Consider the following 132,764-nt stretch of genomic DNA (forward strand, 5'->3'; position numbering starts at 1 on the left):
TGCTGACGTCGAATTCCTCATCTGGTTGTGATGTTTTAAATAGGGTTCTTCTCCTAATCTAAAGTCTCTGACAATCCAAAATAACGTGTTTAACCACCTCCTCCAGATGATTATATAGTCTACCAAGTGAATCAGTAATGAATCAAAAGGTGCGCAAGTGTTAGAACCACCTCGTTATTAGACGTTGTCATTATCCATTAATCGACTTAATTCCTAAACAATCCTATATTTACGCAATCTAGAACAGCGTATATTTAAGCCTAAAGGACTTTCCAGTACTCTCCAGACTTTCGCTGAGAGCTGTTCTGGGAATAAACTCCACACCCCATAGCCAGACCTTTCCTCAATCAAGAAGTCATATGTGTACTAGGTCACCTTTATCTAACTTGATTCCTTCCTTCCTTCTCCAATCCTACCGGGACGGGATGGCTACTAAGGTTTTGCTAAATATAGACTATTTTGCCATAGTTTATGATTGGATTGCGGACTACTTTGGTAATGGTGCAGGGTGGCTCGTATTAATCGAGCTTGCTCTCTAGTGGCTCGCAGCTTTCATGTTCGATAATCGTATTGCGTCTCTTTGGAGTGTAATTGACAAAGATTTGAGCATTCACATCATGATACTGTATCGCAGACCTCAGGAGCCCACATTAACATAACGTTGAAAATTCTCCCTCTTGAAATGTGTGCTCTTTCTGCTTTACTTAATTTTTGTTCTGCTGTGTCTCAAGTTAGCTTCAGTTGCAGCATTGCCCACTTTCTTTTTTATCCTGGTCAGGATTTTTACCTGACGAGCACTTCTTCATTCAAGTTTTTTTTATTCATCCAGTGAAAGATTTAACCTTTAAAACCAAAAATATTGTTATACGCCATTCATATAACCTGAAAGTGGTAGCTGCACTCTTGATCACTATTATAATTATCACGTTGAGTCCGAAGTGTATCATTAGTGCTAGACTGAATTGATTTCGTCCAGAGACTTTAGCATAGCACAGTGTATAACTCACAGTCAAGAGTTGAAAAGCATATATTAGGTTATTATTTTCACCTCTATCATAATTTTATTTACTATGCTAGAGCATTTGATTTAGGATTGGTTGTAGAATGTTTGGAAGAAAAATTAGGTATAGCCGGTGATACTCATGAGCATATCTAATTAAAGTATTCTCTAAGATGTTTCATGCCCTCCAGCTGTTGCAAATGAACGGGAAACGTCAGATAAACTTTTGGATGTCTCAACTATGGACACTGAAATAATAAGTATCAAATATATGCCTATTTTTAACTAAAAAATCTCATTCATCATATTACATCATAAATGCTTTCACTAAAAACTAAGCTTGAAAATTGCGTGCAAAGCCGTGGGTAACTGCTAGTAACAAATATAATAATAACTATTAAGTATTTCTGGATTATTTACAAGCTGATTTAGACCCAGCATAATAAGAAATTTTTAAACTGCTTCAGTTAAGTGGAGGAAAAGGGCGGAAAATTTATGGCTTAACCCCCTGCAAAAATATGTAGCTGCGGCTATGTATGCATTAATGGATTTCGATTAAATAAATATACCGTTGGGATCTTTATAATTAATGAAAGTTCGTGTTTTGTAAATTTTGTATTACTGATGCAAAACAGTTGATATCTTTCAACTTACAAAGTCTTTATTGCTCCTGACTTGTGCAAGTAAAAATTTAAAGTGATTGTACTCGGTTATGAGTTGAAGGATTTAGTTTTGAAATGTAGTGTTGGAATTGTTATAAAAATTAGTTGGTAATTTTTTAACTTTACCGGTTAAAAAATTCACTTTAAAAATTATCAACAAGTGCCAGTTTGTTAATATAAAAACAAATTACACCAATATTTTTTTAAAGTGTTTCTTATTTATTGGTTACTACGTGCAAAATTAGATTTATTTGCTCTTTTTAGTAATTAAAGAAACATAATAGAATACAGAAAATAATCATTAAAAATAAAAAGTTTTAAATTATGAAACCTGTAGTTATTGGCACCTATGATTTAACTTATTCGTACTCTTATTGTTACAGTTTATAATGTTACAATAATTTAAAATACAAAAAACTTCACTGTTTCAGTAACATTTATGTTAAAATAAAGAAAATTACATATTATTTTTCTTTTTCTTGCCAAAATTCTAATATTTATGTTTAAAAATTTTATTAAAACAATGTAAGCCTAATCCTATTTAGAAATTTTGTTTTTAGTAACATTGTAATCTTGGTTTAGAGCTAACATCAATTCTTAGTCCAGATATTGGTACATGTTTAATGTATTGGCAAATTCCTCAACAATTCCTCACAATTTTTACACACAAACACCGAAACTACAACATCAGATATTTAGGATGGGTGAGATTGAGGATAGGATCCGCCTAACTGTCAAGATCCTATATTTTATCCATCATGAGAAGGGGTAGCGGGTTCTGTATCTTAATCACGTCACCTTGAAAGACAGACAGTCTAGATCTGTTCCAGCTCTTCTAGTCAAGACAGTTAGGGAACAGTACTCCGTCATAGTTAGGTTTGCGAAAACTATATAATTTATACTTCTTAACAAGCTTTAATACTAAGGGAGCTCCTCCCACTCCAACAGTTATTCTCCAAAATAAACTAACCTATCGATCAATCCTTAAACCCCTATATCTTAACATTTTCAGTTAGTAATGTGCCACTCCTGGACATGCATAATGCATAGGTTTGCCAAGATATAAGTGACACATCGGATTTGCTGTACCCACTACTGTAAGTTCAACTGGAAGATAGAAATCAACCGGAAGTGAACCTTCCTATTATGCTCCATAGAGTGTTCTGGCCACTGAGCTCTTGTCTCGTGTTTCCACTTTTCTAACTAGACCACTAGAAAATGTGTGAAAGCAAGCAAATGGGAATAGCCTTTGAAATCTTCCATGAAGTGACTCCTTCAGATATTCTCCGATAAGCCCTCGTTATTTGCAGAGCGCCCTTTCTCTGCATGTTTCGTACCTATAGTATTTTTGTCACTGTATATCCTTCTACATCTCACATTTATACAGGAGTTGAATGGGTGGCAAACATAATATATAGTCACCACTTGCTCACTATAAATCTGCTAATTTATTTCATCACACATACCAAAGACATGATGAATCTCTTCATGGTCACTACCACCATAAAAATCTGCTTTTAGAAAGTGAGCTAGTTTTATCAACTTTCACCACACCAAGATACTTCAAGGCAATGGTTGTGATCATCCATCTATTAGGATATGGATTTTGAACCCATACCCCTCATCAGGTGAGAAGATTGATCTCTGTTGCTAGTAGTAAGCCTTGTTTATCAATCCAAACCAGCGCTATTATAACTCATCTAACTTGCTCTAGCTAAGTAGTGCTGTATCAAAATTGCCTTTGGGTAAGTTGTGTTTGTGTAAGATATATATATATATATATAAGGTTAGTATATATTATGTATTCTTCAGAAAATCATCTTTTATGGCAAGTTATCACAACTTTAGCTTTTAGTTTTTTCATTGTTGTTATATGTTATTCAGAAAAATCCCCCACTTTTTTACTTTATGAATATACACCTTATAAGACAAATGTGAAAGAATTTGCATTTAATAATATCTTTAAAATTAGACCTTCTACAATTAAAAAATAAAGGTATCAAATTTATGAAGTTTACGTTGGTTTTATTCTGCTTAGTCAACTCATATATCCACTAGGTAGAAATATGTGGAACTTGAAAAATTCAAAGCTCAGAGAAACATTAAAAAAATTGTAACTATCCAAAATCTTTAATTACAGAGATTTTATTACATTTATACAAATTAAGCAGGTTAAGGGGCCAAGTTTGAACCATCCAAAATGATAAATTAAAATTGTTTCAATTATATAACTTTGACTGCATATGAAAAAGTACACAATTAGAATGCGGAAAAGAAGAACATGGATACAACACAGCACAAAGTCTTGTCTGCAGTAGTAATGGGCGCAGGTGCTCCTGGGATCTCTGGACACTGCTGCTGGACACTTGCCCACCAGAGCTGCCAACACTTCAGGACAAGATGGCATCTTTCATGTTATTGCACAATTGTCCTCTTTGTTTCAGTGATTATAAATATTAGCTGATATTAATTAGCTCTTGTCCACCCTGCCAAGATCACATACCAGCAAATGTGTAGAGGACAACACAATGTTCATTTCAGAACATTTCTATGAAGCTTACATTCTCACCAAAGTATTTAAAACACCCATTGTTTGTAACAGTTGCACGAATTATTTTATTCATATTTTTCTGAGTATCAAGAGTTTAATACTTACACTGATTGAGGTTTGTTATAGAGTTTCATAAATAAGAATTATACTATTAACTTTCCAAAATAGACATAATTAACTTTAAAAAGGTATGTATACGAATTTTTCAAGAGCCTTTATTGACTTTAAACATATTAGAGTAATGGACAAAGTCATGAAAAGTTATTTCAATTTCATATCTCACAGCGTAGTTCTGGTTCAAACTGTAGTCAGCACTATAACAGACTAGTTTGAAGATTCAGTTATCAACGTAATAAAAAAAGTAATGTACATAGGATTTGGGTTAATAAACAATTTGATCTACAGTGAATTTGTTTGACTCTAAAAGAATAGCATGGATTTCAATCCTTTAAACATATTGTTCTATCATTGCAACAATGTTTGATGGTAATGAAAAGATTATTATATCTTTAGAAATAGGTTTACATGTTTCTCTTTCAGAAATATTTTTATATCTCTTAATGCAATTTTACCATTTAAAACCTCTTTATGACCTACTGGCTTAAAGTATATAGATTCAGTAATATAAATGAAAATATTATTCAATCAGTTTTATAATTATTGACAAGTAAAGAGTTGGCTTCAAATCACTCCAAGAATTGTTTCAAAGACTTTCTCAAAAAATCAGATCATCTAAGCTTCTACTATAATTTATGAGGGTTATACCATCTGTGTACAAGTTTGATTAAAAATGAGCAGTAGGAGAATCATTTACTTTGATATTAAACAACTATAAAAAAACACAAGAACCTAGAATATTATTTAAATAATTTGAGTTTTTGTCACTAACAACATAAATAAAATGTTTTTAATGAGCAAATCATGACATAATGTCTCAGTAAATTGATCAGTACTGAGGATGAAAGAAATTTATTTTCACAATTCATCAAAACTGTGTCAAGAATTTATTCTTTAGCTTTAGTTGCCCTTCAACCTAAAAAAGGCTATTTTTAGTGGAAAAAGTTGCAAAGTTAATTTTTGTAATACAATAATTTCAAAATTTTTATAAAATTCGGAAATTAGATAAAGGTTGATAACTAGATGGAATTAAATTATGGTGTTTTTATTAACTGGTTTTTCCGGTTACATTAGGTATCGAACATGTTCAAAATAATCAACCAAAATAATCCCTTTGTAAATTCCTGTAAACTACACACATTTTTTAATATATCAGAGGTTTGGATTACTTGCCAATTGAAAATATTGCATACCGTATTAGATCCAATAAATATTTATTAGTTAATTCCAAAGAACAGTTATCAGGTATGTTTCTATTAAAATTATAACATCGATAATTACCAATTAATTACTTGAACCTTATCAATTATTTAAATATCACTTAGTGGCTACAGTAATATAGCTATAAAAATCTTAAAATTTATCAACAATTCTCGGCTTTTTTACTTATGTTTGATTTAGTTTTAATATATTCCGAGCAGCTTTATATTTATTGGGAAAATATGCAGTACAACTTTTATAATTGTTTCTATGTTTTTGGCATTTTATATCTCTACAATTTTATTTCTCTACAATGTTTTGTCCTTAAATAGGTATTTCTATACATGGTTTCATGTGATGTACCTTTAATATTCTTAATTTATCATATAAAACAATTACATTCTCAATTGTTTTAGTTCTGCTGGTGTGAGTCATTTGGCCTTTAAAAAAGTTTATTTTTCTTGTTATTGTTTTTACTTCATGTCCTGTCCTAACAACCAATATATGATGTGCTGCCTCTATATTCTGGTTTCTGTAAGCAATAGAAAGGCCACACAGCTTCTCTGAGGATAGCGAAAAACTTCTTGTTGTGTAACCAGGTAATAGTTTCCTTCCTTTCATCCCATTTACATGTATAAGAAAGGTTCATGTTACAAAAATATTTTTAGCAAACCCCTAAAGTTACTGAGAAAGATGTACTATGTTTGTAATGTATGTTCACGTTACTAATAAAAAGGTATCATTATTAGGTGTATATATACTGTTGAAGTTTTGCATATATGTCATGAACATCTAAATAATTAAGTAATATTGCTCATTACTCTCTCAAAGATTGAAAGATTGCAAAGGTTAAATCAGCCAATAAAAACAAACCTGCCATTTATCAATATTTAGAATGCAGCACAGTTACTGCATTAGCTATACTATGGTTCTCACTATGGGTTATCACTCTAGTGTATAACCCATAAGTCTGCTCTATGAATGTTGAGTTTAGTTGCAGTTGACATTGAATCAACCCTTCCCACCGCACTTACGTTATATGAAGTAGGCATTACTGCAAAAGTCCTTGAGTAATGCTCCATAAGAACAAAATTAAGTTAAATGATTTTACTCACTCACTTTTAGTCACCCAAAAATAAAGGACTAAATTGGTTTAAGATTGAGGATCAAACAGAGATGGATTTGGGGTGCCACCCAACCCCCACAACTGATGACCACACTATGACTCCCCCAGAACCTATGATTGCTATAGTCATTTTTATGTATCAGAAGATACTTTAAATTCTAACCTATTTTGTCACAGAAAACATTGAGTTTTCTAGCAGAAAACAAAAGAAACATTGATATGTTTCAAAAAAGCATCCAACATGTTATATTGAATAAACCCTAACAATAAACAAAATACCACATATTTATATGTAATTGATAAATCTAAAAATCACTGCACTGAACTGCTATTCCCGTACAACATTTCTGCCGCACAATGCACGTATGGATGCATGATCTATTCTGTTTTAACACCAAAGCTATCACTCATCTCTCAAAATCTACATCAGATGGCCACAGGGCACCGATGGTACAGATCATTGTGCTTAATCTGTCCATTCCTGCCACTACCGTCCATGCAATATATCTTATCCAGTTACACACCTACTTCTACAAAACAATATAATTTATTATATGCACTACGAAAACACATCATCATAAATAAAATAGCTAGTATCAAAGTAAACCATCTTAATATCAATATTTTTTAACATTCTATGTAAACTACTGCAATCCTTTAAAAATAAAACACATTGATCGTTAATGATATAGATATTTATTGTTAAAAAATATGATCAGAGCCATTTTTTACAACTGTGATCATAGTAGGCTGCACAGTAGCAATAACAGGTGGCGACCAGCAGGATGTTATTCAGTCATAAGTGTTAATACTGATTTATCAGTGGCAAGATGAAATATGTTGTTTTATATATACAGTAGTCACCAGAAGGATATTATCAAACCACCATAAGAGCCTATTTTAATTATAAAAATAATACTAGTAAAGCATGTCTTTTCAGCCAAATATTCTGCTGTTTTAAAAAGTGTTATTGTAAAGCAATATTTTATCACTTTCTTTTGAAATTGATTTTTTTTTAGTTCATACATATAACTTTCTGCCCTGTAATTTGCCACCCCCTCAAATCTACCACCCTATGCTTTAACTCATTCGGCCCATATATAAATACAGCCCTGAGATAAAATCTTTGGATAATATTTAAACACATAAAAATTGTCAAAAATGAATGTTGAACTGTTTGCTGATAACCACGATAGTTTGATGCTTGCAGTCAGAGAGTATGGTGCGGTTATGTCGGTGCCAATATCCAACAGTCTACAGCAGTCAGGCTGCCAAGTCCCAAAACAGCTGTCTGCTGATAATAATTGCTGGATCAAATAACTCTACAAATTTTACTAAAGTACTGTATTGCTTCTTTATTGTATTGTATTGTTTGTATGGGACCATGGAAGAGAACTTACAGACCTTCAGAAAAATGGGATACATTTAGATATTCAGAAGACCACATTCTACTAACTCAAAGAAGTAAGAAAACTTGAATCTTATTGTATTCAACTTCTAGATACCATTGTTCTGTTCAAATAGAATACTTCTACTGTATGAATATAATCTATTGTATTCTTTCTTTTACCTAATAATTGAATAAGGTTAATTTTAACAAGTATATTATTCTAGATATGTATGGATTATTTATACAAATTTGTTAAGGAATAAAAATTGTAATATGTGATTTTAAATAAGTACTTGCTAATTGCAATGTGCATTTATAAGAACAAAACTTAATCCCTACATTTTTGGTAAAAGCATTCTTGAGTTGATAATAAATCTTTAGAGTAAATGAGGAAGTGAGGAAGTAAATAAGAAGTCTTCTAACTTGTTCACTGAGCTTTCTAGAAACATATAGGACAATGGATAATTGGACATGATGATTTTATAAGTTATGCTTTCATAAATGATAATGTAGTATACATGGTATTAATGTCAGGATTTAGTAATAACGCAACTGAAACCAAATGTGACAGAGCCTTTGTTCTTTAATAAGCCTATTTCACAATTATTAGAGAGTACAAGACATACTTCTAAACTTAGTTAGTTGTCTGAAGATCTCAGCTGATATTACTTACCAGAGACTGTCATTCTATTAAAGTTAAAGTATTGAAGAATTAATTAGAGTCATACCCACTCTGCATTTACAATTGCTGAATTTAGAATAGCAAGTAAAATACAAATAAAGATTATATATTGGTCGAGTAACATAAAAAAATTCCCTAACACTTATTAATAGAATTGTAATTTTAGAAGGAAACAAAAGCAGACGTCTGAAATACTGACAAGTGCAGTATTGTATTTCTTTCATGTTCAATGAATGACAGCACTGACAGCTGACACAAGGCCCAGCTGTAACCATCGGTGCATCACAGGTAAAAATATCAACAGCCAACAATATTACTCAGCAGAAGAACATGTAAACATGATCTATCTTTGCTCTCGTTCCCTTTCACAATCAATTAAAAAAGTTGACCACTGGGGCACCCAGGATAATTTTTCAGGGGACACTTGGGTGGAGAGTGGGTTTGAGACATGGAACACCCCCAGTAAAGGGAAACACAAAGAAAATGACACAAACCAATAAATAGTACAAAAAAAAAATTATGGTTGCCTGTAAAGTCGGTTTTTTACGGGCGAAGATTTTACGTGACAACGTCTTTTTCTCGGTAGAATATTTATTGATATGAATATTATTAAATTGCACAATAGGAACAAGGAATCGAATGAAAATAAGAATTGCACAAATTTTAACTATAGAAATATATGTTGTTTACTAAAACATTGTACATAATTTGAAATTAATTAAAATTTGTTATTGTAAATGGTAAAGTTGAATAAAACATTTACTAAAATTGGAATTTGAAATTCTTGCTAAACACAGTTTAAATTCTAACTCCGCGCGTGGTGATTGGTCGGTTTAGTTCGTTTGTTTGGTCGCACTGTTATGACAGGTTAGAGGTTATAATTTGTTATTTTAAATGTTTGACTAGCAATACGCGCTGTTTCTTCTCAATCGACTGAATTACGATTGATTGCAGAGTGATTTAAACTAATAATTTACTTAACACTATCAACATTTGTCAATAGTATGACATAACCTATAAACTCAGTTTCTCAACTTTTGTGTCAATCTAACAATTAATCAATCAATCATAGTTTACGATAATGAAATATCAGTGTACAATTATTTACCTTTATTGTTGTAGTTGTTGTAAATGACGAATCTAAGCACTCCACATTTTCACGAATAAACATAGTTATCTGCTTTATCCCGTGCGGCGGACCCACAGTTATCTGCTTTATCCCGTGAGGATCCCGTGCGGCGGACCCACTGGACGGGCATCGTAACGTTACCGGGCGTTACACTTTTTCATGAGTGACTCCGAGCCGCAACCTAATTTAAGACGTTGTCACATCAAAAAAGTACTTATATAAAAGTACAGGTATTTACCTGGTATTCATCTCTATGACATCTGTTATACAGTAACTTAGTCATGGATTAGAAATATAGGGCACTAATCTTGCCCTTTTCAAACCTTAACAACAAATAATTTAACATTGCACACAATTTCCATCAATACAATATATTGTCAATTGTTAAAAGTTAATGTATCACAACCATCTTCAAGTTTAATAGCACCAAATACTTATAAAAAAGTGTGAGTTTTTCTAGAGATTGCCAGGACCAGTTTATAGTTATTTATATCAATAACTTTACAGAGTTCAAAAATAGTTCAAGATATCTTACTCTGCAGCATATTTGTAAAGCCATTTATTCTATTTTAGTAATAATATTTTAAAGAATTTTTCCACTGGTCAGGGGGTTATTTCAGCAACCAAAACAACTTCCCGAGTGTGCGCCTGAAGTTTTATTACAATGAGTTATGGGGAAATTGTGGCCTTAGAAACCTATTTAATTTAAGATTGACTCTTATTTCAACCAAATTATTAGCCCAATGACCAACCAAAAGAGTTTCATATTTTAACATAATTCAAACCACATTTGATCTTTGTTGAATTTGTTGGTTTTTTTTTATTTGGGAGTATTAAGCTCCTGAAGAGAATATCTTGGATACAAACTCATATTATTGATTTTAGTGTTGCTTAAAAAACCAGAAGAAATGTAAAACAGAAGTCATTAATTCATAATATTCACAAAAGACAAAGTCAATCTATGCCCTCTCTTCATGAAATTTAAGGTAGGTTTGAACCGCGACTCCAAACTTAACCTCTTCCCCCTCTCGAGGTTGGCAGCCAAATGTCAACTCCAGATTCCAAACGATCTCAATCCAGCACCAGTTCAGTTCTCAATTCTCCACTAGTGGTGCAAAAGCTGTTTTGAGAGATCTGGAAAACACTAAGCTTCCCAATCTAGAAAAAAGACACATTGATATGCATCTGTTCTGTCCAACAGCATTATTCACACTTAAAGGTGCAGCCATTGGTAATAAAAAACATACATCACATTTCAAAGGAATTTATAGATTATTAAAATTATGTCTCAAATGCCAAATATAATTAAAATATGACTTTGATGCCTTTATAAAACATCACAGATATAATAATAGTGCCATAAGTGGTTCAAAACTAATTTCTGATAAAGGGTTCTAATTCCTATATAAATTAGTCCCATTCAAAACTCAAAATCCCTTTATGATGCCTCACAAACTCAAATTCAACCTTTCTTTAGGTAGTACTGTATTATGTTATTGTGCTTATTATTAAAAAAAATAATAATCATCATCCAAGAACTCTTTTTTTGAATTATAGATATTTTACTAAGATAAAAATTTCATATATTACTCAAAATTTAACATCCTGTGGTCAAAACAGTATCAAATTACAAAGCAACTCATTTTCAACTACCAATTTGGAGTCTAACTGGCCCATGAAACGTTTCTCATTTTTCAAGAGTGGCAAATGATCAATTTGTTAAACAGCATGAAAGTCCCCAGAACTAATAGCATTGAACCTGTGCCTGTCCCTCTAATTAAGATGGAAATAGCCTAGTTGGCAGGATCACACACACACACACACGCGCGCGCGCACACACACACACACACACACACACACACGTGTAGCACTAAAGATTTACAACTGATTTTTGGCTATTTCTGTACAGTCAGAAGCCTCACCTACCTTGGCTGTATCCAAAAGCTCGATGATATACATTTTGATTAAAATTGAGATATAAGTTGAAACTTGGGACACCTTGTCTTATTCCATTTAGTCTCTTATCTAATTGAATCTTTTCCCTTAATTAAAATATCACTTAAGTGTACATTTTTCCTTGGCACTTTTCTAACTGGACTATGCAGTGCAATTTTTGTGGATTTCTTTTCCTTATATACGTTCTGAATAGCATGTCATGACATTTACAGAGTAACTTATCCGCTCAATATCAACTCAGAACATTTCAAAAGTCCTGGATTGTAAGTTATGTAAGTGTATTATTGAAATATCATAACCTACTAAAATAAGTATTAAATATTTTTCACAGACATGTGCAAGCAAGATAACATCTACCTTTGCAGAAATTAAAAGTTGACTTCCTTAAAACAACATCCATTATAGAAAAATAATTTTGGGAGTGCCAATGCTGAAGCAGTCCAGGACGGACTTTAAATCTGAGTTAGAGATAGCGCACGTTCAATCCTGTCTATGGGCTGTTGCTCTTTTTATCAGTACCATCGACCTTGTACTGTTTGTTAAGATCCTCATATAATCTAATAACCCATAAGGATAGACAGAATAAGAACTCAGAGTTTGCCGACTTATATGGAAGTAACTCACTGCTCTTTCTATTTGGCCAAAATATCCAATCAATAAACTGAAAAAGAGAACTGCCTGCCAAAATCACAGGAAAAAGGAAATACAAAATAATTTCTAAATATGCACCTCAACCTTCAATTCATTTCTTTTGTTGACTAAACAGACCAATCAAATTTAAATATTTCTTTGAAGATTGACAGGGTGTTGCAAAAATATAAAATATAATTATTTTCTGAGCTTGTAGTTGTTATAGAGACTTTAAAAATTAGATGTTTGAAATATTTACCTTACCTATATACAGGGCAAAAGCAACTACCAATGCAATGAACAGGATTTTTCAAAAAAAACTTTATAAAAAATAGTTCAGTTTTGTTTTTCAATGGGAATCCTTTGATTTTATAGTAATAAAATTTGTATTTACATAGAGTTTTGAGGGAAAACAAAAGTTTCACCTATCTTCTTTCCTACAACAGTTACTGACTAATTTTCACAAAACCAATAATTAAATGCATTTACATAAAATGATAATAAATAATATTAAAAGAAAAATTTGGCCTTAGTTGTATTTTTCAGTTTTCATATAATATATAGGGTACTCTACAGTCTAAAAATCAATTTTAGCTCAATCATGGCAATTTTAATACTTAATTTATATAATAAAATAAAAATAAATACATTAGCACAACAAGAAAGTATTTTATTTGAGTTATCTAATTCAAAACAAGGGAAAGTGACTACATTTAGGACTTAACAAACTCTTTTTTGATTATTTTAAAAGATTACAATAAATACTACAGTGGCAGGAACTAGGAAGTAAATATAGTAATATGGAAGATAAAGCATGCATAGCTTTCATATAAGCTTTCTGGCTTACACTGTGTACGAACATTGTTAAAGCAATTAATTTTTTTGAAGTATTTAGGTCTTTTTGCAAAGAGATGTTGAACCGAAAGAACAAAAATTTTCTAGCTTAACAATTACTGTCTGAAAAATGATTTTCCACAGAGAGGCCGAAATATTTTAAGAATTTAATTCTGTTAGCAATGTTTCGACACAGAGTAAACTGGAAAACCTAGATGTTAGTTATAAATTCAGTCACTTAAACCTGAAAACCATGATTTGCAACTGTTATGTGTCTAACAAATCAATCAACTTTAGAAAAACTTAATAATAATTAATAATTTTTTAAATCTTGCTTACATTTTTTTAAATTTAAGGAATACCCTGCCCACTTCATGAAAGCCCAAAACTCCAATTACTGTAACACTATATCATAAAAATATTCCTATATTGTAGTAGAAAAAAAGGTTAGTTAAAACTATTTTTCTCCATAAGTTCCTCTTTAAATAAGCAATTGATAATGATAAAAACTCATAGAGTACCTATTAACAAAAATAAACCATGTGAAATATTTCATATACTGCAGCTGATTTTTGTTTTACCCTTTATATAGTTTAGGAGCCTGCACCATAATTACAATTACAAAATAATGTCATTGGTCATGATTCATTATCGCAGATAATACGTTATACGTACATACTTGATACAAGACCATGACTGTGAATGTACAGGACTACTGTATGGTAACATTGGAGTGTGTTTGAAGTATCTCTCACTGGTGTGAGGAGCAGGAAGCAAGTGCCGCACCTGCATGAGTGTGAGCAAGGGTTCATGTTGGTAGTTGAAAGTGCATTGACAAATAGACTTCAAGCATATGAACTTATGATACGAGGTTTAAGTTCCTTAAAAAATTGGACATTGCTCTCTAATGATGAGGTGTTAGCAGCAAGCAAAATGTTAGTAGACAGCTACAACGAAGATCTAGAAGAAAAATTGGGCAACAAAGTTTCACAATTCAAGAATTTTTCCAACCAGTTTCATAATGAATATAAGCAAAGGTGTATATATCAAACTATGTTGGAAAACAACGTAAAAGATTGCTTTTGTAATGAAGAAGAGGGATTAAGAATGTACCCTTCCTTGATGGTAACAAATTGTTCTACAGAAAGATCATTTTCTACACTGAAGCTGATCAAGAACAGACTCCAGATCTCTATGTCAGGAGACAGGCTGAATGTTTTTGCCTTGCTTAGTATAGAATACAACATTCTGGGACAAGTCAACCGTGAGGACCTCATAATCGGCTTCATTACGGAGCTCTTAGAAGGAAACCAATTAATAAGAGTTACTGAAGTGAATATGATTTGCAGTACATTTCATTTATGGCTAAAGATTTAATCATAAGTTCTTAATATTGACTTGTAATATTCTTGTTAACTTATCAATGAACATTAAAGTATTAAAGATATTTTTACTTTTGTGGCTTATATTTACCTAAAATAACCTGAGTTATAAATGAACTATATCAAATTTGTGAAATATTTCAAGTTTTCTCATCCATATGGGTTATAACTGATGAAACATTATTATTTTCAGGCCAGATAATACAGAATATTTAGTGCAAATTCTCTAAAAATTCCCATTTTGCAACTAATTTTTCAAATTTTACTGGGGGATACCCCTATATTCCATACCCCCAAACCCACGAGCCCAGGGCCGCACCACAGGTGGAGCCTAGGGGCATGTATTTTATAAATCCGGCCCTGAAGCAAGGGTTCTTCTTAACTTTGAAGAAATTATATAAATGACTTTTAAAAGCCCTTTTGCATTCTCTTAATAAATTTTATTAAGCCAAAATAAAAATGAGGTAGGAGTACACCACACCACGTGTTGTATAAGAGGCATGGGTGAAGTTGCATGCAAATTTTTAAGTCTACATTTTATTTTATTCTCGAGATGTCATGCGGACAGACAGAAAAGAAATTTGTACAATCCCCAGGCAGGCAGAGGAGATAATTTGCCAGACTATTTATTTCATGATAGACTTCAGTGGGACTCAGTCAAATCCCATGAATGAACAATCACTGTCATTAAATTGATTCTTGTTTGTGTAAAAATTAATGTTTGTTTTTTAATGTTGATGTTTTCTAATTCATGTTAAATGACTAATAACAATAAAGATGCAGCAATAATTTTATTATTTGGCTGGTTTCTTAGCACTTACAGACCAATAGATGACAATAACACATATGTTATCACCTCTTCTGCAAGCCATGTTGAAATTTACGTGTTTTATCAATGATGAGCAAATCCCTACCACAGTCCATTATCACTCGAAAACAGTTGATGTCACATCCCGCTGCTCAATATCACATCATTTCAGGTTATTGTTGAACAATAGCAAATATTTACAATCCAGTTATCCTTGCAATACACAATGCCTGGGGCTGGTATAGAACATTATTTCGGAGGGCGCTAACACTTCTGAGATTTCGGTATTATGGAATAACTTATCTAAAAGGAATAACTGGAACTGGAAAAGGGAAGAACTGAAACAACAGGTTCATAACAATAGGTCTAGAAGTAAACATCTCCCGTAAAAGGTAACTTAACTTTTTAATCCTCATAAACATGTTTCAGAGCTGTAATTGAACTCACCTGTACATCAACATTTGTATGATATTGTCAGTGTATAAAACAATGTTTTAGGTGTTTTATGGTAAGTACAAATTCATATATGTCATTCAAATACTAAAACCAAGAACTCTTTCAATTATTTTGATGTTAACCATAAGCATATCCGGGATAACCAAATGAGGGACAAGCAATGTAAACTACAATTCGTTAAAATAGAGAAATGTAAGATACACATTTATAAAAATTCAATTCTTTACTTTGATCCTAAATTATATAACTCTTCAAAATTAGGACTTTATCTGGTCAATAAAGCATTTTATAAAGTTCTCTAATTTATTTTAATATGAGCTTAACATTTACATTTTAATATTATTCTACTATTTTCTATTTATTTATAGAGTTGATGCAAGCAAAACATGTTCTATTGTGTAATATAAATAAAAAAACAGTAGCAGTCGTGGGACTGCCGATAGAAGTGAAAACGGAACTATTAAGTTGAGAGTAATTAACAATACGTTATAGTAGCAGTACATCTGTAATTGTAAATGTGACGCGTTTTTAATTTTCCAATTTTAAAATCCACGAAAAAATATTATCAAATAACTAGAAATCTATTTTACCACGCTAGTAAGATAAATCTTATACCGTAATAATACTCATTTCATGATGAAGAGGTTAAATATTAAAAACATAATTAAAATGAATAATGCTAAATTTTAAATACAAATATTCGTACAAATATTAAAAATGTTTAAAAATATATTCGTTGTTTTCATTATTCATTTATAAGTGAGTAAACACCGAGTGAACAACAGTGAGTTGAACACCGTTGTAAATAATACAGTTATTGCTACGGATAAAGTATATAATTGCAATAACAATTAAACCCACAATATTTTTAAAACTAATAAATTAGTTAAATTAACTTGGTTCTTTCGTAAAGGTATTTTTATTGCACAATAAACTAATTTATTGAGTTAATACGGTATCAGTGAGCCAATGCGCCAACTACAGTTCCGGCAGAAACGTTCACTCATCACTTCATACGCTAATACAGGCTAAACTAAACTTCCAATAAAAAAATGATAAATTACAAAAAAAATATTCATCTATTTTCACACAACTTTCTCGCTGACAAATTTTGTCTGACCAAAAAATAAAAAAATCCTCACTTACTACTTTTTTCTTGTCATTGTAAACGCTATGTAAAATGTAAACAATAATCAAAATTATTTCGAAATTTTTTCAATATTTAAAAATGTAACCAATAGATTGCCAATATTAAGAGCTTTAATTTGACGCATCTTACAGAATTGTACTACATTGGCTTCACTTTTAAATCGCGAGAGGAAGCCGTAAAGGTCACTGATTTTCGCAGTCTGTTTTCATACTCCGCCGGGACAGTTTTGACACAGCGAGACTGACTTTTTCATGCAGGTTAGTAGTCCGCGGCCAAGTCTACGGTTAAAAAACACAGGGAGACTGACTTTTTCATGCAGGTTAGTATCATTAGCATGTCGGTGACGCGAACCGAGGATTTTACCCTCTACCAAAACGCTCAACGCGCCTAAAGAAGTTTTCACTTCAAAAATTTAAAAAGTATGTACTTCAAGTCAGATGTTATTTAAAAGACCACAATACTTCTTTACTTGGGTAGTGGTTTTACAGTTTTTGTGAACATTTGATTAAAACATAAAATATAAGTTATAAAATAAATTATATGTGTTATTACTTAACTTTTGATGGTATATCAGAAGTTCACCACCAAAGAGTTGAAAGTTCATTACTTTATTTTTAAAGGTAGGTCAATTATTATAAAACACGTTTTGATAAGCTTCTGATTTGTATATGTTTTAGACAATATTGGTTGGAACAATACCAAGAAATGTAACAGCAAAAATTAATAAAATTTAATCACTTTTAAGAAATAAAATGTTTTAAAATGGTAAAATCAACTAAGGGTTTTATATTTGATTTTTTGTTACTATTACCACTATTGGTATACATTATTAACATGTCACTAACACATGTTTAACACCAACAACAATAGCGACGAGAACTATATTAAGTCTATTACAAATTAGCCATTCACGGCCATTACTCACTGAATCTCTCACCTGAAGTGTGGAAACATCAGTGGCTGTATTATATTTGTCAAAGCCTACGGGTTGCGCAGATGGACATGTCATTCCAAAAAATTACCAAGCACAAGTCTTGTGTTTTACTATGTGTCAGCTGTTATAATTAAAATATCACAACAAATTTTTTTAAACTGAACAATGATACATGGTTTGACTACTATTATACTTTCAGTTTAACACAAGTTAAAATATACCTTGAATATTAGTATCAATGATGGGGGAGGGGGAATTCAAACCCCAAAACCCCCCCCTGGATATGCCTATGATATTAACCCCTTGATGTTGCGATTTTAACTTAGTAGTTTTTTTAACTACATTCTTCTGATTTAAATTATTACAAAATGTCCCTTCCTGCATAATCAAAAGAAAACTGGATTTCACATGTGTGCCATAACCTTGAAATTTCAGACTTAAGATGCATTATTACTATAGGTGTTTTATCTACATAACACTGATGGGAAAATAACTATATGAACAGAAATTAATAATTAAAAGGCCACAATATTTAATATTGTGGCCTTCTTTACTTTGGTGGTGAACTTACAGTTTTTTTTTTTTTTAACTTATGATTAAAACATGTTATAAAACAAATAATATGGGTTATTACAAAACTTCCGATATACCAGAAGTTCCCCACCAAAGGGTTGAAAATTAATTAATTACTTTATTTTTTATTAATGCTGGCATGTTAATGCACTCATAACTCTTTCGAAGTTAGTAACTCAATCGCCTTGAAACCTTAAACGACAAAAACAATTATGTATAAATAGTATATAAATGTGTTCGTAAAACTTTAACTTGATTTCTTTATCTAAAATTATGTTTATAAACATATTCACTTAACGATTTAATTGTTTGGTTCTGAAACATTCAAACACCCGCCATTTTGAAACCGAGTTACAAAAAATAAATAAGACTTTTCTTGAAATTGCTTAGCAATTATTGTATGATATGTATCAATTTTTATTTATGTTGTGAAATACCAAAAACAAGATTCACCACTATCTTAAAATATTTGATTAAGACTGATTCAAGTAATATATACATAGTGACATTACCAAGTTTAGTTCGTATCTGCTAAAGTTACGTGATATGCAGAAACAATAAGAACAAATAGTATTATAAATTATCTGAGAATTCAAAACAAAAATTTTGTTTTGTTCTACGATTCTTAAAAAGTGAGATATAACCTTTCCTTTTCCAAACGGCCACAATCTTGAAATCTGAAGAAATATTTTAATATAGTTCCAAGTATAAAAGTTGTTTAATTACTTTAATATTTTAATGAAACATGCCAGTTTGGGTCTATATTTGAAATGAGCAGAGTTAAAAGTTTTACACAAATGCAAATAGCCACCATGTTGAAATGTGTTATTAGCTAAGTAAGACTGGCTAACAAACTCATCGAGCAATCCTTAGCAGAGCTGACTCAGCGTAGTTAAAGCAACAAACATTATGCTTTTAACTGACAGTAACAAGTAACTGCCTTTGATTTGAACATGGACGTACTGAATGCAGCACCATGAGATTATTTTCACAGCCTCATTGGGATGTTAAGGAGATTCCTTAACAGATGCCGACCTGAGGATGCCATAGTTACCCACAGTTTTGAGTCAGTGACAACTAGTCTCACCCTGAATTCCAAACCATTCACAAACTGCTAACCACTCCTCGTGCAGATATTACAAATATTTGGGATTACAAAGCAGTCGGCAAACCAAATATGATCAAATATTTTACATAACTTTACCAAGATAGAAAAGTGAAAGGATTGCAGAATTATCAAGTGCTGCTAAGATTGCAAAGTTTTCATTCTTCAGTAAAGGACATTGAAACGAAGGTGTGAAAGTTTATATAAATAGGAACGGAATGATAGGTTAGACTCTACATCCACAATAGTTAACTCTTTTAAATTTGACATGGAAGAGGTGCACTCATTATTTGATCACCTACAGCTCCTGTGTTACTGAATTTAATATAGTTGTTCCTGGGAAGCCAAGATTTCTCTATCACTTGAGCTGCTCACCAAGAATTACTCTTATGTACAGAGACATCTAAATCCCAAATGAAGAGGTTGTACGTGCCCAAATGTTGTTATGAGCTTTGATATTGTACGTCTGCACCAGACTCAGTATTTACAACTGTTCATCTTAATACCTGGCTACTTTGGCATCATGCAACACAATCAACCTACTTTTGCAGACAATTGGCTTTTCAATGTCCAGTGTCAAACATTTGTGTGAAACAGTTTGTTAGCACAGTCTGACATTTAAAGCCAGTGTTGGGACTAGAACATGGCTTGGAGGGGATTAATCTGATTGAAGAGCATACTGTGGAGTATTGAATAAATCTGAATAAAACCAAATAATTAGATAGGATTAATTTAAAGTAAAACAATGAACTGCTAATACGTTTCACACAATTGTATTGTTTTTGTTCATAAACTTCTTACATTTTAGGGGCTCTTGGGAAAGGTTTCTATCACTCTCATCCATCTCTTAGTTAAACCTCTGTTTGAAGCCATTTTCAAACATGCTTCTAATAACGTTACATCCATGTGTCAAAACTTTTATGTATTAATACCAAGTTGTGTCAATTTAGTCCATGAGCTGAGAACCATTTGCATGGTATACACACACAACATAGTTGTTGCAAAATCATTAACAGTACAGTAATTTCTTTTAACAAATTCACTGTGGGAAGCTGGGATTCCAGGCCTGGAACACTAGCGCATGCTGAGTCTGGCTGGAAATGCTGCCCTCCACTTCACCCTGACCTATTGCTCCAGTGTGAACCCAGTAACAGACGATAAAGATATACTTATCGCATTTAGTACCAGTTCCACAGTTTCTTTTCGTCCACCTAGTTTTCGATCACCTTCTTGGTTCTTTTTCGGTTTTGCATTGTGTGCTGTTGAGTATAGTGTATTGAATGTAGTGTATGTATACTAAACTGTAGTCCAATGAAGGAGGATATCAAATCCAGTGAATACTTTTTTTGTAATAGAGAAGAATTGGATTTAAGTTCACACAGTTCTGATGACCAAATTAGTGAGAGTGGTTTTTGTTGTTGGGGTGTAAACGATTTTTAATAAATAAACATAAACTGAATTGAAGGTGACAGTGATGATGGGGGCTGAAATACTAGCAGAGTATTGACTATCAGAAATATGTTATAAATAGCAGTCAACAAGGATTCCTTGACAACTGTAACTATGAACTTTTGAACATCCAAATGTCATTTTTGGCTGAGTAAAACCATTTATATTTTTAATACTTTAAGTTCGCACTTTGCCTCATTTCTCACATCCAATATGTTAAGAGAGATATCAAGATCAGCCAAGATGGTTTTGGTGGGGATCAAAATAGGAGCATTAAAAAGAGCTAAAATTATCGAGCAATAATATTTTTCCTCGGATCTCAGATTTATTAGCTTGACACCACAACTGGCATGAAAGTTACAACAGTGACATCCAACCCTTTTGTTTTTTGGTTGAAAGTAAAAACTTTCAGTCTTATATGTTGTAGTTTAACCAATAGTGATATAGATAGGTAATAAAATTATTCTTTATGTCCTTTGACAGTTGGTTTTAAGTTGTCTAGCTAAAAAATGTGATCTGAAAACATTTTTTAATATTTTTAACCCTTTTTATACCCTTCCATTTTGAACCCCACTAAAACTATGATGGCTGAAGGTCGATTTCTTTCATCAAAGAAATTGCTCTATCCATTTCATGAAAAACTAAGTTGGGTGGTTTTATGCAATGCACATTGGCTCTCGGCTCTAGACTAGTACATTTTTTATATAATAACAAGTTATATGCAATAAAGTAATAAATCTTCTACAAGCATGTAAGAGAGTGAGCTTGTAGTTTTTTAGAGAAATGTGTAAAATCTAGTTTATTTGTAAATAATTCAGACTTTTCCTGTGGAGGAGCTCTCCTCTTCTGAAGGTTTTTTTATATGAGAAGAAGAGTGAAATTAACACACTGAGCCAAGATGTTTCCAAAGATGTTGTCAATTCCACTGCCATATTCTAGTTGAGATTCACCACTTAGGCCTCTAGCTTACCCAGGCAAACTCAAGGATTTCAGAATAAAGAATCAAAAATGTTTATAAGTAACATTTTATTTTATAGCTACAATTTGTCCTATTTATAATAGTAATAATATTTTTTTAATGTGAATTGATTAAAATTATGAGGTGTAAGTATGACAAGGAATAGAACTGTAAGGTGATGACTCGATATAAGACCTGATCAGCTGGTATGTTATGTATATGACTACAAGGCACTGCTTATTAATGACTGTTGTACGCTTTGACTTGACTCTGGTAAGGCCAGATAGGACGGTTGTCGTTAAGTACTTTACATTACTTCAACTATATTAAACTAACAATTTTGGCTAGCCGGACACATTCTGAGCAACCGCAAAACGTTGCTCTGCGTCGCTCACAGTTGGTCTAAATCACAAAGGGCTCTTCCTATTTAATTACAACATAATGAGCAATATTACAATATAGAGATATGCAAGATACAAACAACTAGTATGAAAATACAAAACTGTAAAAAAATTTATGCTTACCACTAAACATGAATTTTTACCGATATTGCACCAAAGAAAATGTTGTGGAGTCAGAAAAAAGTTGCTATGCACTGTACTCTAGGGCTTTTGCTTCGACACCGTAAAAATTTAACATTTCGATATCACTACGTTAAGTATATAGACCATTTGTTGAAATAAAACTGGGTGTATTGCACATCTCTATGAAAATCATAAGCTAACGTACATTACTTATGGAATAAACTACTTCATCTAGACGACTAAAATTATTATAAAAATACTGGAAATAGCTTCCCTAAGTATTTGGGTAACGGATTTCCAATATAACAAGACTCGGGTAATATACCCCGCCTCATCTAATACGCTTACGCTATCGTTACAACAGGTTACAACAGGTATGGACTAGAATTAAAAAATATTACATTACATAATGTACTTAAAATTATTGCTAATGCTTATAAGTAATTTATACTAATTAATATTGCTAAAATTAAAGTGGTGTAATAATATAATGTGATAAAGAAATTTGACAAGTACTAACCCCTTCTACTGGTATGATGAGGTGCGGTAACATACCACATTTCGAGTGATGGATTGACAAGCTAAACAATGGCACTGTGAAATGCCATTAGCAGTGCTTGAAAAAAATCCCACAATGTAAATGAGCAGTTTTGAGATCAAAGCTTGAAAAATACAATTATAAGTCCAACTAAGTATTGTCTGTTTAATAAATTAGTTATTGTGAAATTGTATAACTAGTTATACAAAAATACTATCTTTTTATACTAGAAAACAGAGTTACAGTAGGTAGGTTTTTGATGCAATGTTTAAATGCTTCTATTGAACTCTATAACTATAAAACAAAAGCCATTTAAACAAAAAACTGTCTCGATACCACTAACGCTATTTCTTTGTTTTCCATTAAGAAAATGAGTTGATTTTTGAACAGTTAATGAAAATTATTCCAAAACAGAAAACATTGAATGGGTCTCGGGTTGTGCTATCTGATCTACATTATTTGTGGATAAACAACCTAACATCATATGTGGATGATGATAATGTATGTGATAGATTATTCATCCACCTGGAGAGATCAGACTGTAGAACTCAAAACTCAAGAATAGGAATTTACTGTGATTTATCTATGTGACATCTATTAATTACTTTTATGATTTAATGTCTTATATAAAGCATTTAATGCTTATTCTTTCAAGCATTAAAAATTGTAATATCGTTTGTATAAGAAACACTGAAGGAAATGGACCGAGCAAATTTCAAGCACTGCTGATAACAAATTCAACAAATATTCCTGAAAGTCTGCAGAACACGCAGAAACATAAGTTAATTGACGTAGACTTGCAAGTCTTATAGTTCTGTTTCTCTTTGGTCACAAATTTGTACATCCTAAGCAATCTAAATAATATATATCATTAATATATCATCACTGACAGGTCAACCATGTATTAAGTTGATGAGAACAGGTTACTAATACAAATTTCCAAATATAAATAGTCAAAACCATTCCTTGTTTAAAATCTGTTCACAGATCTTTCTTTTATCATAAAAGCAATGCATTCCAAATAAAAATTGATTATTGTTATCAGAAAGCACTTAAGATAATAGAAGAGACCTATCACTTTCCATGACACAGATTGTCCTGTTTCAAGTGTCACTTTATCTCTTCATCTAGTCTAAATTGATAACTTGACAAAGGACTAAAATTCACTGATATGATAACTCCCTAATGTTTTTACTGGAGCTGTTTTATTATTAAAAATATATGATATGATTGATATACATTTTAAATTTACAATACAACTTTAAACTTTCAATTACAATATTACAACATATTACATGATATTGAATGTTACTTATTTCAACTCTACAAAATATTTACAAAATTTTTCATTCATCGTTCTGTTGAAAAATGGAGAAGAAACCAGAGGGAATTATGGAGAAATAACTTAAGAAAAATATTAGAACCCGGTTGAATTTCTTAGAAAGATGTACTACCTTATATTGTAAGCAACATGATATAAATACTTCATTCCTGCATTTGAAATATACAGATGAATGCCTATAACAAATTAAACTTCTACAAAACTGATAACAGAAAAATATATTAATAAATAAATATTAAGTCCTTAACATTAAATACAACACAATAACTTTTAGTTTAATAATATAATTTAATAAAGCTTCAGGATAAATCTGTATTTGTCCAAAATTCTCCAATAATAATAGTAAAAATGGCTAAGCCTTTTGTATCCAAGAGTTGAAAACAGGTCAATACGAGGAGATTCATTTTTCATTAAAAATATAACCAGTTTGGTTTTAAATCTACTGGCACAGCTGATACTAAATACCAGCATGACATTTCACATTAAATTGTAGCTTTTTCCCTGTTACTGGTCCAACACGATGTTAAATGACGTAACTTGGCGAAGTCGCCTCGCACAAACGGCACTGCACATCAGTCTGACCACAAGATCACAACCGAGATTGCCAACAAAAATAACAAAGTTTCATAAATAATAACAATAAAATGTACTATTTTCAGTCGAATTTGAAATTGCGTTTGTTATGAGATTGACAGAGACAATTGAGCTAGCCGGGGCGAAGATCACTGCAGCCTGGCCTCTTGCAGGGTGGCAGCTTGAGCTGCAGCTGCAGTGTAGGGGGACAGCCCTGTGAAGGCACTGGCAGCGGTGGCTGCGGTTGGCAATCCTGCAGACTGCTGTAGAGTTGCATACGCGTAAGGGGTCACATAGCTGGCAGCCCCTGAAAACAAAATAAGTTTGGTTAGCTAAAAATTCTAACTTGGCAATACATTTCATAAAAATTGTACCCTCAAAATGGTACCGACTATAAATATAACTTCAATTCAAGTTGCTCGAACAATTGAGACTTTGGCATAAACCAACCTCAACATTGTTTGACAACTGTTGCTGAAGCAAAGGTACACAACGTTAGCTACTGGAGTTTCCGCATTGAAAAAGAAATATACATTTAAAATCGATAATTGAAAACAGAAATACTTTTGTCACTAAGAACATTTTATCTATCCTGTATAGGTTTTTACATACTCAATATTATTGTGAAAATTATCAGTATCAAAGGTGACAAAACTACTGTACAATAACTGTCTAGATATAATTAACTGAAAAACATATAATTAACACTTTCATTGCTGGTCTATACTGAGTCTGATCGACTACTCTCACTGTGCCACTGTGGCAGAGTCAAGAGTTAATACCAGTAAAATAAGGCAATTTGGAATGGATAAAATGTCCCGGACCCAATGACAACTAGACATTTCTCAAAAGCTAAAAAAGAATGCTGTTTGGTTCACTGAAATGAATATATTTCAGCTAGGATAAGATTGAGATGCTCCTCTGGGAACATACATATTTCAATATTCTCACTAAGCTTGGGGAACCACATTCAGTTGCCACATCCAATTCCAAGTGACCTAAGAAAATCTTTTATTATGGATTTTACTGCATCTAAGACATTCATCCAATCTAAAAATTCCTATTTAACATCATCAGGGCAATTGTGAGGGTACTCTTGAAATTCTGGTCTGTAAGACTTCCAAACAAATGAAATATTAGAGGAATATTGAGTATTGCATCTCGTTCCTATGTTATCAATGATCATTTTCTCAGACTGTGTAGGTGTTGATTTGATATGAACGTGCAGGTGTTGATTTTATATGAATTTGCAGTGGTAATTTTACAAAGATTAAAACAATAATGTACCATATCTCTGTAAATCTTTGAAGTCAACATAGTTATAAAGAAGTACAGTAAGTGCTTTTCACAATTTCGAACGACATACCTTAGAATTGATATCACGTAGAAATAAATGCACAATCAAACAAAAAAGATACTTTGTTCCAGTATGATTTGAAGTATGTTTTAGGTAGATTTTGTTTATAAAATCAGTGTATTGCAATTTTCCTCATGGTAAAGCTTACCAACAATTTGTGCATAATTTAACCAAACATGGCCCCCAGGCCCAAAACCACCCCCTCTCCCCCCGGTCAAAATATAATATTATATACATATATATAATGTGGCTTGTGAAAACTATAACTGTCCAAAAAAAGCCTAAACAACTTGAAACTTGGAACAAAAATTTATACTGTAAATATCTGACTGAATCAATAGTAATAATCATGGACCTTAACTCTATGTTATAATAAAAACCTTTCATATTTTCAAACCTGCTATTATCTATGAGCCAACTAGATATATACAGGGTGATTCAGGTAGATATGGAGAAACCGTGTGAGCTCATTCTATGTGTAAAAATAATTAGAAAGTTTACATAAGCATGGGTTTGGCAATGCTTCATTAGCGAGTTAAGTCTAGCGAAAAATTTCCTCCGGGGTCCCAGCTCACCATGTAAAATGAGGTCTTATTAAGGGGGGAACTAAATACTTCCTAATGGTTTTTGATCTGATAAATTGAATAAAACAGGTCACAGAACTGTTAGTTAAGTAGTTAAAACAAAACGAATGTCAAATACAAAAATTGGAGTGAAGAAACACATTTTTTCATCTTTGGGCAAATTATAACTTTGCTATTTCACCAAGAAACATGTAAAATGTTTTGATAAAACTTATAGAAAATTTTATTCTGGGTAAAACTGAGTAAATAAAGTACACAATCTTTCAATAATTTATAAATCCCATTTAGACATGATGCAAGTGCGATAAACATTGCTAGAAGGTAAGGAGGTAGGTGGTGATGGTGGTGGTGGCGAAAGAGAAGAAGCCCACAAAGTACACTTTCCCTTCCCCTCACAACAGGCTGGAGGCCAAACCTTGGACTGTCCCCACTATCTCATCATGTTTGCAATTACCAGCAGAAAAGCCAAGTAAACCCCTCAGGCTCTCAATAAACACTCTTTGGTGCAGAAAGGAGACCCATGGACTTTCAGCAGTGGTGCTTAAAAATTTTTAAACTTTTAAATATACATCCATTTTTTATACTTTGATAAAACACAATATTCCTATCTCAGGACTTTCAAATCAGTCTCTCTTCACTACAGGTTATAAGCATCGCAGAATTTTTTAAATTTTAGCCGAAATTACTATTTTTGAAGCAATTTACTTATGCTGAAGCAGTGAACAAATGGAAATTACATGCAATGCTAATAAGTTTCACCAACATATTTTTAAAGTTGATGATAAAAAAATTATAAAAATTTACAGACCAAAAAACAAAAGTTGGGGTCTTTTTCGTTTAAGGGCCAGCACCTTACAAACATACTATACCTGACTGACAGTGCATTTAATCGTTTATTTGGTGTTATTAGTTCGTAGGGCAGTAGTCCAGGTACTACTTCTAGTATAAACTGGCTTATCTTACTGTAAGTGATAAGCGTGCCGCTTATCTTTTGCCTGTAATGAAAACCTGCGTTAGTTCTGTCTGAGTTTTGTGTGTGTAAGCAGTCGTGAGTTGATCTGGGCTTGGACTTTGCAAGCTCGAGTTAATTTTTTTTCTAAAAGAGCAAGCAGCTCAAAGCGCTGCGCAACGGGCAAGAAGAATCGGGCAAGAATCGCGTGATCTGAGTTTTGAATAGGCAAGCTAGGGTCTTTTGTGCTGGCCCTTAAACGAAAAAGACCCAAAAGTTGATAGCAGATAATGGAAGAAACGCTTACAGAATATACCCCTGCCACAGTCTATCTGAAGGGGTGTCAGTGGATGAGATAGCTTAATCTAATAATTGTTTGCTATTTCAGGCTACATTTGTAATATCAGGATAAATTTGTAATATAGTTCATTACAATATCAAAGAAACTGTGACTATTACTTTTAAACCCATTACCATCAGTTCAAACCCTGAGCAGTGAATTTCTGTATTTATTATCATTAATAAAATAATTTTGTCAATGGGATAACTGTGGGGGGAAGGAGTGGTGACGTGGGTGCTGTGGCTGGACATAAAGGGGCCCCAGCAGAATATCCCAAATATATCCTTTCCGAAGCCCGCCAAAGCTGACTATGGCCCCGAATAATACAGGTTCAGTAAACCTGTTTGTTATTCAGCTTGGAATACTAGAAAGATCTGAATTTTTGGCAGAAATATAATATTCAAGTGTCAAATCTGTCCTTACCAGCAGCAGTAGTGTAGGGGTAAGTCTCGAAGCCGTTGGTGTACGCCTGACTGGGGTAGGAGGAGACAGCGGCGGCCGCGGCAGCAGCGGCAGCGGCGTTCTGGTACTCGTAGAACTGGGAGGTAGCGGCGGCGGCGGCGGCGAGGGCGGCGTGAGACAGCTGAGCGGGCGGCAGTGACACGACGCCGGGGGCGGCAGCTGCGGCGCTCAGGTAGGGCGACTGGTACACATAACCCGGGGGCACCCTGCAACACCACTCAATCTTAAAAGAGGTTCATCAAGATACTTAGAAAAATACAACATTCATAAGTTCAAAATAATTCCATAAAATGTGTTTGCGTAACCTTCTGCAAAAACATTCAGGAATGATCGTGAGCGATTCAAAATAGTCTTTTGTTGTACTGAATTTTCAGGAAAACGAGGAGAACCCATAAATGTTTTAAACCATCTTCCCCATTAAAATTAATGGAAAGGTGGGGGGGGGGGGTGAGAAGCTTACACATACTATAAGACACACTTTTAAATGTTGTGGTTGTATCAGCAACCAAACAATAAGTATATACCAGACAGGTTCAGTTTTCTACTCATACGCGCTATAAAATAAGCATAACAATTTCCCAAGTGATATTTAATAATGTATAACATACTTTCAAATTAAATTACTGTGAAGTTAATTTAAAAAACTGTGAGGAATCTAATACAAGTGCCCCCCCCCCCTCGTATCATGTAACGTTCCAATAGTGTGTAATATTTGATATGTCTATACACAAGAAACATTCTACGGACAGGAAAAATGTTGCTTCTCACTTTACAGCACTAGAGATTTTAGCCTATGATTTCCTATTATGTACCCAGCGATAACTTCCGTCATAAGACAATAAAACAAAATTAATTTTATTAAAACTCAAAATAGGACAGCTAAATGTCGATATAACAATATAATAAAATTAAAGATGTAAATTAGTTTGATGTAAATATTACGTCCGTTACAAATAAATAAGTAAAAACCTATTTAATCATTCTCGTAATCATCACATTTTTAAGAAATACGATCAAACATTATCGTATATTTTGATAGCACGACAGTCAGAACCCAAGTTGTGATAGCATTTTTCGTATTAGGGACTTATTATCATTCACTCAAGAAATACAATTAAAATGTTAACATTATAGTAACAGACTATAAATTTACGTAATAACTCTTACTCATAAATATGTATTTTAAATCCAAATACAGTATGCTTAAAAAATTATACATATTCTAAGAGCAGCTGAAAACAAACTAAAAATATATAATGCTAAATACGTGAGGTCACAAAATAAAACCCAAACTGTGAGGAAATTAAATAATTAAGCTGCAACTCTTTTACCTGTTATTTAATATACATAAAGTAGGCTACTATGTTAAAACAAATTCAACATTCGTAAACGTTAACAAACCTTATTCAATTAAGATACTTTATTAACATTATGAACTACGAGTTATATTTGGTTCATAGAGTTATACATACGATCACTTAATTACGTACATCACTTATTATAACAGGAGGTAGGAAAAGTTTGTAAATAATTAGACATATAATAAATAAATAATAATCGATTTAATATTGTTCTATTCCTTATAAACTATAAGTATATTGAAATTTAAAACATTGTATATTTATTGAGCAAAACTAGATTTACAGTTGGCCTTCATTTTTTTGGTTTTTTTTAATTTAGTAAAGTGCCAAAGTTGCCTGAAAATATTTTAATTTTGTCAGGGGTTTAAAATGAGTGCTTACATTAAAGGAGTGGGAAATTTCCAGTCATTCTATAATTTGTGTATGGTAATTGTGTACCAGAAACCAACAATTTGCTTGGTTGTTGGATAACTAGATTAAATGGGCTTAAATCTTTTACAACTTTCTAACATATGTTAATTTTTAGGCACGTCTACTGTATAACTTTTGCAATTTACCTGAGCGTAAGCGTTAGCTTAATTTAATTTAAATAATTTATGACAACACGATTCAAATGCTGTCTACCCGTATTTATAATATTCTGTGATTAACAAGTATAATCCTTCAAGAATGGACAAGAGTTAAATAAATTTATTCTTTTAAGTACATAAAAACCTAAAATAATTCTAAAACAATGAATCAAATAAGTGAGAGATAAAGCTCGATTAAGAGATCGTCGTTGGTCACCGCAGCAGATATTTTAATAGCATCTTTACCCACAGTTTTCATTTCATATAACAAACTTTTGCTTTCAATTTTATATTTAGTTATAAAGACTCTTCCCCAAGGGCACCTGATCCTTAAAAGTAGTTGAAAGAGAGATCTCAAATCTTTCCAGTGTGGCAAAACAAAACTACAAGATCTTTTGTTTTAAAAGTCAAGTGTGTGAGTGATACGAGATAAGGAAATTTCACTCAATTCGTGGACTTAGGAATAGTAGAGTTGTAGAAAGTATGGGAATTAAGTGATTTTTATCCGCTCGCTATAATTTGAATCCAATGAAACATCCAACAATGTTAGTTCGTCGGCATGACAGGGAACGTTGATAAACACATCAGAATAAATAACATTAATTAATACAGAAGTATGATTTTCCAGCAGACCTAAATACTCCAGGTCTCCGGTGATTATACACATACGGCAGTCTGTAGCTTGTCACCGCGCAGCCTCGCGTGTACAGACAAGAGTCGCGTAGCTGTCGGCCACATGGCCCAGATAGTGGACAGATGATAAATTGGCAACGCGTCACCTCCCCGCTGTCTAGTGCTGCCTCTGTTTATCATCCCTCGGGTCACAATATTGCAGATAGCGACCAGAAGTGTGATAGTGGCCCTAAAACTGAAAATTCTTTTCTCGTAAAAACCTCAGACTTCAAAAGTGATTGATAAGGGTTGTCCCCTACGCCCCCAAGTAATGTTCCTGTGAAGGAACATACAAATTTACGGACAAGACACGAAGATTCCCAAGATGAGACTTTGTAAATGAAAATAGTGCTGTGAAAATACCTTGAATGCAGAGCAACATAGAAGCGCCATTTTTACTGTTCTGGGAAACAAACATTTAGACATCAGCAAATATGGTAGTGTAGGAAATATTTCGAAAGTGACGGAATCACGGATGTCATTTCTGAAATTTATCCTAGCTAATTACACTTCAGATATACTTTCAGATAACTTTCCACATTTTGGCAATTCCTGACGCCAAGGACGTAGCCAAGGAGGTCCAAGGGGTCCGGACCCCTCCCCAAATTTTGGATTTATTTTCAATTAATTTTTTAGTAAATCGTAAAGTAGTACGATTATTATTATTGAAACAATTCAGTATTACTGACATGTACTGCTGAAAGATCGTTCTCAACAAATAAACGGTTCAAGAACTTTTTAAGGAACAAAATGGGACAAAAGGAACAAGATGTCTGTTCACCACGGAAATATATCAGTTGTCTGGAACCTCCCCCCCCCCAATTTTTGTCCTGATTACGTTCTTGCCTGACGCAAGACACACTGAACCCTTCGAACCGTCAACGTAAATAAGGGCGTAAGTTACAAAAAGAATACGACTGCGGCATGTAGATGGAAACTGCATGTATCGATGAGACTTTCTTGAATCACCAACAAGAGATCAAATGCTCGGAAATTCGTTTCAGCGTCCTTTGCAACAGAATAATATTTCGGAGGCGAGTGCGAGAAACGGGCTTACACAATATGAGGTCAAGCGGGCCAATATTTACTGGAGACGCCGCGCCTAGCCGCCGTAAACGCTGGCAAACATAAGATCAACTATTTAATTAGTGCCGTGGAGGATTTGTTTGTTTGTTGGGCCCAGGCCAGCGCACCGGCACGGCACCACAGCTGCCGGAAACCGAATCGAGCAAGCGCCAGGCTCTGACCAGCCCGCGTCCAACGTGATACATGGCCCAACACAACCTCTATAACAACCATAGTGTTATGCTCGTAGGTCTAACATTTTTATAACAACCCTTATCCCTGAAGTTGGGATAAATTCAGCCTGTAATACAAAGTCCTTAAAATATGTGCATAATGCTTCTAATCTTATTCATTAGGATGAATGTCAAACAGGTCTTGATTCAGAAATGATGCCGAAGAATGTCTGAAACGTTTTTCGCTATTGCCAAAGAGCCCCTTAAAACCACTGTTCTTTGTTTCAATACACACAAACGATGGAAGTGACCCGAAGAAAGTCGCTGCTTTACATTTTTAGAAACCCACCACAGTTTAAACAAAGCATTTAAAAAACGTTCTAAATACTGGTAAAGTCATAGTTAGTTTCCATTGCCACCAAATCTGCTTCGCTTCTCTACTTTGGTTGCTTCAGCCTTCAGTTCGCCAAAGTAAATTTAAGTTTCAAAAATTATCAAGTGAAGTTCAATTCTCAAGTGTGTATTGTTTCATGAAGACAAAGAGTGTCAGTTAATAACTGTGCTCTTTATATCAAAGGAAGCCTGAAGGAGATTGTTCTCTTTCATATCTCGCTGCCAAGTCGTAAAGTTTCCTTTTTCTGGATAGAACATTGTTTCATTGGATATCTTAAAGTATCAAACAGATGTCGTTAATGATCAAAGAACGACTAACGATAAACTCGTCTCCGTGTTTCCAGTATTACAATCACTTTTGTCTGCACAACATTCTATGATGTGTTTTTATATGCTAACATTCCATTAAACTACAATTATAAATATAATCTTAAAGGGATATTTTAAATTGATTATAACACCCAGTAATACACTTTACATAGGTTTTATTGTTTTTAACTGTATCTGTCTCCATTTTTAAAAGAACACATAGAGACATTCTTTTTATAAAAGAGTGAGAAAAGATAAAAAATTTGAAAGTCCGAGTATATACGAACATTTAATTTAGTCTTTTTCTAAAATGTCCAAACCTAATCCGAGAACAAACATCTCAAATAGGGTCCACAGGAAAAACGAATCGGTTATAGCCTGGCATATTTTCTATTTGTTACTAGTTGCCCATTTTTATTTTTATAATCAACCGATCGATTTGGAATCTGGAATGATAAATGGGTATTTGCACATTTAGAAATGATTTATATTGACTGTACTTGGTTTATTATTACTGAACTGAATTCTACAAGGTACTTTTACTAAACTTGTTTGTTCCTTTACTAATTTGCTAAAGTTTGTGCTCTCCTCATCTCAATTTGCACGATAATTATACAACAAAGAGAAGATATTAATTAATCGAATGTGTATTTGCTTCATTGAAGCATATTTTTGTAATATGTTTAGATATTACCTTGTATATTTGATTTCTAAATTCTCAATGATTGTAAAAGAACACGCAGATAATAAAATAATAACACAACGTTTGAGGCTAAAGATACACGAACAACTATTTTTATTTTCCATTCCACCACTCAACCTCCTTTGTTCTTCAGTTTTACTGGCACAGTCTGTAAACAACGTGGGCGATTCATAGTAAACAACAAACAAACAGCAATTAAACTAAGCTCAGACTAACTGGCCAGAATGCGAAGGGTTTCGTCAGTACTCTTGATTCTACACATGCGTTGGAGTCGCGAGAACTGATCTGCATGTATTACAGCATTCGTAGAATGATTTAGCTATAGAATGTTTTGTAATGATTGATGTTTGAATCAACCCCATAAAACAAGCATGGCAAGAGAAAAAGGGACAAGTCCCTTCCAGGAGGGGGAGGTCCTGGGGAAAGGGATCACAGCCGAGACGCTCGCGAGATTTAAAGAGCCCAAAGAATGCATGATGATCGAACCTGGTACCATACCGCCTTATTCGATAGATTCATCTGATTTTGGTTGGACTGTACATATAATACGGTTGTTCAATAAGATTTTCAACGCTATCAAGGAATTTTTACACATGAACAAATACACCCTAAGCCCGAAATGGTGAGTGAAAAGGAGTAGAACTGTGTGTTAAAAGATAAGTGAAATGCCTTTGTTGAGTAGTTTGAATGTTTGAATAATACTAATGTGATGTCAATGGGACGCGCTTTGTCTCAAAAGAACAATTTCGGAGTGAAGGAAGATAAGTTGGCAATAGTCTTACATAGTTCGTAGATTCAGGAGTTCGCACCTCACGTGCTCAAGAATTCTCAAAAGAGGTCAATAACGACCCCACTTAGCAAAAGATTAACTTTTAATCGTCAAAGCCAATAAAGGTTACCCTACATCAATAGAAAGATATGTACAGAAAATTACAGTCTCTAGGACATTTCTACTACCCTGAGTTTAGCTCAAGTAACAGAGTTAGTTAACAAGATCTCTTTCCTTTTATCTATGTGATAATCCGAAGAAACTAAATTCAGAGAGAACGAGATTTGGACGTTGTGAATGAAACCTTGCTTCTTTAAATGTTACGTCATGAAACCAGAGGGAGGAGCTACTCTACTTTTAAGTATATTATTTTTTTTTATTTTTTGCAGACCAGTGCAGAACATTCTGCTTTTTCAATCGGTGATAGTCTACATATTAACTACTCCTGTAATCATGATCACTTTTCAAATAGCCATAGGAAATGAATCCATGAATATTTCAAAAGACACATTTTTGAGACATTCGTCCAATGTAAATCCATTACTCTTACACCCGTACTGTTATGTATTTAGTTTCGGGTATGTGGTAGTGATATGAATTACTGTAACATCTGATTACAGTCTTTGGAACATGTCACTTTTGTGGAGATTTAAATTTTTTAAATATTTAAAAGAAGGGCTAAATATAGCAGTGATTCAATATCAATGAGAAATGTCGGTTCCTCTAGGATGATAGAGACAGAGTATAGAGTAGTACTCTCGATATGACACAATGCAAATGTCATTCTGACGTACTTTTCAAGTTTCGCAAATCTTATTATACATACAAGTGTTGAAGGTAGTACAGAAAGATAAAACACACGTGTTAAATTTCTCAATAGTCTTTATTTAAGGGACACTGACTGCACTTCTCTCTTTATGTAAAACAAGATCGTTGGTGAATGGAATGTTAGTGATTAGGGCTAAATGAATTTACATGTACAATTTTACTATGTTTACTAATATTGACATGTACCTCTCATTCTAAACCACATTATTAAATACTAAAAACGAAATACGGAAAAAAAGTTGGAGCTAAGAAAATAGTTTGTTGAGTGAAAAACTGTTTATTTAAGGAATTGACAACCAACAACACCTGAAAGATAAATGTATTGACGTAAGTATTTCTGTTTCTCTAACACCACGTAGTCCTACAACCTAATTCCATCAGTCACGCACATACTGACTATCCATCCATCAGTCATAGTTACATAACGCTTTTAAATGTGATCTTCTAGTTGATAAATGACAGGGCCATAGTGAAGAGCCTTGGGAGGAGAAGATTATAGAGTATTAGGCTATAGCCTGGCGTAAGGCTTATTTTTAATTGCTTCTAGGCAAAATAACTTGAAACATTACCTTATTACTGTATTGAGTGTGTTAATTATCAACATATTGTCTTACGACAAGCTTTGTTTAGTAGTGGAATGAAGAGCGTTTAAAGAATTTTGCCTGCTTTTAAGCGAAGCATACTGACTTCGTGGCCGTTAAAAATGATAAAATAATCTAAAAATCACTTCAGGTATAGACTTTTTAGGATTAATCACAATTGTACCACATCGAAATAACCATTGAAGGCAGTATTCTTGCACGTCGAGGGAATAGTCTTCGTAAAAAATATTTCCGCAAAAAATAAATATAAACTTTAAAAACAGTTTTTGCCGTGAGAAAAATTATATTTTAAATACTTTTTTTATCAAAATTTGGCAAACAGAATAATTTATTTAGACTAGATGTAACTAACCGATTGGAAAGAATATCGGTTGCTATAAGTACTGAGGCCAATCATCAATTTACATCACTACTAAAAAGGATTTATTGAGAGGTCCTTCGAGTTACGAACAAAATACCTGTCATAAGTAACTGCACAGCGATTTAAAATCACGAAGGGGCTTAAGAAAACCAAACAATCATGTGTTATGTTTATTTTTGTATTTATGGAAGAAAGATATTAACAATGGAATTTCAATGCCCAAATAGCAGTTATTTGTCAGTTTTTGAAGCCAAGTACAATACTACGGGAATGTTTTAATTTTCAAATTGGCGAAGATGAAAGTTTTTTAAACAAAACTTATAGTGATATAATACAAACTTTATTATTCAGACTATTTAATCGTTTCTAGCATCAATCAAGAGTCCGGTCCATTCCATTGGCTTTTGGCCATCAACGATCTTAAAACACAGCATACATGTACATAATATTTATTATATGAAGATTTACACCGATTCTTAGCACGTTTCAATCCATGGAAACAGCCCGCGGTAATGCTAGGTCATAAACGACTACGGATTTCCGGGCAGGTAACAAGAGATACGGAACGCAGAACCTGTTACGGGAAGAATGAACATAGGATGCCATAGGATCGAACTATGAGTTGGGTAAAATATACAAAACCCATATTGGGCCTCTCGTGCTGTATCGTAACTTGTTATGTAAGTATCGATTAATCATGCGAATTATGTCACTTATTTTGAAGTTTGAAGGTCACTCAAATTCGACTCAACATTGGCTTACATGAACTTTGCAGATCGCGAGGCGCTACAATATAGTAGGTATGATTCGTACTACGACCGAAAGAATTGAGAAATTTAAGATTAAATAATTCAGAACTAAAAAGATTACCATATTTTGAATGAACTCTCCCAATATACAGTGAGGAGCAGGTACCCACACTGTAGCAAACAACGCAAATCCACCATCTCAGTGTAATGTTGGCACAAGTGCTGTGCAGCTTGTCATCTGTCTACGTGGGCCGTCCCTATTGGCTGCGAGATCGTGACAAGAGTGTACCAGCTGTAATGTTCATTATTGTATCATGCCGATATCAGCTGACAGTTTTAAACGACGTGTCTAACTTGCGTCTTTCTCGCTTCTCGCTTCGTACTCTTTACATCCCGATACAGCTAGCAGACCTAGCATAGGAATTTACGTACCGCTTACAATAAATGCTATACAATAAATGCTAAAGAACAATAGGACGTTGACTATGTTATTGTATCACATATTTCAACACAAAAATTCCAATGTCATTTGCTTAAAAAGCAATTGTGAGCCACGGCGATCTAAATCTATATTAGAATTTTAGGGAGAGGTGGGAGTTAACAAGTTCGAATTGGTCTCGGCGATCAGCAACGTTATCGAAACGTCTCTCTAAACCATGGTATGATTTAAACCAGATTTTTTACTTCCCACCACATTTACTTCCTTATTTTTATCGTACTCTGTGTCTCCCACTTTCAAGTAGAAAAGCACCTAAAACCACAAAAATTTGTTTTGTTTGCAAAAGTGCTACATAGTTAAATGCATATACTTGCATAGATGACTACATATTTTGAATAAAACGAGCACAACATCGTTCGCCGTACTACTCTCATTTCTCAATCCAAGCTTGTCAATATCTTGTGTAAATTCGCTAAATTGACAACATGCTAACGTTTACCTTTAGCAAAAAATAATTTGATTATCTACCACTAGTTACGAAATAATCGTGTTACTTATACAACGTGATTTCAATCTCTAAAATGTCGTGACTTCTACAGTTTTTGGAACGTTCATTAATTTACCAATTGATAATAGTCTCAAATATGATCGGCAATTAGAGGTAATGTAACGTCCAGCTCGAAGTAATGGTATTTCGTAGGATCGGGAATACCGTCTTGCTTGAGCACATGTTGAAGTCAGCGAACCCTCAGTACAAGAAGGTTGGATCTACTAAATTAGCAGCAGGAGCGAGAGGGCCGGGGCAAGCGCGCTGAGGTGGGCGGGAAGGCGGCACAGACGCGCAACTGCGAGATTATCCAATCTGTGACGGGCCGGATCATCCAATGGTGTGGAGAGGCGGCGCGGTCTGTGAGGCGCGGCGGGGACTTGACCACAAGATTAAGGGACCAAGGCGGCAAGTGGGTCTATCGTCGCTGGACGCGCACTTAGTAGTAGTCTTCTGTGTGCCATTCACCTCTGAGGTCCGGGCGGATCGCATGGACAACTGCTATGACTTCGATTTCAACAATCAAACGTTCTTTTTAATCAGATCAGTTTTATTGAAAATTTTATCAATTTTAAATTCTCGAAGACGATTCTACGTTACTTTGGAAATTGACCAGTTAGAGGTCATCGACCCGAAAACATTTCCGATTTTGAATGTAAGTGCCCCTATGTTGCCGCATTTTTTAATTCACCACTTCACAATTGTGATTCAAGATACACTGAAACTAATAGAAGCTTTGTACTAAATAATAAGCCCGCATGATCTTATTTGATCAACATCGAGAGATCACAGAAAATTACTGATAGAGAAGTACAGATAGAAGCGCCGTGATCATTTTAGAAGAATGTCAATGATGATAGGAAATTGCTGGAGCCCTTTTGTAAGATTACTGTATATTTATACTGATATAAATTAGATCTGACAAAAATTAAGCTATCCTTATTTTAAATTAGCATTGAGCCTCTGGGTCTAAGATAAGTATTCTGTCAGGATGTCTGAACATGCTCATCCCACATCAAACCAAAGTAGAACCAAGTAAGTCTTAAAATTCCTATTCCCATAAAATAGAACCAAAATGTAAAAGAACGTATTTGTAAATGAATGAGCTGATTTCTCAAGGAAACCTAGAAGTACCACTATTGTTATATAATAATATGTCGTATGCAACTATGGAGAATGATGGTAACAAATTACATGAGCGACCCAAAACTTTTGTATGGAACGTTAATAAAAATTACTACAATTGTTTTGTTCTGGATAATGATGATTCCTATGATCCCAAAAGTTAAGTTCAACCAACTTCTTCCAATGGTCACAGAATTTTCAGGATGCCAAGGCAACTCAGATGGGACAGAATGTCACTGCAGGCCAACACAACGTTGAGATACGCGGAGAGTATGCCAATGAGGTCTTCACATTTGATGGTTCAGGTGCTATGACTCTGCATACTGGAAGTTGTGAGTATTGAGCAGACATCACCGGGAGAGAGAGAGAAATCAAGAGACAGAGAGACGAAGATTCTAATCTTGTCACCAATGTCATAGTACTCGGTGACGGTGACTGGGCAGTCTAAACTTAGCTGTTGGCACAGGCAACTGTACTCTGCTTCCTTCCTACCTGAGCAGCTTCACTGCGACTTAACTGGTCATTTGGTATACATTAACTCACTAACTCATAACAAGTGTAGAACAAAACTGTCCACGCTTGCGTTCGTAGCTGACTAAACATATGACATCTCATCCAGAAAATGCTCTAAAAGGAATTTCATCTGAGCAGCAAAATCAACAACTAAAATAAATTGACACACACCAAATACAACATCGAAAGCACATCTATAGCGTTACAAAATGCCAGCAGCTCAGTTCTCATGTATAGCAGCAATTTCAATACCTCTAAAAATGCAATGTTATTCATCGAAATTAACGTAATACTTCTCTTCATACATCACTTCACTAATAATAAAAGTGCACTCACTTTTTATCCTGCTGTATAACACAAAATATAATCTCTCTTTAGATGTCTTTAGAAGACAAATATTTATTCTATTTTCCCCAAAAACCTGACTGCTAATCATGGAGATACAATAGTTTACAACAATAAACTAGAAATTTGAGGAGCGGTATGTAATTTTATGTCTGTTACAACACAAGTATTGTTTCAGACATAACGTCTAAGTGCGTTAACATTTCTAATACTCCTGTGCAAAGTAATGGAGTATTTTAATACTTATCTCATGAAATTGTGATGTAAAACAGATTTTTTTTAAACATTTGCCATTTCCAATCATTATTAATTTTATTTCTAGTTACTCAAGTGATATAAAGCAAATGTAAATAAAGAATGTATCGAAGAATCCTAAAGGGGTTTTGTGGGTAGATTTATGAGTAGGCTAAATAATTGTAATTGCTAGGTAAGATCAAAAGTCAGCAATAGTTGGCGACGCAGGCGTCCTATAAATGTTTTAAATGAGTCTAAACCAGGAAAATTATGGTGTATAATCTTTTACTTTTAAGATGTACAGTACTTTGCTTAAACTAGAGCTGAATCCAGTTCCTTAGTCCAAAATCGTAAGTGGTGGTTGTTTGTAATAAATCACTAATTTTATTTTCTTTACACGAATTGGCAAAATAAGTACATACTTTAGTAGTCATATATCGTTATAATAGATATATGCCCAGAAACTATACGGCTTTTGACTCTGGATTCACGCGTGAACTCATGGATTAAGCCCATTTCACATTCATGATCGGCGCAGCAAAATCCCGTTCGTTTCACTTTTCACGGAACTGACTTTAAACGAGGCTCGATAAGCAACTAAAAGCATTAACCATTAATAATTTAAAATCGCGTCTGTCAGTGATTTCTAAGGTCCCATTCCCTTTAAATCGCGTCAGCGATGGTGCGCCCGGCTAGGGGCGGATTAGCCGGAGGCGGCTGGGGGCGATAGCATCGAAGGGGAGGCAACAAAGGGCCAAAGGGTTGTCACGGACTCTGGGGAGGGTTCTAGGGCTCCCCTCTCTCGCATACATCGAACTCTGCACTTCACCGGTCTGCACTGCACCCAGGGGTAACTCGACGCTGCCCATTGTTGCCGCATGTTCGCTGACCCACTGTAACGCTGAAGACAATCGATGTAACAAACAATCTACGTTAAACACAATGTGAAATCCGATCACCACAAAATTCGCAACATTTTAATTTAAATATGTATGTGTCCCGGTATGAGTTTTTAATACTCTACCTTTTAAATTCAAATTTGGTCTATTTGTCTCCTCGGATGACATAAAAATTAATACTGATTAAGTACAGGATAATAAAGATGTCCATATTACTGAATAATGAAGTAAATGAATTGTATTCTGTATGAAAGCTCTACATATCCGACTCGGATTTTAGTTAAAACTAAAGGAGTCCGTTTGTTGCGTGATTATTGCACCATCTAAGAACCAATTCATCTTCACTTGCAACATTTCACTCATACGCTATTCACATTCATAAAAGACGTACGTAGGTAGATAAATGTGTCAGCAGTTCGAGTTGATGATTGTAACTCGTAAACGTTGATGTAACGCCAACCAGTATGTTAGTACCCGTCATGTAACCACGAGTTAAACTGATATTCAGATTTAATAATCAATTAAAACACCGGCCAGGATGTCACTTGACAGATGACCGTGGTCCAGATTCTGCACCGGTGTTAATTAAACCGGCCACGCAATTTTACAGCTGTTAGGCGCGTCGTCCACCAGCGGAGTAATTGCGCCTGTTGGGGGTATTTACGCGCGTTTTAGTTATAAGATTTAGTGACGCGAGTGTCGGAGACAGGTTGGCCAACCGGTGACGTAAATACGACCGAGCAGCTGTGGACTCAAATAGCTGTCCTTTAGCAGTCCGGGCCGTCTCGTCGCACCGCTGCGCGCGGTGGCGGGCGCGTGGCATTTGTCAGCTGGGAATAGCGCATTAGGCTCGCTCAGCTCAAGTCGAACCTGGAGGATCACATCTGGATCGGAACTGTAGCCATCAACAGCGATGTATGAGCTGCTGTTACACGGGCTCCTACCATCAGCTACAAGTCACTTTCGGAGCAAAGTCAGGTGGCTCTCTGTTCTGTTAAAGGCACTTCCCCTTCCGTTAGAAGGAATTCTTAAAAAAAAACCTTGGGCTATGAGGTTTGGTTCAGAATGGTATATGAAACATCGCAACCCATGACTACTGTCCGTATGACGCGCAAAGATATATTCTAAAGATGGTTCAAAATTAAGAATTTGGCTGTCTCCACAGACTAGTTAGGGTCATCGTCAGATTAGACTACATGCGATAAGCGGAAAGCGATTACGAGCCGAAACGTTGCCAAATTGTGCAAACCCCTAGAAGAAAAAGGGTGCACGGGTGCTGTAGATAACATATCTTTTGCGTACAAGTAAACAAGCTAAATTCATGAAGTAAGATTGACCAGAATGGGTTGGCTACGTCAGTTTTGCGAGTACACATGTGCTCTATATGGAAAAAATACAGAAGAAATATTACGTATGTTTCTGTGGCGATAAAATTCTGCGTGTAAATTAGTGTTTGTCGATGTTAGGCCCATATTCACGTGTAGTTCAGAGTTTTCTATTATTTGTGTTTTAACATAAAAGTCTCAAGTATACAAAAATATAATGGCCAAAGGTCTAGGATTGCAATTTTCATCTACTTCAAAAATCTCTGAAGTGTAAGTAAGCAGACATTTTTTTGAATAGTTGATAATTTTGAACCTTTTCGTAGAATGCCTGAGCACCTAGGCACCTAAACTGTACCTCCCACAAGTTAACTATGCCAAATGTTCAGATTTTTTTATACACTCCGTGACATTTTTCATATGATCTACAGTACAATCAGATCATGAATGTAATATCTGCATGTCTCAGAATGTAATATCAGTCTATTCTTCATCGTTCTTCAAGTCAAGTAATGCACATTCTAAACTCCCTGATGGTACATAAACGCTTAGAAGTTGCCAATGTTTGTTTAACATATTTAGTTGGTGTAACTGTTGAATATATAAGTTTAAGCCAGTCCATTGTAGTTTGATTTTCTACCGATTTTTGTTCATAAGCTGGTCATTTTGAGGTAATGACAACATATTGTTTCTATTGAAGAACCTATATAGATCCTATCTGTCTAAGTATACTGAGGTTAACTGAAACTTAAAAGTAAAATATTTTAGATATGATTTTGTATCCACAGTAAAATATTTTGAAATTCAAAGAAAATGCAGAAAATATGTTTACTGCTGAAAATATTTAATATAATATACAAATATTACTAAGCCTGTCGATAAAGTAGATGACTCAGGTACGACTTAGATGTCAATTTATCTCTATTTAAGAGTAGCGTTTTGTAAGTTAAGGGATGTCTTATTTTACTAGTCGAAGTTAGAACGAACACGTTTTAGATTATGACAAAACCATCACGAACAGGAAGTAAACAATCTTTTTTGGAACATATATTTACTATTGAAAATGTGCCTGTTCATAAAGCCGATATTGACCTAAAATGATTTAAGATAAGCTAGCATGAGTGGTCCACTCCGATGACGCTCAAGATTATAATGACAACATTAATCTTACAATTTGAAAATTAAGGAATGTAAGAGTAATCATTAAGTGAGGAATTTTATGTATAAATAAGTTGTTGGTAAAGTGTAATCATTGATTAGCTTCAACTAAATTTGAACATTCATTTGAATTTTATTAATGTGGCCAAGCTAATTGTTCTAAATTTTATTTTGGAACTTAACACATATCTGTATTTATTGATTTCAACAATGAGAGGATTAGGACTTAAAGTAGATACGTAATATTAAAGGTGTACTGAAATTGAATGAAGAAGTATGAAATGATAAGAGGAGCAAATCATGACTATCGTTTCTGATATCGAATGGAGGTACACAATTATGTACACAATAAATTTGTCATTTTCAACTTAATTTGTAGAGCGAATCAAATGTACTTCAGCAGATAGTAATCCTCCCTCCACGTGTTGTTAGATGCGATGGCAAGAAAGGCTGCAGGCAAATACGTACTATCAGAGTTTGCGCTACGGATTGTTTACGACACAGAAACTTTCTATTTATCTTCAGCGTACTATCAATTTATTGATAACTTTTATCATGCCGTATATATTCACTGTCCGGAGAGGACATCTTGATAAAGGAGTAATTTACGAGAAGACACACACCAAACATGGATGAAAGTTCGTTGATACAGAGCAGAAGTCGCTAAATAAAATGTCATAAATACAAAGCAGATGCTGCCACCGTAATTGTGATAAGATAACCTTTGAGCGCACCTGGTTACAAATATTGCCCGTCAAGATGGCTTCAAAATGTTTTATTAGGTAGTTTTGATTAAAAGCTGAATTACTGGACTGTATTTTTTTTTAGAGGATTATAATACAGAATTTTATAGAATATTTTGAAAATCGGTAAAGCACTTTTGAAGTAAATGAACTAACCTAAGTGCACCCCACTGTATCTCAAGTAATAATATTGTGCTTTCGCTTATTTGTTTAATAAAAAAGTATAATTGTTTAGAAGTTTAGATTTTAAGGTTAGGGTTACTCAAACAAGGAAGTGTTTATCATTGTTCAAAATGATGCTATAAAAACTATGGCCATTGCTGTGACAAGGAGTCCTACAGTGTTAGGGAAGCCCAAACAACCGCGATAAACAAGGATAAGAAGGCAAATAGTGTCGAAATGTTCCCGGCTGCAGGCCAGCCAGCCATGGGCTACCGTCTACTGGCGCACTTGTCACTGCCAAGCACGGAAATGTTGGCACTCCTGCAAATTTCGGAGGCTGTGGCATCGCAGATCGCGCGCTTGTCCCCGGTCCGAATCCAAGGACCACTAATTGCGTTGTTCGCTGAGCGCGCCAATTTATCACTCCATAACTCTTTGATGTGATATTTGTATAATCTGTTAAAATAGACCCAAGTGCGAGCCAGACTCGTATATAATACTAATCTCCACATTTACTATAACAGTTGACTGCAGAGATTTTAACAGAGCTACGACGTAGGGATGAACGTTTGATTTGATTATTTGGAATTCTGCTGCTTAAAAAATGTACTGTCTCAATATTTTGTCACAAAATGTAGGATAATATTAGTAAAAAAATTAAAAAGAATGCAACTTTACTTTTATCTGACAATATAAAACTGTAGATAAAAAGTATAGGTTATGATGAATAGTATGTATAATAGTAAGAAAATTAGATCTACTTCACTGAAACTGAACAAAAATGCATATTACTGACGTACATTACAATACTCCTAAGAATTCACCACAATTGTCTTACTTACTAGACAAGTAATTACTATTCTTTTTTTTGTATCATCCCATGATTTTTGACTTCTCATAGGACAACACAATACCCCTTGTTACTGTTCAAATTAGCCTAGGGTGACTGGTAAACCACCAATGAATTGCCCAAATTAGAACAAATCGTCAACATGGTTAACCCCAAGCCAAAATGCTGAAAGACAGCATACTAAAAAAGTCACTAGTAAAAACAAACAATTTTATAAGAAAATCCACAACTAAACAAATTATAAGGAACGCCACAAAAAGGAAACAATATAAATATGAATGAAAATAACAATAAAGTAAGAACAGAATGTGCAGAACAGAAATTGTTAAAACGGGTGGACTCAGACATGGTCGCCCCCATCTACGTGAGCACACTGTTGTAGTATTAATCCACGAGATAATAAATTAGAGACTAAGCCTACAAGCTGTCGTCAAACCACACCAAACCTTCGCATCGCAGGGCTGCCACTCACCTCGCCAAACATTTCCCTCCGCGCGAAGTGACTTTCACATTTCTACTTGGCACTTACAATAATAATGTTACTGAACTATTCTACCTACATTCGGCCATTTTCATTTACTAGTAGGCTTATAATTTCTAGAATATACTCGCTCTAGTACAAATTCGATTAACTATATAAGCTACTTAGATCTTAAAATAAATAAGTACAAGTATATGGGTGAATTTTCTATATATCTTAATATAATTAATAACAGACAACAGCAATGAGTAATACAGGAGGTGTTCTCAAGTGTTTTGTGTTACAGAGCTTCTAATCTAAATCGTGTAACAAGAGATTATCATAAAATAAAATGTAACAAAACTTAAACGCTTCTAGGCTAAAATGTGGAAATTAAAACCAACTTTAGTATGAGAGTTCTTAAATTATATTGGATTATCTTTCTTTAGTGGGAAAATAGTTAGTGGATCCATGAAGCTCATTCTAAACAAATAGATATCCTCAATCATAATCTCAAAACAGTGTTTCACTGAAGTATTGAAGTATGAGTAAAAAAGATAAATTTGCAATCGCTGTCCAATAAAACTGTGTTTTTTTTTAATTAACAGTGTCTGAAATTGGTCGAAACTAAAACAATTCTATTCTGAAACCGTATTTTGTAATTTATTGTGCCAGACAGTTATGTGTGAATCTTTCCTTTTCAATAACAGATATTGCTTTGACAATTATTGTGTATACGACCTGTTTTAAAATGGCCGACATTAAAATCACCCTATTGTCCTAATTAGCCTATAACGGAAAGACACAGTTGTACACGGTACGATTTTAGTTTTATTAGTAATTAAATCTTGTAACGTTTAATACTACCCCATTTCATTGATTTTAAAATTACGTAGTGAACAATGATCGTTATTTTGCACCACATGATGCTTTGAACTCAGCAAATTAACTCTTACTGTACACCATTATTTAAGATTAATTTAATTTAAAAGACAGCACTAAAACGTGTTGTAATATATTCATTCTTTCACCACGATTAACGATGCTAATTTTACATGTAAACCCATAGACCATCCCACTATAACCGTAGCTTTACTCCAACGATCAACCATAACAAACAGCACAAATGAGCCAAACTCCCTTTATCAGTGACATCAACGAGAAAGTACAAGTAATAAGTCATGCACTATTTAAACAAGGCTCGATAAATAGATAGGGTCGTAAAATGTAACAATGGACGTACAGATGCGATTCGGTCCACTGAAGGTGAATCAATTAATTGTTCTCCGTTATCATCGACCACAAGGTCGTGTTCTGCATCAGTTTATGACCGAGGATAATTTCCCAGCACCGTATCTACGTACTTATGATCTATTACAGAGTGAGAACGCACGTCTACACGTACAAACTGTTACTATGCTTTCTCTTACAAAGAGGCTTGGGAACATTTATGAATTGGTTTTGAAGGGATTTTATCCATTTTTAAAACATAAAATGGGAACAAAATATTATGTAATCTAACATGTAACTCACCTTGGGGAACTATTTGGAATCCATACCCTAACCGTAGTGGCTCTAAGGGATTTTTAGACGGTAATTTATATACAAAATAAGGAATAAGAATACTACACCTGAATCAAAAATCCAGGGAGCGAAATTTTAAAGCCACGATTAACTATTAATGACATTTTTGTTTCGCAATAGGTAATTAAAACTCGTATGATTCCCAACTAACCGATTTTATTAATTTCACAATTAAATTAAAGTTAACAAAAATGAAGGAAACAGGATTTTTTGGACATGTTCCATCGTTCAGTAAATCGGTAACACTACGTTTCGAGAGCTGCAAGATATCAGATTACTGATTGTTCGTTTCACTAAACGATGGCAAACATCCTAAAAAATCCTGTTTCCTTCACAATCCTTCCATCGTCAAAAATAAACTTCAAACAAAGAATTAAAATATGTAACCACACGTTTGTCCGTATTGCTAACATTACTATAGGTATGTTGGATGCTAAAGTGAATGGATTGCTCATTTCAATGTGGTGTGAGTGAAACGTTTAACTCTAAATAGTGAAGTTAATTCTACATATGATTGTTTCTTCGCAAAAAGAGCTTGAAAGGAGTTTAATTGTATAATAATTAAGGTATTGTAAAGACCAAAATTTCATTCAAAGATTACTAAGTCACATATAGTGTGTGTTTAGCATGTGATATTTTGATCGGGAATTCTTGCACGGAATGTACATTCCAAGTAATATTCTCCTACGTTAATTATTTTGCGTAGTACAACAGCAAGCTACGTCCCTGATTTTTTTTGTATTTTGCTCATCTGCTGACGTCAGGTGTGCCAGCCGAAGCAGAGAAAAACAGATGGTGTTTACGGCGAATCTCCGACGTACAAATGCAATTCAATAAATCATAACGGGGGGAGGAGGGGGCTTTGGGTTTATTAAGAGGGAGCATTAAAGCACGTCCGAGGGGTGGGGGGATAGGGGAGCGATAGATCGGCGGTCTTGAAACAAGGGCGGTTTAATATTGTAGCCCATCAACGGCATAGCTGGCGAGCATTGGATAGAATGTAATAAACTTGTGTGTCAGGAGGGGGGGGGGAGGGGGACAACGTTAATTGACAAATATTCGTGACCGAGACACAGTTTCATTAACACCACTCATTGGTGTAAATAATTAATTATCAATCACGATTTCACTCCAAAGGATGCCACTTCAGAACTGTGTTCAGTCATTACTATTTGTACTCATATGACGTTTGTAACCGTGCAGTTCGTATGGTTTTTGAGACGATGGAATAAACAACTTACTGTATTTAATCTTGTTTTTTACAATTTGACAGATTTTCCTGGTCCATTATTACAATTAACTGAGATACAAAAGTTAAATAATTGAATTGTTTATACTCGAAATCCAACATGTGATGAATATGTCAAAATGATTTTGGGTTTCACTTTTGGATCGAACCCATTTTCTATTATCAGCCGAGCATATAATACATTGATAATGTACCCGGTTCCCAGATATGTATTATGGATTTTGGTGTTAACACTTTTATATTTCTTTTATGCTCCCAATTAAAGTAGACAACATAGGAGGTTAGGCATATGTTTTGTAGAGTTTGTAGGTTCGGAAAGTGTGTGTTTGAAGTACATAATAATTCAGCTAAGTACACGCATGAACAGCAATGCCCATTTTACTCAATTGCTGTTATAAAACCAATCACAGCAGTATTAGTTTACTTGTGAAGGTTAGAAACTGAGCATGGTCTCGCTCTTCACATAGAGTGTAACTTCGTAATGGGACGTCCCTCAACAAAACATGTTGAAATTCCCGTTTATGCAAAAGTTTCAATATCAGTTTTTAGAATTTAAACTCTATTAGTTTTTATACATTAAATATTAATTAATAAATAAGCCCATGATAGAATTCTAATATTAATTAAGCAATTCAGTAAAAGTGAGGAACGTGTACAAAATGCTCAGGTTCACATACGATTTAATTAAAATGTAGCACTTAAACTTAAGAAACGCAATATGTTTAACTTTTAACATCCTATCTGTTAGGGGTAATAACTTTTTTTATCAATGTTTTAAAGTATATTGTATTTTACTATTGGTTGAAATCTCAGCATTATATAGTTTGCATTGCGTACTAACTACGTAAACTGAAAACTCAAGTTGCCTAACAAGCCTGTCTCTTTCCATAGTTGTTCTTCTCGGTAGATGATACCGGAGCAACGACCCTGTACACGGGTGGACATGACGGTGGGGGGGGGGGCGATAGATATAGGGGCAGTATTTCATACCCAGAGCAGAGACAGATGTAGCCAGTCGCTCCGTTACCAATAAACAGTGGTAGATAAGGCGGTACGGTGACGCCTGGCTGGCTGAAGTTAGATCGCATAAGGGAAAGTTAGAGAGGATACCGAAAATATGATATGCAACATTAAAAACTCAATCATTCTACGGTTATTTTTTTTATAAGTTGTTCTACGATGAAGTGACCGAATACGATAAAGAACATTCCACTACCAACTAGTAGGAAAGCATGAGAAGTGAAAATAGTACAAGAATCAATTCAAATAAAAACTGATTATACTAACTAAACATTTCAAATAAATATAAAGGAAACTATTTTTTACGTTTTAAAAGTCTTGAGTTAAAATTAACCTAGTAGTACAAAGTTTTATACTATTCGTTTGAACGCTGTGCTCCAAAAACTTAAACAATGAGTTTGTAATATAAATTAAAAAAAATTAAATTTATCAAAAATACAGTTTACTTTGTTTATAATTAAGGAATTTATAATAACACTATAAAGAATAAAATGTAAATGAGAACGCTGAATATTTCATGTAATCATTTTGATTCTTGTATGAAAAAATATGTTTAATGGAACTTATCCTTGAATAAATATAATTAAAAGTAACCCAATTACTCTATTTCAATACATATCTTTTTTCGTTCTAATACAAACAAAATATTACAAATGAAATATATATAAAATTGGTTAAAATGTACGTACACAAAAGTAAAATAATAGGTCACATGACCAAAATGAGTAGATCTTAATTGTATTTAGATGATTCGTAGTAATAATTTTTAGCCACAAATGCAATATAAAGATTATATAATTATAATGAAATTAACACATTCCTCGATTGATTATAATTAGGTTTTTAATCTATTATAAATCTATAACATAATCTCTGAAAGACCTAGCATTAATTTAAACCGTAGCTTACGTCATCAAGACGCCTTCTTGTTCGTCAAAACCATTTGAACTAGTGAAAATTTCAATGATTTTTACAAATATAGCAAAATTATTCAACTTAAAAAGAAATGACAAATTGTCAGAATCAATTTGATTGCATATAAATAACTAAAATGCAGCTTTTAAAAACGGTTGACTGTATGAAACTGCCAAGAGTTTACACCCATGAAACAATTCTTTATAAAATCTTTCTTCCTTTGATCGCAGAGGTTTTTTTTCACTTTTATAGGTATAACTTATACCTATTAATATTTTTTGCATTTGTAAAACAACGTATAACTGATTTGTAAGCGTGCATTTTTATTTAAAACAATTCTGAATTATTTCAATAAATATCACGATAACGCATGGTAACAGACAAATATTATGCCTCCAGTCTTTACCTTATCCTATAAAAAAATAACGAAATAACTATGTCGTAAATTACTCTAACACACATTATTCTGCACTGTAAATAACTTTACTACTGAGAATCAGTTTTAGAGCGTTATCGGTGAAACTATCAAACATCTTATCACTATAAAGATAACGGACTTGCAACTGTACAGACGGGCTTGAAAGTCCATATTATTCTTTTAGAATACGTCTAAGCAAATGGGTTATTGGCTACTAATTTGATAGCTAAGCTCATTTAGTTATTTGTGATCAAATGCTCTAGAATTATTTTATTTTGTTACGTTGTAGGCATCCAGAGATGTTTTTCGTTCGTCGATACCAGTGTGGGACAGCAGCAGTGACGTCCGTAAGAAAGCTAGAAATACTTTCTAATCTGCTCAAAAACCCGTATTGGCATTTTTCTAAGTTTGTATAAATATGTCAGTAGTTTTATGTCTAAATGTCTGTAGAAAAGGTGTAAGTCTAAAACGAGACAGTACAATTGTAAATAAATAAGACAGTAATAGGTTTTAAAGATGGTCGCCATTTGTACATGTGTGTATAAATAAAATGGGTGTTAAGATTAGAAAGATTGACACATAAATAATTTGTATTTTCCTTGGAACGCAATAGAGATTGCTCCAGAGATATTCAACCACTACAAAATCTTTCATTTTGGGGGAGATAATTTTGCGGGGGTTTTGTTTGGGAGCATTAGGAGGACAGGTAATTCCACTGATGTATTTTATGCACATAAATGTGACCTATATTTAATATAGTTGTAATACTGATCTACTTTCCAACGTGTTTTAAAAAAGGGGTGTTTCTCGTATAACTTTCGGGAACGTAGTATACGGAATCATTATTCTCACCTTATTCCAATGGAACCGCGAATGCTCTTTTCACATACATTTCGACATTCCAGGACCCAAAATTAGATTTTAATCTATAATTGCCAAACTAATCAATGTAACATTCTTAACACTGTATCCGGGAGTGTGTGCAAAATTACGTTGTGGACAAATAAACCTTTCAAGAGTTTGTGGAAATCCTTTGGTGGCAATATAGGGTAAATATCGTGCTAATAGGGTGAATATAAATTAATTATTTTACTAGTTTTCACTTTGCGGAGTGAATAGTTTAGCATTCTTGCGTTCGGAGGTAGAAGGATGATCTAACGAGAAGAAGGAGGATGTTTATTGACTATAACAGGACGCTATTACCTCCAAAAGCAAGTAAGTTCAGTAACACCCTGTATAACCTATCAATAACCAGTAGTTTTGAGCCTAACGGTGACGAGTGATGACGTAAGCTACCGCCACAAAACATAACCTAAAAGGAAACGTTGGCAAGGAGAGGCAACCTGCGAGTGAGTCCTCTATACAGATATGTAAGAACAACCAAACCCAACCAATACCGATATAGTTCCACTGCAAACGTGCACACAGGTGGCGCGCAAACTGCAAACAAACGCACACACACACGCACACCAACATAATACTGGTTACAGCGTACATTGCGGCTCCTCAGCATGGTTCCTTGGACCCCACGGCCAGCGAGCTAAGGGAAACATAGATGTCATCAACTATGTACATTACATAACCCAGGACTACATGCAGTCCTTCTTCCAATATAATCATGGCTACGCTAGATTTAGCCTATTTTCACTGAGAATTTTGACCTTTGAGCATGCACCTAACGGTCTGGTTGATGCAATATTTGTGTACGATTCTAAGAAATTTTTATGGATCATTTAAAGTTTTGCAGTTTTTGCAACAGTTACAAACTTCGATTTAAGACAGGCTAAATGATTTGCTTTTATAGTTTTGAACTTTTTGGAAAACCCTTACTAAACGTTAGATGTTTTACTGTTTAATAAATCATTATAACAAATGAAATGTAAAGCCTGTTTTTCTAATTAAAATACGTGTCTATATCTTTGTATTTTCATTGAGTATCATATAGCAAATACTTAATTGCCTTCATTATAATGAGTTTGTTTGTGGATTTTTAATGATTCCCTAATCCCAAAAATACTCGAATCCCCTGTGTTTCAGTGTACTTGCGGGTAAAGTTGGTGACTTACCCGTACTGACTAGGTAGCACTGTCGGGTAAGTGGTCCTTATTCCTGGGAACGGGAAACCTGCAACAAACAGAACAATGAACATTTGCTCCGAGATCATCAGAAATGTTTGGTATGATAAATAATTAATCAGTAACTTTGTACACGATAACAAATGTATAGAATAGGTTACAGTGACCTGTGTAGTCCAACAGTCACTTGTGTTTGTCTGGAAGTAACGATTAGTGTTACCCTATCCAGAACCCCAGTGATGTCTCCCTAGCCATCTCGGACATACCCAACCTTTCTAGTTCTTTTTTACCCAGAAGGAGGTGTGGGTATGTAGCAGCGATAAAAAACTACATTACAAATTTCCAATTACTTGGCTTTTGAGTAGCTGCAATATTCCACGCTGCGAGTAATAACCACTAAAATACTTTAGCGCTACTTCGTGATGATACTTACTGAGATCGTATGGCAATATTACAACATTAAGACACGAGCACAAAGTAATAACTTACATATCACACATATCTACACTGTGACTGATTATTCACCGAGGTAATACACATCTATTCCTGAGTTATTAATCACTGAGATATTACAGCGCCACCCGCGAGTTATTAATCAGTGGGATATTACAGCGCTACTCCGCGTGAGATCAATCACTGAAATATAACACCGCTACCCAGAGTGTGATTAATCACTTAGATATTACAGCGCTACCTCGCGAGTTATTAATTACTGAGATATTATAGGTCTACGTCGCGCGTTTAATCGCTGAAATATTACACCGCTACTCCGCGAGTTATTAATCACTGAAATATTACAGCGCTACCCCACGAGTTATTAATCACTGAGATATTACAGTTCTACCCCATGGGTTATTAATCATTGGGATATTACAGTGATACTCCGCGAGTTATTAATCACTGAGATATTACAGCGCCACCCACGAGTTATTAATCAGTGGGATATTACAGCGCTACTCCGCGTGAGATCAATCACTGAAATATAACACCGCTACCCAGAGTGTGATTAATCACTTAGATATTACAGCGCTACCTCGCGAGTTATTAATTACTGAGATATTGTAGGTCTACGTCGCGCGTTTAATCGCTGATATATTACACCGCTACTCCGCGAGTTATTAATCACTGAGATATTACAGTTCTACCCCATGGGTTATTAATCATTGGGATATTACAGCGCTACTCCGCGAGTTATTAATCACTACGATATTACAGCGCTACTACGCGAGTTATTAATCACTACGATATTACAGCGCTACTCCGCATGAGACCAATCGCTGAGATGTTGCACCTCTACACCGTGAGTGATACATCGCTGAAGTAATATAGCATTAAATGTGTATCATTGCATTACCCTACAAGTGCCTTATCATTAACTGATACTGTGATACTACAGCGCTAAACCGAGAGTGATTATCTCTGAGATACTACAACGCTACACCACTACGAAAAATCAACGAGATGTTACAGTACTACACCGCAGTGAGTAAATTACTGAGATAAGAAAACACTACGCTGACGTATAGTCACTGAAATATTATTTTTAAATTGGAAAGGTAAGATCTGGGACAACTTATTTCCCACATTTCTTCATCGAGAAATCATAAGGTTAACGGCCTTTGGGTGTTTATAAACTTAAGTGGAAAGGGTGCGCAAAACACCAACTGTTTATCAGACGTAAACTATATAATTCTTCAACAAGAACTGAGGTCACACCAAGGCGGGAGTTGTAGTTGCAGTTTGCATCATTAATATAACTGAGGCCGTAATAATAATAAAGCGATGCCCGCGACGCGTCGCGCGAGGTCCTGGTAACTCAAGGCACCGCCGTATAAGGGTGCAGAAGGGCGGGGGGAGGGGACAATTATTTCGGGCCAACATTGAGTGCGGTGTCGTCCGTTTGGAAATAGACGGAGTTCGGCCTCGCGCCAGGCCGGGGACTCGTGCCCAGCGGCCGGTCCAAAATAAACCACCCGGTCGTCAGTACGTCGTACTGTTGTCACCTTACCTCAAATACAATGCTACAATCGATTACAAACAAGTATCGATAACTTTCATTCGAACCATTTCGTATCGAATTATTGTCCTCTCTACAGGAACGATTGAGTAATAGTCGATATTATTATGGTTGCAAGACATCGATCAATTCCATGATTGACAATTTCATTCTGTACTAGTGAGTAACTTACCAACAGTTATAGGTAAAGCAAACAACAGTAGGAGTTAAAAGGCAAAGCTCTTCAAGTTATAGATGGAGGTGGAGTTGTGATTCACTTGTGGGCAGGGGTTAAGGACAATGGTTTGCCGAGCATAAGTACTAAGAGTTTTATTGCACTGATGTTCAACCTCTCTTGGCTTCCAGGATAACTTTGATTGACTTGTGGTCAGGGGTCAAGGCAGAGATGCACCTACAATGAATGATCTGCCAAGCATGAGTGCTAAGATTATTATTGTACTGCTGTTCGACCTCTCTTTGCTTCCAGGGAGGGCTTCTATTTCTTGACACAAACATACGGGGAACTAAACCACTGCGGAAGTGCTAAGTGCACCTCACCACAAAACAACAATCGTACACATTGGTAAACACGTCTGCATCAGCGGGGAGGGGGGAAGGGAATCGATCAATTACTATAAACTGTGCATCTTTGCAGCTCTAAATCATACTCAAGGCGTAAACATCCGAGTAATTTTATATAAATACAAACTCACTCAATTACTAACTGATGTTTAAATTTTCTATAAGTTAAAAACAAGAATATCTGGTTATAAAAGATGTCTATAATATTATAAAATTCTAATTAAAAAAATGTGTTATTCAATTTCTACAATGTATAATTTGTTAACTCTTTACTTTGCTATGCTTGTATATTATTCCCCACCCGCTACATTGATTTTTATGTCCAATTTCCAAAGTTAGTATTTATAAGGAACTTAATATACGCCTATCATATTAAACGCGCCTAAATGAAGAGGCTGAGAAAATAACTGAAATTATACGACTAGTACAAGTATGCTTCTGTCAAGTTGGTGATTATGAGGTAAAGGCCACCAGTGAATTAATTATTCATATTATTCCTATACAGCTCATTGAAAAAGCTATTTACAGCTTTTATTAAACTCTGAAAATTTGATATTGTCGTATTTATTACCATTTGAAACTTGCATCGATTAGCAAAACGATTACTTTTTGATCAATCATAAATACTTTACTCAATATAAATATTGAGTCAATATAATATTAGGTTGCAAAGTGTAAATGTTTATAAAAAATTGTAATGCACAGAATATTACCAACTACTTTTAAGACACTCAGAGTATGTATGGACAAGGGCATTAGAGGATCGTAGTCTACGTCATAGACTCTCTCATTCATTCATGCAATTTAAAACAAACAATTCCTACGTTAATAATGCAGTAATATAATGTGAATACGCAAGAAATATGGTTTAAAGTTTCAGCTTTTACATTGAATCTGCCGAGGAAGCAGAACTTTAAGACACATTTGTTACCCAACGCTGTTGCCGCCCTTCTAAGATGTCTAAAATGTACATTATGAGCCCAAACAAATAAAATATTTAAAAAAGGTACGTTTTCACTGTTTTTAAGAGACCCTGTATTTTTACAGTGTTCAAATTACTTTTAAAAACATTCTTTGGGTCAATTTATAGAGAGGAATCCGTTAGACATTTTAACCGATAGACATATGAGACGAGTGGTCTGAGGAGTCCTCTACATTCAGATAAGCAGCTTTGTGATAAAAACTTGTATTCTGTTATTGCTATGTAAATAAATATTGCTTGGAAATGTGGACTCTCACATAAAGAATATTTATGGAAGAATATATATTCCCCCAATCGGGCGTTTGACGACCCAGTTTCAGCACACACACTACACACTTGCAGTATAATGCAGGGGCGGCAGTAACAGTGCAATATATCTGCCGACAACAAAGAGAGGAGCGCGTGACGGAGCGAGCCACGCGCAGCATTGTAGAACCAACACTCACACTCACAGTCCCTCACGCGGCGCTTGGACGCCATGTGTGCGCTAGGCGAGTAGTGGGCACAGCACATCTGCTCACCTCCCGCCCGCCTCACGATCACAATGCTCCGGCACAATCCTCTCAGGATTTACAAATTGCCACGGGTTTCCGTCGATAAATGGCCATCAACTTCATCACAAGCTTGGACGTGATCCGTGTCCTCTTGTAGTCCAGTTCTGAAGAGAAGGGATATTCATTACTACGTCGCTCATTTAGAATTCTCCCATTTCAAAAGTTTAAATTTGTAGATTTCTAGCTACCCGCTGTGAACTTATACCCAGAATAAAGCTACCCGCTGTGAACTTATACCCAGAATAAAGGTCTCCGCCGAAAAGGATTTAGCATTCTATTTCTTTTCGTTACTGATAGTTCGTGAAGACACTTTGATTTTAATAAGCTAAAAACGCTATAGATCAAAATCGTGCTGAAATATCTTCTTTAGACCTTGCCAAAAGGGCCTGAAAAGGTCTAATAATAATACATAAAACGGCATTTAATGACAGATCAAATTGAAACACCAAAGTTAAGAAATTTATACAATAGATTTTTATTCAACGATACACACTCGATAATAGTTTTTTTGTGTTCTTAGGAACTGTTGACTTGATTTTATCGAGTTATCCCTCCAAAAACAGCAGTAGTGCGAGTTTTAAATTCGTATTTAGTGTCGGTAGGTGTCATGTTTAATTTCTAATTATTTGTTATGATCCAAATCTATGTAAAATTTTCTAAAAAATGCCATGTGCAATGATAAATAATTCATTGCACCATCAAATTTAGGTTGATCTAAAATTGTAGTTTTGTGAACCTTAACTTGAATGTTTAATCAGGATTTAAATTTTAGCAATGGATGAAAGTTCATTAATAAAAGAAGTAAACCCCCAGGGGTGGTGAGGTGACCAGACAGGTGGAGGAGACATACCCGCATGGACGATGGCAATGCGTTGCTGACCAGCGGAACTCACGATTGAAACTGGTCTAAGCACTATGCGGGCATGCTGTAGTATACCCTCCCCTACAATCTTCATGCAGATCTGCTATATAGCTCTTCTCTATATTGCCCCTACTACTTACGAAATCACGAATTATCACTAAAAATTCTGCGAATGTATTGAAAAGAAATCACCGACACGGTATGTTAGTATTCTTTCACATTCACACCCTTCCTTGTTGCAATTGCAAACCACACATGTTCTTTAAAAGTACTGGTACTTGCTCCATGAAAATAAAGATAGACAAAATGTACATTCATCTGTAAAAGCAGGGCATCTCATAGATTGTAGCAACCACTAGGGGGCGATATCATACCAGAAATCGATCTAATCTAATACTTTGATAAATCATTTATTTGGGAGTATGGAAAATTTGTAGAACACAGGTTTTTCAACATACACCTTTTGACAAAAAAGTAAAAATTCCAACTTCGCCTCTAAGGCTACATTCTTCTCCTGTGTGGAAGATGAAGGTATAATTGCGGAGTTACAAATACAGTGGTACATTCAGGACTTAGCAAGAAGGAAATAGATGTAGATTTGGTGGAGTAAGAGGAAAGGGTCCGACTGGCATGTTTGAAGTGTTGCCATATAAAGCTATCTCCGGAGGTTAAGTCAGAACGGCTCAGCTATAATCGAGCTGGTGGTGCAATTGGTGTTTGTTTGTAAACATCAATAAAATGGTGGAGTGGCCAAAGTTATTTTATATTTGTCAGTCTCCAGAGATTTAAGGGGATATGATTCTGCCTTTTAAAACAAACCCAACCTGCACACCTTAATGTAACATAGGCTTTTCGCGTTTATTAATTATAATTAATACATATTAAGATATTCGAATTGTGAATTGATATTTGATATGCGATTGTGTACATTTGAAGACATAAACACTTGCCAGCTCCGAGTAGAAAAGAAAGCCTTCACTTGAAAGCGGTGGAAAACCAAATTGAGTGACAACCTCATATCTGGAGGTCATTAGTTAGGCCTGAGGCAGGCCGCAGATGAGATGTCAGGGGTGCAGACCCGACAAATTAAAACCCTGGAAATGCACGTAATAGATGCGGACTGGATGTAAATGAAGTTCCCAAGAGGAGAGGAATTAAGTTCCGCGAATTTAGTGCTCTTCTTGAACACGAGAATTGTAGGTTACTGGGAAATACAGATCGAAAATATTTACAACATTGTGCAATTTATTTGTAATTTTTGCTATTGTACATAATATATTTAACCAAAACCGAATGAATTTAATTATTTATTTTTTAAAGGGTATTCGGAGAATGATTTTATATCAAAACTATTTTACATTTATGTATTATATACACATACGATATTGCGTTAGACAAATTACTTATGCAGCTGCACATCTGAGTCGGGAATTAGTACTTTTGTATAGTGACGTTACAACATGTTATAGTAATCTTAAAATTAAATAGTTGATGACAAAAAACGTATACTAGTTTTATAAAATGTGTGGCCGAATTGGCAACACACCAATTATAATTTATAGCGCTTTAATTGAATCTTAGGCAGCTAAGAGTACCAGTTCTTGTGGTCAACATTTACTGATAAAATCTTTTCGACTGTACAATTACTGAGATAAAACAAGGAAATAGTACACCTACAAAATGCTCTAATAATTAACTTTGCTATGACGAGAAGGGTTGATTTAATGTGAATATCGAGTTTAACTCCAGTTCACATTCTTCCCTAGACTACCCTAAATTTTGTAGTCTGCCTGATATCAAAACTATTGAAAGGGTTCGTTGTGAGCTTCTCCGTCGCCGACTTTTTTGTGGATCTCTTCAAACGAACATGATTTCAGATTTCAGGAGTTAAGTCTGTGACAGTGACAGATATCAGACGTTGGACTAAAAAGAAGGTGACAGGTTAACTTCACATTCACCTTGAATAATCCATACTATTACCAATATTTATTTAATGGGTTCTCGATTTCATATATGAAAGATAGTTCAAAATGTATTTTATTTTAATTAATATAACTTTAATTTTTTACATAATTTGTACTACTTTTTACTAGCAAAAGGAATAAGTGTATAGTGAGATGCATGGGTAAATTAATAGAAACTGCAATTAACAACACAGTATTTACTTTGATATATTTGAAGGTGAACTGGAGCTTAACTCCACATTCACCTTGAATAATTACCAATATTACTTTATGGATTTTTCGATTTGCTATATGAAAGATAATTAAAAACGTATTTTATTTGGAACTAATAGAACTTTAAATTTTACATTGTTTAAAACAAAACAAAAACCCGAATGAGAATAATAATTCGACTTTATTACCAAAAGAAATAAGTGTGTAATGTAGATACATGGGTAAATTATTAGAAAATGCAATTTACAATACAATATTACATTGAAGTAGCACTACGCGTAAATACGGATCCCTGAGCACATAAAGCCAGATGGAAAACACAAGAGAACAATCACCGACAGCGGCACGACGCGACGGTGAAGCGAACAATCAATGAGATACCAAATGGCCCTCCTAAATCACAATAAAAACGCCACCATTAATCAAGACAGTAGTATCGTGCGGAAATGAGCATAATGGTAGGAAGTGTAACAGGTAGGTGGGCAGCTCGGTGGCACGCCATGCGCTCGTTCTCTTATCATTACTATCAGCTTATCAGTATCCCACAGCTATCGCCGATAGTGCCTGTCACACGGGAACGCGACAATAGATCCCCATCCCGCATATCGTGCCTATCTCATCGACATCTCGCCATCCACTCCCGCGCTAATGGACACCTAGTGTGGAACTCCTCCATGAGTGAAAGTGAAATTCTAATAAAAAATTCTTTTAAATAGTCAATAAAATTATATTTAAAAACGTGCTTGCACGAAATGTGTCTAATAATTTTAAAACTGTTTAGTTTGATGTAATTAATAGATTACGATTAATAAATTAACCAATAAAGATTACATTTATGAAAACGGACAGTTTGAGAAATTGTGATTATGAAGCACATATTGAAAAATCATGAATGGCTATAAAAAAATTAATCAATTTAAGAGCATTCTAAGTTTATTGATGTTAAAATGATCCATCTCTTTGGAAGCGTACATTCTAAATGCAGATTTTTTCCCAGGCTCAATTACATAAATATAGGTCAACTAGTTGTTACTTTTAAGATCAAAGATCACATCATGATTCCTCAAATTGTTATTATCGCTTGATTTATTAGAGTTCCATTGAGAAAAGGATTTAACCTTTAGGCTCAATTTCTACATTACAGATAAGCTTTGTAAAATCTCCAAAATACCAAATTCGACAAATGTTCCATACCACTTCAGAATTTCGGGTTAATAGTAAGTAATCTTTTATGTTGTGTATTTTTCCTCCTAAAAGTTTACTTCATTTACCAAAACCCGTCCTGGAATAGGTAGGTTACTACGAGTTACTATGTATCAGATGCACATTATAACTTATTGATAATTCTAAATTCATTACTTTTCCGCTATACCAAAAAATGTTCTTGAGCTGAAAGCCAATTTGTATTATATACGCAAGCACCTTACTTGTTTGTAAAATCCATTGAGGAATTTCATCTAGGAGAGAAATTGATTGTCAACCGCGCTTAATGATATTGGTATGCAGGTTTTACTCCTAAAGTAAAATAAAGATGTAAAGATGTCTTATTTTACCAGGCGAAGTTAGGGCTAAAAAGCCCTCTCTAACACTTAACCTGGGGACTAACGGCTTAAAGGTGACTTCCGAACCACCGCCACAAAGGCCGGGCAGACGAGCTGCTTACAAGAACAGGATCGCTCAGCGGTCACCATCCAAGCAAGCAGCAGCCATCTCGATGTTGCTTGATCCGGTTATCTTGCGATAACCGTTTTTAACCGCTACACTGTGCCATTGGCTCCTACTAAGGCTTCTAAAGACCAGTATGTTCATAGAAAACAACATGATGCAACAACATAACTAAGTTGAACCAGTGGGGATACAAACCTAGGATCATATTGACTCCTAGTTTTTACAGGGGTTAGGAACACCGCGCAGTGTGTAGCGCGGACAATAAGCGATTCCTCGCTGACATCTGAACAATCCATAGTTCAATCAACAAAGCCCGGAGCTGAATATACAGGAGCTAGAAGTAGACGTACGGGGTCGATGTTCCCTGGGCCGAGGTAATCTAGGGGCGGTTTACAACAGCCAGTGGCAGCGGGAGAGAAGCAGTACAATTGCCGAGAAGCCCCGCGACAGACGCCCGGCCCGGCTGTAGAGAGCGCTGTACACTTATAATACTGCTACCGCTAACTTTGGTGTGGTCATTCCACTATAGATGTTATGCAAGCGTATAAGAATAAAATACACGTGGAAATATATTGTTTCTCTCTCCTCACAGTAAAAAGTGTATTTGATTTCCAAACCAGATAAATCTACAAGCCTTGAAAAAATAGGAAACATCTTAATGTACAGAATTAATGCAACCGGAAATCTGTATTGCCTTGTTTTCGAAATTTAGTAAAAGTTAGGTTTATTAAATAGCTGCCCAGTGACATGAAATCATATAGTTGTTTATATATAACATGGATTCCAAACAAGTGCAAATTTGATTGTCAGCAGGTAAACAAACATAACCTCAATTTCACACTCAGCATGTCGTGAATGATGACGTCTATTTCCAACAATGGCGTACAAGACTATAAAATTATAGTAGTTTTGTCCAGATAGATTAGGAATGGCAGGTGAAAATATCGAGATACAACTTTAGAGTAGTTTTTTTCCCAAAAACATAACCTGTAATAGCTGAATACACAATAGGAAATGACTAGTCAATTCCTACCCAATTTCTGGATGATTTTATACATAAAAATGGCTTATTCATCTGATCTTATACACATATATACAAGAGGAACGAAAATTATCACTAAAAGTAAGAAAGAGCTAAAGTATTCGATAATTGAAGGAACAAATTCATTCCGGAAATGATGATACTCAGAAATAATAAAACCACCAGCGCGCCTAAAAAGGCTGATAGTTTGTGTTTTAAACAGAATTGAGAACACTGAAATGATCCCAGACCGTAGAGAAGCCGGATCTAGGCTCACGGTATGTTAATATTGAGAAAAACAGAGGATCAGAGATGGGAAGAATTTTCACATGATATAAGGATATAAACAATTGAAACAAAAGACGATGAAAGGGTTGCGCTCATGAGTTACTGCTCGGGATTCAGCGGACCCAGGGAACCCAATGGACCCAGGGTAGTTGACAGACGAGAGGGTTTATGTACTAAAATATCAAGAAAAGTGAGGACTAAGATATTTTAAGATTCTAGATCTTGTAAACCTAGATAGCGAGTGAATACATTCAGACCAAGGATATTGAACTAGGTTTAGTATGATTAAATACGAGAAAGGGCGATAAGACAGGTCAAAATATACCTCGTTTGATCTTTCTAATCCTTTAAGAAACAGGAAGAAAGCTAATAAATTCCGAATAAAAGTTAATGAGATTTCAGAAGACATAACCTAAATCTCACTGGATCCCAGTTCCACAGCGCGATCCCACAGCTAGGCCTAGAAACTGTAATTTACTGGTTATAGGGAATTCAATACTAGGTCTACAGTGTGATTAGGTTTGAATTGTCTTTGAAGAAGGTGCTTCCAAATAAAAATCTGATCAAACCGAGAAACGAGTCAATTAAGTCATACATTTTTGCCTTAGCTGGAGTCAATTAACATAATTTTTATTTTTTTCCAAATATTTTTTTCTAGATGTTGGGAACATTATATCCTCTTACCATCTAATTTGTTTTTTTACTGTTATCATTACATTTAGCATTACAAATTTTGGTCTTCTGATTGAAAAAGCTATAATTCTGGACAGTTAATAGTTTGATAGTCAACTTATATACACATTTAACTTCGTTTTTTTAAAGAACCTTTACATAAGTAATGGGTTATACTATCGTTATTGAGTCTGGCCTTCATCACAATACTTCGAAACTCATTTATTTGGTTAATTTAAAACAAAACTTTGCTAAAACTATGTGTAGTGGTAAATAAAAACGCCTTCTTGTGAAACTTTGAAATAAATAAGTTTTATAATGCAAGTGCAAAACACTACGCTACGACCCAGGCAAAACGATAAGTTTAGACAACTATTTTTAGAACGTTACAGATCTTAACATAACTAACCACTTTAACTGTGGTCAACCGTAATTTACAGTTCTTGACACAATATACTATTTCTGAGATCGGTTATGTCTTATTTACAACTGAAATATTTTACACATAGCATAAACATGAAAATAGGTCGAACGAAGGTTTACGTTGTTCGTAAATACCAAATCGATTGTGACTTGTAAAATGTAAAGACTATTAACGAATTCTCCAACACATTAAGCCGGAGCCAGAAATAGCCGTTGTTTAGAACATAATCTTATCTAAATATAACGTGATATCAACACTAGATCTCACTGTTGGATGCGGGGAGTCCGTATTGTAATATTTTATAATAAACACAGAATTTAGACATCGAAAAGATAATTGACGATATTATTACAACATTTGGTGTTTAGGTGTTAAATTTTATCAAAATACGACAAATTTAAAGTAATTTTCTTACCGTCATTGTCAACCTTAACTCATAAAAATCGACCTCCCAAACTTTCGTGTGTCAAGTAAGAGTATACAATTTACCCTACGGGAGCAAAATTGTCTCGCTCGTGTCGTACTGCGGTCAAGAGAAACTGAGTAGCCAAAATAGTAACAGTTAAACTTAAGTGAAAAGAGTAACATTTTTGGAAATTTGGGATGCTTCTAAAATGGTACTTCTTTGGATCTAAAGACCTTTAAAACTAAAGGGTAATTTGATTTGAGCAAACTGTTCCGCAGGTAATTGTTTTAGGATCATCTCACAGCTGCACAAAGTTTATCATACACAATTGTACCATATAGTAAACCTGAGTAGGAGCGTACAAAACTGCCTGTACCGCGGATGTTAGCGGTAATTCACATTGCCTTCGTCATAATTCAGTAATCAACCATCATGACAAGTTTTAACCTCCGACTTCCGGTCCGGGCGAGAGAACGAGCATGTATCATCATCGCGCACCTGGGCAGGACGGGGGTGGTGGTGAGGGGGGAGGTGTCCGGTGGTTCCGGAAGTTCCGATAGTTGCGGAAATCCGGCAGAGCGGAGAAGAGCATCAGGGCACTGGATGTGGGCTACGTACTGTACTGAACATGGTCGCACGTGTCGGTACATCGTCGATTGTCGGAGGAAGAAGAAGAGGACGGCGCGGCGTTGGTTTACTACAGAGGATGTCCTTTGTTGAGAATGTTGTCCTGAAACTGACCTGCTAGGTCAGGGAACAAAGGACACCCTCCGTACTACGAAAACTTTCCCGTTACTGTATATTTATACGTGCCTTGTAAACACTGGCGTGCGACCAGATCAAAGCTTTCTGTCCACGGCATATGGTCAAATGGGCACATGATCAAAACTGCATGAAATGTAACATTTTATTGATCTTTGGTCTAGTTTTGGCAAATTTCGAAAATTATCAATCATAACAATAAATAGTTTATCGAAGCAATCACCCTCTCTTTTACAAAAACAATATTAATTTAAATAATTAAAGATAAAGAAGTCATTGTTTGTGGTCGCAAATAGACGAAGATGAAATACGGGAAGTTTGCGGCATGTATACCACAATGTTATTGTTACACGCACTGCTTTTACGTTTTAATTTGTTCAAATAGTGTAACCTTCTATATTTTCTTTACCAATTTATTGAAGTGTGATGACAAAATTGTGAAAAAATCTAAAAAGAGTGACCTATCTTGAAGTTAGTTTAAAAAATCAAGGTCTACCGCGTCTAATACGAATGCACTTGTTTGTATGAGGAGTGCGGGAGGAACGGTATGAAGTAACGTTCTTGTCGTGTCTTGGAAGGATAAAATATTCCTGTATGTCTAAAATTCTGTAAGTTTGTAGTAAATATCCATGTGTTGAAATAATTATTATATTCTCTATGTATAATTATTATATTCTCTATGTATAATTATTATATTCTCTATGTATAATTACTCTGTATATTGTTTGCTGTTAGATAGGGCGCAAACAAAATGTATTTAGCGGCTACAGATTTAACCATTGAATGCAGCCATACTATTGAATGCAGCCATACTATTGAATGCAGCAGACTGTTCAATAAGCAAAGGTACAGTCTGTATTACAGAATACACTTTACTACTTTATACAACTGACTAGCCTATAATAGTACAGAGTGGAACATTGTGTCAATAGGTTCCAACAATGTCATGAATAACAGATGTATAAATAATTTAGAACACTACTCTCACGTACTCTCCTTCCGAAATGATATGGAGGGAAATATAAAAAACGAAGTATTTTAACTGCGTTGCTATTAATGACCATATCGCTTTATTGAAATATTTACCGTAAAAACGTCTGAGAATATACTTGCTATCCACACCAACAAAATGGCGGATCATTTCCGGTGGATAACCGGAAGTCAGTCCAGGTCCCAAATATGATTCACTCGTTTTTAGATCTGGCACTGATCTATATGTAGTTTCCTTCTAGAGCAACTGATGGATTATAAAAAATGATCTGGGCATACGTTATTGCATATCTCTGAATATGCTTGTAGGACTATTTTAACTATAAGAAGAGTAATTTTAGTGATTTTAATCTATGGATTTTTATATAATATAATATAATATATCCTCCACGCAGATCATTATTTATTGATGTCAGTAAAACATAAAATGTATTATTATGTTGACCACAATGCCAGCTAAGTTTATAAGCCAATTTGTTAAAACTCCGGCACTTACAAACAATTACCTACTAGGTACTTAGTTTTAGAACATTTCTTAGGCCTTCATAAATTTGGAATTATTACCTCAAGGAGTATCAAAATGGTAGATGTCCTTTTGGACTCATAGGGATATTTTAAAAATTACTTAGCACATTGCTATCAATATGCGAATAAACCTATATCATGGCTCAGTTCCAAGCGATCGATTAAAAGAAACCAATAAACCTCTACAAAACTTTAGTTTGTAAAGATATTTACTTTATACCCCATTCATGCTAGGCAGTATTTATGAGTCAATGAGCTCATTCTTTCACACGACGCGAATTCTCGGTGGGCGGTTTCCTCGTCGCACCGCGTCACGCGATAGCTGAAAAAGCGCAGTATTGAATTTGGGGGCTTTTCCTTGAGTGATACATCAAGCAGTCATGACCTTACAACAGCCATGAACGAGAAGCAGAGGTGGCTACTTTGTCTGTGACCGGATTTATACTAAATTACCCTATATGTTGCGTTTTTAATATTTGAATTTAAAAAGCCTTAGTCAATTATTTTTCAGTACAAAATAAGAGAAAACCCATATTAATATTTCTTGATAAATCTATAATACACTTTAAATACAAAAACGATTGTGGTGAGAAACTTTTGTTCAGGAGTGTATATTAGTTGAAACCTATGACATGTTCGTGCTTAACGGCAAAACATCATTTCGGCTTTGCGGATCAATACACGATATTTAAATATTAGCGCGCAAGATTCGTAAAGAACTTAGCGGATTCCCCGAAACGTTCAAGGAAAGGGGGTGAAGCCAAACATCGACTAAGCCGCTTAACAGAGGGTCGCGGGCAGATAAACCGAACGGACAAAAATTACGAGCACGAGACAATGCGACTGGCGGAGGCGGTTTATTTTGTAGACACATCGATTAGTGGGACACACACACGGCACGGACAGATAGCTAGCCACACGCGACGACGGTAATTGTCGGACTAATGCACTGCAATCAATGTGTCGTGGTGATCGCGCTGATAATCAACCTACCTGCAGAAACGGCAGGATGGACTAGCTTCGGCCGCGAACAAAATATAATTATCCAATCCATCAAACTTTCAATTTAGAAAGGCTTCACTAATCCTCTTCGACGCCCGATTATGCTGCTTCATCACATGCTGAATTATAGCACGCATGAGATAGTAAAAAGGAATTTAATCAAATGCCAGCAACCCAAACAACGTTCATTATTTTACACTCACTAAGCTGAGCTCTTTAAAAATTCCCCTAAAAGAATCAGTGGCCTGCAATGCAACAGCTACAGGAACAAGCAATTTAAAGCATCACATCATCAAGACATACTTCACCAATGGAAACCTGTCAATAGATCTAAAATCACGATGAATGCGAAAAGACCATGGTCCAAATTATAATTTCAAATACTCTTCTACCACGTTGCTTTAGACTCGTACCCTTCTACCTTATTGCCTTAGGCTCGTATTCTTCTACAATGTTGCCTTAGGCTCGTAAACTCTCAGAACTATCATCCATGCCCAAATAAACACAAACCATCAGGAAGAAATGACCAAATCCAACATTTGCTCTGTGATGACTGAACTGATAAGGAGGACACAAAAATCCAAATTGCATCACATTGTGGAACGATCAAACATAAATCCATGTATAGCCTATATACGAAGAAAACATCTCAAGGAAAATTTTAAAAAATCGGCAACTCCACGACCATCTGTTATGAAACCATTACCACATTGGTCCGCGACAAGTAGGCTACGGTGAAATGAGATGTGATGAGTACAATGAGGACACAGGCGGAAACGACCACTTAAACTGGGCTAGAGAACGGCCACTTCCGGGCAGTGCATCATCCTGGACCAGGGACACGCTTTGTCTCCCCGGTTCGTGCTCCCGAGCCGGTTCGGTCTCGGCGCTGGAGGTTGGGTTACTGCCTCATCGGTATGCAGGGTTGCGCTGGAGCTGGAGCCGTGATGACAACTGCTGGAAGCTCACGTCCAGCGTACACACAGTGTGGCCTGAGACGGCTAGTGACAAATCTTTGTAATCTGTTTTTGAAAGAACTCTTCACTGTCAATAGAACTTAAAAGCAACTCTGAGGCTATTGTAGAGGGAAGGGTTTCTCATGAGAATTGGAGTCTCGACATCCATTTTATTTCTCTTTAATTCCAATGAAATACAAGCTGAATTTCAGATGATGAATTTTATGATTCCAAATTTGTATCACTAAAAGTAACTAGTCAAGTCCCACGGGGAATTTGCCGATATCAACTGATGATAGAACGAACCGTCGAGGGAGAAGCAGAAGACAACCAGAAGAAGCTCAGCTGATGAGCTCTCAGCTGTTCGAGTGGGCCGGATCAGCTGATGGGGTGGACAGGAAAGAGGCGAGGGCTCGGAAGCGGATATCAGAAGAGTGGTAGTGGGAGGGTGGTGTCAGATGTCTGATACCGGATACCTCGCTGGGCCTGCGGCACTGTGGGGCTACGGCACGTGCTGGATACCTGCTTCGGGCCAGACTAATTGTCTTACACCGCGTACACCTGCAGCGCTACCGTACAGACGTGATTTACATAACAAGGCCCTTCACCCTCTCCGTGCAATTCCGATCCAAGATGCCGTGAAAAAGTCATTTCATTGGCAATCCCAAGCTTTGTTCTAGTTTCATTCATTGTTTCTTAGCAAGTGTTATCAATTATTTATGGGGGGCTTCCCACCTTTATCTGTGTAAAATTACTTTTCATATCATATTCCAATTAAATATTCGAATAAACAAGGACAAAGTGGCTCTAGGCAGGGAAAGTAAAACCTAAATTAACATTTTCCACAAAATGCTTGCTGCAGGAAACTGATAGTGCCTTTTAGGGAAGGAAAAGTGAGCTAAAAGTTTACTAGCAAATTACTCTACTTTCCACTAGAACTTTCCTTGTTTCAACTCATATTCGGAACTGAAAATGTCTTTCGAATAACGAAGAGTAGCCGGAACCCAGTTTAGAGGCAATAGGGCATCGATCAGTTTCCTGTAACTTGACACCTCCTGGACTCTGTAATCCGAGTCTGAGCGGACGTTGTGTCACAGGAAGACGATTCCAATATGTGCTTCTCAACCATCCACAAAACTGAGCATTCCAGAAATCACCTTATTTTTATGTTTAACTGGTTTCTTCAGAAAATGTCTCTTTAAACTAAATTTTAGATGGATAAATTAGTACAATTTGTATAAACTAATCCACCTCTCAAATATCAAATCAACTAAAATAATCCGGAAACCTCAATTCTAGGACCAGAACCATGTTATAAATTAATGTTCGTAAGGGAGTTAATAAGAACTAGATCCTACTCACATAAATTTGAATTTCGTTGTTCTAAACATAGTAGTATAATAAAAATCCAACATTTTCCTCAATAATTCTAAAGAACCTAATAGATTAGATTAGATAGGTCGAAATTGAGAGAGACGATTTAATGTATACGATCTAAAAGTAACCATTTCTCCAAATTTTGTTCCGTTAATCATGACCGTGTAGATACATAAATGGGTCAAAAATATTTCCTAAAATCCAATGAACTCTTTTACAATTATGCTGCGCGAAAAGTGGCACGCAGATTTTTAGAAACAGGACATATAAAATATTATCACAAATTTAATTTGTATTTGACTAAGCATAACCATGTATAACAGATACTTCGAAAAAGGGATAAAAGACACTGTAGAGCCCGAAAGAAGGATCAAAATGAGTTCGGCCCATGCGAGAAAATTCCGAAAAAAGGGTTGAAATAAGTTAACCCCATCAGGTTATAGATTAAACAAAAAGGCCCGTGACACCTCCCAAAACAGGCATATAAGGAAAGTGTTGCTTATCATTGGCATACGATTGTTTTAATGCCTCGAACAACATGAAGCACTTCCGTAATTACAAACGACAATTACTGCCTTGAGTATGAACCTGACCATCCAACAACACAAAGCTCGGCTTTTAAATGCAGCGCAGCCTCGGATACGGCCAGGCCTTGAGTATGTTAAAACCGTAACAATTGAAGCATTGACGTGGGAAGTGAGCGTGCCGGGGAATATATCGGTCGGTTGGTAGGCTCCAGTCGGACCTGGAACAGTTCGTTTGTCACGTCCCACTTTGTGACACCCGACATTCAAATCTATCTTGTCTTTATATATTTCAGTTCATATTTTTATATTATGAACTCTACGATCGTTCTATGGTAAATTCGTTAGATTCAATGTCTTTATACGAAAAATTCCAGAGATTCCATATATTTACATGGTAGATTTAATACCATTAAAGCATGTAAAACCTTAAAACGTTTACACTTTTATATTTCGTCTCATATTACAAAAACGAATAATTCACACCCAAAACATTTTGAGGTATACTTTTTCAATACCATAAAATTCAAATAAAGTTTGACATTTTTTAGTAAATTGACAACATGTTAATCGCATTCTGCATGCATTACCATTTCCAAAATGTGACATCTCTCATAATTATAAAAATAATTCTATATTTACTTGGGGATGAATTTAAAAAACAGTTGCTCCGATTGCTCACAACAATTAAGTAGTCACGCACCAATTAATTACGTAAAGTAAAAGTTACGGTATTAGTGCGGTTACAATATTACCATTCTTGTTTAAATGAGTCATCATTTTCGAATCTCTACCATGTTATAATTCGATGATAGGATGAATTCAATACAGAAATTGGAACTGTTCAATAGGTGTATGAATATTTCACACGAGATATCAATTCCAAATATTTTATTGATAAAGATCTGTGATCTGTACTAATGGTGGTAATTAACTAAAAAACTAATTAATCTCTCAGAAGGAGTTTTGGGTGTAGTTAAAACTCTTAAACAGTGAAAACATGTAGCTTGTTCCTAACTCTGTATAGGGCGAAACTGCTGCAACTGACCTGGTTGTATATTTCCTCTAGGCTTCGCCCCCAGAATCGCCAGGTTGACGTTGGCCTTCCTACCATCGATGATGGGGTTGGGGTCCTTACACGCCCGCTCCGCCGCCGGCCGGTCACCCATGATCACCTGCAACATCGACATAACTTTCAAGGATATGCCAGGATCAAAACAGATTCAAAGAGTGCCTAAGAACATGTGAGTGGTAGTTGTCAAGGCTTGCTACAATAAAATATCCCATTTCCATACCTGAATCATTAAAAAGAAATAAAAATAATTCCTGGCTTTTACCTCAAATACAGGTTGAAGAAAATCAAAGTGTCTTAAAAGTCAACTGTACTGACATTGCAGCTTTGCATACTATTTAAAGCATCATTGAATAACAAGTCAATCATAGTAAATCAGAAGCAAACTGAGCTAAGTACAATACAAGTATAGGCTACAATCATCCGGGAGGAGAGATATTATTTAAAAATTGTCGTGAATAAAATAGAGTAGAATAATGAATATACACTGCACCAGCCTCATTAAGAAATATTAATCCATTCATATAAGGAGTCATAATCGCTAATTCTTTCCCATTCGCTCCTTTTTGTTCCGCAAATGTGTAATATCCAACCCTGGAATATCCATACTGGTGAAACATCCATAATAATCTACTGTCTATTGATAGAGAGGACAAGATTTGTAAGTAATAGTCTGTTCCAACAAGAATATTGAAACATTATACCTAAATACCGAGTATCTCGGATAAAAAAGATTTAGATGTAATAGTAGAGTTACAATAACATGAGTTGCATTAAAATGTAGCCTGTGTATTTCTGCGACATATAAAGTGAACAATTTATCAATAATAATTTCGAGTTTTTATGTCGATGAAAACGAAAAAGTGCCTTTTTTTTTGGTGCTGCTTGACTAAACTGAGACTTTGAACATTCATAACCAAATTTGTATACAAGATAGCCAGAGTTATACTATTAGTGAGTATGTAATTTTAGAATTAGATTTTTAAAAAGTTGTAACTTAATTAAAATCTTAAATTCTTTTATTGATCATGATCAGGTAGTTCAAAATATTCGACCATGGCCTCGTTATAGTTACCAGTAATTAGTTTCCATTGGTCTTTTAAAGTCACTATATTTGGTGTGTGTATGTTTGTAAAACACTATTTAAAACTAACTTTTATCACTAACTTACTGAGCAGGTTTTGCTAATTTACCGCGACCTGAACGTGCACGCACACACTGCCGAGTCAACACTGCCCTGGTATATATTGTATAAACATTTGATCTAAATCGCTCCACAAGTGTCCTTATAAAGTTGAAGTTTGGTTGAAAAGCGTCAACATCTCTTTCGTTGTTATCGACATATAAATGAAAGTTGCAGTTGCCTAACGCAGAAATAAACAAGCTGAAATTTAATATAACTTCCGTTATTGAAGTTCTAGTAGTTGGATTAGGTTAACTTTCCAACGCGGATATTTATACTTTAAGATGCGCGGGTATGCTGTGAGAACGTGGCTATACGGATATTAATATTACATGCCGAAAGAATGAGCTCAGAAACAGTCACTAATGGTTGACAAAAATGTTTAAAAATTCCAAATTTGAAAGACACAACCCATTTTTGAGGGACAAAGTTACACGATAATTAAATAACATTTTCAATTTTTACAAATCAACCCGACACCACAACAGGTGGCGATTGTCGAATTAAAAGAAAAAAGTACCAAGCGCTTTGTCTTCATACACGAGCTTCCTGTTGATAGAGGAGGGAGGTCGAGAGAGGGTGGACAATTAATCAATAACAGCTGTAACGACCATTGAACACAATAGAGACAGCGGGCTTGACAGACAAATTGTTTCTGGATTTAATTGTCTCGGGGAATGTTTTAATTATCGGTCAGTACTAGTAACCAGACAATCTTATCTCAAACTGTGTTGCTTATCACAGAAATGCCACGTGACCGCATCACTCTACAAGCCACACTGAGATTAACTTATTACAAGTCAGCTGATAGCGTAACGGAACTTTTAACTATGTAGTTAGAGACTGCAATCAATGTATGGATATATTGAACATCATTAGTTTGAGAACACGCTGTGTTGGCGGCCATATTCATTTATAGCACCATAATAACATGTAAAACTTTGTCTACAAGACCTTATATTTAATCGTAGAATCAAGGGATATTTAAAGATAAGATAAAATACCTATACAGATGCTTCTTTTTCGGTTATTTCGAAGTTTTTCGACTTTGTTTGGTTATTTAGAAAAACATTTTAAACGTTAAATGCTCATAAAGTATCAACTTCACATGAAAAGCTAAAAAAAGCGTATGGATTCGAATTCTTCACAACTTTAAAGGAGACATTTTCCGAGCAGTAATAAAGGCATAGTACAATACAAGTGCATGAGGTTTATCACTCTTCTTATAGGAGAAAAGCAAAGATAATTTCTGTAGAGCCGGCTCGTAAGGATCTTAAAAATAACTAAATTATCAAGAACTGACTCTCCGTAAATGTGGTTTTGTAGTAGCCACGGACGTAGCCAGAAAGAGGGTCCTAAGGGTGCGCCCCCCCAAATTTTCCATTTTTTAAATAACTTTTTAACAAACTATTATTACTATTTCAATAATTCAGTATTACTGATATGTACTGTTCAAAGATCATTCTCAACATTGAAACGGGTCAAGAACTTTTGACGAACAAAATGAGGAATGAGCGGTTGACTGCACTTGCTTTACTTTCTGTCCACTACGGGAAAATATTAGTCTTCTTGAATCCCCCCCCCAAAACTTTTTTTCCTGACTACGTTCTGGGTAATAGTAAGTAGTCCACGCTCGGTCCCGGGTACACAGGGGTAGTAAATCACGTCCGAAACTTCGTAGAAAGCTTTTCATTGAATCAAAAGGGGTTAACTAGTCGGAAGCAGGATAGTGTTATCAAGACGTGATAGCACTATTCAGTGAGGACGTATCTTTACTGTAATCCCGCAAAATATCTAGGCAGATTGTGTGGAGTTTACAGGTTCAATTCTCCCATGAGAGGCCCCACATTGTGTTAACCCCTAAGACGAGGACAACGCAAGATATGCCTTTCTTGCTTTCCCGTTGTTCCCAGAAAGATGGCGTCAATGTAAACTGTAATTTTTACACTGAAAACATCCCACCTATATATTACGCCAGTTACGAGCCGTTGACTATACACCGATTTAATTTCAGACTCGTGGTAGGCCTAGTAGTCCTCGACTGGATGGATGATTCCGTCTGATTATTTTAAAATGTTACAAATGCATTATTTGTGCTCATGCAACACTACAATCGTATCACAAAATAAAATTGAAGAGCAAAATCAAATGTTTTTAGTATCAAACCAACCCTTGCGTTGAAGAAAAATTCAAGAAAAACATTTTTACATATATTTCTGATTTTAGGCATATTATCCGGTTAAAATATATTTAATGTGTTTAAATAAACTATAATAATTTTGAATGCTAACAATGTAGGAAGTAAAAAGTGTTGGGGAATTGTACAAGGAGGTTGAACTCGGTGTGCAGGGGAGAGCAGGTAAGTGACGGCGGTGTGTCGCGATACAGATAGGGCACACCGATTTCTGATAAGGGCTCAGCCGGCCCCCACGTCATTAGCAGCTGTGCGGTGCGGCTGAGTCGGGCACAATCCCGCCATCGTTATCTCGAGTGCTATAGTCATGTCGCACTCAATTAAAATTAAAAAACTGGAATTGGAACAAATTTTGAGAATAAGTACAATAGGGATTCTGCACTCAATTAAAACATTCTACAATTGGAATGAAATATGTTATACAACTCATGGGCATCAGGATTGTGCTATAATGATTTTACACTCAATTACATTTACTCCTGATCCAAATCAAGAACGTAAGGATTAGACATGGTGCAGGCACACTTTCATAAATATTCATTTATTTCTAAATAGCTGTACATTGAGCATGTTTAAAAAAAGTATGACTTTTAACCCTATTGAGGTTTCTGTATAAAGCTTTAGACACTACGGAACCAGGTATTCATTTATGTCTAATTAGCTTTATAACGTAGAACTACGTTCCTTTTATGTAACATAAAGCTTTAGAAATTACAAAATCTTGACTATTCAACCAGCTACAATAGAAATTCCCGTCACGAAATAATGGAATGTTATTACATACTATCTCACATAATTCTCTCGAGAAATTTCCAAAAAAAAACTTTTTTTCCGATTTCAGTGTTATTCCTACTGGACACTGAGGAATGATAAGAGAAACTGCCTTAAATTTCTCAGTTTGATCTTCTATATACTCAAGCTTCTTAAATGATTCCAGACACTGATAAACTGTTCAATGACCACAAAATTAGGAGTGCCTGTGCGGATCCACATGTAGCAGCGAAATCTATACTGAACCGTAGATAACAGCTATGATTTTTTTAAGAAATAGTTCTTTCAATAAATCATACTTCCCTGATTGTTGTGTATTTTATCAATCGTAATAATAATTACCCGGATTTTTAATTCTACGAAAAGATATGTGAATCGTGGTTTCTCATGATCAAATAAAGGTCTTCTGAAAAACATTAAGAAGCCATAAATGCTCGTGTAACGTAATGAACAGGTTTACTTTATTGATTCACCTAAATGAAGATTGTTATCCCAGTAATAGGCATCTTACCGCAAGTGTTGGAGTGGTGTCCAAACAGAACGATTCAATTATATGGACAACCCTCTTGTCAATAGCTTAATATCATCTTGGTAGTATTATTTCACACCCCACTGCCTCTGTCAAAACAATCCGCCCGCCGAGTTGAAGGAAAGGCGGAACGGAAAGGATCGTGTAGACGAGACAGGGTACAGTCGATACTGGCGGACCGCTGGTAATGAAATAGACCGGTGAGAGAGTCCGAGCGAGAGAGCGGAGGGTGCAACCCTAGGCGAGGGTCAGGTTAGTGCAGTGAGTGACTAGTGGAGTCGGTGACTCATCAGCGAGGGACTTGCCCGGGCTTTGTCAACCCCTCCCGCCCCCCTCCAACACCCCCACCCCCTGGGCACTTACCTCCTCGTCAATATTAATACAGGCAGTAGGTGAAAGAGCCACCGTCAAAGAAGTTGTATTGAGGCCTTATGAAAAGGAAAGTTGCCTGCATCAAAAGTGGGGAACGCGGATTTCGATTACACCCGAGCGCAGCCTGGATTATTCTTTTCACAGCAGCCCGCAAAATAGATTAATGAAACTTTCATTTGATTTCTTGGAAGAAATTATGATAAATGGTTACGTTTTGTTTAGGTATGAAAACCCCCATTACAAATCTATTTAAAGTATAAGGAGAGCATAAAACGATCAGCATTTTTACCTATTTAAAAAAGCACGTAATCTAAACCAGGCTATGATAGAAACTCCGTAGATGATATTAAAAAAGTGTGTTTTACGAAAGAAAGCGGAAAGACCAGTAAACAGTTAAAAACATTTCGAGCTGATGAGAGTTCAGCAAGTTTAATGAGTTTTATATTTATAAGCCATGTAACTTTAATTAGGATATCATACAAACACAGAAAATAAAAGGGAAAGGCCGATATTAAACACGTTTCATAGTATTTGTAAATGATTAGAGTTTGCAACTGTTGCAACATCATATTTGTAAAAAGACAACGACATAACTGAACTCCACCTTTCATGAAGTAAAAGATCTAGTGTCACATGCCTGTTGGAAAACTTTGTTATAAAAGTGACAGCTCATCGTTTAACAGCGTTAGGAGTTTCATTAGACATGTAATTGTGGAATGGCAGGCAGCGTCATCAGATGAGAAACAGGAAGTTTCATGTTTGCACGCGAACAGACAACATCAAATCTTGTTTAGTCCATATTTACGTCTTAACTGTTTGTTTGTATTATCCCTCCACGGGTGTTACTGTTTAACATTACTGTCCATGTGTGTTCTGTAATTGATCTTTTTAATACTTCACTTAGTTATTTTGGCAATTAAACTACAATATTTTACAAAAATACTCTTGCTTGTTTTTAATCCGAGGAATGGTTATTATAATTTCGAATAAAAGTGGTAGTCTATATGCATTTCAACTGAAAATCTATTGTAAAAATACTGTTGTAAAACCAATCATATAACTGTATTTGATGTATTTAAAACGCATGGACTCGACAAATAATTCTGCTTTAAACTATTTAAGTTTTTAATCCTAGAATACAGAAATGCGACGTAGTATTTCATTTTCAAATGCGCATGTAAAAAAATGCAAAATACTTGAAAAGTATAGTCTGATTTTAGTTTTTTTTTCCAGAAAGATTAATAATTACAGTTTTAGAACAATTTAAGAAATGTTGCTGCAGAAATTACTTTAAATGATTCTTCTTTCTTATTTTTAGTTTTGCAACTGCATTATTACATTACAGATTACACGTATTCGTATCCTCTTGAAATGTAAGAAACCATGCATTAAAAAATATAGAACGTTTTAATCACAAATTTAATTTAAAATATTTCATCTATAAAAATTAAGCAATGAACTACAATTTACATTTACATACAATTTACATACAAGAGAACTGCAAAAGGAACCAAACCTTGAATCATTCTGTTATTTTGTCTATAGCAGACAAAATGGATACCAAGTTTAAAACTAACCCACCCAAAATACATTTAAAATAAAGTGATTAAATAATAGTTTATTTCAGTTACTGTTGTAATTCAAATAGTCTGTAGATTATATCAGTAAATAAATCTTTACAAGAGGGTTTCAACTAAAAAGGCGAGCTAATATCCTATACCTACAAACTTGCTTATAGAGTTCTACTAAAAAATTGCCTCTAAATAAATTTTGCGCTAAAATAGTTTAGAATTATTACTAAGCTTTTGTTTAAAATATTTTATGTTTAAATATATTCTTTTCCGTTATGTTGTCCCCTGGATACCTACATTTAAAATCATATAGAGAATTTAAAATGAAACAAATATATATTTTATATAATTTTTTTGCTAGTATTTATTACAGATAAAAAATATGTCGTTACACATTAAGAAACCACTGTAAAGGGCGAACATGTATTTTTATTAATGACGAACTGCTGTCACTTGATTATTTCGCTTGACACTCATATTTTGACTGAGGAAAACTGAAATATTTCACTGGAATTCCATCGACGTTCGCTAAGAGACCCTCAAGTTCGCGACGGACAAAGGAGCTGAGACGCAAGAAATCAATAGAGATACACAGTACACCGTACACTCCAGTGGAAGGGGGGGGGCGAATTATTGCGAGTAGCTTTTGCTTTCGCTACACTCGACATCGCTGCTGGGGCCGACGATGTCGTTATTGTGTTTAGAAAAGGTTTTCAACTTTTTTGTCCTTTCATTTTTTTAGAAACTATAAGATTTTTCATAAGATAATACGACCTGTATCATATAGTTGGTGAAAAAATGTATTATTTGCTTGGTTTACAAGCCAGTTGCAGTAAAATGACCTTGAGCTTTTGCCATAAGAACAATGTTAAACTTCATGCATGTTTTACGGTCTTATTTTTTGTCGTATAATTTGAAAGTACTGTACCGTACACAATTTGTCTTAATAAAATACTGTATGTCTATTTAATTAAAGTTTTCTTTGTTTATGTACGAAATGATGCACCCATTTTCATTTTTTAAGTAATTAGTTCCTATAACTGTTCATTATCGTTATAAATAATTCCTCCTGGACCTGTTCGGATTAACCGACGTTCGGATTACACGTGTTCGGATTAGCGGGACTCCACTGTAGTCTCATTTTAAAAATATAATTAATAAGCATCAAAAAGTGTTTTCGATAATTTAAAAAGTTACTCAAACAAAAATTTTACAATATACACTTTTGATCAGAAACTAAAAAAAACTTTTAGAAGCTAATTGATTTTATCGTTAAAGTGAGACATATCTAATTAAGCTACGATAAAAAATAAGAACGTAAAAACGAGAGGTGCAAAATTGTTCTTATCAAGATTAATTTGAGGCCTTTTTTGTACATCAGGCTTTAAGTACTTTGTCTGAAATCTGAAAATCTCTAAGAATGTGGTGTATCTTAAAATGGAAAACCATATGTTACAATAAATAACATGGTCATAAACTGAAGATAGTTTGTGACGATGTCACCCAACAATACCTGTATTGTGATCGTGGAACAGTTCATCACATAATACAGCACCCTCAAGTATCTTTGGTTATGAAAACCTAGTTTAAATAAATAACTGTGGTTTGTTCTACTAGAGCGTTCGATTTCGATTTATTTATTAACTTATGAAGCTATTTTGAATTGATCAGTATTTACTACAGAATTTCACATTTCATTTAAATGTTAAGACCTTTTTAATACGTAGTACAATATTTTTAATGTATAATTTTGTGCGAATATACTTAATAATTTAAAATGTTTATCAAATCGCAACTTTATATTGGTTTACATTTTGGTTGAGCCAAAAAACGCATTCATTTATATATTTTTATCAAGTCTGAGCAATGAAAGATAGAAATAAAATTATATTGAAAAATAATTAAATTATACTTACTGAGCCAATGCAATTAAAACGCAGGACCGTTCGTCGTTCTCATCCTACATTGATTACGTTGTTTAATATCCTACGTAATTTAATATACGTTGTAACGTTATGCTGAGCTGAACCTGCATTGACAATACACATACTAATTCCATTGACACACATTTGACATGCATGCGTAATTCGTACTATTGAAATACACATAAAACTGATAACAGCTCGTGAAACATGAAGGCTATCAATCAGCGGACTGAGTACCGAGTCTCTTTCAGAATAAAATAAATTATTTGTATATTTACTTCTAGGCTAGTGACTTTTAAGATTGTCGCAAATCCTACGAATGAGGTTAACGAGTTTTAAAATGGGGTTTTGAGTGTAAAGTTCAGTCATCTCAGAAAGGTTCAAAACTAGTCATTTTCACCCAATGGGTTTAAATTACAGAAACTAGTTTTAGTGAGATTCTGAACCACTGAATTACAGGTCTTGACTAACCGAACCTACGACCTATGCCAGCCGTAGCTTGATTTTACATGCTGGCCCATAAAAAATACGTCTTTCTTTCATTGTGATGCTGCTGGAATTATAAAAAAAACATGCCTAACATGCCCCCGTGGCAAGTATGGGCATGGTGAGCGTCCCCAAATTTATCCACAACATGTTGGGTATCTCAGTGGCGGATCTAGTATTTTATTTTAAGGGGGCTTACACCTACCAACAGGATTATGGAACCCTTGAAGGATTCAAAGCGGGGGTTACTGTTCCCACAAATTCTGTAAAATTGTGGAATTAAATTGTGCTATTTTCAAGTGATCTACACTCAATAATATTAAAGAAGTTACACAATACTAAAACACAAATCAAATTTAAGTATTCCTTCCACAGTTTGGGGTAATAGGATTGAGCCTAAAACGCTTTGCCCCTCCCCCCCTCCTACTAAGCCTCTGAAATACGATATGTGGACGTCTACCCAGCATGAATACATTTTCCACTTAAACCTCCGGAACTATCGCCTGTCCCTCCTTGTTATTGTGTTAAATCACTGTACGTCACGAAAACATTGTGAGGAATGACTCCAATTGTATTGCACTTAGGTTACAAATACCTACATGATCTCTTATCGGTTTAAATTACACTTAATTTTAAACAAAAAACAGTCATTCCGAATTTGTGTTTACCTATGCTAAAGTTTTTTGGGAGTACAGTAGGCTTTCTCACAAATTGCTAAACAGAATTCAAAACGAAAACACAAAAGGAATAGAAGGAAATCAACAACATTTTGTAAACGATAAAACGTCTGGTAAAGTTATTAACGTGTTGTGGTATATTCACCAACTAAATGTTGTGAACTAGTGAATATGAATACGATGCCACCCCAGAGGGGACTGTATCGATCGATCTGGCCCAGTCAGTGGAGAAGTGACGACCGTACTTCACAACTGCGATCTCCGGTCCCCAGGCCCGGCACACGTCGCGCTTTCCCTCGGGGCCCACCATCGATTTTTGGCCTATCCGTACCCACTCCACAATCTGCCTATTGACAAGTGCATTCGACTCCACTCGCTATCCGGGAAAATATAATTATAATCATGATGGAAGTTGGGTTTTGAAAGGCAATAAATGAATTTGTATCATGTTCTATGAACATGCTGTTGAATTAGTTTACGGCTACGTATTTCCTTGTCTACACAATTAAATATTGTATAAACGAAAAGTCCGCTCAAAAACAGTAAATTAAGAGTATATTATGTATAAAACGATCACGGGTTTTTTACTTTACTTTACTCTACTCTACCGGCACAAAATTACATCGTGAAAATAGACCGCATCATACTGTTGAGCCTGTTAAAATGGACTATGTGGATTAGGGCTAAAAGGCAACAGTAAAATTCACCTATCTGAATCCTTTTCAATTAAGGATATATTATTGCTGAATTAGAATTTTTTGTCATAATCTCGTGATTTTATTTCCCCAACACTAAAAAATGAATTTAAATTTTTTAAATATCTATATATACCGTAAACGTATATAAGACAATGTTGCTTATTTTAGTAGTAGAGAAGGAAAGAGACGGCGATGCTACAGAGTCTCATGTATTGGCTACACATGCATTGCACTTTATGAAGGAGAGCATTCAGATACATGATATTCATAATGGTTTGTTTAATATTAAACGGAGAAAGTTTATGGTTAATTGTGTACAAAAGATCAACGTAAAATTTTCATATATTGTTTGTATAATCCTTTATAAATAAACGTTACCACTCAAGCTTAAGCTAAAAATTTCATCTTACAAATACACCGCATCATACCATTGAGCCTATTAAAATGGACTCTTCTTGATAGGGCTACAAAGAAAAAGCAAAATTTGCATCATCTTCAACGGAGGGTATTTGTCGCTGAATTATAAATTAATATTTTGTCATAAACTACAGTTTTCTTAAATTCAAAATTAATAAAGGCTGTAGACGTACTTTAAATATTAACGTAATGTATTATACTCTACTTCAAATATAGACATTTGTGAGCGATTTTATATGGTCGGCGAGACAACTGTTTCAATTATTTAAGTGGGATTTCTAAAAATATTTACCCAACTACAGGTAGTGGAGGTATATACAAAATATTGCCAGTAGCTGTGAACAACGTTTGCAGTTATTGACGTGACAACGTCTTAAATTAGGTTGCGGCTCGGAGTCACTCATGAAAAAGTGTAACGCCCGGTAACGTTACGATGCCCGTCCAGTGGGTCCGCCGCACGGGATCCGCACGGGATAAAGCAGATAACTGTGGGTCCGCCGCACGGGATAAAGCAGATAACTATGTTTATTCGTGAAAATGTGGAGTGCTTAGATTCGTCATTTACAACAACTACAACAATAAAGGTAAATAATTGTACACTGATATTTCATTATCGTAAACTATGATTGATTGATTAATTGTTAGATTGACACAAAAGTTGAGAAACTGAGTTTATAGGTTATGTCATACTATTGACAAATGTTGATAGTGTTAAGTAAATTATTAGTTTAAATCACTCTGCAATCAATCGTAATTCAGTCGATTGAGAAGAAACAGCGTGTATTGCTAGTCAAACATTTAAAATAACAAATTATAACCTCTAACCTGTCATAACAGTGCGACCAAACAAACGAACTAAACCGACCAATCATCACGCGCGGAGTTAGAATTTAACTGTGTTTAGCAAGAATTTCAAATTCCAATTTTAGTAAATGTTTTATTCAACTTTACCATTTACAATAACAAATTTTAATTAATTTCAAATTATGTACAATGTTTTAGTAAACAAAATATATTTCTATAGTTAAAATTTGTGCAATTCTTATTTTCATTCAATTCCTTGTTCCTATTGTGCAATTTAATAATATTCATATCAATAAATATTCTACCGAGAAAAAGACGTTGTCACGTAAAATCTTCGCCCGTAAAACCGACTTTACAGGCAACCATAATTTTTTATTGAACAATTGTTCACAGTTAAGCTGCAAACAGAGTTCGACAGTAGCAACTGCAAACCCGACTCCAGCCCGGCAGCTGCACGTGTGACAAGACTGCGAGGACAGTCACAGATGAGGCCAAGCTTACCATCACTCAGTCTGCAGCACCTGAGCATATACACACAGGTGTGGCAGACGTGCAAGTACTGCCACTGCTCAATGCTAATTGGAAACATATGTTCATTACACCACCATATTGCATTCAATTACCGAATATTGCCCCAGACGGACACTAAATTCGTGCAATTGAATTAGTCGTGTATTCAGTATATTCACTCACACATATATCTCTTCTGAAGACCAGAACAAAAATATTGTCGTCATTCAATGAGAAATGAAGACATTTAAATAGTATTGAGGGGGTACATTTGAAATCAGGCATACATGAACGTGGCTAAATATAAGGATATGAATTTTGATTGAATATGCATAAATAAAAAGATGTATCCATAAAAATTAATTTCCTTTAGTAATATGTAATTTAAAAGTATGTAATGTTTAAAAAATAATCTTCCAAAATGTTTCTTGGGCCTGGTTATACAGGCAAATTTACTCCAAATTTCAACTACGATATATCAAAACCTTGTTTTCTGTCTTCAAATATGTTTAATAGGAAAATTATAAAAAAACAAAACAAGAAACCAACTACAACACCTTAAACATGGTACCAATACATTTATCATTATCATTCATTAACACCTGTTCAATTCTTTTTTTCCTGGTGGGGCAAAATTAAACCAAAACAACTCAATCGGCGAACAGATGTCTATGCAAAGTTGTTGATGTTTTGATCTCTTCAACATCATCCACTGTCTATTTATTTTTAAATTAGCTTTTATTTAGTTAGCAAGGAGTTGGTAAAATATTAAATAACCCGTATTTTATGGGCAATGATTATTGAGTAGAAATTAATTTCTATGTTGCGACTGTCAATCGCTATTTCACCATCTGAGCAAGATGTATTGTTGGGCATCTAAATTTTATCGCAATAAGAACAATGTTCAACTTCTAACACTTTTACGATCCTATTTTTAATCGTACATTAATGGGAGATGTCTCGTTTCAAAAACTGATATTAAAGACAACCTAAACCTTTTGTTTTCTATATTTCCATTACTTATTTAGAAAATCGCTCTCCAAAGCTTTGTTTTACATTGTTTGAATATACAAAATTATGGATGTATACAAGAATATGTATACAATATACAAGAAACCTAAGATGTATTTGAATAATAATGCCCACATATTAACAAAAACTAGGCATATGTGCATTTAAAGTGTAACATTGTTCTTATGTGATAAAATTCGTATTGTTTCTCTGCATTTCCATAATGTTCTATCTTTCACATGCACTGATTGTTCGATAAAAACTAAAACTGTTCTTTTACGAGCTTAATAAGAACATTAAATTTAATTAATTATTAAGTTAAATGACAAATAGTGTTAAAATAGGGTTTAGTGTTGTAACATATTTATATTATATTAGAATGTCGGAACCAAGAGAGCAACACAAGTCATATTAGAAATGCAAGTTGATAACACTAATCAATTATTGGCTACTCAAAGAAGTTAATACCTTAAAAAGAAAAGAAGTGAAAGATTATAGGGGTGTAAAATATTTGGACTAAGTTTAGTAGAAATAAACAACCAAAATTAATCTAGACACAGCGCGGTGAATACAGAGAGCATCAGATGGTCAATGTTGGCCCAATCAAGAGCTCGGCAGTGATTAGAGAGAGATAGAGAGAGAGAGAGAGCGAGGAGAGGTGGTGAGCGGAGACGGCCCTAGTCAGCTGTTTACCTAACAATGACGTGCACGAGGGGAGGGGGGGAAGCTACCCTCGCAATATCGCAACCTCTCTACTCTGCCTTCCCGCCTTTGTTTCCCCGATCCCGGATAACTGGTTTGCGCCGTAATTAAAAACGAAGCCGGCAAACTTATTGAAACAGATTAGATTAAGTTTAAATTAAATGTGAGATCGCACCAGAGTTGTCATTAAAAAGAATAACGAGTTGTCATGAATTAATTAATGACAAAAGGGAAAGGCGATTATTAACTGGCAATTACTTCAAATGAATTAAGATTAATTGGTTTATTACAAAAATTAAAATTAGAGTAATACTTTACAACGAATTGTATATTGTATCATTGCTTGTAAAACATGGATTATTTAATATTTTACCAATTCCTAGCTAACCAAGTAAAAGCTAATTTAAAGCATTATTGATAATAATGGATGATGTTGAGGAGGTAAAAAAAATCAATCACTTTGCATAGACTGTTCACCGATTGAGATTTTATGTAAATAAGCATTGTATAAAATGTTTTTATTGCATAACATATATATTATTGAGATCAACGGCAGACCCAGAGAAAGCAATCGTCTCTTCCGAGATATTGAAAAAAACGCTTTAACAAAAAAGAACTTATCACTCACGTATTGTAACAAAAAATATAACTTTACCTAATGGACTAAACTTTGAGTAGCCTATTCAAGTAAATACATTTCTAAATATTTTATTTGTTTCTGGCAATGAAATTTATGATTGTAGGACTGAAGGTCCAAGCCTGGTTTTGACGTGGGTGGCTAACGTCACTATTCGCCAACGGGTGTTGCGTGGACTAACTGTCCTACTTTTCAAAACTGACCTGGCCGTGCATTAGTTTTTCTACCTGCACTCATTCTCTATTTTGATCAGATGCTCCACTACATTCCCACAGCGTGCTGCTAAGGTTTTAAATATTAACAACAGTTTACTCAAACCAATGCTAAAGCTATCACATATCCAGTGAATTACTAATTGGGATCATATCTAAACAAATTGCACATAGCATAATATTACTATCTGAGTAATTCGGCATTATCCAAATGAATCATAAACAACTACACTAAATGTGTATTAATTGTTCCTTCGTTAGTATTATACTGTATATGCGAGTAGACACGTTACTCGCAGTACACGTTATTTGAAACGGTTGGTTTATTGTTTTATTAACACACTTAATAATTTAAACAACCATTTATTTCATATATAATATATCACATTTATAGTTGTATAAAATTACATTAAATAGATAACTACACGAAAAATAATTTACAGTCCATTTACCAGGAAAATTACATCAAGGTTCTCGTTGACCATCAGAGTTGCAACGGCTGCGTGAACTCACATTGCCTATCACCTCAGGTGAATTAAATGAGGGGGGGTCAATAATGTAGAAAACAGAGCCTTTACAAAATTCTTATTTATTTTAGGATTTTCAACTCTAAATGTTTAACTAAACTTGTTGCACCCAAGGTAACAACCATTGCGATGGATTAAAACAGCATATTTAGTTATTGTTTGCGATGTAAATGCATGCTAATGTTATTCCTTATAATACATTGTATCAATGTTAATGCATTTTTAATAAAACCTAAATAATTAAATTAATTTCAAACATTTAGTTTCCCATTACTGCATCACTGTCTCACGCGTGAAGTACTCGTACTTACGGTTTATCCACAATGTTAGGTGGAAAAAACAAAATATGCCATTTCTAAAGCAAAATATTTACTTTTACTTGTGTTTTAAAGTAAAAATTAATCTACAAGAATGTTTATTAAACACTTATGTTATTATAAAAAGTCTAAACTGCCTTGCCAAGGGCATTTTATTATTTCCCCAGACGCTTCGTTTTGGGAAAGGACTTCACCCACGTACCCTTCCCGCCCTGGATACGCCGCTGGACAAAATATTATATACGAGATAAACTGTGTTTTGAAAATTTTGAACAAACTAAAATATCATATGATTTTAAAATATAACTTTATTTTACCGTCATAGTTGAATTTTTGTGTAATTGATATGTTAATTTTCTACTTAATAAGTTTGGAATTAATATTACCGGATTCGTGGGACAGGTGACGCAAGCATGTGTAATGTAAACCATAAACCATATTCGATATAGTGAATATAATAAAGAACAACCGAACATAACTTGTGGATTCTGAATTGAAGTTTTGGAGGTAGGATGGAAACAAATACGGTTGCGATTGACGTAGTTGAGTGAATACATATTCGGGTAAAACAACGAGGAAAACGATACCAATTTGTCACAGAATTCGATATTTCTCTCTAGGTACGTGCTAGTAAATGCATTTTTAACGATGATCGTGGCCCAATTTTGTGATTTTACAACACACTGTTGCCTTTGTTGTTTTGTGAGCAGACGAATTCATGTAACTAACTGATAAAATTACGAAAGAGTTACTAGTCACCATTCATCTAATGGTTAAAAAGGACGGCTTTACCGTCTATGGGAATATATTATCATTGATACCTAATTGAACATATAGTTTATAGGGAATTCGTAAATACAAACTGTTTTTACAATATTCGTTTTCATAAAAATTATAAAACAGAAAAAAAACTCAAAATAAATAGAATCACTTCATTACAAAGCCGTCCATATCCCTTTTCTAAATTTCTTTATTTTGGTCGAAAAAAACATAGGCTAAAACAGTATTAGTGTACCATTACGACTGATAAATTTAATGTTGACCACAAGGTTGACGTTCTAAAGTCAAAATTAAATTTATTTTCTATATTTTTGAGTAAGTTATATTTAGTTTCTAGTAGAGCAAATTTGTAAAGTCCGTTTCCCATACTATATAAGTTTGAGTTGTGTCTTCTCCATTACATTTATATAATTATTATAATAATAACACAAAGAATGATTACTTGCAACTACAGTTATCGTTAGGTTAGTGAACATATACGAAACGCAGATGAGTAATAACACAATTAGCATAGTCCCATTGCATTGTGGGCTACCGTATTAGCATAGGGACTGCAGTGGCAGGGACAAATGCAAACTAGCTCCTAGGGGTTGGCAGCTGGGCCGAGACTAGGGGCCGTGGGGGAGCTGGGGGACGGACATCCACCCTCCGGGCGACCGTCGTCGACCCTACACGCCACCGGGCCTTGGCTAGGGCTCTGGATAGATAAAACAGGTCTGGCTGCAAGATCGATATTCCACTAACAAACATATTCGCTTTTAGTATTCCTTTAAATTTGTTTACTAACAGAGAAATTAGTCTGGAGATTTAAGGGTTACACAATTTTTTTGTTAGGATAATTTACTGAATACAGCCGTTTCCAGAGCCTTTCTTGAAGATAGGCACGATCAGATATATACATGCCATGAGAAATTTTAGGCATATCATTTGATAATTTGTCCAATCTTAATATCTAGTCCACATTAAACGTTTGAAGCTAAAGGAGTTGATATATTGTTTATATAAAAACACAAGTTTTCAATGTCATATTTAATTAAAATTATGACATACCCTTATTTGTTCACAAATGTTCTGTGAACAGTTTATTTTATTATTAGTCTTGAAAGTGACCTTTTGCGGGGCGGGTATGTATGGAAAATGCTATAAAGCTCCGCAAAAGAACTTTTTGAGATGAGTGTCCACACAATGCAAAAAAAGCGCACGAAATCTTTTAAAGATTAACTGACTCTTCATAGTCTATTATTTATTTTTCTTAAGGATTCTTCACTCTGGTGTCAAAATCAAGTGTTTAAACTGTCAAAACAAATACTGGAATAACATCGACGTGTTTACACATTTAAAAAATGTTAAAATTATATCCGTACTAAATTACATTAAAACATTGCCACTTTTTATATGGAATGAACCGTTTTTATATATAATAATACAGCATCAAAACATTTATATTTTATCTTAATATTATATTTCATTTAGGTATGTCAATTCCTAAAATCAAAAATCTTTATTATTCAAGCCATTATTCATATATACATATTTTTAGAAATAACATTTTTATATTTAACCATTTTGCCCTATATCTCCTGTTACAAATAATTCGCCCAACAATTCTTGAATTATATACCCATGTATTTTTTATTGTTTCTGTTGTTAATGAAGTTAACTTTAAGGGTTGTAATTAATTTTTTTTTACTACCAAAAACAGATTTTACTCGTACATCATAAAATAATTAGTAAATCTAGGTTGCATTTTATTCCAACTTTTTTACTACACGTTTTTAATGATTCCTTCAAGTGTACCACTAGCTATATTTTCAAAGTTGTAAAGGAGTTACTACTGTAAATTTTTCAATCAAAATGTTTATTATTTTCGACTGTTACTTTATGTTAATGAAACTGTCATAAGTTAATAGATAGTATGAAATATTAAATATGAATAAGGCTATAACACGTTAATTTTTGCAATAAAAACAACAATTTTATTTTAAAATATTGTTTTAATAGTACACAGTACAATATGGAGATTTGAAAATTACCACAATCCATGTAACACACTTTAGGCAATGTTTATATGTAGTCTACCTATAAATATATCTCTCAAATTCATGAATTGTATGGGACAATCTTGGTTACAACAATGATCCTCGAAAGTAAGCCAAGTAAAAGTGGTAACCTTAGACGAGCGAGGCCGGTTAACGGAATGGGCGGTCGAAAATAGAATTTTCACGCGAGAAAACGTCCTTGGCGACAAACATTCCACTCCCGTTTTCACCCCGAGACTCACTCGCGACTACTTACTTCTGCCACGAGAACCTCTTATACTTACGTACAGCCGCCTGCCACTTCTTTACTACCTCTCGTACCGAGCCCGTATTTACATCTTTAATCCTTCCACCTTTGTTGCGTCTGGTCTTTGTTTGGAATTGTTGGTGTGTTCTTGTAAACTATTCCACTCCCGTTTTCATCCCCGAGACTCACTCTTGTCTACTTACGTCTACCACGAGAACCTCTTACACTTTATATGGTATGGATAATTTATATTACTATCAACTTTGGGTAGCGAAGGAATGGAGTTGGTGTTGGAAGCTAGGCTTTAGCAGCTTGCGGCTACTGCCATAGCACCCCCCCCCCCCCGCATTGAAGGACTACTGCAATTAAAAGTTTACAAAAAGCACTGGTTAATGATAAAAAGTTAGGGTGTTGAGTTAACTGGTGGAAAAGCTTTACAAAGTGACGTTCACTTGGACGAGGTCCAGATATTCCGGAATTGCTACTGGATCACTGTGACATTGTTTATCCTACTGTAGATCGTTCAGTTAATTTGGATCCGTTTAAATAGTATAGTTTTTGAGAGATGACAATTTAAATTTAACGTAATAATGTCCCAAGCCCAATGTTATATTGTATGTGGCTTTGCTTACTTTGGCACAAGACTATGTTCAAGGTACTTACGGTTTTTGCCGGGTAATTAGTTTTTATATTAAAATCATAGCCCTAATATAACTCTATTGAACAAAGAAAAGTAGACATTTTAATATTTGACAAGTGATTAAAAGCATTTTATGTAGGAAATATAAAACATTATGATCAAGAATCAAGAAGGGCTGAAGATAAAAGATAAGATTTTTTACAGTACTGTAACACGAGTAAATTGTGTTTAATGGAATAAGGAAGGCATGTGTAATTTCTTCCTTGTCATCTGTCATGAAAAATTCATATCCTTATCTTCAGTAGATTTACTTGGGGCCTGATAGGTTGCTCCAAAATTATCCTCTACCTTCAATACTTTGGGGCCTAATTATATGCTCCAAAATTATCCTCTACCTTCAATAGTTTTACTTTGGGGCCTAATTATATGCTCCTAAATTATCCTTATCTTCAATAGTTTTACTTTGGCCCGATTCTACGTCCTTAAATTAACCGTATCTTCAACAGTTTTACTTTGGGCCTGATTAGATGCCCCTAAATTATCCTTATCTTCAATAGTTTTACTTTGGGCCTGATTAGATGCCCCTAAATTATCCTTATCTTCAATAGTTTTACTTTGGCCCTGATTAGATGCCCCTAAATTATACTTATCTTCAACAGTTTTACTTTGGGTCTGATTAGATGCACCTAAATTATTCTTATCTTCAACAGTTTTACTTTGGGCCTGATTAGATGCTCCTCAATAATTATCCTTATCTTCAACAGTTTTACTTTGGGCCTGATTAGATGCCCCTCAATTATCCCTATCTTCAACAGTTTTACTTTGGGCCTGATTAGATGCTCTTAAATTTTGCTTAGCAAAGTTAATGAATCATTCCAATGATGGCTCTTGAATCGTTTTGAAACATACCAGCTTAAGTTAAACGAGACTGAGTTCAACTGAATAAGTACATATGTCTTATCTTATATAATCAGTAAAATATCTCTTAAATTGATAATCAGCATGTGAATACATCCCTCAAACGAGTGCAAAACTAAAGTATGAACCGATTAACATACAAATTTTCTGGAATTAGAGAGGGAAGACGCTGCGAAATTAGCCTCTGTTTACATCTCCGCCTATACACACGACTATAGACACGCAAAACTACCGGCGCGGCGGATAAAATGGATATCATCTCCGACAGTGGTTTGGGGGAAGGGTGGCACTACGCGTAGTGACTTTCTCATTTGCATAAGAAGCGAGCAAGGCCTAGCTTGTGTGGCTTGGTAAGGGAGGGGGAGGAGTCATAAAACAACACTTTAAGACCTCGTGACAATTTATTGAGCATTAGAAGTTTCAGTTTATCTGGCACAGTTTTCAACTTCATAAGACCTAATAAAAATGTGCAAAAGTCAACATGTTAACTTTTTAAGGACACAGTTTAAGATGAAAGCTAACGACGGGCGAGTTGTGATAATAAGATAGTGTTTCTAACCAGGCAACGGCAGAAAGTTAACGTGGTGTTCAAACCATTGAGTTTCTGGTTTTTGCCTTATTGCGGCTCCTGAAATTCCTCTGCCAAATCCCACGCTTTTATAATCCGAAAGTGACAAACATTTTTATCCAGCTTCATCCTTTATTATCCTCACCAAAAGAGTTTAAAATGTGGATCACGTGACCTAGCATCTATTTTCAAAACAGTTTCTATTTGAGGAATTTAATGCATCCTCCCTTCGATATCCAAGCTGTTCCACAGTTCATGCGTCCTTACTTTTCCTTTGGGAGACCTGGTATTTGTATTTGAGAATTGTATCTTAGCAATACCGTAGTGTAGCCAATTGTAAACGTTCAGAAATACAGTTTCTGAGCTCGCGGGTGCTCGTACTGAAGATTAAGAAAAACTTGAATACAGAAATTTTAATATTTTACACAAAACTCTCCCATGATGATTTTAAAATGTATTGCCATAATATGACAAGACAATGCTCTGTTAAGTAAAAATGTACTCAAATATGTATAAGGTTTTTTATTTCATGAAGAATATTCAATATTTTACGAAGAATATTCTCTTTTTTATAAAATATTTGTTACTTGTATGAAAATGAATAAATTCTCTTAGGAGTGCCTACTTTCAATAATACATTTTATTTATTCAGCTTTGGACAAAAATTGAGATATTCATTAAATACTATTTGTGAACCATCATCATCAGACGGGATACAAATGATGTGACAGGCGGAAAGATATGGCGAGGTCGCTGAATTGTAAAAATACAGGAATCTCATGTAGGAAGCAACGTACGTACGGTATCTAGGTACATTATAGACATAACTGTTTCGAAATATGTATGTGCAATAGTGTACTAGGTGGGGGGGGGGGGGGTATTCATTATCGGAACTTTCGAAATTTTTATTCTTTATTGCTATTAGTGGCATTGCAGCATTCTACATTACAGAGAATTTTTGGAAACATTTAAATGTTGCTACATTTTTATTAACTCTTCACGATTTTACTGGGCTGTCACGAACAACTAGACACTTATTTTATTTTGGCCACAAAGTATCCTGGTGTTTTGTACGGTAGGTTAAGCAATCTTCCTTACTTTTGAAAAAATATAAACTTTGGTTTGACAAATTTTCTCAATCTATAAATTAAAATTAAAATATGCTGATTTATCACTATATACAATTATTATTTAAAATAGCAACAATCATCATTTCCATTTTGACATTTTAATAGTTAAGGTTAGATTACAGTTTGGCTCAAACTTTAAGAACTGGACATAGATGCAATAAACTATCCAAGGTGCATATGAAATGTGTTTAAATCAATAACAACAAAATTATTTCAAGATTGGATGTTAAAAATAAAAATAACGTGTAGCCTAAGCCTGGGAATAAAAATTTTAATATCATGGAAGTTTCAATATAAATAAATATCACTAATCTTTGTTTAATGCCTACGAGAGTATATTTGGAGTGAATTTAAACAAAGTATAGCCCAAACCTGCATAACCATCCTACAATTACCATTTTGAAATAGTAATTCATGTATTCAACCGTAGTTTACTCAAGTAGTATGACATTAGAAAAAAAACCGACGCTATGCTGTCAGGCAGAAAAGTAAGCCTCCAGTAATAGGTCTACGAAGCTCTTAGGAAACGTTTCTTTGTAAATTATAAATTTAAACCAAATAATCGATTCTGTTCGATCTTGTTAAATACTCAACAAAACAGTGATTTTGGAAATGTGCTCGCTAGAGCCGGACGAGTGTGAAAATTAATGCTACGACAAAAGTACTCCAGTTAATGAACTCTTTCTCCCCCCCCCCCCGCACCGGTGAATTGCATAAAATGACCCAGCAAAGTAATTACCTTGAGTGCTACAGCACAAGTATACGGGTAGAGTCGAGGGGTGGTGTGTGGGGACAAGTTTTGAACCATCTTACCCTGAGCTAGGAGCCTTTAACCTCGACCACTTAGTAGATTACCACATAGGCGCAATCCAATTGGATTAGAGGGACTCGACTGTCCCAGTACATTAGTCCAAGTGGCAAGTTTGACAGCTTGTTACGAATAATATTATTGCTGGAAACTCCACACAATTCTCTCGTTCGAGCTCTTCAATCTGATGTGACGTCCTGTCAATACCCTGCCCGAGGCTAGTGGCGAAATTACGCTATATAATTGTATTAATAAACTAATGTATTTATATTATGTATTCGAAGTGAAACACTGAATTTGTACTATTTCAGGGAAAGCGTAATAAACTATAACATGCTATTTATATTATTGTATTATGTTATGCATATTAAACAAACTGGGTTATTTTAACCTAGTTTGTAATTATGTATTAGGTTCGTTATTTACCTGAAGAAGAGATCTGATTGCAGATCTCGAAACGTAGTGTTACTGATTTTTTTTTACTCAACGATGGCGAATATCCGGAAAAATCATGTTTCCTTCACAATCCTTCCATCGTAAAAAAATAAAAAATAAACTTCATACAAAGAATAAACTATAACGTTTATACAAAAGTTTTTGAGTCTATAACATCCTGAAAGGCATCGAAGGAAAATTAAAGGCTTTCATTAAAAGGCTTCATTTATCTTTAGCCTCCCACTTCTTTTGCATACAGAGTGAATAAAAGGCCAGGACCCCTTCTTTTTTTCTAAAGTTTATATAAGGAGATATCCTTTGGGTTGTGGTGCTATGTGGAAATTAATTTTCATTTGACGATTTAAAATTTGTTTGTGCTCCCAAAAATGCTGGATTTTGGGGTAACTAAAAACTTCAAATGTTAATCCTCTCAAGTGACAAGTTGATTTTGAAGAGCATAAACAAACTTAAATAATGGTGAAAACCAAAGATCGTATCTATTTCGCATACAAAATAATCGAATCAATGAAGTTTTTAACATTTACAAAACACCAGTAGAAATTTAAGAAACAGAAGTGTTGAGGCCTGTAACCAAACGCCACTTCAGACTTTTCACGCGAGAGAGGAGCTCACCTTACACTTGTCCCATTGCCAAATAGTAGGAGAGCTTCAGTTTGAACATTTGATTTGATTTGGCAACACGGTGAGTTATTACAAATATTGTTCTGGTACTACTGAATATTACTTAGGACGGGAAAGGGGTAGCGATTATACAACGATTAAAACTGAACACATTACGAGTTGGTGAATATTAGGGACAATATGTTAACGAACAAAAGCTTCAGGGATTGCTTTTAATGATTTATTTGTCATAAATCACTTTTAATGAAATGTACTAGTTTAAAAAATTTGAAGTTTTTAAACCAAATGTCTGAATATTGTTATAAATAAGAAACATGACTTTATTCCAGTTACTTTTTATATACATATCCGTAAATATTCCATATCCTTATACTCTATCCTAAATCCCGTGCCCCATTATGTTCCCTAAATAAATACTAATTGAAATGCCAGCAAGCCTTTGTGGAATGATTTCAAAATATTTATTCAATTTTACCGTCTTTACAAAAGTATTTAAAGAGCTATGAAAGAAATTTTGTAAAAAATCATTCGAACCAAAATCCGACCGCATCACTTTAAAATCAGCATGTACAAAACAAAGGAATTTCTATTACGCCAAAGAACCTGTCAGTACGTTCAGCCTAGTGCAGGAAGAATACACATACTCACATAGTAAAATGTGCTGCGAACTGTGAATTTACGAAGAAAATGTGGTTGCAGTAGGGGGATGGTGCGTGTGCTGCACGACTACGAGCGACATTTCATGCGAAGGCGCTAAGTTATCAGGCGCACATCTCTTCCAGCCAACAACATCAACAATGCAGGCCTCTCATTAATTCATGCACTGCTCGCCACACGCCTGTTACCACGCGAGTCAACGCCAGATTAAAATGTCTCTCGCTTGATTACTTTGACGTTTTAGTCAGTTGTTTGATGGTGGAGTCGAAAAGTTACTTACTACGCAGACGGTGATGTGTTTGACATAAAAAAACTGCCAAGAGATTAAAGAACAATAGAATTTAAAATGCATAGTGCGAGAAACTAAACTTTTAATGTACTTCCAATAAAATCAGTTACAGTGGCGTATAATACCGCAGCCAATAGAGGGGTTACGGGTTCAAGCCCCCCTCCAAATATATACAATAGTAAAATCAATGTTAAGATAGTTCCAAAAGATCAAGGTAGTTAGTGCCCCTTCACAAAATGTTTTTTGGCTACAACCCTGTGACGTGACTAATACAATCTTCCATAAGGCAAAAATGTCAATCACACTACAAAATCGCACCAATCATTTACAATATACTGGTTTACTTATTTGTTGGCTGAGCATTAGCGAAGCCTGTCACTCGAGGAAATTAAGTCACTTCAGATTTAGATTTACTTTGATGATGGTGCATGTCACTCCAAGGGATTTGGATAAGCGTTGGCTAACATTTTTTATTGCCCTTATGGGTAATCATGATGGCAACGAGAGACTCGCTGTGTAAAAATTGAGTAAAATAATCAAATGACATTTAAAAATGTGACAAAGTAACACATGTTGCCTAATGAAATGAGCAATGCACTTTTGCATACAACCTCAGTAAAGGCAGTTACACGTGTCGCGTACTTCTACCCTATATGGAATAAACATGAAAGTAATGATATTGTCTATTGTATTTAAAATATGATTTTAGTGATCTTTAATTTGTGTTTCTTTACCTACGAAACCAAACTGGATTTTATAACCTCTTTATGATTAATAAACATTTCTTGTAGTCTTTTATCCACAAAACCATCCTTACATGTGTCCCTACAACTTCCCTTTCATTAAACCTATTATATACTATAATGTTAGAAATTATTGTTTAAATTGATAAGTTTATCAAATGCCAAGGGGAAATAAATTAGACAGTTAATGTTTATCTACAACAGTCGAAAAGTAGTAAAAATAAAATAGAATTCGGTATAATCTTTTTTATTTCGTTGATGCATTACTGGGTAAAAAAATGTTTTAGTCGAGTTTTGAATTTTTTTGTTTCATTGAGTTGTTTGATGCCCTCAGGGAGCCTATGATTAGTCCGACTCCAACTTGTGATTGTGATGGCAAGTGATCGAAAGCTGCCGTTCTGTGCTGTTCGACCCTTTAAGTTATCCCTGCCTCTAGTCCCGTATCGGTGGACATTTCTGCCCCGTAACAATTCGCATTAAAGTCGGCAGTACAGGGCCACCACGAGAAAATAGAGACAGGGGAGGGTCAGCAATCCAAGCTCCCTAAAGGCATCTTTGCACGATTCTCTAAATTTAATTTTGAAAGAAATCTTACTGCTTTCTCTTGAAACCTTAAAATTCTTTCAAATCTGTATTTGGAACAGCTTCCACACAATATCAAGCCATATGTCAAATGTGGATGTATCAGAACAAAATTTTGCAAGATTGTGCAGGACTAAATTCTCGAAGCAACCTTAGAGCGAACGTTTTCAATGTGATCGCCCCATGTCAGGCGCCGATCAAGGTACATTCCAAGGAATTTAATGGATTCTGCTTCTTCCAGAAGGAAATCATCCACAATCACCGCGGGTCGAAGTTACTAAAAACAGGTTGGCTGTTTTTCTTCACTGAGCAAAAAATAGTAAATAGAAAACACTGGAGTAGGGCTGTTCCCACGACGGTAGCAGATAACCCCTGACCTCCTTATCACCTAAGTGGCTGGCGAGCGCACAGGTGGTCGGGTCAGGTCAGAGGGCGCAGATAAGATACCGGATTGCGCCGTGAACATAGGCGCGGTGATAGAAGGTTGGCGACACTGGCACGGCTATCGCAGCAGGAACGGGAAGTGTCCCGCATACAATACCGGGGAACATCCTCAGCTCTGACCGGTATCTCGCCCAATTAACATAACAGGGTATAAATTAGAAGGTCATCAAACATGGCCACGGGTCGACGACGATGTGGTGATTACAGATAAGAGTTTGTCGTACGTTACTGTAAATCACCGTGTCATCTGGCATTATCGTTGTGATATTGTCAGAAGTGTGATGGCTATCGAGCTAGCGAGATTTACTCACCACAAACTATTATAAAATCCGAGATTTAATAACCGTCTAATACCGAAAAAGGCTGCAATAGACATGTCTATCTAGCATGATGAGTGACAATATTGTTCAATAACAATAGGTCTTTTTGCAGAAACTGATTTTTCATCACTTTGTAATGGCAATGGCTACTTTGATACATAGCTGATATCTGCGACCGTTTCCTTTGCAGCTAAACAGCTGATTTTCCTTCCCTATTCCAAACAAACATTACTTTTGCTATGTAAACATATTTTTCCTGTACAAACAATTTCGTTATTTGTTTCAATAGTTCCATGTCCCAACCGCTGATTTTAACACTAAAATGAATTATAAAACAATGTTAAGTCTCCTAATGGAAGAACTACTAGACTATAAAATGTCAGACAATGTTTTAACAGATTTTAGTACTCGTCTCAAAGTTTAGTTGCGAAACTTGATGGAACTCTTCACGCTCGACTTCACCTTCCGCGTTAATGAAATCTCGCCCAACTATCACTTTCTCGAGACTAGTGATAAAAAATGTACTATTAACTAGAGTGAACATAACACTTGTGTAAAAAACATAACTTCTACAAATCCAAGTGCAGTCCTTCACTAAATTTCTAAGCCAACACCCAACGAAGACCACCCAACCAATGTACGATTAAAAAGTCGATTAATAATAAACCTTTAAAACCATCACAATTATTGATATTAACAATCAATTTTAATACATTTTAGGTGTATTTCTAACCTGCTAATGCATTCGTGGTCCCCACGAATCTCTCTGCCAATGAATCTCAACCAGATCTTTACACAAATCGGCATGGACGTCCTACAAGTACTCGTAAATGGCAAGTCAAATTCGTTCTTGGGGCCAATAGTATCGAAGACCGTGCTTAACTGAATAGCCAAGACAGTTGTCCACAACAACAACAACAAACGCGTTGTAAGTCTTAAACGAAATTAACAGTCATTACTTTTTGTAAGGAAGAGGACAGTAAAGATCATGAATAATTTTGAGCCAGGGGGTGGAGTTGTACGGCCAGAAAATTACAAATCTGACCTAGACCTAGACAAGAGAGTAGGGTTTGTGTAATTTGCTTAGGCGTCAAGTATTGGACAAATCTAAGTGATTAAGTTTCTGTATGCGCCAAAACCGTCGAATATTGCAATGATTTGAAATCTACTCATTTACAATAATATTAGGGTTCCCAGCTAACAAATCACTTAAACAAACTACCTCCTCTGCTATGAAATATGTTGATTTCCTTGTCTTAAAATATTTGTCATTTTCTACTAAATATAGCATGTGATTGTGTTCAATCAGGTTAGTCTAGAGGCGAACTCGACTTATACTCGTAACTGATCCAGACAATTGCGGTCATAATGGATCTTGCAGCAAAACTAAACGTTCTAGCTGGACGGCAAGAGCGACGCGACCGATAAGAGCGACAGATACAAACCCTCAAGATAGAAGCAGGTTTGTTATTAGTAGCGCTACACTCCGCCACAGCTGCGGCAGTCTTCGACAGGTTATAACATGTCGCCTTTGCCGCCGACACCGACCGTTGTCCTTGTAGTCGCGTAGCTCTTGCTGCCCAGCTAAGACGCAACCTAACGCTTAAATTATCATTGGTATATACAAAATATTTCAGTCTGTAATCCCCAGACACACTCCGTCAGACTCCAGACATATACATTTACATTGGCTATGTATAGTTTAGGGTTGTGGCTTTGATCGATTAGATCAAACAATAATAGTTATATATAATCCTTTTTGGAATAATTCTTGCAAATATTGTTTTATCTTGAGCAACTCTGCTCTACGCCAGTGCCTATATAGATCCATTTCCTTAGAGCAACCTTTCCTCCGGCAGATAAGATAATAATTTATTGTAAGAAACGTGTTTAGTTACTTTAATTCGTTCCTTTAGTATAATAATAATTATAATGTGTATAATTTCTGTTCCTATGTATATTGTAAAATCTCAATGGAAATAAACTAATTCAATCATTTGTTCCTTTAGTTTCTGCAGTTTCGTGTACATTCGACCGAAATTATAACATTTCATTCTCGCCTTGTCTTCTCTGCATTCAGATAATACATCCAAGATGTCTACTACACCTTATTAATCATTTTGATGATTACGTTTGCTTAATGATCTCAGTCCATATGGTCCAAGAACAATAAATTCGTTAAACTGCCAATAAAGACAGTAAATATGTGTAGAATGGTTTCCAACATTTTAAAACTCATACTAGCACAGTAGTTCGACTTGCATACATAAATTAGTTCTACAAAACTGTATGCAAAGCATTCAAGATATTGACCAATTAGATGGCTAAGAACAATTCAATAAATCATTTACTCTGAAATCATGCATGGCAATAACTATCGACGTAATTGAAATGGAAATTAAGCAACGTCAATTTTATTTTCACTCGTAAAATAACAGGTAAATAATCAATAAATTTAAAGTTCTCTTAAATGCGTGCCTTGTATTCTTGAACCCACAAAGAAATGTTTATTCCGAAATTAGCAGTGGTTGAACTTTATACTTCATTCAATGTACTAAGAATTCTTATTCAAAGTGGAGATAAAGTCTGCTTTCAAGCTCCAGTCTTCTGGGTTCGGAAGATGAAAACACAGTCAGCGATACAAAAGAAGTAATCAAGCGAAGCCTGCAGAGGACGTTGCGCTTTGATCTTCGTCAAAAATTCAAAATGGGACGGAGAAAAATGATCTTACTGCATCTCTTACTTCAGCAGAATTTCATCTAGGGTAGCATTTTAAATAAACGAAAATTGAATAAACGTTGGGGCCAATTTATACCCTGTATTTATATTATTATAGACTTGATATATTCTGGTTTAAACAACTAATGTGATAAAAATATTAGCAAGCAAAGTCGTAATATTCGTTTAGTGAAGAAAAAAACTGTTTGAAACCGAACAAAAATTAATAAGAATAAAGTAGTCCAACTTCTTTTTATTTAAGTTTGTAAATTTGTATAATACTGTAAATTGAGGCCTATTTTAAACTATACTGAACTGATAAGACCTCTCTTCATAGAACTCAATATTTTTATTTCCCATCAAATTCAAAGTACGCCGCTTACTTAGCCTAGCTTAGGTAATATTATTACCTATATTATTTTCGCATTTATTACAGTAGTATCTATAACACTTTCGTAATCAAATTTTCCTTAGGTTTGAATTCGATTTGGTCCTAGTATATACGAGTAAACTGTGTAATACTGATTTAAGTATTTTTACGCCCTAATTATCCAAACATTTTTATTTTTTTTTAATTCCATTCCAATTTTATAATTATGTTCATAAGTTTCAATTTTCTTCCGAGTCGAAATATTAAGCATTAAATTAAAAAATTTAGTATGAAATGAGACAAAAACATGAACAATCACATACGTGTCTCGCTAAGTGATGTAACATATTTTTAGTACAAAAAATATAATGTGACTGCAATAGTTTAAAATGAAAAAGTGTCTTTCTTTCACTAGTATGTGAACTGGAGAACCGAGAACCACAAGTTCACGACACACACGGTCACGGTTATCCTTTATAACGGTGACAGTGACAGTGATAAAGTTATCAGCGAAATTATCAGCTCAGCTGTTCCTGTGCGACTGTTACTGATTAAAACATCGTTCAGGGAACTGTTCTATTTTCTCTCTTCATTTACAAAACAGTGCTGTAGGTCGCAAATTACGTTTGGTTTGTTAGTGATGAATCAAAATATTTCGTGATTCAGTTACAATACGTGGACTAAAATTTTGTTATTGATTTTGCCATCATGCTATTTACATTGTCAGTTAGGCATTATGCGCTGCTTTTGTGGGAACAAAGTGCTGTGTATTTTATGTTCTTCAGCAGAGAAAACCTAGGCCCATATGAATAGTTTCTTCTACTGTAAACCATATTTTATCACAGTATACTCTCTTTTAAAACTTTTAATATACGTAGGTAACTATTTTCTGTGCATTAAGTCTTTCTTGGTCTGATCTATGTGAAAAAGTGCTCTCTTCCTTCACTGCAAAAGGGGTTTTTATGTCACGAGTTTGCGAGATGACCATTCTCTCATTATTATAATAGTAGTATATAACCAAAATATAATTCCAGTCTGCAGACTGTCTATGCAATGATAGTTTCATATTTTTGCAAAGAGGATTTTTAATGTAATACTCACAGAGAAAGTTTTGTATTGCTTTGCTGATTTCCACAAACTTTACAACTTTGATTAATGTTAGATGTTAAAATATTAAGGTACGGTAACTTAATATTTTAAGGTAACAAAATTGTTTAAGAATACAAACCTTATCAGGTTAGGCTATATTTATATATTCAGTAAAAAAATGAAAATAAAATAAAAACCAAAAAGCAAATGTATATCGGTTGCTTAAACTATCTTCCCTCTACTTTAATACTTTTTTATAATTGAAAAAAAAAAAAAATAAAGCATAGCGCATTTCACAGAGAGATGAAATTGACTTGTATACTGTACCTTTTTATACAACATTTCATCAAGATTTTCTAAAATTTTGAAGCACTTATAGTCTGTGTTGAGCTATATTGTAAATGAATGTCATCTACTTTGGCCATCTAGCTCTATTTAACAGGGTGTAATATTTATAGACTTTTCTACCTGTGAAGAGCTGTGACATATTCTGAAAGGAAAACGTTTTCAAGGGTGGTAGGTACTGTTCTATACACTTTTATTACTTTTCTTCGCAGGTAGAAGTCTTTAAATATTTGGGACCTTAAACCATTAAACCTACATGACCAAGGGACGGACAGAGACATTCTCTTCCAAACCAGCCCCAAACAATGTTGTCAGTGTTCAAAGAATTTGGAGAAATTGGGGTTGTAAGTAGCGTTCATAGTAAGTCAAGTTGTGGTCAGTCTAATATGTTGTGCTTTCGATTAGGGATGAAAATTAATTAAGATCAGACTGTAGAGGCGGCCATTTTGATTTCAGTCTTATAAGCAAGATGTTAAACCACATGTACCATTTTTTCTGTCATAAAACTATGGGAGGTGTCCCATTTTAAAGATTTAACTATAACTAATACGAATCCAAACCTTTTTTAGTTTTTTGGAAATCTTTTTATTGGTTAATTAGGAAGACTCTCCAACTTTTATGTACTTCATTATTTAAATATTTAAAAGGAATAATTAAAGCTAGTGCAGTCTACAGTATGTAAGAGAAACTACTGTAAATTAAATATGCTAATTTGTGGACTTTATACTGTATCTATCTGTCATAATTCTTGCTAAATTAAGCAAATAAAACCCGAACATGTGAATATTCAGCCTAAAACAATCTTATTGCCCTCAAAATTAATAACCATTTCAAGCCACAAACAACCTATTTCCACTACCACCGCTCTTTAATCAAAATTTAAAATAATTGGTGAAAGTAAAAGAAATACAACAATAATAATATCGTGTATAACAAATCTTGTTTCAATCAATGTGTATTTGTAATAAACCTGGTCTTAATAGGTTACATCTAATGATTTGTTATTCGAAGGCGACAAAATATGAGATATTAAAAAGACTTACCACTTCATTAATAATTTTTTATTACAATTATTTAACTTTTTCGACGTGTTCTTTTTAGTACACACATTATGGGAAAAATAGTATTCTATTACGCTTGGGAAACTTTATCTAAGTTATCCTGTACATGAATTTTTAAATTAACGAATTGTTCAATTTTCAATAAACTTTTTGAAATTGGCCAAAATCTACAGCTGCTAAACACATAAGGCAAATTTAACTATTTTCAAGTTGCAATAACGTGTGCTACAAATGAATAAAGTAATAAATAACAATAGACACTTTAACATATAAAATAGTTACGAGAAGTAACTTAAATTACATAAAAAGTGAATAGTTAAAACTCATAACATATTTATCAACAGTATTTCCATTGATCTCCGTTGCCAAGAGATATATACTGTTGCCGTTTCCTGACAAAATGTAACTCACCAATATTTCGCGACAAGCAGTGACACAAGTCTGTTGCCGATGAGTCAGCGAGGGGTGAGTCACGAGTCACGGGAGGATCTTTATAGTCCGGTGCATTTAGATAATGTGTCCAGCTAACAGCCTACTCTTCCATCGCTACTGAAGTTTGATTTGATGCGAGCGCAGACTGCACTGTCTAGGAGTGCTCGACACTGTGCTGGTTGTATTTAACATTTAATGTAACTCTATATATTTGGGTTCATTTGAAAAGTCATAGTTGGTCGTGCATTTACGGTGCTTAATCTAAGGAATGCTTAATCTTACATTAAAGTATGTTGATCTACACACTTTTATGCTTACAGGCATTTTCAAAGCTCATTTTGGTAGCCAACATTTTGGTAAAAATGTGTAAAAATAAGGATATGTGCATTTTTTACATTTTATATATATATATGTATATGTACTATATATATATATATAGTACATATATAAGGAATAACGTAATTTTAATCAAATATTACTTAAGGAAATTTCTTTTGCTAAGGTCGTTTTGCAGTTCAGTTGATTAAGGGACCGATAAAATAAATGCGTTTTAATTTCAAGTCCTATAATGTTTTTAGATGTTCATACGAGGGATATTTCTTGGAAATTTATAAAACAATCGAACTGGGTACCAATTGCACACTTGGAAGTTTTAAACCGTAAAATAAAAATAACCAATTATCACAATGAAAATTAACTACTCCTGAATAATCAAAACTAAACATTGTAGTCATACACTGAAAACAATCTCGAATTTAGCGAAATAAATTGACTTTTGGAAACTAGAAAAACTGTAAATAATTTTGCACAAACAATAAATTATAAGTACCCTTTTCTTTGTTTGCATTTCTATTTCATTAATTAGGCTATAAAAATGTATTTTGAAAGAAGTTTAAAAATGCTCTCAATTCAAAACTGAACTACAAGTCGCGTGGCTTGAACTGAACTACTCAAACGAGAGATGTAGTTCGCGTTCCGCTCAAAAACAGGCTTCGCAGAACGAACAGAACTACTTAGTTATCCAAACATCAACCCCAGCAGACATACGGACATCGAGTCGATCCGAGCGGAGTAAACAAATGGACTATAAAAATCTCACGGGATACAAAGAGACAAGGCCACAGTTTTTGCAACCGGAAATCCGGAGCCGCAGACATTCAGATAGTGGGAAACAAGAGTGCAAGTCAACAGCTGATCCGTCCACCGGTGGGTTTATTTTTATTTCCAAATACAGACGCCCGCCACACCGTGTCGCTGTCGATCGCACACGACAATGACAGTGAGTATAATGCAGAACGGACAGCTGACGTGCAGAAAGGAAGTAACAGACCGACCAGACGGTACAGTGGGGCACGGTAGGAGGGGAAAGGGTCACGGTTCGCCGACCACAGCAGGGGGTAGGCTCGCCTATCGCTCGCTGTCTAGCTCACACACGCTCCCGGTTTGGTGACAAATTTCTAACTGCTGCTACACTTGCGTTCTTTAGTCTCAGAGACCTGTACATAATGTCTGAGGGAAATTTTATTTGCAATCAACAAGCAAATCTTGGTTGAATGCCAAGTGAAAGCACATACAACATCACCGTTTAAATTTGTTTGCCGAGTGGACGAGCAAAATGTAAATGCAAAGCAGCAGGATAATCTGCTCCAAAAATGCACCTAGTATGTGTATTGACTGACAAAAATTGTTAAAATAAAAAAACCGTTTCCAATTAGAATAAATGCAGATAAAACAAATTTAATTTTAGGGAATGTTTTATTTTACATGTAATTATTTAATTAATAATTGACAATGTCGTTTAACAGTCTAACAAATCCAGTACTCTCTATAGTTTATGTGTTATCAGTTATAAAACTGGAAGATTAGGGTATCCCAAAAGACTAGTACCCAAAACACCAAAAGTTTTAATAATTTTAGCTTAATAATTTCAATTAATTTAAAAGTAGCCAAAACAGTTATAAAAATGAACCAAATGATCTAACGGTGTGTAACCTACCTTAATCTATTTCAGAGGAGAAATGCCCAAACACATCCAATTCAGACGTCACATCCTGCAGTCAAGGTGACAATTTACATACACTCATTTACTGAAGCCTAGGCTACTGTGTGGACACAGCTATTGTTCCACTTTGTTTTGGCCGCAAGATATTACAAATTACCTTTCTGTATGCAAATTAATACTTGAACTTATTGCCTAGGAATGCTACAACATTATAAAATACTGATCAACAATATTCCTTTACCTTGATCCCTAGGGCTTACTTAAACGGGTAATTTATTTATTTAATTTATTTTTTTAATGTATAAAAATTATAAATGCAGACCCTGTTACACAACTGTACAAAGTTCTGGCCTAACTTTAACTGTGTAAAAATAACACTTTCAGACCTGTTGAGCATTACAACTTTAGTGTGATAGCCACTTGTTTAAATTTACTAAATTGGTTAGTATTTTATTGCATTGGGCCAAATGTTCATGCTGTTATCTGCAGATTTGGGAATTTTTATTCCAACATAAATACTTAAGGTCCTATTTGAACAACCCTATAAAATCGTTTATTTTTAAAAATATAAGAGTAAACAAATTCTTTTCACCCTTACAATAAAAAAGATTAATATAAAAAATTTGGCGAATTTTAGACATTCCCACCCAGAATAGGTTAGTTACAAAAATGATTTACAGAAAGATAATTACAAATGTCCAAAACATATCAAAAAATTGTATACACTACATTTAACACAAAATACAAAGAATGTTAATGTTATAGTAAAGATCAATAAAAAAGTCTTGTTTTATAAGAACTTAAAAAATGGTCAATGTCTTTCCATTTAAAAATAAATGGAGTCTATGTAGTCATTTCTGGTTCTTGCCAAAGTCGTAATCACACATAATAATTATGAAGTAAATACTGATAAAAAATACTTACGAAGCCATAACCCCTGCTTTTGCCAGTCTGCCGATCTGTGATGACGACGGCCTCCTCAATATCACCAAACACGGAAAAATGTTCTCGCAGCGACTTATCTGTCGTGTGATAAGGCAGCCCGCCAACGAAAAGTTTTGTCCACGTAGTGTCCTTCTGTTGGGCCGTCCCCGTGGGGGTGGTCAAGCTAGCCAAGCTGCCTACAAGTCCTTCTGCGGTTCCCAACATGCTGTCCGTGGACCCTAGAGCACCAGGCATAAGCATTTTGGAGGTTAGGAGCACTGGAGACGAATACGTGTGTCGACAACGAGAGCCAACTACATAGCTACACGTAACCACTCAGGAATAAACTATTGGTTGACGCGCAATAAACAAAAACAATGAAAGCGTACCGTGACGATGCGATAGAAGCCGGCACAAGCACTACTGTACAGATCGATCGCGGCGTGCGTCGCTCCCTGAGCGCTGGCTGTGACTGTCTATATTTAGGCTAAGCCCGGAGTCCCCCTACCATGTAACGGTGCGTTGCAGCTGCCCGTGGTGGGCTTCTCCCCCTCCTCGCACTCCCCCTCCCACCCTTGCTACCCTCTCCGCTTGGCCAACGACAGCTTTTTTACAGCCTTTGATCAGTGGGGTTGCGAGATAATAAAATACCTCCCGCGAATTCGGCGATTTATTGCTTATCGCTCTGTTATCTCTGTTGGCAAACTCTTTTACTAATTGGGTGGATTACGAGAGATTTGATTTTAACGTTTGTGGTATTTTTCAATTACAACGTTTTGAGCTGTGCTGCAACAGTTGGATACCTGTAGGCTACTCAGATAAGTAGCTTACCAATAGGAAACAAATACAGGCGAGGGGCGTGTATCCCGAAAATTTTATATTGAATTAAATTAAACATTCATTAATTTCACTGTGTGGAGTTTTACTTTCATAAGGATTATAAAGATTTACTTTTTCACAACTCGAAATAAAATCGTGACCAGACCCTTGGTACCAATGTACAAAGTCGCTGGTAAAATAATGAGATCGCTAGATGATGTCAAGTGATATATGTTATTGGTTCTGATTGTGACATTTTCGCTTTAATTGCGCAACCACAACTAAATAATTAATTATTAATGTTCATTATGACATGTCACAATACATGGGTTTGATACGGCAATGAATATTTGTGTTTGGATAGCCTACTCATGTGTTATGATTATCGACGTCCATCTATAGTATCATCCAGGGGCGTATATGAGAGGGGGCTCAAGCTCTCCCCTCCCGAAATTTTGTAAGATAAACATTAAAATTGCACCTACTAGTTTGTTTTAAGCTTGCACACATTTATGAGGTTTTAGAGCTCAACTCAATTTTCCTAGGGAAGATTCCCGAGCCCCTATTTTCGTAGGGTATTTTTTTAACTCCTAAACCACGCTGTTTCCCAGCCCTACCTCACCACGAAATAACTGCCTATATAAGCAACTTAATTAGTATCTATTATGCTGGTATAAACTTAGCTTAAATGTTCGTATAAACAAACTTTCTTGGTATCTGCGACAAACCCAAGTCGTTAATCAATAAGTTCTTCAATTCTAGCGTAATCAGACATTTTCGCCATACACTACAGTCTCATTTAATTGCACTGAGTCAGTTCTGGTACACTTAACTATACTCGTATAAAAATCGTTCTCTGTTATATTTCGTGAACAAACGCAAAGAGTGTGCCTGCAGATTCATGATACTACATTTGTAATACATAACACTTTATTTTACGCTGTACTCGCAGTTACCCGCGGCTTCGCATGCAATTTCACACACAGTCAAAAAAAACACACACAAACAGTGTCAGTCATTATTTGAAAAAAACAGGGACACCATGAGAATATTATTTTTAAATGACAGTCCTGAGATAAGTTATAGTCACTAAAAGATATTAAAGTCTCATCCATTTTAGATTTTAGTTCAAAGATGAGGTCTCTGAAGTTGGAGAGTAACACTGTTTTTTAAAAGTAACTTACCTCTGAAATGTCTCTCCAGAATGAGATGTATGAGATAGCTCCAACGATTTTAGTAACAGTTGAAATATATTAGGCAAGACTAAAGTCGAAGTCCTTAACTTACATACTTACCATGTAATAAATTATGGCATTTTACATTAGTTGATTAAAATCCCAATGAAAACAAAAAAAGCTTCTGCACGTAACATGACTTGGACACATGAATAACAACAAACATTTAATATCACCTGTTTATATGTATATTATACTTTTCTTGACTATAACAAGTGATTACAACACATTTACTATCTGCTGTATATGTCAAAATGGGAGTTTTCAAGACCAGTGGGGCGTAACCGGAGGGATTTTCGTGATAGGAATAGGTCTATATGTTAAACAGGGATTCTAAAAATATATGTGTAAAATTTTAGTACATTCGGTTAATTAGTTTTTATATGACAGAGTAAAATACACACAAACACACAGGAAGATGCAATTAGATTTGTATAAAATAGTATAGATTTAATCATAACGGTCTTATATATTATTGTATACAAAAATAAGAACAAGTTTAATTTTCTTGAAATCGATTCGGTCAGTTAGGTTTCGTAAGGTAAGTACGCTTACCTAAGTACAGTCCTCGTGCGACCCAGTATAAGTACTACGCTTGTGTAGCATGAGTATGTTAAAAATAATATCAGGAAGAAAGGGTTTTCAAAATTATTATTTCTAGAGTTGGGCTTACATCTAAGAACACAATTAGTGATAACAAAGCAGGGTTTCTTTGTAGAATATTAGTATGAACTCCTGTAGCTCTATGTTATTTAGGAATAACCTTTCATTCATTCATTACGTACACAAAGTTTGTAATATCCTGCTAGATTTTACGTCATCCCCATAAATCGATAGGAAGTTGGCGCGATGTGTCATTGTATTTTTATGCTGCAAGGCTGTACGTAAAGAGGTGGTGGGGTAGTAAATCCCAAATGACGATATTGGGGTGCGTCACTTTATCGTGGACGTTACAATGTATCAGCCATTACAGTTGTTTTGAGACATTTCGCAAGTGAATCAATCCTAGGAATTTATAACACTAAAAATATATGATTGGAAGTGTTGTAGTGAGCCCCAATACGTTATACAATCCCTCATGATCGAATGAAATTTGTGAAGTTTTATTATTCTTATGTAAAAATTAGTTATGTTATTTATTGATTATTATTACGGTTAAGTATTTGTTGTTTTGGTGAATTATTGTTGGTGACGATGAATTGTTTAAATCGTTGTTTATTTGTTTATTATTATTAACGATCTCAAAGTCATGTCGTCGTTCATGTATAGGATAGCTTTTGAAAGAAAGATCCTAGAGACTGGAGTTAATGGATGTCTCTTGCAAAAAGGAAAACTCTATTGGTTTTGTGATCAAAAGATCGAAGGGACGCCCTCCATACCATACCCATAACAATATTAAATTGAATAAATTTACGGCGTGTTTGTTTATTATGTAATTCTTGGACCCGGTCAAAACGTTTCGTGAACTACGCAGAGCAACAGTGAAAAAAAACTTTTAAGCCAGGTAAAAATATACCTAAAATATCCTTTCATAGGAATAAGTCCTAGGAGGTTTCATTAATTATGTATTCTATCTATTTGTAGTAATATTTTAGGTCGTTGTATCTTCCAATTCCATAAATATACCATATTATATTCTCAGAGTAGAGGAATAGATTTTCATACATTGTTAACTGACAAAGAAAACAAAGCTCGCCATGTCCAATCCTCATTTGTTATTGTTATACAGTTTTATGTCAAAGAATGGTGTGTGTTTCTTCATAACGTAACACAAAACTTCTAAAAGGCAAACATTTCAGCCGCTCTTTTACCTCTTAGTACCTTTAGTACTGATTAAAAATAGTAGAAAAAATGTAAAATCATCATTTTACATTCAATCAACGCCACAATACAAAGCGCTTAAACAGTTTCGTAACTCGTCCAACGATTCTTAAGCATTTAAGTGGCCATCCAATTAATCTCTTACTTGTAACATATGGTGGGAAGGTTTGATTCAATTCCAATGATGAGTTTAGCTCCATTTCGCCTACCACTTAGTGCAGCATCTGACATCTGACACTGTCACAGACTTGACTCCTGGAATCTGGAGCTGTGTTCGTCTGAGTAGATCCAAAGAAGTCGTCGAAGGAGGGATTCAAAACGATCTCGACATCAGAGACACCTAAATCACAAAACTGTTCCAGCAGGCACCCTGTGTTATCTAGATGAAGAAGTCGATATATTATCAGGTTCAAAATTGTAACAATTAAATTACACAGTTTCATATTTCAGAAATTGCACCAAGTGGAAGGTTAGTTGAATTCAACACAAATATGAATATGGCAGACTAGAGAGGTTTATACCTAAAGATTTTGTTCGGAAAAGTTTTTGCTGTTGAATTACTTAACAAGAAAGACTTTCTGTTTTTCTGTCATCCTTACGTCATTAGTATGTAACTTTTTGTGACTGAGTCTTATCAGTGTGTCCAGGTAACCTTTGAAAACTGAAGGAATGGTATTAGGCATTAAAACTGAAGGAATGGAATTACACATTAAAACTGGATCTCAGGAATCTATCAACGTAGCCATACCTAATCATCGTGGTTTCGACCGTACAAAAGTTTTCGTAATTGCTCATGGGATCAGCGCATATAATGCTATTTTGATGTCGTGTTTGAAATCAAGTTCATATTTCATTAAATAAATCCTCAAAGTGGCTTTGACGAGGAGGAGAGAAGATAAAAGAAGACAATGGATTGACCTGTTACTCACCATAAGACGGGGAACAATGGATACGGACAGGGAGACGCATTAATGAAGACCTTTCAATGCGATTGCAGCGGCATTCCTCAGTTCAACGCGGTGCACTAGACAGAGTCATTGGACTGGTTGAACAAGTCATTGAGATTTCATGGCTCTCAATGTGTACACAGTCGTCAAGAGGTCTTCTCAATTGATTTGGTTTGTCAGGGCTCAGTAATGTTTTATGGTTTATAGACATACGTGGCCGATGTTATGGCTACCATCCGATTATTCTGGTTCGTGACGCATCTAGATGATACCATGAAGAGCCATCTTTCGTCAAGAGATGCTGAACTAAAACACAACCCAGATGTGATTTTACATTCGAGTTAATTCGTGAAGATGACTGTTCACAGCGAAGCAGATGCACCAACTGTGTTAGCAAAGGTTTAGAAGCTACGTGAATTGCAATCAATCGATAGTTAATTTAATATGGATTTTCCTAGTTATGCCTCAATTTAAATTTAATTTTAAATACCCATATAATTGACGTACAATAATCCACCTTTCTTTTATTACATTACATCAAGCTAGGGGTAGATGAATGTATTTTTAGTACTTTACACTAAATGGGCAGAGACAAAATGCTTACAATAAAACAGAAGTTCTGACCACCGGAACTAGAGATAGGGCTAAGGATATGATTACATGTTCGAACACTAAATAATGTAGTCTGCAAAGTACCACTTTATTTTCTGATCAGTAGTCATATGAACTTACAGGAGAAATTACCACCGGTGCTGCGAGGGCTGCTCGGGGTCTGTTCCCCGTGCGGAAGTCCTTATCGGGAGTGCCAGCACCCATCCAATAATATTTATCCTATTTATATCCCTACTGACCCTCATTTTCGTGTATGTTACTAGCAGTGTAAAAAAGGTCTAACAGGGGATGTACGAAATATGCAGCTGTTCTCCATAGGATGTAGTTTCTGGGGGTGCACACAGAAGGGGGAGGAGGAATTATGGCGCATGGTGCGCATTGAGAATTGGGGAGGGAGGGATTTTTGAATGTTATTTATTCATTTGTGATTTACGTATCGCCCGAAATTCCAACTACTTGGCGAGGACCATATACTTCAAAACCAAGAAAAACCAATCAATACAAAATAAATAGTATATACAGGTGACAATGGTTGTGGGAGGCTGTTACTCCTACAGTTTAAGTGGAGAATCCAAAATATTTTATCATTAATATACTAGATAGGTGTTGCCACACAGTCACGTAACAGGCTTCGTCGCGGAAGATTATTTTACATCCCCCCTCCTACAGCACAAAAAAGGAATTTTTTTCTTTGTTTGAAGTTTATTTTTGACGATGGAAGAATTATGAAGGAAACAGGATTTTTCTGGACATTTGCCATCATTCAGTGAAACAAACAATCAGTAACACGTGTCGAGATCTGCAATCTGATCTCTTCTTCAGGTAAATAACTAACCTAACACATAATTACAAACTAGGCTAAACTAAAAAATCATACCACACCATTGTGATGCGCCGAAATCAGGAATAACAACCACCATGTTGTGTGTTAACTTCACTAACTCTAAAACATGCACTTAATAAAAAACTAAACACAGCTCTAAAAGAAGTTTGTTAGCCTTTAAGTGGTGGACTTTATTGACGCCCAGCCAAACTCCATGGTTGGGCATGCACCATTGTAACACACATTCCTGTTTATGTAGAAATGAAGTTTCATGCTAAAGTCTACAGGTGAAATATTTCTCGAAATATCTTACCACATGAAACATTCAAAGTTTTATTTACCAAGTTTCATTACAATGTTCAAGTAATAACAATTCCGGTATTAGAGAGAGTACTAAAACGTAAAGTGCGCTGGAATCAAATCTTGTCACAGATTTTTAAGATGGATTTTCCAGTCAAATAAAAAAAAAAATGTTTATTCTACTAATAAAAATGTCACATGTTAAAATCTCATAAGATTGCAATCATTTAATTGACAAATGTATTTATTCTGCTGTATTCTCGTTGCCATTATAACTACTCATCAAATCAATTACAATTAGCTAACAACGCCCAGTTATATGAAATGGAGTGACATACACAATTTGCCTTATAAAAGATGAAGCTTCATGCTACTTTCAAGTATACAAGTCAGTTCGTTTTCGAGTTATCGTGTGGACTGACAGACCAATGGCTGCAATGGCGCAGCGTAGCGAGTACAATGGTTATCGCAAGATATCTGGTTATCTCTAAGCAAACGCGAGCGAGGCTGCTGCTTGGATACGTGGCCGCCTAAGCGATCCTGTCCTTGCAAGCAGCTCGCCTGCCCGGCCGTAGGTGCTTATTCACCTTTAAAAGTTGTTCCCCAGATTGTGTTACAGAGTGCTTCTTAACCCCAACTTCGCCTGGTGATATAAGAAACCTCTACTTTATTTTACAGAAATGAAATTTTCCAGCCCCTCAAGTAATTGGCTTCACTAACGCTCAGCCTAAAAATACATAAAAATAGCACTGTAATATATAATAAATACATGGAAACCAGACGACTAAAACTGCTTTAAGACAAGATCGAAATACGCCACTCCACGTGCAGCGTAATAGGCTTCGGTGAGGTTAATTTCAAATTTAAAAACTAAAGCTCCTGTCATTATTAATAGAATGATAACATTCACACGGAAAAGAACTTTGTAGATCCCCCGTCAAACAAAAGAGAAATTGTGTCTGCCTACAAGTAATAGGTTTTCAACCACGCTCAGCCAAATACCATAGTTGGATATGCACCATCATATTATAACTCTTTCTTGTCTTGTGGAAAGGTTACATTGATAATTTGCTTGTGCTCCCTGCTTGTGCAAGCGTAGGCCTAGCTATAAAGTGATCGTTCTCGTTTTGACGGATTTCGTTACAATAGTTAACGTTGCACTTGAACAAAAATACTAAATAGTTGGTATCTTGTGCGTTTTTATAACTATACTGGTTTTTTTATTTGAGTTTAAACAATATCAATAGGCGCCATTATGTTAATATTAAAGCAACTCACTTCATTATTTTTTTAAACTCTTATATATTATTACCTATGTGCGGAGTTTGGTATTTTTAGCTTAGATAGTTTTAGAGATACTCATTTTGTATAAAAAATACAAAATGACGGCTAGCGGCAAATCGAGGCATTTCTTGACATATGTTTATAAGAAATTTTTTAAATTATGCATACTATTACCCACACAAGTTTGTTAGACCCTTTTACATTTATACATTGTATTCGATTGTAATATAATATAAGAATGTACATACGTTGTCATGCAACTATGAATGTCTTAATACGATAATTGATTGAAAATCATTGAATTCGATTATCGCGTGACCACGCGAAACAATATGGGTATGTACGCGTCGCGTAGATTTTCAAGTTATACAGAAACATTATAAAAGTTATCTATAGTGTAGATAATGCACCTACTTTTTTCATATTCATCTCAAACGTTTTTGTCAACGTCACAATCAAAATTCACTCTTCTATGATTTATCTATTTTTTTCCAAAACCAGAACATAATTTGTAAAAGCGTTAGGGACTAAGTTAAATATATATATATATATATATATATATATATATATAAAACTGAATCATTATTATTAGATAATTATTATTATTAGGCCTACTATATTAGAAAAACACTGTGGAAATTTAAAATTGAAGTTTCATTTCTGGGGAAGCTGAAAAATAGCGCCTTGCACAAGATAGTTCTTAACTCGAAACAACTAAATACGATTATCCTCAAAATAGTATGAACCATTGTTGTGTTCGTATTGCCAACATACAGAACAAAATTCTGACAACTTCCTTTTCAGCGTCGCATCTGTCGGCTTTAGCCCCAACTGGGCGTTTCGAGGATGGACGGAAGAGATTTAGCCCGTTTTGTCTGAACTGTAGTAAATCTCCGAGCACCTGTTTTAGTCACCGCCGAGACGCCGACGCGACGCTGAGCCGATCAGACATAGAAGGAGCGAGAATAAAGTCTAACACCGGCACGATTCGGTAACCTACTTCCGCCTCGGAATAGAACCCCGGGCCAACTTCCGTCGTGACATTCCGCACTCGGCTGCCCAACCACAGAACAGGCCATTTAATTTCAGTTTACATATCCGTTGGCGTTCGTACCGACGAGACGGCTGCAGCAGGACCCGTGCGTGGTGTCCTTCCATGCGCTAAATTTGAATACGCTCGTGTGTGCGCGCGCGCTCCACTGGGTAGGGAAGGGGGTGGGTTGCAGCTGCCAGCGCCACCACGTGTGTCACTCACCCCGGCTCGGACCCTCCCTAATTAATTAATTAATCGTCAACACGTGTAATAAATGTGTTTAAATATACCCTTTTGTCCCTGTTTGGTGATGGAGTCCTATAACAGAATGCGCAGTCTAATGGACATATTGTACCTCAGGGAAAACATCTTTGAAATAATTTAGAGTAAAATAGAAGTTTAAAAATATTTATATTTTATTTTCATACATGCTGTGTGGTACCATTATTCTGTAAATTAAACAAATATTCGTTTTGACAAAAACATATTTAAATTTAATAAACTTAAATCTTTTGTGATTGTTTCTTTGATGTTATAGGGCCAGAAGGCCTCTCAAACAACGCAAAGCAACGAAGAACTATGTAAGTCATACTAAAACTAGAAAAATCAATTTTAAGGACACAAAGATGATACGGTATAGTTGAATAGTTTTCATACTACAGTACACGTAAGCAACTTTCACCATTCTATCAGGAATATTATGTAGTATTTGTCTTTTAAAACCACCATTCAGTATCGTTTTTTATATAACTACACATATTTGGTATTTTATTATTATTTTATATATCTATTAATAAAATATACAAAATATAAATACTATTTGTGCAGAAACAAACACAATCGTAAAATAAATTTTGTTTCTTTTTTGTAATGTGTAGTGAAAATTGGAATTTGTCAATAGACGTTTGATTTGCTCTACCAATATGCCTGAGGTTACAAGGAATGAAGGAATGAATCTCTGGTTGTCATCTCACGATAATGCTGTATCTTACCAAGAACCAGACACTCATCCATTACATTTATTCTTCCTTTCACATTCGCCTTAATATAGGTATACTTATAATACCTTAATATACTAATTAATAAATAGGTACCTTGTAGACTTTAACAATTGACAACTTGATAGCCTACTAATTTTTAAAGTTAGACATCACTAAACTGTATAATAATTTATGTACCCCTAATCTAATATATATTTTTTATGAGGCTAATGAAGAATATCTAACATGATCGTTCCTTGGTTGGACTCCTTTTACTTTTCACATATATAATAAAATTTACACATTGTATAATTACATTACGATAAGACTATAATCAATAGGTAGGTATATTTTAATTTTTAAATAATACTAACAATGTATGACTAATTCGAGGTCAAGTTTGTTTTTAACCCACGTTTCCCAAAGGAAACGGAAAGATTGATGCGGTCATTTTTGATTACAGTATCATGCCAAGCAGTTTGTTTCTCGTAGTTGGCGCTGTGGTTAGATAAGTGATTTGTTAAGATACTTTATCAAAAATAAACATATATTTAGCTGGACTAATTAGGAAATAGTAATTTGATATTTTTGTGAACCTTCGAGGGAAGAGGTGCCTCATCTTCTCGGACACTGCTGGAAGGTATTTTCATAGATTTGGGAAATTTTACACAACAATTTTAAATTATTATAGACTGTTACTCAATTACTTTTTTTATTTTGTATTATTTTATATTGTTTTGTTTTGATACTCATGACTTATAATTGAAAATCTATTAAAATTAACTTTTTTCAATGCCCTTTTCCAATATTATTTGTATTTCCAAGTCGTTGTAGAATAAAAAAGTAAAACAAGTTCAAAACAACAAATATTAAAAAATAAACAGTTTCGATATTTGATTCACTTAACTATAAAAACTAACGTTTAATTTCTTAAAACTCACTTTATTAATTTAAAAAAATTAAAGTAGTCACTACTTAGCTAGTTATTTTGTTTTTATGTGTACTAATACCTTAATATCAAAACCCAGATGATAGTCTTTTGGGTTTTAATTTTCTGAAATCAGTTATATCAAGTGAAATCAAGTTGGTGTTGATAATTTATTCACACCTAAGAGAAAAAGGAAATGTAAGAAAAGGAAGGTTCTTGTGTGGAAGAAAGAGAAAACCGTAAAAGCAGAATGGTGAAAAGGTTTTTAAGTACTACATAAAATTGGGGAACTAGACGAAAAAACTTTATAATTAATTGGTATTCTTCATTCGGTAAGATATATGTAATTTCCTTGTTCAAATTCCATTTCTGACTATATTCGATCAGTGAGCATAATCACGAATATTGTAGTACAAAAAACCTATGTTTGCAGAACTTTTATGTGGTATCCCTGTTCTATTTTCGAGAGAAAAAAATAAGATAGAGATAAAAGCATTGTTAAACTTTTAGATTTTTTAAACCTAATAACAGCACAATTGTTGCAAGGTGATGTTTTTTAAAATCCCGGATTTATTGTATTATTTAATCAGATAATTATAAGGTAAAATATAGTACTGTTATCTATGCTTGGATTGTAAAGACAAGTAGTCGGTACTTGTCTAATTGAATAATCATGGAAATTTGTGAGAAACGTAACTGAGAAGTTTTATAAGCAAAAATTGAACCAATCATTGATTGTGATCCCATTCTCTCTATTATTTTACAGCAAAAAAGCAAGTGTATTTTTCAATTTTTTTTAATAAAAATTTAATGTCTACTATAAAAATGAAGCTATAACGAATTAATTAATCTAACGACAAAGTGAGGTTAGAAACTTGTAGTGAGCCAGACAGAGGGAACAGGAGAGTGGAATAGTAGACTGCCTATGTCACATGGTCGTTCTTCTTATCTCGTAATTTATAGATCTGCTGATCACGCTCGCCTAAGCATGGTAATGATTCATTGTTTCACTTCTTCTGTCACTTGAAACTCACAAGCCAATTTGATTTGTTATCTTCACTGTTAATAAAACAACTACCTTAATAAAACAAAACAGAGATCAAAATGAGCTGAAAAGTAAAAATAATTTTTAAGATGATGTTATTATAATAGTTCCATTTAAATTTTTTTTGTAGCAATAGAAAACTTTAATCTACGTCAGGCATAGAATACTTCTTAGCGACAACATGCCGACATGCATTGGGTAAAGTCGACAAGTGCGCAGCGGCGCGTTACACAGTACTACTATTTTTATATGTAATAGAATATACTAAATGTTTGACGAACCCATGATTGTGACGAATGCTCTAAAATCGTTTCCAGTCATATTACACCGCATGTTATATTTGATCATGTCTAGTATAAATAATAGGGATAACTTTCAATTTCTTAACCGTTGATGCTTGTATGGATGCGATCAGTGGCGCACCCAGAAATCTTCTCTAGGGTGTCCGGAATACCGGGGAGTCTTGGGCGTGGAAACCCCCGATATCAATAGAGGCCTGTCTCTATTTTACCAACTGTGCGCAAAATTTTCGAAAAATTATATTTGGCAAGAATGCTTTGTTTTCGTAGCGAACACTACCAGCTCTTTAAATATCTATTTGGCTTCGTAACGAGAAAAGCGACGGAAGACGACTATGATTAGCCTGATCGAAATAGTTGTAAAGGGGTTAGATTATCGGAATCCATCATAAATATGTCGACTTATCCAAAGCATTGGACTGTGTTGACTATAATACATTGCTTGAAAAACTGGTTCCAATTGCATACGAGATGTGCCCATGTCGTGGGTTATATCATTTCTAAGCCACAGAACACAAATTGTCCAAATTGCAAATCACCTTCCAAGTCCAATGGATTTGACTTAGTATATCATAAACTTAAGTTTTACTACTGGAGTTTTTCCAGAAAAACTTAAACTTGCTGTAGTGATACCTATATACAAGAATGGATCCAAAACACAATGTAACAGTTACAGGCCAATATCCTTGTTGTCATGTTTCTCCAAGGTATTTGAGAAATTAATGAAAAAAAGAATAATAGGTTTTTTGCAAAATACAAACTTTTTTAGCTGCAACCAATTTGGATTTAGATCTGGGCTAAATACCGAGCATGCTTTAATTAATTTTATGACTGATGTACACAATGGTTTAAATGAAAGGAAGTGCGTGGGAGGATTATTTTTGGACATTAGGAAGGCATTTGATACGGTTAGGTAATCATAAAATTCTTCTGGACAAACTTAATTCGTGTGGTATTAGAGGTATTGTTCATAAATGGTTTGAAAGCTATCTTTTAAAGAGAAAACAATGTGTTAAAGTAAGTTCAGTTATGAGTAACTTGGGTGAGATAACAAGTGGTGTTCCGCAGGGTTCGGTATTGGGTGCACTATTGTTTATAATCTATATAAATGATTTGTGCGGAGCTACATTTAAGGGTAACTTGACATCTTTTGCTGACGATACGGCATTGTCTTACAAAGGACTTGAGTGGAATACAGTAGAAATAGCAATGGAGGAAGATCTTAAAGCATTAAAGTGGTGGTTTTCAACTAATTGTATGGTCTTGAGTTCAGAAAAAACCAAATTTATTACTTTTACCTTAAAACAAAACCCAACTGTCTTCAAAAAAGTTAGATACATGTGTGCGTTCTGCCTTGAAAATAATTGTATGGGAATGTGTTTAAGAGATGAGTGCACATTTGTCAAATCCACAAATGAGATAAAATACTTGGGTGTTATATTAGAAAGTGATGTTTCTTGGAAAGCACACATAACTAAATTAAGGGCTAAATTAAACAACATAACAAGATATTTTTATTTTTTAAGGAACTTATGTGATATAAATGTTTTGCGTATGTTATATTTTTCATTGGTTCAAAGTCGTTTGGAATATGGAATCGTGATTTGGGGTAGTACTTATAAGACTTACTTAGACATAATATACATACAGCAAAAACATATATTAAGATTGATGTGTCTTAAAAATAAATTTGAACATACAAGCCCGCTTTTTAAAACACTTAAAATTCTCGAACTTTATCATTTGTTTGCTTATAAGGTAATATGTTCATTTTACTCTAGGAGTGGTATCAATCCTCAACCAGCAAATAAGTATAGAACAAAACTTAGAAACTGTAGCAATTTCATTGTTCCCAAACCAAACAATGCATACTTTACTAGAACTTACAACTTTATCGCGCCTCGCATGTTTAATAAATTACCAGACAATATAAAAAATTCATCAACTAAATTCACTTTAAAAAAAAATTAAATGATTATCTTGTAGAAGTAAATAGTGCTGATTTTCTTTTTAATATACAGCAGTAAACCTAATATAGTGACAAATGAGTAGTTTTTATGGTACAACTGACTACAGCCTGTATTTTCCCAAAATATTACAAAATAATAAATTCACAATGATGTCGGTGATTAATAATTATTTTTTATTAATTCTTTTTTACCGATTTTGTTTGTTTGTTGAAGTTGTTGCAAAGTTTAGGAATGGCAACAATTCAAGTAAAGTAGACCGTTTGTTTTTAAAGTTAGTATAATTTTTTTTCCTCTCTGTTAGCTGAGATTTTTTTTTTTTTTTTTTTTAATTTAAATTGTAGGAACCTCAAAACAGGCATTGCCTAAGAGGCCCTAGATTTCCTTTTATCCATATTTGTAAATTTTTAAATATAGTACGAGTATAATGTGTAGTTAAGTTTATAGGTAAGAACTCATTGGTTATATTAATTTTGTAAATAATTTACTGTTTTGTATAATACTGTACCATTGTATAAAAAAAGGAAATAAATCTATTCTATTCTATTCTATTCTATTTGAGCTATGGAGTTTCCCAAGGCTCCATCCTCAGTCCAGTTCTCTTTCAGGTATATGTCAATGACATCGTTGTCACTTCTGTACGGAGATCTCGTACTGTATGCTGATGACACGACTTTGGAACAACAACATGTCTGTTCTTGTAAAACACGAGATGCTCATGATGAGATTTGGAGTAAGTCTGTCCAGTTGAGAAATAACGCTAGAAATCTGCTATCCTAGAGTGCTTTGTATCCATGGTCTAAAATGCTAACATAACACATAGAACAACAATACAACACATAACAACATAGAACAGAAATTGTTTAAAAGCCTTTTTGCCAATAGATTACCTGTGAAGAGACGAAAGCATTACAAAACAATTACATAAAGAATTATTGAGAGGGACTTTAGGGAAAGATGACTAAAAACATGTAATATCATACGTATTTAAAATTTTACTTGTTTCCTTGGACTAAAACATTTTCTCAATAAGACAACAAGGTAAAAGAATTAAACACTAAACAAAGAAACTTTAAATGAAAATATAATGGACAAAGTTCAGATGATAAACGAGATGATTACTACAATAATTTCTAATATCACAACCTGTGCCTATTTTATACTTTCAGAAGAGTAAATTCTCATCATATATTTAACTAGTTGTACTATTACTAATACTAACTCCGTTTTATGTTTATATATCCCGGAGGAGCAAGTACTTTTTGTGATTCAATGTTTATTGAAATTAAATTCGGCTATTGCCATTTATACAAATTTAATTACTTATATATATATATATATATATATATATATATATATATATATATATATATATATATGGTAAATAGATTCTTTAAAAATAAAAATTAGTTGTTTTTATGCGAATGGTCTAAGAATTCATGGAAATGTTATTGACGATGGAAGGTTTGACAGGATGAGAGGATTTTGGACATTTGCTATCGTTATGGTTACAAAAGGTATAACACAACGTTTTGGAGGAATGGAATCCATCCTCTTCGTCAGATGCGTGTGGGAGGGGGGGGGGTATGTTTGTATGTAATAATACCTCCTCCACCTGACGAAGAGGATAGATTCTAATCCTCGTTACGTTGTGTTATACTTTTGTAACATAACTATGTCCTGTTATCCTGTAAATTAATAGTACATAAAAAGGTAAATAAAATTGTTTTGTCCAAGAAACCTGGCTGTCTGTCTCACTGTGCGGCGTAGACAAACTGAGGGACCACGAGGGCACTAGAGCGGCAACTTCGAGGATCATCAAACAAGACAAACATCACAAAGATTTGTATAAATTACTGTAGTTTCATAAAAATATAACTGAATTGTGTTACTTTGAAACTCTACTTTAATCATGATCAAACAATATCTGATGTTGGGATGTCATGTCAGCGTAAACAATGTGTGGGAAATGTGTCAACTTACTAAGGTATCAAAGACCCATTTAGCTACCCTCTATAACAGTGACGCTGACAACAATGTCAGTGTTGTGCGCTACTGGGGGCCGCGTGGTGTGTTGACATGTGGTTGGATGTTATATCCAAACCTCTGTGGCAACATTGTATTGTAGTTCAGAAGCTGAAAGCCTACTTGTTTTGTATAAGTATACAATCTGGTTTTACTAGAAATCAATGTAAAAATCAAATTTCCCCTGAGAATGACATCAAACATCAGCCGCGCTGGTTTAGGTGGAGATCGAAATGTGAGAGTATCAAAAGGGTTAAGAGTATGAAATGATAATCTTAAGATTATATTTTTATTGGATTGACAGACATAACATACTGCGGTGATCGCAAGATAAACGAAAAATATCGTGGCTGACGATCAATTTCTTTATTAGAAAACAATCCTCTAGTGATTTCAAACAAAACCAGGTTGTGTCATACCCGCATTGCCTTTAGCACCTGGACTGTGAACGATGGAATCTTTTGTGACGAATAAAGATGCTAAAGACATTGAATAAAATGAACTCCCCACCCAAATACTCAAATCCACAATATGTCTTGAAATACATCTCCAGAAATAGTCTTACTAACTGTGCCCCGAATTTGTTCCTCACTATAAGAATGTTGTTTGTCTTTTGCTAGTGGTGAGTGTAGTTTCTCGAAACTAAAGTTAATTCAAAACTACATTCGTTCCAAAAAAACCAAGTAAAGCCTTCAAGGACTATCCAACCTATCAATAGAATATGACTTGGCCCAAATTATAGATTTAAGTAAACTATGTCATATTTAACAAAATAAAACTACAAAAATGAAATAATAAATAAATCCTACATAAAGTGTTTGTATTATATTTATTAAGTTATTTGTATTTGGAATAAAATAAGAAAACATGAAATAGCCAACCCTGTTGTGTCGGTAATTAAAGCCTTGTTTCGTTTAAAGTATGACATGGAAGAACTTATGTTTTTGTTGTATTGTTTCTGTGTGTGTGGGGGGGGGGGGGCGATGGAGTTTATGTTTAGTGGCGGCAAACGGGTATTTTGCCCATGGTGTCGGGGTAGCTTGTGCCGGTTCTGCTAGAACTATTAAATAACAAATTAAATATTGTAACATTTAGAGTAAATCAATTTATCTCGTACGCATATGAGAAAAACTACAATAGCATGCAAGACCGGCATAAGGTAATTAGATTACTAGTAACCTGACAGGAGAAAGTTAACAGTAGGCCTATATCACACGAGTTTTATAATGCGTTTTATCCACCAATTTACAATTCCAGAAACATTTGAGGTTATTTATGAATCAAAGGACTAACTCTTTGTAATTACAACGTGTTATTAAATATTAAGAAAGTAAAGAAATCGTGCATTACAAAAAGAATCATACGTTAATTGGACTTAGTATATGTTAAAGAATAATATATACAAATGTAATACTAACCGTAAAAACTTTAGATTTGATCATTTAAGTTTTCATTGTACAGTTCGAGGACTTTAGCCTACTAGCGCACGTGACCGTGGTACGAAGAGTGGCGGGTTAGCGTTATGCGCTGCGTCCCGAAAACATTTCCTATGACTCATCGGCGACAGCCCCCTTTCTCGACGCAATAAACTCATCTCACTCGCTAAAAATCAGTCTGTTTTCTGATGGTGCTGAGTGTGGTGGTTACTGGACCTAAAGTCGAAATTCAAAGGTAGAATAATTCTCGAAATCGTGAGTAACGTTTATAAATTTATGAATAAAGAGACAGACCATCAAACTGTTAATACTCCGTTGTCGAAGGCTCGTCAAAGAACTGCTCCAGCAACTGGTGTATCAGAGCGAGTTGTGACTCAAATAAACGGTGAGTTTAAAAATTGAAGGTTAGTTAATCAGTGCAAGGCAAGTTTTACTACACAAAAAACCCGACGACGTAAACAGTTACTTATTTAGATGACTCGATAAGTGTGTAGTGAGAAGACTAGTGTACAATTTCACATTGTAGAACATCGGATATGGATTGCAAAACTATTGAGGGAGGCGCTAAGGGAAAGAATAAACTTCCAGGGCTGTGAGAAAAGTTTGAAGTGGATATTAAAGGGCCAGAAGTTTATTTGGCGCAGGACAGCAAACAAGAGGAAATTCTTAATTAAAACACCCAGAAATCCGAGAGAAAATGATTACATATACCAGAGCATTACGACATTACGGGGCGCAAAGACGCCCAATAATTTATTTAGACGAGTTTTATATACCATCCTCTCACGTATATAACCAAACTTGGTCTGATTGCTCAAATAGAGGGCTACACGTTCCGATCCGATTTACAAGGGCCGAGAGACTGATAATTATTTATGCAGGTGGAGAAAAAGAGTTCGTGCCTAATGATTTTACCTGTTGGAAGTAAGCAACCAAATTGGGACCTACTATAACGTGAATAGGGGAATATTTGTGAAGTGGATGAAGGAGAAAGTGTTGCCGAATTTAGAATAAAATTCACTACAAATAAACAAAGAAACACCACCACAAGAAACAAATTGATGTCTCCTACTTCAAAAAGTATGAAGCAAGATGGAGGCGTGACTTTCAAAAAACGAAATTCTTTGCGACAATATGTTTATACCTGAACTGTACAAACTTGTACAACTATATAAAACCAGACATGCCCGGTACGCCTTGGACAAAACTGTTGAGCTGGAAGGTCATGACATCTTACGACTTCACCCTACCATCTAGACCTCAATCTATTGAATTAATTTGTGTCGAAGTCAAAGGTTATGTAGCAAAATATCAAGTATGGGCGCAGAAGAGTGGTCAGTAAAGTGCATGCACTTGGAGAATATCTAAAAGGACTTTGCAGCCGCAGAACCCCAGATTGAAAATGTTATAGCATTCTTTATTATATCAGTTGGAGATGGTTCAGATACTGCCAGTGGCCCAGAAGAGGAGGACCATTTGTGGTATTAAAGAACTCCATTGAAAAACAATCATTGTAGGTTACATTTGTTGTTATAAAATTATATTTATTCCAGTATTTTAATTAACTAAATATCTTTGAATTCACTGAAAATTAAATAATTATATAAATTAAAATAATAGTAATAATAGGACGTATACTTGTTAATAGGACATAATCTGACGTTAAAAAGATTATTGCACCTTCATCTCAGTAGCTAGCACGTAAACGCAGCCCGCCACATAGATAGCGTTTATTTGTTGAAAGGGTAGTATTTGGGTTCTGCGAGCGCAGCTAAATTCTTCCATCTGTAAGTTTACTGTTTCTATTGTACGGATTATGCTCGCTGGTGAAGATATAGATATGGATAAGAATTTTTTCAATGGTCTTCTGAGAACCATTCATTTTTTCACTCGGGGCTGATTATGATCTCAACTGACTTGAAGAAGACAATGGATTACTATACACTGTTATGACGGATTTTAGTAATTAAGTATTGATTGAATCCCATATTTCCATACTTTCAATACTGCATTTGGAAGCTTGTGTTTTGCAATCCTGGAAGTGTAATCATTCTGGCTTTCAAATTCCTTGAAGCCACTAAATGTTATGTCTGTGAGATTTCCCGCCTTTGAGCTGCAAGATTCGACATTTCCTTTGTAGCATAAAAAACGAATACAAAATCTGACTTTCGTGTAGGCTGTTTAGTTTATTTCACATACGATGTTGATTGTATTTTTGGTGGTTCTGGTTATGTTATACAGACAGTGATTACCATGACATAATTTACTTACACACTTATTGCATAGTAACTGTAATATTAAATTCTGCCTTATTTACAGGTTCCATTATTTTTAACACAAATGTAGCTGAGGAATTTAAGGGCAAATGAAATGTGTAAGCCTACATTACAATCAGTGCAATCAATGGTAACACATTTTTCACACTATTTTAATTATAAATATTTAAACAGTATAATATGTATTGCTTTTTGTATTACTAGTTATACAATTCTTTTTGTATTGGTCAGAGTAGATAAAACCGGAGTAGTTTAATTAATAAAACAATGTCTGACATATACCAATTTGGATATCCTAAAAATAAGACGTTGTCCAATAAAAAAGGAATTACAATTTATTGCGCCGGTTTATTATGTACATCCTTTGTCAAAGACTTATACAGTGAATACAAAGAATGTAACAAATTAAGCAATAATTTTCTATTACAGATTCTTCTAACGTTTACAACATTCTTTACTAGATAGATTGAAACCAATTGTGCATGTGTACTACATAATACACGTGCTGGTGGAGTGTGCACTGTTGAAATGCAATCAATTTATTGAAAAAAAATTACAAAGAGCGTTAGTAACTACTGCTCTCAAAACAAAGATCATGTGTAACATGGACGTAAAAAACATTGTGACTTAAAAAAAAAAAAAAAATGGAATAAGGCTGGTAAACTCACGTGGCATGTAAACCTTAGGTGACTGTCATTTGTGAATGATGCAACAACAAAGAAAATTTGCATAAAATAGGCCATCCGGCTCAGTAGGATATTGTTAACAGTATCTGCAGTCGACTGATATATATATATACACACACACACACACACACACACACACACACACGCGTTGATCTCTGTTGATATAATCGTGCTGTGCAGTTATCACATTATGAAGTAAAAAAAACTTCCATACAGGTACTAAACTTGTAAGGCACCATCTTTCCTTAAAATAATCTTAAGCCTCGTTTAGAATAGAATACGATTATAGTGTTTTAATTATTATCAAATGTTATGTATTAAACATTCATAATCTGAAATAGGCCATTGTTTTATTAAAATAATATATATATATATATATATATATATATATATATATATATTTTAAAATTATGTAAACCAGTCATACCAAATATTTTTAAATCCCACGTAGGAACAGTTTTGGCAAGCAATAAATCAAATGTTTTGGCAATTTATTTTGTGCTCTTAGTGCACTTTGAAGCACATTTTATTTCAGTTATTAATTTCATATTTGTACCTTTAAACTTCTTTCATAAACCATCTACTTGTTATTTAAATTACTGTGTCTAACCCCCTCAAAGTCTCCTGAAATTGTAGAAAGTCAAGCATAACAGGTTTAATTAAATTTTATTACACAATATCAAGAACATTTTGTGTTGATAAATGAAAATCAATTCAGTTCCTCCATATTCAGATCCAACGATGAATTGATGAATTTGATCATTGATCGTGAATCAGATCCAACCACATCAATTTATTGGTTATTCAACAAAATTCTTTGCATATGTGTATTCACATTTCTCCAACTTGTCTATCCAGCAAATGTTGACAATATGAAATCATTTTGGAAAACCTAGGTTAAGTTTAGGCTTTAAGTTTAAGATAACAACTTTAATTAAATAAATAATAATCATTTTTTAATAAGTATAAGATCCTTTCTTAACAAAAACTTTTTATACAGTTGTAATTCGTGCCTTTTTACCATATAATGGTTAACAACTTTCATGACATGCATCCTAGTTTGTATTAAAATTTTAGTGAATCGCTCTTTTTCAAATTGGAAATATTAAAATATTGTAATGTATTATATAAAACATACAGTGATTAAACAGCTGAGTTTTACTGTAGTACACATAGTGTATCTTTATATTTATATTTTATAATTATATAGCTAAGTATAATTTTTATACGTATGGTGTCCAATTTCTAAAAAAAACAGTTTTAAATTCAAAATAGGAATGTATGACGCAGTTAAATAGGCCCTACTATATTATTTGATGAGTGACGGTTTAGTCTATTGACACCTGCAAATTTTTAACTGCTCATTGTACGCTAAACCGTACAGTGTAAAGAATTTTCTTTAATGAAGGAGCATATAATACAAAATAAAGTTTATAATTTTAAATACGTAAAAATTACATAACCAATTCGAATTCCTTGTAGTGAAACAAACACAATTTTCATAAAAAAACTGAAATGGCTTAAAACTTTTATGTAATGGCTAGTTTTTAAAATATTAGAATAATTAGATGAACTTTTACAACTTTGATATAAACTCATATCTTTACTTCTATAAAAAATAAACACTTCAAATTTGTTTTATTTCACTAAAATATGTCTATGATTATGTACAAACAAATACATAAATCATTGTTCATAATTTATTCGATTATATATTAATCTAATAATAAATAATCATTTAATATATTAAACAACTGTAGCGCTTTTAAAGCTACATTGATTTATTTTTTTATTAAAACTTAAATTAAATAAAAATTTTGGGATCGAAATATTGCCATTTAATTTTAGATTAGATTGTGAAAAGTCAGGGTAAAAACGAACATGTAATCCTTTGGCAAGTTAGTACTGGTAGTTTTAAATTGTTAGGAAGGCATGTTGACTGCCTTGAATTGATTTTTTTTTTTTTTTTTTTTTGTTCTCTTAGGACAAGAAGCTTATAAATTGCACTTAGTCCTGTAAGGACCTTTGCGCTGCTTCCGGAGTGATAGGATATTCAGGATGGGTAAGGTTAAGGAGTAGGGGTCGCCTCCTATCGAGATCCATGAGGAAGAATTAGGCCACTACGTCTCAAAGTCATCCCGGAAGAAGGGAGGCCAGCTGTGAACCAGCCTCTCCAGTCAAAGTAGGCAGGGGGTGCCACACCTTGTTGAGGTTAACAAGAGCCTCTGAGGTAAGGGAACAAACCCCACCAACTCCAACAGCCATCCTCCACAGTAGGCTAGACCTATCGAATTGCCAATGAATCCCAGAATCTCAACATTTGCGGTTAGTGATGTGCCGCTACTGGACATCCATAAGGTTGCCCAGATTGAAGTGGCACATCGGATTTTGCTGTGCCCAGTGGTGGGTTCAACTGGTAGGTATAAACCAGTCAGAAGTGATCCCTGCTGGGTGGCCTTGAATTGATTAGAACTTGTCTTGTTGCGAGTATTGTTCTCCTGGTTTGATACAGCTGGACCAATGAGAGAACACCACGGATGTCCTGCAAAGTTGATTGGAAAGGGAAGTATTTAAGCGCCCGCTCATAATTTTCGCCCTTCTTTTGGTTATTTTCGTGATTGAGTTGATGGCGGTGCACCGTGTTTCTTTAATTTTTTTTCCGCGAGGGATTTTGAGGTGGGCACCGGGTTTGTTGTATGTTTTATTGAAATAGTCTTCCTGATTTGATATGAAATTAATTTTGTTGTCTTTTTTATAGGAAAAAATTAAATTCATAGAAACTACAGAGCAATCTGAATAACTTATTCTCGATGAACAATAGAACACAATAGAATCATACAAGTTACATTTGGTTCATGCTTGCAAGAAGTGAATTAAAATTGAACTTTGTTAATAACTTTAATTTAGATTTGGAAAAGTAGTTATTTATTAATATTTAACTGGAACTGTTTTATTGTGAATTATTAATTGGAAATTAATTGAACATTAAGAATTGTTTGATATATTGTAGTCTGAATTGCAGACTTGAAAGTTAAGGTTCATCTAGTGTAAAGAGAAGTTTAAATTTTTATTTTTTGAATTTTGAGTGAACTTAGAAGTGAACATTTTTATTTTAGTTATTTCCAGGTGGTATTTGATTTTTATTTTAAAACTTTATTATTTTATTTTAGAAGAGAGCTCTGATTTTTAGTTTGATATATTTTATTAATATTTTTATTTCTTGCCAAAGGAACTTTAAATTTACTAAACGGTTTGTCAATTCTTTGTGGAAAATAGAGTGATGAACATTCTGAAATTTTGAACTTATTAATTTGCCAGTTTAAAATATAACAATTGTTTTTATTTAGAACTGTGATTTTTATTTTAGACAAACCAGATAATATTTAATAGTTAACAAATTTAGTAATAAATTGTACTGAATATTCACTAGGAGCTTACTAATCAAAAAATATTTTATATTGTCTTGAATGTCTCATTAATAATTTAAATATTAATACTCTGGAATATTATTATCTACAACCAAGTCGTTATAACAATAAAATTATTTCCACTACCTATTTATTTTCTTTAATTTTTGAAATTGTTAACAGGTAAAACAGTAATTTTTCAAAGTATACTCACTTTATAATGAAGAAGCATATGTAACATTTATTTATATCTGATGACAAAGAAATAATAGTATTTTTTGTATACTTAGTAGGAGATGAGGATATCCTTCATTGCACTTGTTTTAAAAGGACCTTTGCTCTATTTCTAAAGTGACAGGATAATCAGGATAGTTATAAGGTGGGGGACAGGGGTCAAGTTAGTGGGCACAACCTCAGTCATGTCACCTTGAGCAAGGGGAGGATAGCTCTGTTTTAGCTTCTTCCACTTAAAGCGGCAGGCAAGACCAGTGGAGACAATATTCCCTCACGCTTAAGTGACAAATCGGTTTTTGCTGTATTCAGAATAGGTTTTACTGGCAATTATAATGTAACAAAAAGTGAACCCTCCTGGAGAATGGGTTGCAGTGAACTTATTTGTATTTCATAACTCTTGAAAACAATAAATTGGTTTGATTTTGAAGCTTAATATGGCAAAATGTGTCAATTAAGTGTCCAAAGTTTCATCTCACAATGATATTTTATAGTTATTAAAATAATAATAGAAACATTCTTTTGTTTGTCCAATAATATGTCAAGATATAGAAGTGTGAGGTTTATTTAGATGTATTAAGTACATAAGTAATAAACTCAGTAGCCAAATTAAATAAATTTTGTTTTAATAAAATAACTTTTAACTAATAATTGAGTAATTCAAAAATTAA

General features: G+C 34.5%; 1 protein-coding gene across 1 annotated transcript; it reads right to left on the reverse strand.

Annotated features, from left to right (window-relative positions):
* Positions 1–22,143: 22,143 nt before the first annotated feature.
* On the reverse strand, positions 22,144–108,431 carry LOC124362350 (RNA-binding protein 24-B-like). The gene is made up of 5 exons (XM_046816782.1): positions 107,940–108,431; positions 72,190–72,316; positions 53,365–53,422; positions 28,723–28,967; positions 22,144–25,376 (listed from the first exon to the last, which is right to left on the reverse strand). Exons 1-5 carry the CDS (start codon positions 108,198–108,200, stop codon positions 25,219–25,221), a joined length of 849 nt encoding a protein of 282 aa, XP_046672738.1. The 5' UTR covers positions 108,201–108,431; the 3' UTR covers positions 22,144–25,218.
* Between the last annotated feature and the right edge of the window lie 24,333 nt (positions 108,432–132,764).

The sequence above is a fragment of the Homalodisca vitripennis genome, chromosome 5, assembly GCF_021130785.1.
Source record: "Homalodisca vitripennis isolate AUS2020 chromosome 5, UT_GWSS_2.1, whole genome shotgun sequence".
Taxonomy (NCBI): Eukaryota; Metazoa; Arthropoda; class Insecta; order Hemiptera; family Cicadellidae; genus Homalodisca; species Homalodisca vitripennis.

Bases quoted from the DNA above. Each gene is read 5' to 3' on its own strand.
- LOC124362350 (XM_046816782.1), bottom strand. From the start codon at position 108,200: ATGCTTATGCCTGGTGCTCTAGGGTCCACGGACAGCATGTTGGGAACC. The intron at 28,968-53,364 runs GTAAGTCACCAA...GTGGTGTTGCAG, and splicing joins GTGCTACCTAGTCAGTACGG to GGTGCCCCCGGGTTATGTGT. The intron at 25,377-28,722 runs GTAAGGACAGAT...TTTTGTTTTCAG, and splicing joins CCCCTACACTACTGCTGCTG to GGGCTGCCAGCTATGTGACC.